General features: G+C 51.4%; 6 protein-coding genes, 2 long non-coding RNA genes, 1 other non-coding gene and 1 pseudogene across 29 annotated transcripts in view; 7 read left to right on the forward strand and 3 right to left on the reverse strand.

Annotated features, from left to right (window-relative positions):
- The first annotated feature begins 6683 nt into the window (after positions 1-6683).
- On the forward strand, positions 6684-34497 carry Gpc1 (glypican 1). The gene is made up of 9 exons (NM_030828.2): positions 6684-7068; positions 27785-27943; positions 29322-29713; positions 30363-30528; positions 31417-31547; positions 31672-31791; positions 31884-32017; positions 32210-32385; positions 32668-34497. The coding sequence occupies exons 1-9, from the start codon at positions 6903-6905 to the stop codon at positions 32898-32900; spliced, it is 1677 nt and encodes a 558-aa protein (NP_110455.2). The 5' UTR covers positions 6684-6902; the 3' UTR covers positions 32901-34497.
- On the forward strand, positions 24839-24927 carry Mir149 (microRNA 149). The gene has a single exon (NR_128668.1). It is a non-coding gene; the product is annotated as a microRNA 149 (primary transcript).
- On the reverse strand, positions 28300-29322 carry LOC134480611 (uncharacterized). Its single transcript, XR_010055063.1, has 2 exons — positions 28855-29322; positions 28300-28536 (listed from the first exon to the last, which is right to left on the reverse strand). It is a non-coding gene; the product is annotated as an uncharacterized LOC134480611 (long non-coding RNA).
- Ankmy1 (ankyrin repeat and MYND domain containing 1) lies at positions 32938-87069 on the reverse strand. Of its 14 annotated transcripts, XM_039084744.2 has the most exons (19): positions 86706-87069; positions 77248-77407; positions 73896-74082; positions 71874-72017; positions 64557-65029; positions 62386-62602; positions 61909-62067; positions 60638-61083; positions 59614-59785; positions 57684-57824; positions 56867-57004; positions 55613-55720; positions 54661-54792; positions 53403-53516; positions 52923-53088; positions 47457-47532; positions 46545-46705; positions 46067-46129; positions 45667-45870 (listed from the first exon to the last, which is right to left on the reverse strand). In XM_039084744.2, exons 1-18 carry the CDS (start codon positions 87067-87069, stop codon positions 46110-46112), a joined length of 3378 nt encoding a protein of 1125 aa, XP_038940672.1. In that variant the 3' UTR covers positions 45667-45870; positions 46067-46109. The 14 variants fall into 14 exon arrangements, 13 of the variants coding, with proteins under 13 accessions (XP_038940668.1, XP_038940667.1, XP_038940675.1 ...); XM_039084740.2 differs by lacking the exons at positions 45667-45870; positions 46067-46129 and adding an exon at positions 32938-35792 and having other exon boundaries at positions 47457-47529; XM_039084739.2 differs by lacking the exons at positions 45667-45870; positions 46067-46129 and adding an exon at positions 32938-35792.
- Positions 39629-44214, forward strand: LOC120094747 (uncharacterized). Of its 4 annotated transcripts, none has more exons than XR_005489333.2 (3): positions 39629-41282; positions 41477-41855; positions 42482-44214. It is a non-coding gene; the product is annotated as an uncharacterized LOC120094747 (long non-coding RNA). The 4 variants fall into 4 exon arrangements; XR_005489332.2 differs by having other exon boundaries at positions 41477-41812; XR_005489334.2 differs by having other exon boundaries at positions 41477-41760; positions 42495-44214.
- Positions 83288-84663, forward strand: Dusp28 (dual specificity phosphatase 28). Its single transcript, NM_001399375.1, has 2 exons — positions 83288-83695; positions 83846-84663. Exons 1-2 carry the CDS (start codon positions 83327-83329, stop codon positions 83966-83968), a joined length of 492 nt encoding a protein of 163 aa, NP_001386304.1. The 5' UTR covers positions 83288-83326; the 3' UTR covers positions 83969-84663.
- Rnpepl1 (arginyl aminopeptidase like 1) lies at positions 84092-96787 on the forward strand. 4 transcript variants are annotated; one of them, NM_001271177.1, is given in 11 exon segments: positions 87094-87606; positions 90860-91000; positions 91617-91768; positions 92155-92271; positions 92497-92732; positions 92934-93047; positions 93426-93538; positions 93812-93920; positions 94523-94753; positions 94833-94975; positions 95494-96787. In NM_001271177.1, coding segments are annotated over 11 exon segments (2175 nt in total). In that variant the 3' UTR covers positions 95800-96787.
- Positions 96788-106703: 9916 nt separating this feature from the next.
- On the forward strand, positions 106704-120949 carry Capn10 (calpain 10). 2 transcript variants are annotated; one of them, NM_031673.2, is given in 12 exon segments: positions 108952-109215; positions 112119-112250; positions 113427-113623; positions 114393-114610; positions 115494-115635; positions 116328-116494; positions 116719-116981; positions 117759-117961; positions 118104-118365; positions 119830-120029; positions 120216-120261; positions 120512-120949. In NM_031673.2, coding segments are annotated over 12 exon segments (2001 nt in total). In that variant the 5' UTR covers positions 108952-109074; the 3' UTR covers positions 120542-120949.
- A 2349-nt stretch (positions 120950-123298) lies between these two features.
- LOC120094865 (U6 spliceosomal RNA) lies at positions 123299-123386 on the reverse strand (annotated as a pseudogene).
- A 14232-nt stretch (positions 123387-137618) lies between these two features.
- Positions 137619-139193, forward strand: part of Gpr35 (G protein-coupled receptor 35) — a 20751-nt gene continuing 19176 nt past the window's right edge. The window contains exon 1 of the mRNA NM_001037359.2: positions 137619-137779. The gene's annotated coding sequence lies outside the window, so the exon portion shown is untranslated. The remainder of the gene's footprint in view (positions 137780-139193) is intronic.

Below are 139193 nucleotides of genomic sequence, written 5' to 3' on the forward strand. Positions count from 1 at the left end.
CTATCCAGGTCCTCTGCCTTAGTTCTTGCCCTCTGGAGACCACCTGGCAAAGGCATCCTTATAGAAGGGAATGCATAGGACATACAGGGTTACAGCTCACCCATGAAAGCTTACAGCATGCTCTCCAGACCCTTGCAGTGCTTCCCCTTGTAATAAGACTCTACCTTATGAGGCCCTTCTCTTCCTGCCTGAAGCCAGTACCTCCAGTGCGGACCTAGGTCCTGACCCAGTACAAGCCTGGATCCTCCACAGCCAAATGTGCAGATGCCTCTCCAGCCTGTGTGCTGCCAGAAGGGGTTACTGAGGCCACAGCCACCTCCCAGCAGGCCGGTGGCTCCTACCACCAGATGGAGGTGGATGGATGTCTACTCCTGCTCTCTGCCTTCCCATGGCTGGTGTATGAAGACACCCCAACTAGTCCATTTTTCTTGACCAGCTCAGCTGTGAGGTAACTCTCCGTCGGGGTAATCCTGGAAGCAACAGCCAGGAGTCCCATAACAGCCTCGCCAGGGACAGAAATGTCTAGAATAACCATGAAGAAAGCAGGGCCCTTCTTCTACACTGCTCGGAGTGGCTGTGCCTCTGCTGAGCTGCCCATGGCCTCTACTTTAGTGTTCTGGCCTTGAGTGAGATAGTGAGATTGTTATCTGTGGGTGTACACAAAGGTCAGATAATGATGTCGTCCAGGTAATAAGGGGTGTGTGTGTGTGTGTGTGTGTGTGTGTGTGTGTGTGTGGTGGGGAGGTTGTTCTAACTAAACTCCTGTCGGTGATGGCTTTACCCAGAGCAGGCTTGGAGTGCATGTGATGACCATGGGGACCTGCCAGATACCCTGACCCTGACCCACATGCACTGAAGCAATAGAGCTGGACTTCCTAGGCCACACTTTAAGCAATGGTGGACCCGAGGATGGTGGGTATTCTACACGTTAATGGGCTTCTACAGCAGATGGAAGTTCACTGTGGTGGGCGTGGGTGGTAGTGCCAGCCTTAGCCCATCAGACAGCATTCACCTCCACTGCTACTTACCAGGTATGTGCAATTGGCTGTGCCCACCTGGTGGTGGTGGTGGTGCATCCCTTTAATCCCAGAATGTGGGAGGAGGCAGATTCAGGCAGATCTCTGAGTTCTAGGCCAGCCTGGTCTACAGAGAGTTCCAGGACTATACGAAGAAGCCTCACCTCCAAAAACAAGAATGGGTTTACTCCCAGAACTGGCTGTTTGGGACACAGAATAAGCCCAGAGTCAGGTCATCTGAGGAGCCATGTCCATCACACAAGAATGATGAAGGCCTCCGTGCTCTCGGGGTTTCAGGAGCTCTAACTATGATGACAAAACCCCCGTTCCAAAGCTCTAATGCTCGAAGCACTGTGAAGCCTCAACTACCTCAGAGGAGAAGCTGGAATTTCAGGGGGGGGGCGGCAGGTAGAGCATCTGGCTCAGTAGAAATGCCCTTCTAGAGACACAGACGAGGCCCATGTGTCCACTGTCCCACACATTCAGGGATCAGACCTTTGATCTGCAGGCAGAGTCCCTGCACGCTTCTGATTGATGCTGGTTTTACAAAATGAACAATCAGGCTGCCTGGATGGCAGAAGAATGGACCAGAAGCTGGCAGCTGTCTAAGTAGGAGAGTTTCAGGGGAAACAGAGAAGCCACACACAGAAAGAAAAGCAGATGAGCCCAGGGGGACAGCCCAGCTACTGCCCAGGACCCTGAGATTCCTGGCACACTGCTTTCCCTGCACCTGTCAGTTATGTAGAAAGCTTTGTCCAAGCGCATCAGACCTGCCTGGGTATTCATGTCTAAGGTTCCTCTCTCCTCAGGGACCTGTCTCAGAGCTGGAGCAGCAAAGCAGGAAAACGGGTCCAGGGATACAAGGGCAGCTGGGCCCAGAAGTGAGTATATTGGGTCATCTCCTGCTGGGGCACTCAGACAGAGACAGAAGTGGGCTTCTGTAGGGGCATAGCGGCAGCCCATATGGGTGGCCCAACCTTGTCTGAGCAGGCCTTCCTTCAGCTGGCCTGGGTACGGAGACATGCCCAGACTTCCGGCTGATCAAAGGGACCTGGGCTTCAGCCGAGCAGAGCAGCTGCCAGAGTACTGCCTTGATGTGGAGTGCCCGCAGGCAGGGGTTTGGGGCAAGCAGGGGGTAAGTACAGGTAGGACCACCCTTGAGCAGAATGTGCTTGTACTCTCTCTGTCCTGCAGCCCATGCTTCCTCATGCACCCATGCGGACACCAGCAGTCCCCAAGTCCTGGAAGTGAGGGCAGCTCTGGAACTCAGGCTTGAGACTTAGAATCTCTGTACTAAAGGCCCTGACCTAGGACTAGGAGGGCTTTCTGGGAACTTATTTAAGTAAATGGGGAAATAGCACCCTACCTTCCAGAGCCCACCCAGGGGCAATCTCTAGGGCCTATCTTGGTCTGAGACCCCTTTGTAAAACCCTGGATATCATCCTGAACTAACACAGTAATGAGATGGAATTCCCCCCAAGACCTGGAGAGAAAAGACATAGAACGCTATATTGTTCTCAAGGCAGCAAAAGGTGGGAAGGACAGCTCTTCTGGTCCATTGCCCTGGCTCTGCAGGGCCACTCGGGGTCCTGCTTGCTTCTGGTGGAGATTCTGATGCCATTGGCTGAGACATCTCTAGAGAGGTGTCTGTCCTGATTGCCTATGCTGCCCCCACACTGCCAGCCACCCCTGGGGCCCACTTTTCTCTCACCAGCCTCCCTCTGGCATCTGCTTCTTTCCTCAAGGTACTGCCCAGGGCGGGCTCCCGACATCGATGTGGGCACCCTCGCCTTTCCATGTTTCCCAGGCACCATACCACCTCCTAAGAGGTCAAAGTGTGCACTTGTCTCCTGAGCCTAGTCCGTGCCGCTGGCCCCTGCTCTCACTATGTTGTACCTATAACAGATGGCAGTGACTTTGACTGTCGTCTCGCTGGTTGTTGCTTTTGGAGCCACTGAAGGATGATCACGAAGCCAGAGAGAACAAGAAACATGTTGGTTCCACCAGCTGGGGGAGGTAGTGTCAAATCACAGGAAAGGGGGGGAGGCCAGTGGGCCTGCTGGGAATCAACAGACCTCCAGCCTATCCCTATGTTCCTCTAAGTAGTCCAAGCTCAGTACCCTACCCTCCCCACCTCCCAGATCCCTTCAGGACTCTTATGGAAGCTGGGTGCTTGAGGACCCTCTCTCCTTAACTTCACACTCTGTGACTATAGAAAGGAGCTTTAACAGATTTGAAGGAATGCAGCTTCCCTTTTGGTTGGTTTTCTACTTATTTATTTCTGCTCTTTGTCTCATAAGCATACCACACTTTGGGCAGGCAAGAACCCCATGGTATCCCTATATACTCAGCATACAGTGGCCCCTGTACCCATCCTTCCAAAATCTCTCATTGTAAACCCATTTCCAACTGCTGCAGGAGGTAGCCCTAACCAGGTAAAACCCTGGGTTTGACATCCAATGCCCCAGAGATAGCTGTGTCAAGCTGTGCCACGGCTGAGCTGAGGGACAGCTAAGCTGTTGCTAGGTGGCCTCATATGTGACTATAACTCTGAAGCCAGGAACACAGAAGCAAGTAAGGCAAGGTCTGCCGGGAGCAGCTCTCTGTTATAGATACAAAGTGGTGCGAGCAGGGGCCAGAGGCACGGACTAGGCTCAGGAGACAAGTGCATACTTTGACCTCTTAGGAGGTGGTATGGTGCCTGGGAAACACGGGAAGGCGAGGGTGCCCACATCTCTGTCAGGAGCCCACCCTGGGCAGTACCTTGAGGAAAGAAGCAGATGCCAGAGGGAGGCTGGTGAGAGAAAAGTGGGCCCCATGGGCGGCTGGCAGTGTGGGGGCAGCATAGGCAATCGGGACAGACACCTCTCTAGAGATGTCTCAGCCACCAGCAATCTGGGATTCAAGACCTCTCTCTGCAACTGTTACTCTAAAATGTAACCAGTCTCCCTTCTTGGTAGGTTGTGTGGGGGTGGAAAGGAAGGAGGCTGCATGGGTGAGGACAGCTAAATAGAAGAGGCTCTGAGCCCCCAGGGTAGGAGCAGCATCTTCTCTCTGTTCCTCCCTAGATCTTGTCACCTTGACTGCAGCTGGACAGCTTCAGCAGAGTCCCCTCTGCCATGAGGTCCCCTCAGCTCCGGCTGCCTGGGCAATTATTTCCTGCTCAGTCTCTTGGCTCTTTATCACCAAGGTTCTTGCCTATCCAAAACTGAGAGGACTGACTGGTTGCCTATGCGCCCCCAACCCCAATGTCCCTTGGCTTAAATTCTGTCTTGGCTATGGGCTGAAATCCCACAAAGGATGAGGGGGGACCTCTGTGAACTCTAAAGACAACACCCAGCACAGTGGGGGACAGCTTGTCTCCTACTCATAATTTGGGTATATCCCAAATTATGGTATGCACTTCCTCCCTCCCCCGAGGAGATGTGGATATTACAGTGTGAGCCAGGCCCACTCATGCAGCTGGCGAGTAGTGGACACTCACTGTAGCCAAGGTTGAGGCAGGTGAGTAGCTAGGTAGACTCTCGGGCAGCTTTTCGCCACTTTTAGTAAAGTGTCCTGATCAGTAAAAGTGAGGAGAGAAACTTGGCCTTGGTGTGACAAACTCATCTAAGGGCTCTTTCCTGGGAGTACCAAGGCCACTTCCATCCCAGGTTCCCTACCCCGGAAGGGAGTGGAGGCTGCCGGGGACCTGCCAGCCCTTACATGCTGCCCTCAAGCTTCCTTAGTCAGCCCCTGAGCTGCTCACATATGTGGTCCCTCAAGATTATGGAAAATCCAGTGTGGAGAGGAGCACCCCTCTGGAGCACTGTCGTGGCTGCCAGTAGTGTGACCTATGGGAAAGTGCTATGCTGTTCTTTTGCAGGTAGACCAAAGGATTTTCCTAGAAAAGGGAGCTAACTTACACAGGATCATAGCAAAGACCGTATCTTAAAGACCTGCCATTTGGGGTCCACAAATGACTCAGACACTGAGTTTGCCCCAGGGAACTATCTAGGATGGTCAAGTCACAAAGAGACATGCAATGGTGGTGGTGATGGGTTCCAGAGGGGACTTTATTGAGCCTCAACCCAGGTTTAACACTTGAGTCAATTCCCAGGCCAACAAGGAGGCTACACCTAATCTCCAGACTTGTCGGGAGGCCAGAGTACACGGAGAGCCCATAAAACAAGTAGGAGCCCGGCCAGGTACACGTCCCCTATTGAAGGTGGCAGGGGCCCAAGCTGGGCCGGGAGTAGGCTTCTGCATGCAGTGCACAGGGGTCCATGAGTCAGGAGCAATGTTACAGTGCAGAAGTGTGAGGATATCTGCTGTTAGACTGGAGTTTCCAATGTTACTCTCAAGCAACAGCTGCATAGATCAATTGGATCACTTCCCTGGGAGTTAGAACAGGAAACCCATCCCTCTTTGGTGAACAGGCCAACCGTTTAGGAACCCCCGATGGGAGAGACAACCTGAGGCATGGATGGCTGGAGGTGCTGTCACAAACTGGTATGCCCTGACTCAGCGGAATCCAAGAGTCCTGCACTCTTTTATTACATAGGGATTATATTATGATTCTCAACCATAAAGCCAGAAACTTTTTGCTTTCTTCCCATTTCCAGATTAGGAATAGATTAGGCAAAGGGATGTCGAATTCAGTCTAACCTCAGCTATGAAGCAGGGACAGTGCTACTGGCCGCAGCCAAGCAAAAAACTCAAGACCCAGCACCATCATCAGCTCCCAGGTAGGATGCCAGGCACCTCCCTTCCTCCTACAAGCCATCCCTGCAGCTGCGTGACAGTTGGTGGTCTGCCACATCTGGCCTGGAGTTGAGCTGCCCAACATAACCCTTTTTGCCAGAGGTCACCTACCACGCTGTACCCAAGGCCACAGACCTGCCCCTGCCCCGTTGCTCGAGCACCTAATGAGTCACGGGGAGGGGACCCTAAGAGCAGCTGGCAATCTGCAACAACTGAAGTCATCTGAGCTGAGGAAGGCTAGTTTTTTGGCCAGTTTCCCGCATTCAGCCCTCTCACCCTTCTCCCAAACACGTCAGACGAGGACTGGAGCCGCGCAGGAGCGGCTAGAAAGGGCGTGGGGAGGTAGGAGCTGTTGTGGGGGGTGCAGGTGAGTAGGGAAGTGACCGGACCAGGACTGTGTGGTAGCAGCCCTAAGTGAGCAAGTCCGTAAGGTGAAGGATGGAAAGGAGCAAAGGGATGCCGAATTCGGCTGGGGGCGGGGAAGCTCCTGATTGGCCCGCGGAGGACGTGATGTCACGTCCGGCGAGGGAAGCCCTGCCTCAGCTGCCCCCCCCCGCCCTGCCCCCGCCCCCACAGGTGGTGCCGCCGCCCTGAGTGCTGGGCTGGGGGGGGGCGCCTTAGGGGACCCCTGACTCGGCCTTTGCACTCCTGGCTCCTCCCCTCCCGCTTCACCCAGGCGACGAAGCACATCGCACGAACTGGAAGAGCCTGCACGCCTCTCCATCCAGAGAGCGAAGGGGTGCCCGGTGCGCCCCGATCGTGCCCCGCCTCGCCCCGCCCCGCCCCGCCCCACCCGGGCGCTCCCCTCTTCCCGCCCGCGCTCCCCGCCCCTCCCTGCCCCTCTCCGCGGCCGCCGTGGGGCCGGGCGGGCGGCGGGGGAGGCGCCGAGCCGGGACTGCGCGTTCGCCCGCCGCGCTCTGGGCGGCCCGACTGAGTGGCCGGACCTCGCGCCTCGCGCCTCGCGCCCCGCGCTGCAGCCGCAGCCGGCTTTTGTTGTCTCCGCCTCCTCGGCTGCCGCCGCCTCTGGACCACGAGCGGCGCGCGCTGGGACCTTGGCTCTGCCCTTCGCGCAGACTGGGCTGAGCGGGCCGGCCGGGATCCAGGGAGGCGCGCACGGGCGGCCGGGGAGCCGCGGGCCCCGCCATGGAGCTCCGGGCCCGAGGCTGGTGGCTGCTGTGCGCGGCCGCCGCGCTAGTCGCCTGCGCCCGCGGGGACCCCGCCAGCAAGAGCCGGAGCTGCAGCGAAGTCCGCCAGATCTACGGGGCTAAGGGCTTTAGCCTGAGCGACGTGCCCCAGGCAGAGATCTCGGGTGAGTAAGGGTGCTGCGTCTGGGGACACCGGACACTAGCACTCAGGAGGTCTGCTCTGGGCCCCTACCCGCGCCGCAGCTAGCCCCCGGCGCCAGAACCGGCCGCCTAGACTTGGAGTGGCCTCCTGCTCCTCAACTGGTCTATACCCCACGGCCCTCGCCTCCGATCTCCGATCCGCTCTGTTGCTTCCCAGTTCCCAGTCACTACGCTCTAGAGTCCCTTCCCCATAACACTCTGCGCTCCCTTTGGATTAGGATTGGAACTGGGAGTCTTTGGTCCCTGGCTTGGCCCGCCGTGTCGGCGGGGCAACAACAATCCCAGGTCCGGGACAGCGTGCCTGCCGCCCTTGCGACGAAGCAAGCCCTAGCTCTGGGGCGGTCTGTTGGGACGCATATTCCGGTTGCAGTGGGCTAAGAACTTCTCTATGCGGACCTCTCCCACAGGCGTCAAGGTTTCTGCTTAGGAATTTACGCGGGTCCACAGCAGAAGCAGCAGAAGCGGGATTTATGGGGAGATTCTATACTTCAAGCCTGGGATCTAAGTAAATATGAGCCCGGTGTGCGCTTCAGGGGACCCCAGGGCTCGGGGGATTCCTGCCTAGGAACTTATGCCCGCCAGCGCCCCTATCCTAGCACACTCGTGGTCTGACCGGGCGCTCGGGGCTGCCTGGAGCTTCGAGCCCAGCTGCAGGTGGTCGGCGTCTTGGATCCCGCCCAGGGGCCTTGTCATCTCTTTGTAAGAAGAGCGGCCCTCCTGGCGGCGGCCTCGGCCCTGCAGCTGCTGAGAGCAGCCCTTCCCCTCCCTTCCCTTCCCGGCTGCCTCGGGAGCTCTGGGAACCGAATCTTTATGAGCTTGGAGCGCCTATGCAATGTCCTAAGGACCTCCCAAGCCCCAGGCTTTGCTCTTAAATGTGTGGGGAGCTTTCATGGATAAGTGCAACACCAGGGCCTTGGTGAACAGGGATTCCTGCTGTGGGTTTCTTCTGAAACTGAAGGGGCTCGCAGGCTAGAGGCAAAACTCAACTGGCGCCATAGACACCCTGAATGAGGAAAGTAAGAGGGATGGCCTGTGGCTGCAACTTGCTTGGAAATGGTAGTAGGTAGCCAGGTCTTGGAGCCCCCGTTCCGGGGAGAGACAGAATCCACAGACACCTTGCTTGGCCTGAGTCTCTTGAGTGTCTCCTTCTCAAATGCCCCCAGTACAGTCCTTTCTGTGCCTCTCTCTCCAGGCAGCCCTGCCATTGTCAAAGCCAGTTCCTGCAATTCTCTGGGCACTGGCCACCCGGTGCCTGGCAGAAGGCAGGTAGAGTTTGGTTGGTGCCCTGCTCACCTTATACCCACTTCCAAAAACACACATAAATAGGAACGTATACCCTGACGTCCTTGTATATCTCTTATCCCTGCCAGACTCCTGCTCCCCACATGTACCAGCCCGAGGCCTTCCAGCCTACATCTTCCCTTGGCGTGGCTATGCCTACCCATCTCAATGCTTTCTTGAGGACCTTCTCGAGTTTGTATCCACCCACAGCTACTGTGCCCGTGTGTAGGCAGGGACTGGCAAAGTAGGCAGTGACAAGGGCACCAAGAGGGCAAAATAAAGAAGCAGAAGTGTAGTCCTTCCAGAGAGCCTGGTTCTTATTGCCCTGTGGTTGGGGAATGTGGGGGATTAGGAACTCAAGACAAGCAAAATGCTTTGATGTCTGTGACGGCCTTGGATGCCCATCCAGCTGGGTTGTGTGGGCACCTTGCAGAATTACAGCAGTCATGCTGGTCGGGGCCCAATGTTTATTCAGGGACACCCTATTTATTGACATTCAAGGCTGGGTTCTAAGTTTTCCCATCATCCCTATTGGTGCACCTCAGAACTGACACACCACACTTTTCTGGAACCCCTTGGGCTGCACCTCATAGCCCTCAGAGTGGGAGAATACCTTCAAGTGCCAGAGAGTATTAGCATATGTGACTGAAAAACAGGGTGACCTCCTAGGCTAGCAGTGGCCCAAAGGGCAGCCAAGCTCAGGGTCCTGTCTGGTTCTGTGCCACCAAAACTGGACTCTAAGGACCAGGCGCCCTCTGGTGGCCCCTGATGGCACAGTCCTCCCTGGAGCTCTAACTCCTATGTGATCCCTTTGCTGTAGTCTCCTGTCCAGAGTTCCAAAGAGCTCCCACTTATAAGAAATACGGGAGTACCCCAGGAGATAGGTTTCTGCTGAGGTTCTACTGGAGTCACTGGGTGGTTGGGAGAGAGGAAGAGTGGCCCATGGGCACTGTGTCTTAGGGACCAGAAATAGCAGGAGACTGCCCTTTCATCAAACAGTACTGTATACGAGAGGCTGGCACCTCACTTAAGGCACCGCTTAGTTTTCCACATAGCCTTTCCAGGCAGCCATCCCATTCCATCAAGGAGAACTAGCCAAGGGAGGCAGCCACTACGGTGGTGTCCTCCTATACCAAGGCCCTGCCGGGAAGCAAGGTCTGGGTGAGGTTGCTAGGAGCCCACTGCTGAATCACAGCCATGGTCAAGCAAGTCTCTCTTGGCTGGCAGGATTGTTCTGGGTCACGAATGTTACTAAGTGTACCCCATACGGTTAGTTCTGTACCAGGCTGTTCATTCTCTTTGGGCTCCCGGGTCAGAGACTACCCCTCCCTGGTCTCTGTTGTCAACACAAAGCCTATCCAGGCCACCGACCCCAAGTAGGTTCTTGGTAAACAACTGCAGATGGACACATGCTTCTTGGCGGCTTACCACAGCATGGAGATAGAAGGTAGAGGCGGCCCTTAGCGGAGCACACACAGCCCTCCTTAAGGTCTCCGGCTTAGACAGAGTTGGGGCTGGGCATCAGAAGACCTTAGAACTGTCAAGCTTCTGTGTCCCAAAGTCACAGTGTTCCTGCCTGTCTGCCAGCGAGGGTGAGCACCTCACACCAAAACCCCACACCGACTATTCACTAAGCCCCCAACAGGACTCTAGTTCTCTATGTGAGCTCTGGCCTTCTGTACAGTAGTTTGGAATCTGAGGTCCTCGGGCCCCCAGGCCCTTCCCACCTCTTAGGAGTTCTACAAGGCCCCACAGAATCCATCCCTCACTTGAGGTCTGTGGCTCTCACAAGTCACTGCCACATTCACCACCCTGGACCGAGAGTCTCTGCATGCCCTGTCTGCCCTGTGTGGCTCAGCCCGAAGCCTGGGGTGGTCCTCGTGCTCTAGTGTGCTGCTCAGAGCTTGACTTTCATCATCTCCAGCACAGCGGTCGGGCTTCTGTGTGCCCAAGGGAGCCATGTTCCAGCACGGCCGTCTGCGTGATGCAATGGCCTGGGTCCTTGCTGTAGCACGGTGGCTCTCATGCTGGACAGGCCATCCTGCTTCTCCATGGAAACTTCCTCTCTCGGGCTCCAGAGGCTTTCTGCAGAGTCAGCACACACTGCACAGGTGATAGTGTCCGTCAGCCGAGTGTTCCTAATGCCCTGCGCTCCAAAGAGGCATTCTCACCACTCCCCCAAGAGTACTTCATGAGAGGGGCCATGTGAAGCAGTAGATGGGAGAGGACATCCAGGCCAGAGAGGCCGTGTACCTTTCTTAGGGCATTGTCTGGCTAATCCCAAAGCCTGGGCTGGCAGCTGTTCCTCAGAAGAGCCAGAGCAGACCTCCTTTTTGAGGCTCTGTGTTCTAGAAGTATCACATTCTCTCAGCTTGGAGACCTGAAGTGGGATTTTGCGGTGCAGGCCTTATGGGCCTCACAGATACTCTCTGTTCTCTGATTCTCTGCTTTTGACTCCTTCTCAGGGTCTAGAAATTCCTTTTAACTGGTGCTACACAGGCCAGAGTGACCCTTCCCCAGCTCGAGACAGGTAACAGGAGTGACCCAGAGTGTGCACAGAGTATCCTGACTGCCTCCTGTGGGCCAAGGGCAGAACCTCAGACTGTCAATAACTGGGAGAGGCAAACTGATCTTGATGGGGCCAAGTCCCAGAAGAACAGTGTAGATAGGCAGATGCCCTGAACACAGGCTAGCAAAAGAGTACAGTAGGGCGTCAATGATAGACCCTAGACTACCAGTACAAGCCTCTAGTGACAGGCCTGCCCTCTACCTACCCCCAAAGCACTGGCACTTTACTGACATCTATGCCAAGCAGCTGGGATGCACTTTAGACCAGGTAGGTTCAGTCAGGGCGAACACTTCATTTACACCATGGTTTTTGTATACAGCCGCTACCTGCAGAGTAAGAGGTGAGCAGGGAAAAGTGGATTCATTCTTAAACAAAGCTGTTCTCTTCAGGCTGGGCCGGGAGAGATTTCAGGGTCTTTCCTATGTCAGAACACAGGAACTCCCCACCCCCTTGATGTTAGACCCTCTGTCCAGCCCTGACCTATCCTGACTATGGGCACGGTCATGTGATGGATGCTGCCCACGTCCTTGAGTGGCTTCAAGCTGTTGCCTCCTACCTGGAAGCCAAGCACCTTGCTGATGCCCTGCTGGCAGCCTTTCTTGGTGGTGATTGAGAGCAGACCTGGGTAGGCACCCGCATTGCTGGGATTCTCCTGCATGTACTGAGGTCATGGTCCCCTGGGTTGATATGGTCCTCTCTCCTTTGGACTCAGCTCCACCCCCACCCCATGAAGAAGCCGTTGTTCTGGGTGAGAGCACAGGGCAACCAGGGGTGCCTATATGTCTTAGTTGTTGTCTGTCAGCAACCCGTGCCAGCGAAGCTCTCAAGTGTGAGCTCCTCTTCCTCAGCCTTATCTCCCACTGGCTTCTCATTGCCCTGACCTATAACTCCTCCCTCCTAAGTCAGTCCCTCCTGTGCTCACCCAGGGCCACCTCTGCCACCATTGTCCCCAACATTCCCTGACAGGCATTTACACTCCTGCTTTGACTCTCGCCTGAGCAGGTCTTGGGTCCATTCGTGTAGGGAACACTCCCAAGTTCTTCCTGTGCCAAGCAGGGGACCACTCCTGGAAATTGCCGGCATTTTCGTTTCCAGAGCCACAGTAGCAAAGCACAGCAAACAGAAAGACGCAGCTGCAGACCTTGCTTTATGGTTGGGGTACTGGGAGCCTGAGCCCAGGCACCAGGCAGGGGTTTCCCTTTCTGCAACAGTTCGAGAACATGAGCCCAGCCTTTCCCAGCATCTTGAGATCTACTGGTGTCCCTCGCTTATAAACCTACACTTTATCTTTGCCTATCTATCTCCAAACTCCTTATAAAAACACTAGTTGTCTTGGACTAGGGCCTGCTCTTAATGTTCTTAATAGTTACTGTCTGCAGAGACCTCACATCCAAATAAAATTATACTCGAGTTTGGGTGGAAAAGTCATACTGGCATGTACGGGTCTTGAGGATTCAATTTAGCAAGGGAAGAACCCATGATGCCTACATCTCATTCCCAGCGCTGGTTTGGCATTTTCTGTCTGGCTGCAGAAATCCTAGACTTTCTGTCTCATTCAGTCACGCCTCTCTCACCTGCTTCTTCTCCCAGTGGCCGACCCCTGCCTCCCCAAAAGACCTTCCTTCCACGTCAGGTGGGCAGGCCAGGGTTTTCTTGTTAATAGGCAGGTCTGGCATTGCCCCCTCAGTGACCGGAGCTGTAACCAGTGACTCATCTCTGTGGGATGTCACAGAAGTGGGATTGAAATCTGAAGACCCCTGGCTGGCAGTCAGTGGCACCAGTGTACCTCAGACAGACCGTCACCTGTGAATAGAAGAGTCAAGCCAGATGGGAGGCTCAGCCCTAGGACAGATTTTCAAGGAAAGCAGAGAGCAAGGGGCGGGGACAGACAGGGTTTGGTGGAAAGGCCCTAAGCATGCCAAACAGGCTGTCTCCCCCGGGGCAAGGGCCAGCCAAACAGGCCGCTGCTCACTTGTACAAAATGCTCCCTAGATTCGGAGGACTTGGCCAGGTGACAGGGCAGCCCCTGGGGGCTCCGTCAATCTCACTCCCTGGCCATCTGCCCAATCTACCCCCACCCTGGGAAGCCAGGGCCACGACAGGGAGGCAAACAGAGAGCAAGTCCTCTGTGGGCTGAACCTGGAGGCCTGTTGTGTCTCTGTGTGGGCACTATAGGTGGATGAGGCTAGCTCAGTCCGCCCCTGGCCAACGCAAGGGCCTGTGTGGAAGTGGCTCAGAAAGGAAGCCCTGTAAGATGCCTAGGAGATAAAGGCTCCAGAGGTGCTGGCAGACAGAGCACTGCTTCGCATGTGCATAGGAAACTGAGTCCCAGAGGTCAAGCCCGGGTGGAGCCTCGCTAGAGGTCTGCTACCCCAACTATTTCCTATTTATATTCTGAGTAAGTCAGTGTCCCCACCCAGAGTTAGCAAGTGCCTGTGTGGGGTCCCAGCAAGTGCTGGTGGGGCTAACCTGGGCACTCACACTGCCTTATTTAAACATAGGAGACCTTTAAGTAAGCCTGTCTCATAGGTGTCGAAATTGTGTCCAAGTTGTGAGGGTGAGACCGTAGTGCAGAGATCTAGTTCTCAAGCCACAGACCCCCTCAGGTGCAAGAAGGGACAGAGGAGTAAGGCGTCAGAAGCCAGCACTGGAAGGATTGGATTAGGAGAGCGTGTCCAAAAGGGTCATATGAGGACACATCATCTTGGCTAGCTGGTTAAGGGGACAGAGATATAAGCTCGGCCCATCCTCTGCTAGCCACACCCAGGTAGATCTCTTAAGTTCAGAGCTGGCCATTCATTGGTCACAGATGTCTGAACCAATCTGGCCAGGCTGGGCAGCCATTTTCCTTTCATCCCTGACTCGACATGATTAAGATTTGGCGAGAAATTGCATCAGGGCTTCCAGACCCTCCCAAACCCAGTAGTCTCCGTACTACAATGTCTTAAACCACTGGCCTCTAGTGAGGATGGTGTGTGTTTGAGTAGCAAAACTACCAGATGTAGAAAAGGAGGATGGATGCTTGTAAAGCCTTGAACAGGTGGCCCACTTCCCTATAAGCCATTTTGGCTTACTGGAGCCTCAGAAGTAATTATACCATCAGAAGTATTCCCAGCCATTAAATATAGCTGCTGAGCATGTCCCAGACTGTGATCTGTGGGTAGCCATCCTTCCTGTTGCGTCTGGGGGCTTCTTCATTGTCTGTGGCTCCCTGTGGTCCTCGGAATCCAATCCCAAGTTGAACTGTGGTGACGTCTGAGTGTGTCCTCAAGCATCATGGCCACAAGTGCCCACCAGAGGCTCTGGGGGCTACAGGGAATACATCCCACCCACCTGTGACCATCTGTCAGTCTCTGGAGAGAAAGCTGATGCCACCTGCTGCTGGGGTTGGCTCAGACGTTTACACATCTACAGTTGTCATGGAGCTTGGGACACACCGGACCACACGGTTGTCTAGAAGGACGGACGAGGCTCTTACTAATTCACTGTCATTCTTAGTAAGTTACCTAATTCACCATTTCTTGTAATTCACCATTTCTAACTTCTGCCCCTCCCACACTCTTGTTGTAACAGTACCCAGAAGACTCTGTACATTCTAACATCCCAGGACTCCCAGTTGGCACATCTTACCCAGCATGTGTTCATATAGGGCTCTGGGCTGGTGGCCATAGGCCAGATACCCTGGGCACCCCTCCATGAGTGGTGTGATACTTCTGTCCTGAATGCACCATGTGGACCTTTGGCAATGCACTGTTCCTAGCAATTAGTGGGTGCCGTGTTTAGCTTTCTTCCCTGGGAGTTCTTAGGATCTTCCACAAACACCAGTGGCACCGGGAGAAACGTAATGAGAGCTGCAGGCCCACCAAAGTCGGGCAGGGGGGGTGGGGGGCGCTGGGTAGGGAGAGGAAGTGGAATTGGATCCAGAAGGTTCACAAATAGGAGTTAAAGGGTAGTGCACACCAGCGGTCCTTACAGGAACACAAGTGGAACTCAGAGTTCAGGGATGTGGGTAAGTTGACTGACTCCCAGCCAGGCCGGGAACAATAGGACCTGGGACTTGCCCAGTGTAGAAACTACCAATATTTTTCATGTCCCTCTGCTTTTGTAGCAGATAGCTTGGAATGTGGCACCCTCACCATGAGTCTGAAACTCCAGTGAACAGTAAATCAGCTGCCTGGTCTTACAACATGGTCTGTCCATGGGGAAGGGCACATCACCGTGTTCTGTGATAGTCTGACTAGGTGCTCACTGAGTTTTGTGGGAAGTAGAGGCTAGCTCCTCAGGTCAAAGAGAAGGCCCAAGTGGCCTCTGTATCCCTCTCATTTCAAAACTAAACTCAGTCCTGAAGAATTGATATCCTCCACCAGATGGCACTGGGGCTCAGAATGTAGCCCAAGTCCAGCTGAGTGGCAAGCCTGGAAGAGCAGGGCGGGTCTGTGACTTAAGAGTCTGCCATGCTGAGGGCTAGGCTAAGAAATGAGTGTCATCACCAGTCTAAACAGTGATGATGTATGGCAGGTTCACTGGGCCCTCTAAAGCCTCCAGAGACGTTGCACAAGCACCTACTGTGTGCTGGGGCTGTTCTTGGTGCTGATACATAGCCACAGACAGAGTGCTCTCAGGCTGTGCAGCTGACCAGGTTCTCGAAGGCAGGCATGTGCCAGTTTCCCTCTGAGCATGGCCTTGCTTGACTCACGACCAAATGTTGCTCGGATCACATAAAACGACAGGGTTGTGGGGTTGCAGGGAGACCACTATGACGGCACAACAGATAAAAGTGCTGCACAAGTCTGAAATCCTGGGTGATTCCCCAGAACCCGGGGAAAAGTGGAAGGAGAGAACTGACTGCAGAGTTATCCTCAGACCACCACATGAGCACAGCACCCGCACGTGCATATTCTTGGATACACACACACACACACACACACACACACACACACACACACACAAAATAATAAGTACAGGGAGGGTTACAAGTGTGGCTCAGTGGTGGAGCTTTGGCTTAGCACACGCAAGGCCCTGGCACCATGAGGAAAAGAACAAGCTGAGAAATGTGGGCATTAGAACCACGCACCTGCTGAAGTAACCCGTAACCCTACCCTAGGCTGCACAGGACAAGTCCCAGACCACTGTCCTGCTGTGCAGTCCTGGATTTCTCTTGACAGATCATCACGGTGGCTGAAGAAGCTCTAGCCCACTTGTCCAGTCACAGTGTTATGGTCCCAGCCTTCTCTGTTTTTCATCCTGTGGGACTCTTGCCTTGGGCTGGGCCCTGAGAGCTTTTCATTGACCTCAGGAACCAACCTTTGTTTCCTCCAAAACTCACCAGGATTTATGGCCAAAGCCAAGAACACCAGAGTAGCAAAGAGAGAAGCAGAGAGGAGTCATGTAGAAGGAACTAGAAGCTAGGCAAGCAGGCCTTTAACAGCGTGTGAAGTGGGGATGGGGAATCATCCACTGTTACAATGTGGCTGAACCTCTTCATATAAGCCTGCTGCTAGTGATGAAACCCAGGAGGTAAAGCCAGAGAAGGGTCTAGTCACAGGGTTATGGGGTAAGAAGGATTGGTTATAAAACTACATTGTTGCTACTGCAAGAAACCTACAAAGCTATTGAAGAAAGTTATTTTGTAAATATATTTATAGTTCAAGGGTGGGGGTCCATCCAGATTGGGAAGATGCAGTGGGAGGAGTTTGAAGCAGCTGGTTACATTGTATCCACTGTCTAGAGCGAGTAAATGCTGGTGTTCAGCTTGCTTTCTCCTTGGTTTGTTTTCTTGCAGCACTGAGGATCTGTCTTAAGTGATTGCTGAGATTAAACACCATGAAGCAACTTGGGAAGGAGTTTGTTTGGGCTCACAACCCTCAGGTCACACTCTTGCAAAGAGAGGTCAGGACGGGGACTCGAACAGGGCAGGAACTTGGAGGCAGGAGCTGATGCAGAAGCCACGCAGGAGTGCTGCTTAAGGCTTGCTCCCCAAGGCTTTCTGATAGCCCACAATAGGCTAGACCCTCCTACATCAATCACTAATTTTAAAAATGCACTATAAGGCCTTGACTATAGGCCATTCTTATGGAGGCATTTTCTCATCTGAGATTCCCTTCTCCCCAAATGATTTATCTTGTATCAGGTTGGCCTAAGACTAGCCAGGACAGGATCAAACGCACAGCTTGTGTATGCTAGGCAAGTGTTCTACCACTGAACCACATCTCGTGCCCCCCCATCCTTTTTATTTAGTCTGAAACTGAACCCCAAGAGATACATGTCAGACAAGTCTTGCCACTTCAACCCAATCTAGAAACTTCCTCACAGATCTGCCCAGAAATCTATCTTCTAGATGGTTCTTAAACCCTGTCAAATTAATATATTAACCAGCACAGGGGCGATGGTTACACCAATGGCTGCAAATGTAGCCTCCAGAGCAGGGCAGGGCTGGAAGACAGCTCTGTGAATCCAGAGTTGGGTGCCTTAGCCTGTGTCTCCTCCCTGGAGTAGAGATCCCTGAGCTACCCTAGAAGACACAGTCCTTTCTGGGTGTCAGGATGAAGTCAAGTTGTATCAGGCCTTTAGTGCTTCTGTTTGGCAGAGTAGGCAGTCTGGGGTCAGTGTGGTAGCATTGGAGCCATGCAGAATAGTGACTGGAAGGTATGTGGTTGGGTGCTCTGGGCTGTTTGTGCTGTGTGCAGTGGCACAGTGGCTCTGGGCTCAGAAGGAATGTTGGGCTGGGCCACTAGCTAGCAGTGAACCTAGCTGGCACTGAGAAACATCCTCAGAATCCAAATCTGATCTGTGGGAGATAATTAATCCACCCAGTTCAAGAGCCAGCTCTGCCCTCAGTTGACTGCGTGACTGTGGACTGGCTGCCGTGCCTCTGTATGTGTTCTGTGCCCCTTCAGAGGAGCTCCTGGGGAACAGGGAAGCCCGTTCCTCCATGGTGCTGTTTTCTGCAGGCAAGCCATGAGTGACTGAACCTCAGTGAGAGAGAGAAGGCCAGCATCCAGGAAGGCTGAGGAGCTACAGGACAGGAGGACTCTAGCCAGTGTCCCACAGTACTCCTTCCTGAAGTCGTGTCAGCCACTCAGCAACTGCTCACTGGTCCTATCACGGAAAGCCAGGAATGGCAAGGAAGACAGTGTCCAAGAATCGATCACCAATAGAGACAGGGCTGTTTGGGTGGCAGGCTAGCACGCACTCACTCTTGGGGCTGCTGTTGAAAAGCCAGAGCTGACTTTTAGAAAGGAAGCCAAGGGGAGGTGAGGGATGGGAATACCACAGGTTCTCAGGAAAAGCAGGAGGGAACAGGAGAGTGTCACAGGAACAGTTTCTTGCCAGAACTGGGCAGGTAACACCTAAGCAGCGAGGCCTTCTCTGTACTGGATCCCATGCCTTGACACAGTTCTGATGCTCCCTTGGGGAAGCAAGGCTTCTTCCTTCAACTGTCTACCTCCAGGGATCCAAGATGCCCTGAGCCCTATGCATACAGAGCCGTGTCACCGGAGCCCTATGTCCCTCTGCCTGCCAGCAATCACTGGCAAAAGCCTGAGTCTGAGTGTAGACAAGGTGGGGCCAAGAAACCTCAGAAGAAAGCTGTGTGAGCATCCCTGAGAAGTGAACTGAGGAGGCAGAGTGGTTCCATGATGCCACCTGCTCCTAGAGTAGAGAGAGGGAGTGTGACCTTTCTGGGGTAGGGACTGAAAGTGACAATGACAGAACTCTGTTGGGTGGGAGCCCCAGGAGTGCTTGGTGGGGTTGGGAAGGGCCTTTCCGGGCTGGGTTGTGAGACTGTCACCAGTAACCGGATGGATGGCCTCCCAGTAGGGCCTTGCAGGCACTTGCCAGCAGCCTGAGGTCTCATTTTCAGAAAACTTGGCCAGGACCAGACAGGAACTTTGCTGACCAGTGCAGTGGCAACATCTGACTCCAACAAGGCCCATTGAGCCCTGGTTTTATGGATGAGGGTTCATCTGTGTCCCTAGGACTACTGCTGGGCTGCACGAGACTCCAGAGGTCTCACGCACCAGCCTGGCCTGGGCTAGGAGAAGGAGCTCAGCATTGGCCCAGGGTCTGATATGGGTGAGTCACGTCACTGCTGGGAACCTCAGTCATCCCCCCCTGAATTGTGTGCTTGTGGGTGGATGCCCATCGGTGACAGTGACTTCAGTTAGATCACATCCCAGGTCTTAATTAGGGTTTTTATCCCTTCAGAGAAACACCATGACCAAAAAGCAAGTTGGGGAAGAAAGGGTTTTTATCCTGCTTATACTTTTTCATCATCGAAAGAAGTCAGGACAGGAACTCAAATAGAACAGTACCCTGGAGGCAGGAGCTGATGCAGACACCATGGAGCGCTGCTTACCGGCTTGCTCCCTCATGGCTTGCTCCGCCTGCTTTTTTATAGAACCCAGGACCAGTAACCTAAGGGAGGCCCCATCCACATTGTGCCCTCCCCCATCGATCACTAGGTAAAATGCTTTACAGCTGGATCTTATGGAGTCATTCTCTCAGTTGAGGTTCCCTCCTCTCTGATGACTCCAGCTTGTGTCTGGTTGACACAAAACTAGCCAATACACCCCACAAAGAACTGCAAGACAGGACCATGAAAAGGCAGGCCACCCCAACTAGCAGGCAATGCCTGGCTTCTCAGTATGGTGTGTTGTCACCAACTGAAACTCTGTTTCCATTAAACACTAATCCCTGTTCTAGTTTTACTTTGTTGCTGTTGTAAAAATACTCTGACTAAAAGCAACTTAGGGGAGGATCAGGTTTGTTTGACTTATATCTCCAGGATACAGTCCATCCCTACAGGGAAATCAGAAACAGGAACTTGAGACATCTGGACACATCACACCCATAGTAAAGAGCAGAGAGAGACACCTATACTTTCGGCACACTGAGGCACCTAGACTGATGGCTTGTTTGCTGTCAACTAGCTTTATTCACTCTTCCACAGGTCAGGGTCAAGCCTAGGGGATGGTCCCACCTTCAGTGGACTGGATCCCACAGACATGCCCACAGGAGAACACACACACACACACACACACACACACACACACACACACACACACACACACCCTTCATTCCTCTCCTCAACTTCTGACATGCACAGTTTCTCTCTCTCCTGTGATTCTAACAATCCTAGGGACCTCAACTTGGCTTCTTTCATTGACCATGATAGCCATCTTACAGCATGTCAGAATTCCCCTTTTGAAACAGAACAATATATAGTTATAGTTTGTTTATTCATTCAAACATCTGCTTGTACCTTTTGGCTCTATTTCACACCCACACACACAAATGCATGTAAAAAAAATCAAATAATATAACTGGCATCTGAGTTCCCTGCTACCCTCCTCTAATTGTACTTGCAGGGCAGGGTGGGACCACAGCTAGAAGCCACATGCCTGCCCTTGCTGGGCAAACAGAGGTGCTGCCAGGACAGCCCAGCCTAGGGAAGCCATCCAGACTACTTGCTGCCTCTCAGCAGAGCATGTTGACTCCTGCTGTAGTCTTTGCCTTACACCCAGAAATTCCCCTGGGATGGGAATGTAGGGAGGCCAGCACTGCTCACATGGCCATTCCCAGCCAGTGACCTTGGACATGTCGATTTGACTGTCTGTATGCCACCAAGGTCAGTGATAGACAAACTATAGATAAAGTGATTCTAACCCTGAACCCTTGTTTATGGGACACTGACTATGTTGTGCTAGGAGTAAGAGCCCTGGTGGATGGGAACTCCTCTCCCAGGTTTCCCTTACACCACAAGTTCCTAGCCGATCTGCGTCTTAGACCTGCTTAAAGGAAGAAGATCTGAGTTGGTTAAAGCAGTGGCCTTGTTCCAGAAATGGCCACACTGGGCAAAGGTGTCCTGTTATATTCTATACCTATTTTAATGAGAGCTAGCATGGCTGGAGGGTAGAGCTGAAAGAAAGGAAGTGGAGCTTCCTGGGGAGGGGGAGATGAGCAAGCCTTGCAGGAGGTGGGGGATGCGCTCAGGACAGATGGTCAGGCAGCTGCCGACCTGTTGCTTTTGCCTTGGGCTCCATCTTGGCTGGATTATAGCATCTCTTTTACCACCTCTGCCAGTTTGGTGGAGGGCTGAGCCGCGCCTGCGCTGTGTCTCTTTAGTCCATGTAGACACATCCAAGGAAGAAGGACCAGTCTGTCATACAGGTCTTCTAGCTGCCCTGTAGCCCAGACAGGGCCCAGAAGTGGACTGAGGAGAGGGGGGCAGCTAGGTGAAAAGGCAGTGTAGAGCCCCAGGGCAGTTGGCACGAACCCTCCCTTTTACAGACATCCTGCCTGAATCACCACCCGGCCCCGAATGGGTGTGAACAAGAGAGCATGGTTGAAGTTCACTGAGTTGGTGACGTAACACCACTAGCTCTGAGGGGGCTCTGCCCTGCAGCCAATCCAGAAGGCTGTGGTCTTGGCAGACATAAACACAGGGTCCTCTTCATCTCTAACATGTGCCAAGAAGCCATGGACACTGGGGCAAGAGCTTCAGTCCCAGTGGGACCTTTTGCCACAATGAGGCACTTCCTACCTGGCATTCTCTGGTGAGGTGGCCTGAACAGGGAGTAGGCAGTTTAGAGGGCGTCCATTTGGGAGTCTTCTAGATCCAAAGCCCCTTGGTTGAAGCTACTTACCCAGCAGGTTCCTGTGTCCCCAGTGGTGTGACTGACTACTGAGAGGACCTATTCTTTTCAAGGATATTCATTTCCCAACTGGAACCAAAGGTTGGAAAGGAAATGGTTATCAACAGAGTAGGGGAGCAGCCCTTGTCCCAGGAGGGCCAGGAGCATCGATGGAGAACGCTAGGTTGGCTGGTATGGCTAAGAGAAGCTTATCAGGGAACTGAAGGCTGGGGCTTGTGGGGATGGGTCCTCAGGGCAGGGGATAATAGGAAGGACTGGGAGACTGCGGTGACCTCAGTGGATGTGGTGTTTTTTCCAGAGAGGGACCCCCCCTCAATACAGTTAGCGGTCTCTCTAGGCGAGAAGTCTGACCACCCATGGACCTCTCTAGCTAGCCCCAGTTCCTGATGAGTTCCTGCTGAGGCCAATGAGCCAGAGCTCCCACTGCACCCCACCCCCACCTCTGAGCTGGGGCTGGCACAAGAGGCAGAGGCCTGATCCACAAGTCCTTAGAATGCGGGTACAGCACTGCGGGCCCAAGGGGGAGTGGAGGGTCTGCAGCCGCCTACTGTTTCCAGGGAGATGGGGGCGGTGCTGACGCGCCAGTGAAGGCTGGGGGAGGAGGTGCGTCCCAGGGAGCTTCCTTCTGCTGAGTGCACCAGTGAGGCTGCTTGCTGCCACTGCCCTGCTGCCCTGGGCTGCGGAATCCACCACGCCGGCGCCCCCTAGCCTTTCCTGCTGAGTTCTGCTGCTCTGCATTTGCCTGGCCATTTCACCGGCACTGGAATCGCGCTTACTATCCGGAGTGCATCCACAGCTGGGGACACCACTGAAGCGGCCGTGGGGAAGGGGGTTCTAAGGCCAGGAAGGTGCCCGCTAAGCTGGTACCAGGCTAAGTCGTCGGCTAGGCGCCATCTCCATCACCATTCCTGTCTGCATCCCCACTCCTCCATGCTTTCACCTCTCATCTTCACCTCCATTCTCTCGCAGTCGTACCTCCACTACAACCTCCTATCTCCGTCTCATCCCCTTCCCATCAAGAGCTTGGTCAGCAGCCCTGAGGTCTCTCAGCTCCCACCTTCATCCCCATCTCCCTAAAGTTGTCTTGCACCGTCCTGCATACCCTTCCCTAACCCCATCCCTCCCTCTGCACCTCTACAGGCTGCCGCATCCCCCCTCCCGCAGTAAGTCCCCCTTCGTCTACTGAACCCATCCCCCCCTTCATCCCCGCCCCCGACGCCACAGCCTTAGCGCACGCTTTTCTCCCTCCTTTTCTGCCGCGCCCACTGCGGCAAGCCCCTTCCCCGCCAATCACGTCGCCCTCCCTCCATCTGCTTGCCGCAGCCCCCCTCCAAGTGCCCCCCTCTGCTTGCTTGCCGCAGCGCTCGGCACTCCGCACCAGCCGCGCCCACTGCACCAGCGCCCCCTCCTCATTGCGGCGCCAGAGCAGGCGCCTGCATCTGCAGCTCTGGCTTATCTTACCGGCTCCAGCTGCACAGAACCATCCCTGTTGCGGAGGAGGCAGAGGTGGGAGCTGCAGGTGTCGCCCAGGCTTTGTTCGCCCAGGGCCTGGCCTGATGCTGGAGAGGCAGCTGGCGGGAGCCCTTGCCTACCCGGAGATGACCCCTCCCACCGAATCCATAGAAGTGCCTGCAGCCGATGCCCCTCAGTTAGGGGTCCCCGTTCGTGATGGAGGTTCTTCTTGGTGATGTTGTCATTTGGGTAAAATGGAGGCAGGGGCTTGGGGATCATGAAGGCATCCAGGAGGGTGGAAAGTATTGGGAGTGAGGGGAGAGGATTGTGCCTGATGCTTTTCCAATTTCAGAGATGGAGGTGAAAAGTCCTCCTTCAGATGTGACCCTCCGGGGACTAGACAGGTTTGTTGGGGAACAGGAGAGAGCAGTAGTGAAAGCCCCCTGAAGCCTGGGCAGTGAGTAGGAGGCCCTCAGAAAGTTGGACCATTTGCTCCAGGCTGTCAAATGCTGGAGATCCTCTGCCTCGGGCTGGAAAACCCAGGAGCACAGAGGGCTGGTTTACTTCTCCTGCCCCATCAGTGAACAGAAAGATCTGTTCTAGGAGCCAGCAGCTGGGGAGGGGAGGGTATCCTGTGCCTCTCCCTTAACTGTGATACTGAGAGCTATCCTCTGTATGTTCCTACACTCCCCAAGCCGTTCTGGCTGGAGTGTTTTAGAGGCTGTGAGGGAAGCAGGCTTTCCATTCTGCACCCCACCCCACCCCCAATCCCACCCTACCCCACCCCCTGTGAGCACAGGAAGCTTCTGGAGGAATGGACTGGAGGGGGGTAGCATGACTCTGCGTGTGGTATCTTGAGAAGGGTGGAGGGTTTCACAGCATTGGGTCCCTGAGGTGTCAGGGGAGGTCAGACCAGAGATGTCTCTGGGTAGCATCAGGATGCTGAACTCTGCTAAAGCCCTGGGGTGACTGATGATGATGACCGAGAGGACGACTGGCTCTGTGAGGGAGGAACAGGAGCTGTAGCTGTCAGCAGGTGGCAGGAGGGTGTGACCCTGAAAGGTAGGAAGCCACAGGCTGCTGCTGTCTGCTCTGGAGAATAGTGGGAGTGGGAGGTGGGGGGTGCAGGCAACCAGATCTAGGAGGAGGTAAATGAACAGTTGCTGCCCATGGGTTTGCTGCAATGGGGTACCGTGCTGGGTGCTTCACAAGAAGCAGGGGCCTTGGAAATTGGGAGGCTTTGGGGTTGGGGGGACAAGGCTTAAAAAGGGGACTATGGTGGGGGAAACCTGCCCCACCATACAAACAAACCCTTTCCCAAATAAAACCTGAGAGCGCCAGGGGAGGGCAGCGCCCCAAAAACCAAGGAGAGAAAGATCTGGAAAAATAAAATCAACTCTGATAGAGATGGGCGGGGTCAGTGGGGAACAATACTGCCGCTCGGCTCCCACCCACCTCCAGGGCTGGAAGGGAGGAAGCTGCTGGTGGGCTCATCCCTCTAAGGTAGAAAATTACATTTCCCCAGGGATTGAACTGAGAGAAGGTTCCTGTGGTTGGGACGTACTCCAGTGCTTTCCTGGAAGTGTAGAGAGAGAGCTTTGCAGAGCCTGCCTTTGCTGTTCTGACATCGTCGTCGTCGAACACCTGCGGTTCCAGGCTCAGCTGGGCTGGGGCTCAGCAGGTTGCTAAGAAGCCTCCTATCTTTGACCCTCAATAAGCAGCTGTGCTCTGCATGGGCTTCTGGGCAGCCTGGCCCAGCCTGCCCGGGGCCCTCAGGCCGGTGCCCGGGCTCTGGCTCCGTGTCTTCACTCCCGTGTTTGTCCGAGGAGGGAGGGAGGGACGGGGGCGGTGCTGGGGCAACTGGAACAGCGCAGGTCGCCGGGCTGGCTGGGTGAGGTGGCCAGGCAGAGCCAGAGGGCTGCAGAGGAGGTCATTGGATGGGGCGTGTTCATAATAGCTGGCCAAGAGTCTCATGGGTCCCACTCATCCAGAAGCTGCCACGGAGTGGGGCAAGTTTCTGTTTCTGAGTGTGTGTTCTGATTTACCTTCTTCCTGTTTCAGCTTCGTTCGTTCTGGTGAGGGGTGGCAGCTGGGACCACCAACATGGAGAAGGATATCAGGAGAGCAGGAAGAGTGGGAGGGGCCGGCAAGGCTGTACCCACCTCTATCCTGCCAGCACTCTTGTTGTGCACCCTGGTCCACAACTTCTCCATCTAAAATCTTTGACCTGCACACATGCCTTTGCCCCGAGTGCCCCTGTCACAGCTGAGCCCAGGATGTCCCCATACTGATACCTGCAGCCTCCATCCCCAGAGCTTGTGCCCAGCTCACTGCTGGAGTCAAGCTTAGGTCCTCCTCTACAATGCCTCCCATGATTCTTCCTCGAACAGAAGTGACCCCTTAAATCCCACCACTCAAAGGGAGAGATATGGGCTGAATCACCTCAGCCTAGCAGGCCGTGGCCTGGAGCAGAACCGATGGAAAACCCCGCTGCACCTTGCTGGGCAGGAGGCTTGTTTGCTGATGGATAACCTTCTGCCCAGCCTCCCTACTCTAGAAGGAGTGGATGCACATCAGGAGGCGGGCCTTGGCTTGCAGCTCCCAGCTGCCTGGGCCCCATCCCAACCCTTTCTTGAGGTTGGGTGCTTGTTAACATATTGGTTCCCAGGACCTGCAGCCCCTGTGAAAGGCAGGTGCCCTGGAAAAGAGAGTGGTGAGAGCAGAGGGTACCAGGTGGGGAGAGCTGGGAGGGGACACTCGGCATGTGCCTCCCATCCCTGACTCCCTTTTCCCTTGACTCCTCCAAGCACCCTTGAATCAGAATATAATTCCTTCTGTTCTTCTACCAGCTGTCAGCCACTGCCCTGCTCTGTGGGCCTTTGGGGACCCTGAGACCAGGTGGGACTCAGCCTGTGAACCCCACAGGGTTCTGGGATGAAGCACAGCTCCCCTACCTCAATAATCTGGGACCTGGGAGAGCAGACCTGAAGGTTGTACTAGCTGGGGGGAGGGGTGGTCTCTAACACCTCCCCCAAGGTCCCCATCTTCAGGAGCCTTGGTATCTGGGGTTATATCTCCCATGTCAGGTCAGAGTCACAGAGACCACACAGTTGCACTCTGCATCATACACACACACACACACACGCACACACACACACACCATCCAGCACACATAACTGCTACAGCTCACTCAGTGCTAAAGACAAGGATGTGATCACGTGACAGGCTCTTAAGGGTGACTTCGACCTCAGAATCTTTCCTTAGTCAGGGATCTCCACTCCCAGCTGGCTTCAGGCGGGTGAGGATTCATAGAAACCCAGCCTAGGCCCCCTAACGCATAATGCTCTCATCTGAGGTTGCAGATTCCTGCCCCCACATACTTCTTGACATGCTGTCCACTCCCCTCTGGCTCAGAGTCCTCCACCCGATGGCAGCCTGCAATATCACATCCTCAAGTCCTTCGCCCCCCACCTTTCCCATCCCCTCCCACCTTTCTACCAACCCATCAACAAGGATGAGCCCTGGCACCCACTCTGGGCTCCAGAAACTGCATCTCCCAAGCTCCCCATAACATCATCAGCATTCCAGCATTAGAGGAAGCTTCCAGAATCCCCGCTGACCCCTCCCTCTTCCCAGACCTTCCACCTAAGACGGGTCCCCCACCTCTGCCTCTCTGTCTGATCCACCTCACTTCAGGCTGAGACACAGCAGTGCGACCCTGTGAGAAGGAGTGGAGCAGACTGGGGTCAGGGGCAAGCCAGTGAGTCTTGAATAACTCAGCCCCCAACTAGGACAAAAGCCAATCTCCAAGCCCCAGATTCCCTGTAAAAGGTGTCACTGTAGTCTTAGCAGAAGGTTTCTTCTCCCACTGAGGTTTTCTTCTGATACCGGTAGTTCTCCTGGAAATGAAGCTCCCTAGTGTGTGCTTAAGAGCTCCATGGTGGACACTCAGGCTGATTGTAGGCCTGAAGCGACCCTCTGTCTGCAAGTGGCAGTCTTGAATGGCACTGCTGCAGTGCCACCAAGGACTGACAAGTCATCTCACCAGCCCAGGATAGGTGGGGATAGGTAGGTGGAGTTTCAGCCAGAACACTATGGAACTGGGAATGTGTCCAGGTGGTGGGAGCCTTGGTCAGGATTGAGTGGCCTCTGTTTGGGACCCAGTGCCTGAACAGAGCAAGCTTTTCTTCACCCCAGAGTGGTACCCAGGCTCCTTGCAGAATGCTGCCGTGGGCACTGCAGAATGTTCCTGGGGTACTCTGCTCTGTTGTCAGCCGGGTGCCAAGCTAGGTGCCTCTGAGACTGGGCTGGGCCAAGATGCTGCTGGATTTCTCTTCCTCCTCTGGGCAGAGGCATCTGCCAGGCTTGAAAGCCTCTGCAGGATTCCAGTCTAAGTCGGGCAGCCTCTCCCTCTCTGTACGTCCGGGCTGGCTCTTGGGGAACCCTGCTATGACTCTCCTTGTATTCCTGAGATGCTGGGCTATGTCACACAGTACTCCTATTCTGAGACTCAGCCCTCTGATAACTCAGACACCTGTGCTACCCCATCTCTGAATCTCACCGGGGCCCTGGGAGGTCAGAGACACTGGAACCCAGCCTTGCCCTATAATGTCCCCATCTCTGCCTTCACAAGGGGCTCCTAACCTGAGCTGAGCCCTGTCTTGGACGGCACATCCTAGGCCACCTCACCCCTCCCTCACAACACCCTTTGCCATCCCACAGGAGAGCACCTGCGGATCTGCCCCCAGGGCTACACCTGCTGCACCAGTGAGATGGAGGAGAACCTGGCCAACCACAGCCGGATGGAGCTGGAGACCGCACTCCACGACAGCAGCCGTGCCCTGCAGGCTACGCTGGCCACCCAGCTGCATGGCATCGATGGTGAGTGGGGACTTGCAGGTGTGGGGCTAGGACTCAGAGGCTAGGATCTGGATGGTTAATGCTGGGCTTCAATAGAACAATGAGCCCAAGTAGTCAGGGCCCTCGAGAGAATGGGCCCGCCCCTCAGAGGGGAACAGCTGCTCTTAGAGTGCCTCTGTGCCCCACACAGAGTTCCCCTTAGGACCTAAAGAGGGCTGGCCTGCATCTTCTGGGGTCCCTGTGGTAGGCCCACTATCCCACCCTCTAGCCAGGAAGCTCAGACTGAAGGCTGAGAGTGCAGGGCCTGCCCTGAGGTGACTGCCTCTCCTCGGGCAGGGGCAGAAAGACTCGGCCGTGCTTCAATAGACCAGGTTAGCTACTTTTAGCATCATTTATTTATGAACCTCTCACGTGGCTTCACCGTGTATGGGCAGAGAGCGGCAGCTCAAAGGGTAATGGAATGTTTCACAGGGACTGTATGGGGCCCTGGGGTCCTAAGGGTCCCCTAGAAAGTCCCCTCCGTGAGCAGAGAGGTTTGCTGACTGCAGAAGAGGTACAGGACCCAGGCAAAGATGGGAGTCCCTTCAGCATGGGTGGAGCTGGGAAAATCCGAACTGCAAAGCAGAAGAGGGAAAACGTACAGCCCATCTAGCCACAGCTGGGCCACAGCGTCAGGGGTTTAGAAACCCCAGCCAACCAGAGAGCCCTGACCATTTGCAGACTCTGACACTTGTTGATAAGCCTTCCTTTGTTACTCTGCCTTGGGGGGGGGAAGGGGGGTTGGAGGGGTGGGTCTGAGCAGTCACAGACCTTGATCTCACTTCCAAAGGGGATGCCACAATCAGGGCTCCATCCCAGCAATGTGGAGTACAGTGACATTTCCCTGAACCTCAGAATTTGCTGTTGCTATATTCACACGTTTCCGCCCTCACCGAAAAGTATCCATCTGGGGTGCTGGTTTGCAGCCGGGCGGGTTTGCTGGAGAGCAGGAGGAGGAGGGCTGCTTGGGACTGAGAGCATTGGGGTGGAAGACAGACAGGGAAGTTGGCAGTTAGGCAAGGCTTACACTGGTTCCTCTCCCACCACCCCCCCACTACAGTCTCTCCCAGAATCATGAATCTCAGCATCTGCTGGTTCCTAAGGCCCAGCTCAGAAATGACCTCTGGAGCTAGAGGCTTAAGTCCACAGGGGCCTATGACCCTAGAGAGGACACTTCTGACTTCTGCACCACTGGTGAGGAGAGACAGGTCTCTAAGAGCCAGAGGAACCTTCTGCAATATGGCATCCAGCTTTTATGGACTGCCTGAGCAGGTTCTGAAAAGCAGGGGGTATTCTGTCAAGCCGAGTACATTGGCCGAGAAGCAGAGCCCCCTCAAGGGGTCATTGCCTCTCCTCACAGACCACTTCCAGCGCCTGCTGAATGACTCGGAGCGTACACTGCAGGATGCTTTTCCCGGGGCCTTTGGGGACCTGTACACGCAGAACACTCGGGCCTTCCGGGACCTGTATGCTGAGCTGCGTCTCTACTACCGAGGGGCCAACCTACACCTTGAGGAGACACTGGCCGAGTTCTGGGCACGGCTGCTGGAGCGTCTCTTCAAGCAGCTGCACCCCCAGCTGCTGCTGCCCGATGACTATCTGGACTGCCTGGGCAAGCAGGCAGAGGCACTGCGGCCGTTTGGGGATGCCCCTCGAGAACTGCGCCTGAGGGCCACCCGTGCTTTTGTGGCGGCACGATCCTTTGTGCAGGGCCTGGGTGTGGCCAGTGACGTAGTCCGAAAGGTGGCCCAGGTACAAAAACTGCCCGGGGCTCTGAGTAGACAGACCCCTGGGAGTCCCTCCCTCACGCTGTGCCCTGGGTGCTTGGTATCCCCCACGTTCAGCCTTGTTCTCTGAGCCTCCTGGCTCTAAGGCTCACAGATGCAGCCCATTATCAGTTGCTTGCAGTGGGTCCATTTAAGGCCTGTCCGTGTGCCGCCCAGTCCCTTGTCCTGCCCAGTCCCGTGTCCTTAGCCAAGTGTGGCTGTGGGCAGGATGGAGAGGGCCTTTGGTCTACTGCACTTAGGAAACAGGAAACAAGAAAATGATATGGTTGGCCCTCGAGCAAACCTCACAGGCAAGCATAGCATCTCACTGAATGGGACGGCAGGCACATGGCAGACCCACCTTGGGAAGGGTGTGGGGAGGGTGCCAGCTTTAAACTGCCCCCATCTCAAGCTAGGTGCAGTAAGTTGCCTCCCGACCCCTGGGCCTCTGCAGCAAAGCCTAGTGACAGAGGGACTGTGACACTGAAAGGTGTGCATGAGATGGGCTGGGCTAGGGAGAAGTCCCATGGCAGGTTAGAGCCTAGATGTTCCAGCTTGCATCCCTTCACATCAGGGCTCCCTCAGGGCTGGTTGGTGACCACAGGGGGCAGGCTCAGGCTGCCTTTGTTCTCCAGGTTCCTCTGGCCCCAGAATGTTCTCGGGCTGTCATGAAGTTGGTCTACTGTGCCCATTGCCGGGGAGTCCCTGGTGCCCGGCCCTGTCCCGACTATTGCCGAAATGTGCTCAAAGGCTGCCTTGCCAACCAGGCCGACCTGGATGCCGAGTGGAGGAACCTCCTGGGTGAGCCCCACCCCCAGGCTGTTTGGCCTGTCCTGTCCTCAGAGGTTCTGGGATGCAGTAGCCCCTGGTGTGGCCCAAATGAAGGCTTGAGGGCCTGATATGGATGGGGCTTTGGGGATCAAGGGACAGATTTTATTGTTCCAAGGCACCTGGTGGAATAGCTGTTTCAACATGCATATACACCAACATGTAGGTGATATGTAGCAAACACATACATGTATGTACCTAAACATATGGCATGTATGTAGGCTGCACACAGTGGGCCAGTCTATGGGGTGTGTTCAGAGTCTCCCTGCCTATCACAGATGGACTTACATGCACATGTACTGGCATGAGGTAAGTTGACACACACATATGCCAACACACATGAATCACTTTGTATATCTGTTGACATGGGGCAGGTTAGCATGCAGACGTGTCAGCACTGGTACACAGCTAGCAGGAGCTGGTACTTAGTATGCTGATCCTCCATCTGGCAGCTGTGTTGGCACTGTGAGCCAAGGTGTGCATGTTACTGCACCCGTGCAGTATAAAAGCACGCACATGCAGACGCATAGTTCATGTGTTCCAGGGTCTGGTGTGAGGCACATCTACATGCATACATATGTGGGCCCATGGTGGGCCAGCAGCTATTCATGCATGTTCAGCACCTGCATGAGCTAACATGGACATATGTGGACATGAACGAGACTAGATTGCCAGATGTCGTGTGTGTCCATGTGTGTCGTGGGTGTGGGTGTAATGTTCTGAGTTATGCATGAGTGCAAGCTGGTTCAGTCAGAATCTGAGCTCATGTGACCCTCTGCTGACCTGTACCTCTGGCTGTTGAGACTGTGTCATTAACGTGCACCCGTGATGTATGTACATACATGTTAATACCTCTGCCAGACTCCATGGTGCTCATCACTGACAAGTTCTGGGGCCCGTCGGGTGCGGAGAATGTCATTGGCAGTGTGCATATGTGGCTGGCGGAGGCCATCAACGCCCTCCAGGACAACAAGGACACACTCACAGCTAAGGTGTGTAAGAGCTGGGGGGAAGAGGGGGACCACTGTGAGCATTGAAGGGTCTGTCCCTGATATAGCCCTACCTGGGCCCGAGAAACCATACTGCCCCTCCAGACCCCCTTTGGTATCTCCCTAGGTCATCCAGGGCTGCGGAAACCCCAAGGTCAATCCCCATGGCTCTGGGCCTGAGGAGAAGCGTCGCCGTGGCAAACTGGCACTGCAGGAGAAGTCCTCCACAGGTACTCTGGAAAAGCTGGTAAGTCTGACGATCTCAGTGGCTACAGCATATCTACATGGGGGCAGCCTAGGTGGACTGTTTCCAGGCTTCTCACTGCTCTGCCATCACAGGTCTCTGAGGCCAAGGCCCAGCTCCGAGACATTCAGGACTACTGGATCAGCCTCCCAGGGACACTGTGTAGTGAGAAGATGGCCATGAGTCCTGCCAGCGATGACCGCTGCTGGAATGGGATTTCCAAGGGCCGGTAGGTACCCATCACTGGCCACATCCTCGTGAATGCCCAGAACATGGGGAACTGGCCTGGAGGCTCACACACATTCGCCAGCTCCCAGTAGTGAGCACATACCCCCTACCATGGAGCCTTTGGGGGTTACCAGTGTATTCACTGGCCCTCGGGGTGACAAAATGAACTGTGGCTCCGGCTACCCTGTTCCAGGTACCTACCTGAGGTGATGGGTGATGGGCTGGCCAACCAGATCAACAACCCTGAAGTGGAGGTGGACATCACCAAGCCGGATATGACCATCCGGCAGCAGATCATGCAGCTCAAGATCATGACCAACCGTTTACGTGGCGCCTACGGTGGCAATGATGTGGACTTCCAGGATGCCAGTGAGGCCCGCCAGGGTTAGGGTGGGGTTGGGGAGGGATCTGCCCTGCTCGGAAGTGGAAGGGTACAAGGCCCCTCCGGACTCCTCAGCCCTTTGCCCTCATGGATGCTGTAAGGGCACTGTGTCTTGTAGCACAGTCAAAGCCCAGCCAGGTTGTCCATGAGGATCGCATGAGGCACACCTAGGGGCCTTCATGGGGAACCAGGCCTGACTCCCGGTGTCACCCAGCACTCAGGTGCCCAGGTAGGAAGAGCCCGCTGTTGGAGCCTCCTGTCTTCCCCAGGTGATGACGGCAGTGGCTCCGGCAGCGGTGGCGGATGCCCAGATGACGCCTGTGGCCGGAGGGTCAGCAAGAAGAGCTCCAGCTCCCGGACCCCCTTGACCCATGCCCTCCCCGGCTTGTCAGAACAGGAGGGACAGAAGACCTCGGCCGCCACTCGCCCAGAGCCTCACTACTTCTTTCTGCTCTTCCTGTTCACCTTGGTCCTTGCTGCAGCCAGGCCCAGGTGGCGGTAACTGCCCCCTAGCCCAAAGGACTGTCTTGGCCAAAACATGCAACAGACCATATTTAATTCCCTTGGCCTTCGAGGCCCAGGGCAGGATAAGGAGACAGTAGCTCTGAGTGCTGGGGCAGGGTGCATGGGGTTCTGGCCTTCCTGGGTCTGGCCACGCCTGTCACCCTAGCTTTTAATTTTGTATCAGGTCAGCTGCGAGCCAGTGTCCCCAAAAGCCATGTATTTCAGGGACCTCAGGGGCACCTCTGGCTGCACACTCCTCCCCTACCCTCCTGCACCACCCCAGAAGCTCACGAGGCCAACCAGAAGGGCGGCTATTAGCTACAACCCATCGGAGACCTCAAGTGAGCCTGTGCCTTCCTCTCCTGCCTCTTCCCGCTGGGGACTCCCCACCAGACCCCATGGGCCACAGATGTCAGAAATTGAGGCCCATCCCGCAGCTCCCCAGGAAGCCTGCAAGGGATGCCAGTATGTCGCTGACCAGGCTCTGGCAGGGCCTTCAAGTTTATGCATGATACCTTCTCCTCAGAAGAAGCTCTGCAGCCAGGATCCCAACACACACCAGACCAGGACCCTGTGCCACTGTGGAGCTCAGTGAATCTGGTTCTCAAAGAAGACCCACTGTGGGGTTCCTCTAGTGTGACATAGGTGAGGTGGCAGCTGGCAAGGCCGCACTAGGCTGCCACACTGTTTGCCCCCTCAGATGGGCTCATAAAGACTGGCCTTGAGGGTCCACATGAAGAGCCTCACTTCAGGGGAATAGCCGGCCACGTCTAGCCCCTATCCCACTTAGAAAGGTCACCTGGCCACGGGGATGCTGGGTGGCTGGTGAAACTTAAGCTCAGGGTCAGTGGGACCTGGCACTGCAGGTCAAGAGGACGCCTGGGCCCCTTCCTGACCCAGGCAGCTCTGCAGGAGCTGGGGGAGCATTGACAGTCAAGGGCTTTTATAGACATGCACATTCAGACCCTCGGTGTCCTTGTCCACTGAGTGCTGCATCTCATCGCATCTCAATCTTCATTGACAGCACTGGAGAGGCTCGGGGCACCACTTGGAGCCTGGTATCCCGCAGCCTTGAGACCTGGGGGCACCTGGCTTACCAAGGTTGCCAAGGCTCCATCTTCCCTTCCAGGGCCTTGGGGATGCTAAGTTGCTGTATCCAGGAAGACAGTGGTCCTCACATGCAGAAGGCCTGGGAAAAGGCTGCTTGTCGCTTTTTTTTTTTCCTTTCTTTTTGTCACTGGGTTAGAGAGGCTCCCGCCAGCACAGCACCAAGGCCTGCCCAGTAGTCAGGTCTCCTGGTCCAGGATGGGTGTGCTCTGTAGTTGGTCTGTGGGTTTCTTAGGCCCATGCCCTGAGCACATTCACCCAGCCACATCCCTGCTAGTGACACTCAGGCAGGGGCACTGGGAGCCAGACCTGGGCTCTGGCATCAACGAGTGCCTAGGTGTCAGGACAGCGGCACCCATGCTGTACAGGGCAGCCAGGATAGTGGCCAAGCTACTGTGTCCTTTCTCCATGAGGCTCCCTGTCACTCGGTGCCAGTGGGTAATGTGTGTTCTTTGAGTCCTTATATGAATTAAAGGCTGGAGACCTACAGCGGACATGCGCTTGTGTAAACTGGTAAGACGGTGCGTGTACGTGTGAGCATGGCATGTACACGTCAGAGCACAGATTGGAGCTTGTTGAAAGGGGTTTGAAGATGGGTTTGCACCTGGAGCAAAGTCCCAGGGCTTCCGAGTGGTGGCAACCATTGAACATCTCCGAGTCCTGCCTGGGGAGATGTCTGTCTGTGCTAACTGAACATGCCAAAGTTCATGGGAGGAGGGGGCCAGGACACCAGAGCCAACCAGCCTTCCACCTCTCTAGCCCACCTCAATGTACATGTCATTGTCTTAGCCATAGAAAAGTTCTCATTCCTTCCAGGGTGCCTCAGAGGTACCCGAGGGAACCATGGAGGGAACAGGGATGTCCTGACACACCAGTCTGTCTCAAGCTATCCCCCATCTGCAGAAATGTTCTAAGCAACTTAAGATACTCAGGGCTAGTTTGCCCTCATCTCAAGGAGTATAGCGCCTGCCTCCATTGCTCGGAAGCTCACTCAGCCCAGACTCAAACCCCCTGCTCAGCCACATGGTATATCTGCTTTAACTGAGACTTGGGGCCTACACTGCTACCCAAATACATTTTGCAGTGTTGCCATTCAGTGGGGTCTATATAAGCACAAGGAACAGGACCCCACCCCATGTGCTACTGGGCCACAGCTCCCAGGAGGGAGGCTCCTGGGCCCAGGGTAGCAGCGGCATCCTCGCCTCTCTGCTTTCTTGTAAGTCCTGGGAATCCCTGGTGCCAGGTAGCCCAGATGTTTCCCTGGGAGAGGGAGGGGTATAGTCCTTTCTCCTTGATTGGCCAGGATAGATAGCCATGGAGTGAGGTAGAGGCTCGGTAGAGCTGCCCTGTAGGGAGAGGTCAGCATGGAGGTACTCACTGGTGACTGCAGGTGGAACGCCATGTCAGGCAGTCCAGCAGGATCTCGTTAGGGACACCTCCTTCTGTTCCGGGTCCCTTTTGAGCTGGACACTCTTGGACACCTGGTTATCCTGTTCCTTGTTCTTTTTGAGTTGGAGACTCTTGGACACCTGGTTCTTCTGCTCTGTGCTCTCTTTGAATTGGATACTCTTGGACGCCTGGTTATCCTGGTCCTCCTTTTTGAACTGGACACTCTTGGACTCCTGGTTATCCTTGTCCTCCTTTTCGAACTGGGCATTCTTGGATGCCTGGTTTTCCTGGTCCTCCTCCTTTCTGAGCTGGACAGTCTGGGATGCCTGGTTGATATGCCACAGGTTATTTTCACTCTTGGGCTCCTGGGACCTTTGGGCTAGGAGATCCTTCTCTGCCAAGAAAAGGAGAATACATAAGACAGGTGTCCAACATGGGAGTCAGCAGCCAGGTGCAGGACAGGACTAGCTCATAGGTTTCCACAGCCTTGCCCTTTGAGTGCCCAGCAAATGCCACATCAGCCCTTTTCTCCTAAGTCCTGCCACAGTGCTCCCCAAGAGGCTAGCTACGGAGGAGTCCCTTCTCAGTCATCACCAGCTCTCAAGCAAACTCAGGAAGGCACAGGCATCCGGAACAGCCTAGTGGTGGCAGCCAGTTCCCCTGCGAGCATCCCACACAGCTGCAGGCAATTTTGCAGACTAGTGTGGCGCTTTTAGCCCACACACATGCGCTCACTCAAAATCATCCACTCACATGCCTGTACATTTCAAGTCATCAAAGAAGGATGGTTAGAGAGCCATCGAGGTGACACTGGGTGGGTTGGTAGGGTACTAGGAATCCTAGCAGCAAAGCTGTAGAGCTTGCAAGATGCTTAACTAAGACACCATGGCTGCCTGGTGAGGAATGGGGGCCGTCATTGCCTAGCAGGCACTCTGCTAACATGAACCTCTTTCTGCACAAACATCAAAATGGGGGTTTGGGAATGTTTCACAGTCAAATGGCAGATTTCAGATGGACTAAACCCTGGTACGGGGGGGGGTCACTAATAGCCTACAGTAAACAGGCAGATTCGTGTGCCAGATGCAGACCTACCCCTGTGGTCTAGAACTAGAACTGGGGCCCCGAGTAACAGAACACCATGGAGAAACATGGTTCTGCGTCTCAGGAGAGACCAGGAAAGTTTAGGTTGCTTTTTTTTTTTTTTTTTTTTTTTGTTCTTTTTTTTCGGAGCTGGGGACCGAACCCAGGGCCCAGGGCCTTGCGCTTCCTAGGTAAGCGCTCTACCACTGAGCTAAATCCCCAGCCCCTATTTAGGTTGCTTTTGAGGACCACCCACAAAGATTCAGCGGCTGGTGACAGTATATAGTGGGCAAATGTAAAAGGCTTGGGTCACCCACAGAGAAGCAGGGAGAGCCCCTTGAGAAAGAGAAGTCAGAAGGCTCAGAGTTGTAAGTCACAGCATAGCAAAACATTTTGCCACCGGATCACAGCCGGCCCAAATGGTCTATAAGTGTTATCCTATAGAAATGGGGGCGGGGGGACTAGAAGCTATATGGTTATAACAACTGTCTGTGGATAACCAAAAACAAAGGATTAGACAGGCCCCAGAAGCAGAGAAAGCTTATTTAAAGGCACAGTAGCTGGTTAACTGGAGCTGTAAAGCTGAACCCATCCAAAGCAAGATGAACCTGAAGGTGAATGCCTGAAACATAGCCAGACTGAGTCAGAGATGAGGAGTTGTAAAAGCAATGGAAGATCTGTCACATGCAAGGAAGTGTGTGTGTGTGTGTGTGTGTGTGTGTGTGTGTGTGTGTGTGTGTGTGACAGACAGAAAGACAGAGACAGACGAGAGGGAAAGAGGGAGACCAGCAGACAGACAGACAGACAGACAGACAGACAGACAGACAGAGGGGGTAATCTTCAGCAGAAACCCAGGCCAGAAGGGAATGAGGTGATGAAACCAAAACTCCTAAAAAAAAAAAAAGAAGAAAGAAAGAAAGAAAGAAAATTTTCAAGCAGGAATGCTATTCTTAGAAAGGCTGCCATCTAGAAATAAATGCAAAATAAATTAATTCCCAGCCATGAGTTGGATGGCAAATCCCAGGTATCATGTCTGTACCAGCCTAACCAAGAATACCCATGAGAGCTCTTCATGCTGACTTGATACCAACTAGCAACGTGAGAGCATGAAACTGAGCCACTCTCCAGTGAAGGATGTGCACAATGCCAATGTCTGGCCTCGAGTGAAGGCAGGCAATGGTATCCCTTTTTAATGGAGCTTCAGTAGTTTGCTAGTGGATACTCTGGGGAATAACAGTGTAATTTTTGCAACTGAAAAATCATGAACAATTTAAAATAAAATGTAAGGCTTGGAGAACACTGCAGAATAGGGAGCAGAGAGATTTTAAGAGGCAGAGGACCTGGACATATGCTGTAAGTTAGTGCCTTCTAGATATACCTGGGAAGCTGCACCCATGAGATCTGAAAAATATAAATATGTCTGTGTGTGAAACAAAAGTAATTAGAGAAGAGGTCATAAAATTGAGAGGCGGTGGGTGGACATAAAAGGAGTTGGAAGACAGAGAGGGTAGGGTGGGAGTGTGGTAAATTCAGTACTCAAGTATGAACCACAAAATTATTACATAAAAATTTAAGCTCTGCTCAGCACTTAGGAGGCAAAGGAAGGAGGACCAGGAGTTCTGAAGCCAGCATAGAACACACAGCAGGGCCTGTGAGGTTGGGCCAGAAGGATTCAGCTCTACACTGTATGTGAACTTCATCTCAGCATTGTGTGATGGGTTAAACAGAACGGCACCTACGTTTGAATGCATAGTCCAAAGCTTGGGGAGCTGTTTGGGAAGGAATAGGAGGTCTGGCCTTGTTGGCAGAGATAGGTCACTGGTGGGCTTTAAGGTTTAGCTCTTTTCTCTGCCTCCTGTTACTGGATCCGATGTAAGCTCTTAGCTACTGCTCCACCACCATGCCTGCCTGCCTGCCTGCCTGCCTGCCTGCCTGCCCGCCCGCCTGCCCGCCTGCTGCCTGCCGCCCGCCCTCCCGCCTGCCTGCCCGCCCGCCTGCCCGCCTGCCCGCCTGCCCGCCCGCCCGCCTGCTGCCCGCCTGCCCGCCCGCCCGCCTGCCCGCCCGCCCGCCTGCCTGCCTGCCCGCCTGCTGCCTGCCTGCCTGCCCGCCCGCCCGCCTGCTGCCTGCCTGCCCGCCTGCTGCCTGCCTGCCTGCCCGCCGGCCCGCCTGCCTGCCTGCCTGCCTGCCCGCCCGCCCGCCTGCTGCCTGCCTGCCCGCCTGCTGCCTGCCTGCCTGCCGCCATGCTCCCTATCATGATAGTCATGGACTCATGCTCTGAATCTATGAGCCCCATAAATGCTTTCCCCTACAAGTTGCTTTGATTATGGGAAACAGGAGACAACACATGGACTGACGGAACGGGTTTTAAGATAGATCCCATGCAAACTAAAAGACAATGGCAGTGTCTCTATTGACCAAACAAATTTCCAGTCCAGACCGCAAGGTCACCATATGACCATAAAGGCGGCAAGTCAAACAGGACATAATAGCAGTTTTAAGTAAATGTGCACCTAACATTCATGCATGAAATATTAAAAACAGAAAGATGCTGGCAGGTCTGAGGGGAATGTAAGCAGTAACTTGAGCTTCCCAAATCCTGTGAGGCATGTGTAATCCAACAGAAGAACAGCAAGGAAAGAACAAGCTTGAAGAATACTGAAAACCAGGTGCACTAAGCAACACGCACGCAGAAAACCCCGCCCACAGCACAGCGTGTGTCTCGGGCATATGGACATCTCTGGGGCCGGGTGGTTGATTAAAACTTTATCAATATCGTTTCTAACCGTTTAATCTAAAGTATAAAACTAGATGTCAATAATATGAGGAACTCGCGAGATTCACAGGTATATGGAATGGGGAGGAAAAGTTATAAAGTGGGGAGAGGAAAGGAAGGGGAGAAAGGGGATGAGGGGGAGGGGCTAAGAACACAATTTCATCTGTGATAAAAATTAAAAGATTTTTTTTAAAGATTTATTTATTTATTATATATATAAGTACACTGTAGCTGTCTTCAGATACACCAGAAGAGGGCATCGGATCTCTTTACAGATGGTTGTGAGCCACCATGTGGTTGCTGGGAATTGAACTCATGACCTCTGAAAGAGCAGTCCGGTGCTCTTAACCGCTGAGCCATCTCTCCAGCCCAAAAATTAAAAGATTTAAAAACAAATATTGGGCTGGAGAGATGGCTCAGCGGTTAAGAGCACCCGATTGCTCTTCCAGAGGTCATGAGTTCAATTCCCAGCAACCATATGGTGGCTCACAACCATCTGTAAAGAGATCCGGTGCCCTCTTCTGGTGTGTCTGAAGACAGCTACCGTGTACTTACATGTAATAAATAAATAAATAAATCTTTAAAAAAAAAACAAATATAACCACAGTAAGTGAAAGACTGTAAATTCAAACACATTGACAAGTAAAAAGTCTTAAGAACTCCAGGCAGTGATGGCACACACATACACACACACCTTTAGTCTCAGTGCTTGGGGGACAGAGGCAGGTGGAGTTCTGTGAGTACAAGGCTAGCCTGGTCTACAGAGCGAATTCCAAGACAACCGGGGCTACAAAGAGAAACCGTCTCAGAAAAAAAAGAAAAGTCTAAGTAAATGGAAGAATATACCATGATCTGGATTGGGAAAATGGAATACTGCTAAAATGCTGACACTATCAAAATAATAAAGATTCAAGTAATCTCTGTCAAAATCCCTATAACATCTTTCATAGAGCAATCCTAAAATTCACGTGGGAGACCTTTGAAAGCCAAAGCAGTGTCTGAGAAAGACGACGGAGTACGGAGGCGCAGACTCTATTTGAGCCTGTTATAAAACTAGAGTAATCGAAACAGTGACAGTCCCGAGGTAAGGACAGGCATGGGACATGGCTAAGAATGCAGGAGAGCCCAGAAACAAACTCGATTGTAGACATGGAGCTAATCAACAAGGCCAGGAGAACACGGTGAGGAAACAATGCCCTCCATTAAGTGGTGTGGCCTACAGAGGTCTCTTGGCTTCACAGTCAGGGGAAGCCAGCATCTGAGAGAAACAGGAGGAACTTCATGGCTTTTCCAGGCCTCGAGGGAACAAACTAGGGGAAGTCACATCCCTGCCTCCAGCTAAACTGTCTGTAGCTTAGGCCCTGGCCACCTACTCCTCCCCCTCCAGAGAACACAGGAGTCCATAGGCTTCCACAGAGAACCCTGGTGGCCATGTTCTAGGCTTCCATCTCCACCACAACCCAAGTTCTCAGTTGCCATCCGAGACCCTCTCGGGTCCATCCACAGCTCCTTTGCCTCTACTCCCAAGCTCCGGATGGCCATCTGGTCTAGCTGCTGGCAGCAGCCCACTCTCCTAGAAGTCCCGGTGTGGAAGGGGTTAAGAAGATGTGCCCATCCTTGCTGTTCTTCTCCCAGACCTGCCCCCCTTGCTCTCCCTATTGACTTCCTAGTCTATGTGGAGCAGTAATCCCTCTGTGTCCATAGCCTGCCATGTCTTACCTCCCTCAGAGCCCATTGGACACAACTTGTCGCTATCCTGCTTGCCGGCCTAAGCTATCACATACATTTCATTCTTGGCTCTTCTCACAAGGAACCCTCTGTCTTCAGTTCCCCCAATGATCTGGAGTCTACATGTTCTTGGAAGGTGGCAAAACTAATCACTTGCCACACCTCACATCTCGACGTCCTGCCTCCTTGCTTCAGCCTTATTCCCTGTGGGGCTCCAAGGTCTCAGATGAAAGACAAGGCACTTCTTACTCAGAGAGGGCTAGAGCAGCCAAGTCTAGCTCAAAGGAGAACCCAAAATTCCAGGTGAGCTCTGAGAAGAGGGTTCTGGGGAGGACAGATACTGGGCCCCACAGATGTTGGCCTAAGAACCTACCTGGGAGAGGGGAAGTAGGTCTCCAGGGAAAAAGCTCCTCCCTTCTTCCAATCCCCTCAGTAGAATCTCTAGGTGCCTCAGCCTCATAAAGTAAGTGAGCCTCTGCCCCCTTTGTCTTCCTTAGCTCACCAGCTCAGCTGACCCCCGAGTGGTCCAGGAACAGGAGCACATGAGCTGAAGCAAAGCCACTGGTGCCTGATCACTCACTATGTCCTTTACACATTCAAGTTCCCCAGAAACCATCAGGACATCAGCTTGGGAGCAGCCTGAAGACAGACCTGTATGTCAGGCAGCACTGAAAAAGCTGAGATTTGGCTCTGCTCTGCTCATAGAGATCTTCACTGCTTTCCCTGACCTCATGATGCCTGGCAGAGGCACGTGCACTCTTAAAGCACTGGACCCTGAACTGTATCCTGAGCCTCTCCTGCTCCAGCTCAGTGGGAACCCTCAGGAAACGCAGGTCCATCCAGGCTAGTGCGACTACCCAAAGGCTGCTGGCCTAAGTGGGTTACCTTGGGGAAGGGCCAACCCTAGAGCATGAGAAGGAAATATACCTCCCAGCAGGGATGGAATTTAGATTCAAGGTGGAGGCCCAGCAGATGAGTAGCTTAGGGCATGGGGCAGCTAGAGACTACCAGAGTCAGAACAGAGAAGCTGTTGTGGTTTGAGGCAGCTCCTGACCCTGCTGTCCCACTCCTGCCTTGGGACAGCATGGAAGGTTCAGTCAGTGGCCTCAATGCTATGCAGGAGGCACATAAGATATAAAAGGTGCTGGGGGCAGGAGCCACGGGGTTTGGACTTGCCCCTAGAGAGGGCTGGGTTGACGTTTCAGTAGACAGCAGGTATCTAGTGGAGAAGACCCCTCCCTCCATCTGAGCATGTGCAAGCCTCTCCTACTTCTATATGTTCCTGAGTGACCCCGAAGCTCGGAAGGCCACCTGCCCCAGAATACCCACTATATCTACCGATTGCCCAATGGCACTGGAGCCAGCAGCCCTACTGTCGGGGAGGAGGGAGGAGGGAGGAGGCTCTGCTCTGAGCACCGGCTTTGGGTGTCACCTCCCTTCTCTGCAGTCAGGAGCAGCAGTGACATAGAAACACCTAATTTTTTTTTTCTCCTGTTCCTTAGCATGATAGTACAGGCCTCCACCTGCACCGGAGTATAAGCCAACCTGATCCCACTGGGAAACTTAACTGATCTGCAGGAGTTACCAAGGCCCCGAGAAGATGGAGGGGCTGCTCCTGGAAAGAGAAAATTCCCAGCCCCATCTCAGCCCTGGCATCTCCTCTCTTCTTCCCAGAGACAACTTTCTGAGCTATGGGGGATTTTCTCCACTATATGCCCCAAGACCACAAAGCCCCTCCTTGCTCTAAGAGCAACGACACCTATGTCTGTGGTGCCCCACCTCAGTTCTTTCTACCATCACACAGCAAACATAGCTGAGTGTGCTGGACCGTGAGTCCCCAAGATACAGGGACAGGCCATCCCATGACCCAGAGGGCTCACAGCACAGTTGATCCAGAAGAGACCATGCAACTCTGAGGCTGCAGCTACCAGGAAAAGCGCAGACAGGGACCCAGTGAAAGCCACTGGGGCCAGGGGACGTTACAGAAAGTCACAAGGGGCCAGGGTGTCCGGGTGGGGCTAAAAGCAGGATGTGCTGCAATTCCCAGCAAGGCAAGGAGACCACTAGACCTCAGAGCAATAAGGCCAGGAGGGGTTGACAAGGACTGGACAGAGAAGCCAGGTACAATCTTGCAGGATGGTGAAGAGGGGAGCGACGGGGCTCCTCTGAACTTTGCTTTTGAGGCAGAGATAAGCAGGACTTCCATGGTAAGATGGGGTATGGAGGCCAGAGTGGAGCCTTCTACCAATCTCTTGTGACAAGAGGAAGCACAGCCTCACATCAAGCCCGGAGGTCTCAGCACTCCCAGGCTTCCCACTGTCCCTCACTGAAACCAATCAACGGCAAAGTCCCTACAAGATCATTGAGTTTGATGACCAAACCTACACTCTATCTGAAAGGGTTTCAGGGAGAGAAGAGTTGGTCTGTCCATCAGACAGGGAAATGTGTCACAACCTGACAGGTTGGGGCCACAGAGCTTAGGAGTCCGCTGCAGCACACAGGGAGAGACATGAATACCGGCCTTCCACCTTGGGGAAGACCCAGGACCTTTCAGTTCTAGGCTGATGATGTAACCGTGGGTCCATCAAACAGTAACAAATATCTGTGGATATCTGTCACCCCTGTTTGCAGTCCCATCTGGAGACTGCTCCCTCAACCTGTTAGGGCAGACGCATCTGGCAGCATCATAGTGTGTTTGGTGTGGTACAGCTCGGACTGTAAGAAGCTACTTCACAGGTGAGACAGAAAAGGGAGTCACTGCCACAGAGGTCTCCACATCAGAGGGTGTGAGAAAGAAAGCGAAAGAATGTAAACACAGGAACCAACATGGACGGATGCCACACCACGTCACTTTGTGGCTCTCACTTCCGAGAGCACACTTCAGAACATGAGGAAGGCTTCCTGGAAACCAACGGGTAAAAATCCAAAGAGTATACATGTGTATGTGACCCTTCACAGACTGAAAGACAAAACGGCCTGAGTAACAGTGCTCTGGCCACCGCCCCCCCCCCAAGTGTAGTAACATTAGTCATACGCTGATTTCAAAAATGGTGGGACCACACACTAGAAAATAAGCTTTAGGTCACATTAAGGCCTGCCACACTGTCCGAGGCAGAAATCAGTGGAGAGGTGTATGTGCGCCTGTGTGCGAGGTTTCTCAGAGTGCTGTATGCATGTGTGATTAAAATCTAAATATAGCCCCCAAACTGTTCAGAATGAACATGGAGATGATTAACATGATTGTGACTATTGTCTCTTTTGAAAAACTGCTCAGTGGTTGAAATCACAGGCTGTTCATCTTGGGGACTCAGGTTCAATTCCCAGCAGCCATATAGCAGCTCACAACCGTCTGAAACTCCTGTTCCAGGAGACTAGGTGCCCTCTTCTGACCTCCATAGGCATCAGCCATGCATGTGGAATATGGGTATATAATATATATGTAAAACATTCATCTAAATATTTTAAAAATAGAGTGAAACACAGTAAGGTTTTCATTTGGAGGCCATGTTGTAGGACAGATACAAATATAAGGTGTCCATGGCCTTGTTTGGAGCAGGGGGTGCCCTCACTCTTTGGTATATGCATATATAAACCTCTGGCTAATTCCTGCCTGTCTGGAGAGGTGCGGTGTCCATTTGAAAGGACAGGCAGCATGACAATGGCCCTTCTGGTATCGGGGTAACACATTTGCATTCACCTGCTTTTGGGTTCTGTGTGGATGTGTGATAGATGGAATGGAAGTGTATGAGACGCCCCCAGCTGCTAACATGGGTAGCAGCACCCCAGCTCCTAAGCCCCCACTAGCACTGGCCCTCTAGAACAAGGAGCCGCGTACACGATCCACGGTGACAAGTGACCGGTGCTACGGGACAAAGCTCCAGTGACCGCCTGTCAGGAGCCCCTCTTGGAAAGCCACCTTTGGCTGAGTTCCACAAAGGGACAGCTTCTTCCCCTATCCACATACAAAAGCCTTGCTGCTTGCCACCTCTGTCAACCTCCACCTTGGTGAGAAAAGCAAAAGCTAGGCGGCAATATTGCTGTGCTGCTGCTGGGAGAGCAGCTGCACTGCCAAGGTCTCCCTGAGTCCCTGGAGGCTATATAGTCCCTCTCCCGACTTGTCCTCAGTCCTGCATCTATCCACCCCAGACACCCTTAGGCCTATCATCCTTCAGGCAAATGTCAGCTGCTGTGATCCTTACTACCTGCCTTCCCCTTCTCTCAAGGAGAAAGCTGGTTCTTGGGGACAGACTTGCCAGCCTTGGCCATACTACCTTGCTCCATCCCTGTCCCTTTATCCTCATCTGTTCCTGTGATCCCACCTCCACTGTGGCCCCAGAAGATGCCCAGCACATGGCAGACTCTCAGCTGATGTGCTGTAAGAGCACCCGGCCTCCCCCCCGACCCCCGCCATCCCCACCGAGTTAGAGTCCACGGGAGGAATCTTGACAGCAGAGAATGGATCTTCCCTTGGGGAATGCCTGCAACTGGGAAAGTCAGTGCCAGCATGAGCCAGGAGCCTGCCAGTGTCCTGCAGTCAGTTCTCAAACAGGGGCCCTTGGCCTGCCCATCTACCAGTCCTTCTACAGAGCACGGCACAGCCTAGGCCCTAGGAGACACCATCGATATGGGCTTGACTAGTGTGGGCAAGGATTCTGGGACTTGAGCCAGGTAATGGCAGAGCAGGGCATAGACTTGAGAACACACTGTAGGTCACTTTATTGCCAGGGTAGGAGGATGAGACTGCTGTGAAATGCAGCTGTCTTCCTGAAGACACGTCTTGCATCAGGCCACCACAGGCTGCAACCCTGGGCTGCTCTCCAGGCTCAGCACAAAGCATTGTTCCCTCACTAAGATTCTGCCACCCTCCAAGGTGAACCATCCAAGTGGGATACTGGGTAGATAAGAGAAGGCATGGGGAGGAGTATGGAGGCCCAACTGTTGGGCCTGAGCAAGAGACTCAAGACATGGATAAGCCTGGACCATCCCTAGGAGGTCAGGCCCAGGAGCAGTAACCACTGAGCCTCTAGACCAAAATACCACTCTCCCTGCCCCCGCCCCATGCTACAGGGAGTAAGGGGAGCCCCTACCTCACTTGGTTATGATCTGCAAGCAACCCTTCCTGTGCTTGTCTCAGTGTTTGCAAATGCTGCCTGCAGCAAGAGGAAGTGTCTACCATGGTCACCTTTCAAAGACAACTCCCCAGTCCCTTCCCAGAGCTGACTCACTCTCTCTCTCTCTCTCTCTCTCTCTCTCTCTCTCTCCCTCCCTCCCTCCCTCCCTCCTCTCTCTCTCTCTCTCTCTCTCTCTCTCTCTCTCTCTCTCTCTCACACAGACACACACACACACACACACACACACACACACACACACACCCATACAGTCCCGGCTGTAAGTTCTGGGAGAACATCATGAAGCTGAAGGGCTTGCAAGGGAGATGGTGATTCTCACCCTGCCCCGCTCCCCGGCATCCTTGTTCTGGGAGGCATCTAGGCTCCTCACCAGCCCATCCCAACATGGCACCCAACATGGCATCCAACAGGACACCCAACTTGGCACCCAACCTACTCATAGCCATGATGTCATTGCAGTCCTTTTTGTGGAACTCAATCCAGGCCTTGGTCTTGCAGTACTTGCTACAGGTCAGGATCCCATAGCAGCGGGGACAGGGTGAGAGGCGGACCCCGATGGAGCGACCACACTGGTAGCAAAACTTGTAAAAGGGAAGGCTGTAAACAGAATCCCAACGTCAGGTCTGTGTCCCCCTGAGCTCCTGAGACACTCACGCCCACTCGTGACTGCCAGGGCAGTCACCACATAGCAACAGAAAGCTTGCTATCTCCACCCAGGCGGGTCTGCCCATGGTTATTCTGAACGGTTAATGCACACTGAGCTTTTGAGCCCACCACAGGTTCCATAAAGGCTATTCAAGCAACAATCCAACATGGCATCTGGGGCAGCTTACAACCCCAAAGAAACGAGCTGTGAGTACCTCTGCGGAGATGGATCAGCTACCTGAACTCAGACCTCAGAGCTTGGGGTGACACTCAAAAGACCAACCTCCCCCATTTCCAGAGGAGATGCTCCCCACCATCACCCTCTCTCTCCCTGCCCTGTCCTTCCCAGAGGGCACGTGGGTGACTACAGAGACTCCCCTGCAAGAGGATGGCAGGGACTTCCTGGAAAACCAGTGGGTGAGGTAGGCTGTGCTCCGCCCCGGGAGGTGGCCACCCTCCTGACCATGTGGAGCTCAACTGTGTCCCACCCAGGTGACAGCCACATAACCCAGCTCAACTGAGTGTGTCCTGAGACTCCAACTGTGAGTCTCGTGCTGGTGGGAGCCTGCACCTGTGAGCTGAGATGCCTGGAGAGAGAGAGAGAGAGAGAGAGAGAGAGAGAGAGAGAGAGAGAGAGAGAGAGAGAGAGAGAGGGAGAAGGTGGCCCTGCAGGGGCAGTAGGGCCAGAGGCCACAGCACTCACGTCTGCTTCTCCATGGATGGGGATTTAGCGGGGCTGGAACTTCTCTTCTTCATCCTGTGGCAGGGAGCCAGCTCTGCTGCAGAGAGAGACGAAGAGGTGCATGGTCATCGGGGGAGTGTGGCAGGTCAGCCAGGGGCCAACCCATGGCCATCACGTTCCTGCACAGGCCCACCTGCTGCCCTGCGTCTCACCTTCACCACCCACTGCCATTCAGGATTCGCCTTGCCGTGCTGCTAGAGACTACCAGGTAGCCTCACCCAGCTCACGGCTTTTCTGAAGGGGTTGCCCTGATAGCCTCCTGCTTTTCTCTGAAGTCCCGCTTATGTTTCCTTGCCCTTCCTCAGAAGCCAGTTGCTTCTTGCTTAGGAACCAAAGTGTGCCTGGTCTACAGTGGTGGCTGACCTCATCAGCTTGGTGGGAATTCAACATCGCCTACAAGACAAACCTCTGAGCATGTCACTGAGGGCATTTCTAGACAGGCTTAAATGACATGGCTCCAGAAATGCGTGACACCGCTCCATGGGGTAGGGCCCCAGAGTAAATAAAGAGATAGGAGCTGAGCCCCAGGGTTCCTCTCTCTCTGCTCCTGGACTGAGGACATAAGGTGAAGGGCACCTCGTGCTCCTCCAGTCTCCATGACTTCCCCTTTTGAACTGTAAACCAAAATGACCATTCCCTTAAGTTTTCGTGTATTAGGTGTTTTGCCATTGTAACAAGAAAAGAAGCCAAGCCAGAAAACTGGTGTGGAGAGGGGAGGCTGTTGCTGTGGTAGATCTGGTCTTGTGGGCGAACTGGCGTGTGGGAGGGATGTTGAAGAGTCAGGAGCTGCAGGATGGTCAAGTCCTAGACCGCTGTAAAGAGAGCCCACTGGGCAACTCTGGTGGGAGCTTGGAAAACTAGAGTGAGGACCTAAAGAAACACGGACAGTGGGGGCTCCATTCAGGACGTTTCTGAGAGGATATAGACTCTTTGGGACTTGGACTAGAGCCCATTCGGGTTATGTTCTGGCAAAGAATCTGGCTTCGTTCCACCCATGTCTTCAGAAAGTGGGGCAGGCTGAATTCCAAACATAGCGACTTCTTTGGCAGAAGACTCAGGTGGTGGCGGGGTCTCTGCTCACTGTTGTTATGCAGAGCAGTGATGAAAGGGGGCAGAGAGCTTAGCGTGGAGAGCAGAGCTGGTACCAGAGAGACTAAGTGTGCTGCAGCAGACCTGGAGGGTGGGGGGCTATCCAAAGCTCCTAGGAGTTCATGTCATTCCAAAAAATCCATATGTGATTAGCTGTAGGATTTGACGTTTGTTTTGTTGACATCTGGTCTCGCTTTAGTCTGATCTTCTCTTGCTGTCTTAGTTACTTCTCTACTGCTGTGGTAAGGCACCGTAACCAAGGCAACTTATTGAACAATATTTTATCTGGGGCTCATGGTTTCAGAGAGTTAGAGTCCATGGCCATCATAGCAGAAAATATGGCATCAGGCAGACAGACATGGCTGGTGGAGCAGCAGCTGAGAGCTTATATCTTGAACCATGAGCCTGAGACACAGAGAGATAACTGGGAAGGGCGTGGACTTTTGAAAGCCTCAAAGCCTGCCCCAGTGCCACACTTCCTCTGACAAGGCCACACCCTCTAATCTTTCCCAAATGGTTTCATCAGCTGGGGACCAAGCATTCAAACACATGAGCCTATGGGGGCCATATCACTCAAAGCTCCATGCTGTCTTCTGTCTGCCCTTTTAGAATGGGAATGCTCTCCCTATCCATTATGAGATGAGAATGAGGCTCTTGGGACGAGTAGAATGCTATGATTTAAAAGCAATGTATGGACCAGTGAGACGGCTCATCAGGTAGAGCACTCTCCACCAAGCCTAACGACCTGAGCTCAGTCTCTGGTACCAACTTGGTAAAAGGAGAGAACAGACTCTCGGTTCTTGCAAATTGTCTTGACCCCCACATATGTGGCAAAGTTGACATTCACCCCCACACACACACACACAACTAAATTAAAAGTAATAAAAAGTAAAAGGGGTCAAGGTGACACATGATTGTCACAAGATTGACACAAGTAGACTCCTGATTGTTAATCTTGATTGGCAGGCAGCAGGATTTAGAATCGCCCAAGATTCTACGGTCAGAGAGTTTAGCAGACATCAGAAGACCAGTCCCCGCTTTGATATGGGTGGAGCCATCCCCTGGGCTGAGGTCCATGAATGAATAAAGAGGAGAAAGCAAGTTAGAATGCCAACAGTAATCTTGCTCTGCTTCCGGACTGCAGATGCGTTGTGACCACACTCTGGCCGCCATGCCTTCCCATCACAATGGACCATATTCCCTTTTTAAACTATGAATCAGATTAACCCCTTCCTCCCTTGAGTTGCTTTTGTCAGGCTTTTGGTCACAGCAATGAGGAGAGTAACTGGACTACTTTCCCTTGCTTCTAGTACTGTGCCCTTGAGAGGTGCAGCCTTAAGACTTCTACGGTCAGTCACCACAGTTGAGCAGGGCTCTTCCCTGACCACACTTGGCTGTTTAGTTCTCTGGATTGCTGATTGGTTTCCAACAGTGCACTGTCCTGGCAGGAGTTGCTAAAAGACTGACACCATAACCAGGTCAGGGATCGCCGCACAGATAGCGTGACGTCAGTGGCGCAGGTTCATGCTTTCCAGCCACTTCCCTGCTGCTCTCTAGCAGCTAGCCACAGTCCGTCAAGCTTGTCCCTCCAGCAGGGTCCCGCTGTCTTCACAACAGTCCTCAAACCTCCACTGGCTCAGATGACACCATCAGGCCACACTCACTTAGGAGTTCCATCCTTAGGAGAGACTTAGGGCTCTCTGCTACACTGGCTGTTCCTCCGAGCAGTTATGAGGTGTGGTCCAGTAGCTGGGAATAGAAACAATGGCACACTTCTCTACCTTAGGAACTGAGTACCCAGGGCAGAGTCAGAGGTCTTCTCGGCTTGCCTCCTGGCATGGAATCCTGCCCTACCAGCAGGTGGTCAGGGCCCTGGGATCCTTGTCCGCACTGAAACTGAGGCTGTACCTCTGTCCTGCAATGGAAGCTAATGCAACAGAAGAGTCTATCTGCCTGCCACAAGAAAATGCACTCAGCCTAGAGCTTAGACATTGAAGTGGACAGCTAGAGACAACGTGAGGATTGCAGTCCCCCATGCTCTCTGGAAAGAAGGCCTCTTGTTGGGGCTTTCTTGGCTGGCCCAGCCCGGAAGTGGATGTCCTGCCTTCCCGAGTCGGCAACAAGAGGAGAGGAGGCAAGCCTCAGTTTAACATTCAGTGCTACGGCCTGTTTGCATGGAGCTTAACAGAGTTTGTTAATTAGTCATTCCTTTACGCCTTGCTCAATCTTTGGATCACTTGCATAAACCTTAAATAGTGGGGTGGTGTTGCATTTTTGTTTTGTTTGGGGGAATTTTTGTTTTGTTTGATTGTTTGGGGTCAGCAGACAATACTAGGCAGGTGCTATAGCTCTGTTATTTTATGAGAGCTAAATCTATCATGTAAGAAGAGGATGAGGAGGAGTAGGAGGAGGAACTGTATCCTTGTAGCACAGTTGTCTTCCTTAGTTAGGAGTAATTTCTCCTTGGCTCAGAGGTCTGAAAGAGAGCACTGGCTTCTCTTCCAGAGTTCAGTTGCCAGTATCCACATGGCAGTTCTAGGCCCAAGGGAACCGCCACCCTCTTCTGGCCACTCTGAGCACCAGGTACATAAGTGGTGCACGTACAATGCGGGCAAGCAAAACAGTCATACACATCAAAAGCTTTAAAGAGAGTTTGTTAACAGAAGAGTCGTGTCTGATGAGAAGTCAAGTATCGGTACTCACTTGAGAGTACGAAGCCATTTATGTTCTGATTTTCTTCTGGCCTTTGGGTTTCTGACATTTCTTTATAAACTGTTATCCCTTTGAACTTAGATTTCCTGGGATTTACCCTCTAGACTGGATGATTAGCACTTTCAGTGCTGGCCTGGTTGCTCCACTTGTTTCAGAAGTGTGCCTGGACCTTAAGATTGCCTGTCAGAGTGAGTGAATCACTCTGCAGCTATTTGAGGGGAAAGTCCCCAAGGCCAGTGCTGAGGCTTGCTTTGAACTCAGGGCTCTCCTGTGCACTTATTTCTCCCTAGTTCTCTTGAGTAGGAAGCCATCCTATAGGTCAGCCCAAGGCACCAGTGGATGGGTACCCACGTGCATCTCACTGCCTGGCCTGGTCCATGTGCTATTGAAAATGACTCTGTTTCTTTGCTGAAGCATACGCTTTGCAGCACGGTGCCAAGGCTCTGGAAACAGAGTGAGGAAGGGCAAACCTCTCCAGGAGTGACATCCCCACTCCAGCTTCTCCTTGGTGATGGGAAGGAGAGTTTGTATGGCCAGGACTTCTCAGATGGGCCCCCCCCATAAGCTGCTGTGGGAATCAGGAGCCCAGCATTCTTAGTGGTATCCTACCCGAGGCATCACCTGCCTCCCACAGTGGGATCCAAACAGGCATAAAGGCATCACCTTCCAGTCACAGCAGCCAGAACTCAGCCTCCACACCAAATAAGACAGCTGCTCCTGTCAGAGTATGTTACTGTGTGTGGGCGGAGACAAAGGTACAGAGTAATCCATGGTTGTGCGTGTGTGCGTGTGTGTGTGTGTGTGTGTGTGTGCACCATGTAGGTTCTGGGCGTGAATGTGGAGTGCTAATATGCTTAAGGGTGGGAATGTGAGTAGAGTGTGGAGGAGGGTGCTAGCGTGTAATCCAGTGTGTGAGAATGAGCGTATAGACGGCTATGTGCAAGCATGGGCATGTAACCGGAAACTATATGTAGAGAACAGGGGTAGGTGGGTGTGAGTGCGGGTGTGGGGAGGATAGGTGTGTGTAGGGGGTCTGAGATATTGGGGTGTGAGTATGAAGTTGGGTAGACATGTGTGTATGCAGCAAAGCCAATGCGGTTACTGTGTTGCGGAAAGAGCGGATAGTGTGTAATTGTGGTTGGATTTGTGGCTGTGAGGAGGAGGTAGAGGTTGGTACATAGGGAAGGGACGGGTGTGGATAAGTGAACCCTACATGTTTTGGTGGTGGGTATTGGAGTGCATATGGGTATCATCTGGGGTATGTGGAAGTAGGATGCACGGTGCAGGCCACACCCCTGACACAGGATTCTCCCATATTGGCATTTCATATGGGTGGATGGGTGTGTGCTGGGCACAGTGTGAGCGGGGACATCTCTGGGCACAAGGATGTAATGCAGGTTGAAAACTGGGATGCCGTGAGAAAGGGGCGGGCAGGGGACATATGTGGGGACTTTTGTTGGTATAGGGAGGGTTGCAGTTTGGCGAGACTGAGAGAGTGAGACCATTGGAGCCATTGTCAGTCGGGGAGGATACGGTCAGATGTGGGTGAGCAGATGTAGGTCTGGCAAAATGAGGGCGCTGGGTAAGAACAGAGCTACGGGATGCACCCTGATGAGTCTCACCCACCTCTCTTGCTCAGGTACAGGGCCTTAACGTCCAGCCGGCTTTCCTTGTTGAGGACGGCAAGCCGCAGTTGCAAACCCAAGTATTCTAGCAGCCTTTTCCGGGCAATGAATATCTCTCGCTCTGCTGGCATCAGAGCATGAAAGGGACAGTGGGCGATCTTCCGGTCCTGTGACAGAGCACAGGGTCGCTATGAGGCCTTGGGGCTGTCATTCACCAGACAACCACAGGCAGTGGTCACTGAGGACTTCTGGCCAGCCCAGCCCATACTACAGAGCGACTGGGTAGGCAGGTAGCCTCTCGGTCCTCCAAAAGGTGACCATCTCCAAAGGATGCAGAAGGACACTTGCACACAGGTGCCCAAAGCACATGTTGGCCATCATGAGGTCTTCTGCCCTGGAAGACCAGGCTCAGCTGTGGGCTCCTAGTTTTGTCTAAGAGAAGCCAGGTCTCAAAGGGGTTCTGCTCAGAACAAAGTCATACCTGGTAGAACTTGAAGTAGCCATAATCAACTGCTGTGCCCACGGCTGTCCTTTCACCTTGCACAATTGTCACAGGTTTCAGGACATCCGCCCCGTAGCTAATGAGCCGGTCAATCTGAAGGATATACAATCTGTCAAGTACACAAGGCCACTGGAGGCTGATAGAAGCCATCGTCAGCACAGGGCTGTGCAGGGCAGCACACGATGTGACCACATCATGAGGTACATGGCTCCCAGTTCCTGTGGGCACACTTGACAGCTGAAAGGCAGCCAAAGGCCACTACCCAGCAGGAGAATACAGTTTCCCAGAAGGCGGCCATCCCCAATGTGTGTGGAAAAAGTCAGAGGCACATAGGGTAGACAGGCTTGGCCTCATCCTGAGATGCTACTCCCTGGAGAGCCCTCTCTGATTCCATTCGTGGCAGCATCAAAAATCCTGATGGCTAAGCCAGAGGGACACCCTCTTGCTCACTGAGGGATGAGTGGATAGACAGAGGGTGGCACACACAGTAGAGTGTCAGTCAACCTTCGAAAGCCATAGCCAGCTCACCCAGCTGAGCGGCGCCTTCTGCCAGTGCTCCAGGTGGTACAACTGCTCCTGTGTAACCTCCTGGAACCCTCGCAGAGCCACTGTGTAACCTGTACATTTAACTGTGCGAGGTGCAGCCTGGGGGTTGTCAGAGTTCACAGCGAGGACTAGAGTCCAGTAAAAGGGACCCTGACAGCTGTCGTTGACTACCAAGAAAGATCAGAAGGGGGTGATGAGTAGAGGCTTGTGGAACAGATGTGGCTTTTGCTCGATAAATTCCATCTGGGTGCGGTGGTGGGCAGCTGTAATCCAGCAGTTAGGAGGCCGAGGCAAAAGATTATAAGTTTGAAGCTGGGCAGGGCTACAGAATAAGACCATGTCTCGCTGGGAAAAACAAACGACCCTAAATGAATGCAAGCAGGCCTTGTGGTAAGGTTACAAATGTACTGTCTGCTTTCTTGGCATAGTTCGCTAACAGGGGTCATGAACCCTGGGTTTCAGGAAACCTGCAAGGCACACGCAGAGCCTCTAGGTCCAGACACTGTCAATACCTTGACACTATCTCATTTCCCAAGTGTTTTGGGGGTAAGGGGTTGTGCTTTATGTTGTGTCCTTTCAGCAACTTTGTCACAACATGAACTTAGGACGGCCCAGCCTACCCCACCCTGAAGCCAGCAGGCACTCTCCACCCACTACCTCTCCCCCAGCATCCTCCCATGCCTCCCCTCACCAGGGCGATCTTATTGTCGGTGCTCCTCTGTTGCTCGTAGAACAGGTCACACACAACACACAGGGCAGTGCCCAAGCCTTTGGTCAGAGGCAAGTTGGGGTCAGCTCCCTGGGCTAGGAGCTCCTTCACAACCTGGGCAACGCAGACAAACTCCTCAGCGGCCATGATCCTGGGTACTATCTGCAGCTCCCACCCACGAGGGACGTGATGGGTAGGAAGGATATGGATGAGCTCCTTAGGGAGAAGTTGCCGTTCTACCCAGGGCCTGGGTCTGACACTATTTTGGTGCACATAGCAATGTACCCGCTCTGCTGGGTACTGCTCCTACCTCACTTTATAGCCTGGGAAAGAGTGCAGCTCTGGGCCCCATACTCACCCCGGGCCTGGAGTCCACCTGTGTGCCCCCTTTGGCCGCTCCTCCCCAACTCTCCTTTTTCTTAACAACATTCATCAGTATATAAAACCGTGCTGCCTGCTGCCGTAGGGCCTGACTCCCCCAGCTACAGTGTATGGGGGTGGGGAGATGCTCAAATCAGAGAAGATTCAAAACCTGCTGCTCACAGTGGCGCCTGCCTTCCCACAGAAGGTGCTCAGTACACACACGTTAAATGAAAGGAAGGATGGGTGAGAGGCTGGAATGGGTAGGCCACTGGTAGTCTGGATGGATGTGCACGTGGGCCGGTGAGAGAGAGAGGGCTGGGTAGCTCTCTAGCTAGATTGACAGGTAGGTGGCCGGATGGGTTAGTGAGTGGGAGATTGGATAGATGAACCAGTGGGTGGAGAAATGACACAGCAAACCCAGTGGTGGATTAGAGGAAGGGGATCAGAGGTGGCAGAAATAGCACAGTTGCCTGGTGCCCGTGTATGCAGGAGCTGTGGGTATAGGGGCCTGAGGCAGGACTTGGGTGTTCAGGTGCAGAAAAGTCAGATTCATGGGTGCACATGGGCTCACCAGGTCATTCCCACTGGCAATGGACAGGGAGAGTGGGGAGTGGCCACTCCACAGCGTGTTTGGATTCGCTCTATGGGACAGAAGGAGCCGCACGATATCCCTGGCACACTGCAGGAAGAAGGCAGAAGTACATGAAGTCAGAGGCGCCACCCCGGTCTCCCATACGTGCTGCCAATAACTGTCAGCACCTTTAAAGCCAACACTCAACTGCCTGATCCTTCCACCAGCACCACCTAAGCAAAAACTCCAAACAGGGGCATGAGGCGGGGAGACAGAAGAGCTTCCGTCAGATTCCAAACATTCATTTCCAGGAAGGGAACAGGAAAGGTGCTGTGTGTGCTTTCAAAGGACGGAGGACAGTGACATTAACATGACCACACAGAAGGCCCTGACCTTTGACAGGGATGATGAAGGGAAGTTCCTTCAGCCGAGATTACTTGTGAGCCTCTCTCCCTGGCCCTGCTGGTGGCCAGTGGTCTCTCTATTCCCACTGCCGCCAGGACTCCTCTCCAGCTGCCCTGCACGCTCTGTTGACACTGAACCCTGGGGACATGGCAAACCCTAAGAGCTGGGACCAATCTCCTTCCCTAGCTCCTTCCCCTGCAGCCTTAGCAACCAGGCTGATGAGATGCCAGAAATCCATGGAGGAGTTCTTAGAAATTATGGAGGAAGAGCCCTGGATCCCAAGCATGTCAGACCCAAGCCCAAAAAAAAAAAAAAAAAAAAAAAAAAAAAAAAAAAAAAAAGATTTCACGTGGTTCCTGGGCCAAACAAGATGTGGGTCCATGCTTGGCTGGAGAGCGTGTCAGTGCGGGAGTGCTCATGGGCCCTTTTCATAGTTTCCATTCACGATCCTACAGAGCTCAACCCCACTTGGAAAGCCCACCACAGCCGTTTCAGAAACACTGGCCCAGATGTGGCAGCCAGGACTCCCACCTTGAGAAGCCAATGTGACAAGGAAGGGCCACTCACACCAGAGCTGCCATCTCCTGCTATCCCAGAGACATCCTGGTGCCTGATGCAGCACCCAAGCATACACATACCAACACCCATGCGTGTAGACACATGGATGCATGCATGAACTTACAGGTGAAGAGTATAGACACACACATCACATTTGAACACGGCTCTTGCCTGGCCTATGGTCCCTCCCTTGTGCAGCAACCCTCAGGCTCAGGACTCAACCCCTCCCTTCCTCCCCACCATCACACTGTGACACCAGCTGACCCAGGTCAGGGCCCAGTGGCTGCTCACCTTCTTGTTGTCTTCTCTTTCACAGGCCACGTGCAGAGCTGTGCGTCCGCCCTCCTCCGGGATGCGTGTGTACGGGGAGTAGTAGCTCTTGGGCGGGCCTGGCTCATTGTTGAGCTTCAGGCTTGAGGGCAGATCACCCTGTGGTAAACACAAGGCTTGAGGCAAGTCCTACGTGTCCCTCTCCCCAGAGTGCCTACTTGCAGACTATAGAGTGGAGTGTCTTCCCACAACCCTCCACACACAGGCCTCCAAATTCTCCTAGTCATCGAGAATCCCATAGCACTCGAAATGTCAACCAGACTCACAGCGAAGTACTACCAAGCCTGTTTTGTTGTGGTGGCAGTAGTGTTTGGGGTTGGTGTTGGTGTTGTTGTTGTTGTTGTTGTTGTTGTTGTTGCTGTGTGGTACTGAAGAATGAAACCCAGGGCTTCCTGCATACTAGGAAACTGCTCTACCACTTGGCCTATATCCCCAGCCCCTCCCACCTTTGGAGCCGTGTCCTCTCTATGGAACGTACTGTGTAGACCATGCTAGAACTCACAAAGATCTACCCACCTCTGCCTCGTGAGTATTAGAAATTAAAGGCTGGCTACATCCATGCCTGGCTACATCCCCAGCCCTTAATCAATTGTTTTTGCCTGTGTGTCAGCCCTACTTCCTCCCATGGCCGCAGTTGGGTGCCGATCTGCCTGGCCTGCCCACCACAGGAGGGGCCGTGGCCATGAGCACAGTGATCAGAGCAAACACATAAGTTGCTTTTTATCACCCCACGCCCCCTTGTCAGTAGGCACAGCTACAGGCCCAGGCAGAGCCACACCTTGCCACCTTTGTATGGGTAGTCTTGGTCCGCCGCCTTGGCATCCACGTTAGTGACTGCATGGAGCAGCAGTTCAGTGATCTTCACGCCCTCCTCCCCAGGGAGTGAAGCTGCGATGTGGAGTGGGGTCAGGGACTGCAGCTGCGGAGGAAGCATGGTAAGGGTGACACCCAGTCTGCAGCCCTGGCAGGTGACATCAGGTTAGGGTTAATGTCAGGGTCTTTTCTGCCTGAGCCGATGACAGGATACATACATTATCGCAACAATCCGAGGTAACCTGCAACACCATCTCCTTCACTACAGCCTCGTGGGTGCAGGACAAGAAGGCCCAGGAAGGCACGGACAATGAATGGACTGAATGCTCTCAATGTGCCCTGTGGAAGCCATAGGTGTCTGGGGCCACGGCTGTGAATGCTTGACTCAAACCCAGTTGATTTTAGGCCATCTGACATACACTATCTTCTAAGAGTAGCCCCTTCCTGTCCCTGCCAGGCCCTGGCTCAGATAACCACCTAACAGCCACGTAGCTCCTGTCCAGTCTTCTGATTCTTCCCACAGCGTCCCTCTCCCCACTATCTGAGGACGGTCCTTGATGGACTGTCTCTGAGCTCTAGCAGCTCATGGTCACGGGGAACCCTGCTCTCAGAGGGAATATCAGCAGCCGAGAGAAGCCAGCCAGAGCAGTCGGGCTATGGCTAGGGACATATGCCCCACTTGTCCCCAGCCCAGATCAGTATGACCTACTCAGGTAGGAAAGTGGAGGAAAGCAGCTGGAGACCCCCACCCCCACCCCCGTGAAGGCAGGGTATGGTCAGCCTGGAAAACAGAAAGAGCCCGCTGTAAAAGGATGTGTTGCACAGGGGAATATCCCAACACTGGAACCTGGCAGAGTAGCATTAGCTCTACATAGCACGCAGCCTGGGGCAAACTCCTGCCGCCGTGGCACCCGAGATCAGAACCACAGAGTTCAGACAAAGGGACAAAGTGCAGCTGATTGCACTGAGCCGTGGTGAGGTGATATTCTTTACCCTGTCTCATGGGGCAGCCCAGCAGGGGATGCTGAGGTCAGATGTGCAGGAAGCCTAGCCTCACTTTGACCTTCTCCCTAGGGCACAAAGGCCCCAGTGACTTCCAGGGACATCGGGAATTGAGTGTGGTTTCTGTGCCTGAGGAAGCTGTGGCATGGGGATGAGCAAGGCTTAGAAAAACTAAGCCCTGAATCCCAGGAAGTCCAAGAACCTCTGCAGCAGCTCTGAGTTTCTGTCCTCCACACCATTCCAGCACCACACATGGGTTTATGTATCGAGGGCGATGTGCTTGTCAAACATGTTCCCCAAGAGGTGAGCCTAACTTTCAAATGGGAAGTAACTGGTGCCTGAGAGGGCAGAACCGACCACTGGCTTCCATATTGGGCAACAACAGTGAAAGACAGAAGGGACACAGACCTTAGTCAAAAGGAGATATAGAAACAGACAGGAGGTCAGGAAACCCAGGTTTGGTTATTGCTGGCTAGATTTGCTGGGCTAAAGGGATTCAAACACAGTTTGCTTCGGTTCTTCCTGTCTCTCCATAAAGCTGATGATGCTGTGAAAGAGGGTGGTGGGTCTGGTCTTTGCTTCCTCTCATAATCCTCTGTCCTACACTTACTTCAGACTCATGGAAGTGCATTAGGAAATTAGACACGTCGTGGTGCACTGTAAGAAATAGCGCCCCTACAGAACCGTATCTACTGATGCCATGGAGCCTCAGTGGTAGGCCACCTCCCTCCTGTGGTGTTGCCAACACCTCACACACCAGGTGTTTACAGGAGGGTGAAGCAGTTCTACTGCCAGCTCTGGAGAGCTATGGGCTTCTGTGAAGAGGGAGTTGGGAGTCCGTGTGTGTCCCACAACCATCTTGCTGCTGACGAGATGTGGCCACTGACACCTACCTGTGGAGGATACTGGATATCTGTCTGGGCCCCATTCATCAGTAGCAGCCTCACCCCTTCCACATCCCCAGCCTTCACTGCAAGAAACAGAGCCTGCATGGGCACTTGGCATAGGTTAGGATCAGCACCTCTACGTAGCAGCAACATAATGGTCATCCAACGGTTTCTGCGTCTGTAGGGGCCAGAAGGGCAGGGTCACAGAATAGAGGGACTGGATTATCTACACAGGGGATGAGGGGTACTGACAACACTGTACCCCAGCACCTGGTCTTTCTTGAAAATACTGTGAGGGGCATGTTCCTCACCCGGGAGGCTCAGAAGCATAGCTGTGTGGGCCACCCAGCCGACCTCAGCTGTGATTCTGCAGGACTTCAGTCAAGAATGGGTTACCTGACCTCAGTGACATTCCTCCTGAGATGAGCACTAGCGCCCCTCCAGGATGGGTGCCAAACAATGAGGTGGATACAGGTAGACATACACCACACAATGACCATGGGTTGAGAATGCAGCCCCATCAGACAGTGCCCCTGCAAGGATGCTGTCTTAGGGTTTCTTTTAGTGTGGCAAAACACTATGACAAAAAGTAACTTGAGGAAGAAAGGGTTTACTTTATCTTATCCTTCCAGGTTCATCATGGAGGGCAGGAACCTGGAGACAGGAGCTGATGCAGAGGCCATGGAGGGTGCTGCTCACTGACTCTCTCCCCTTGGCTTGTTCAGCCTGCTTTCTTATGCAACCCAGGACTGCCAGCCCAGGGGTGACACCGCCCTTAGTGATCTGGGCCCCTTCATATTGACCATCACACCCCAGACTTGCCCTCAGCCCAATCTTTGGGGGGGCATTTTCTCAGTTGAGGTCTCTTCCTCCCAAAAGACACTAGCTTGTGTCAGGTTGACGTAAGATCAGCTGTCACAGATTCCAGAACACTGCTCCCAGTGGCGTCGCAGGGCTGTGAACTACCCACTGGGCATGATGCATCCTGGAGGCATTCCTCCACCCCTACCACAGAATAACAGCGACTTACTCGGCCATGGTCTGGGCCAATTTCCTCACAGTCCCTTTGTATGGGAAGCAGGAGTGCTGCACCAACGAACTGTAGGCCTGGGCACTCTTCTCCAGGATATCCCTGGAGACATTGATAGAGTAGTTTCGCAGGCATATGGTGGACTCGAAGTTCGTGTCGGCACTGTACAAGGTGCTAGCGTCCACATTTTCTGCTACGTCCTCCGTCTCTTTCTCCACTTCAGTGCTGACAGTCTTCACTGGGGAGACATCTCGCTTTTGAAGCACGTTGTTGGACTCCGGGGGCGGCATGGAGGCGAGGGATTCCTCTGGGCTGCTTGAGGGGAGCAGAGACGTCTTTAATTCCTCTCCACCCAAGATGTGCGCACCCACATCATATGATGAGTCTGTGTTTGGATCCGCAAACAAGAATGAAATTTTGGGGGTGACCAAGGGTTTAGGAGATTCCTATGGCAAAGCATCAAAAAGGGCTCATTAGAAGAAGGAACTGGAGTTCTTCTCTCCTTTGCAGCCCCAGGAAGAACCTGAATGGTAGTGTGGGGCTTCCTCATGGTCTACACACCCTTGCAGGGGCAGGGACAACTCTGAAGTCACTGCCCCATACCCGAAGTAAACTGCCACTTCTCAGGGCTCACAATGCCTCCTGAGCCTACAGAATATGCTCGATCTAGAACAGGGCATTGCTATAGAAGGAGTTGCTGCTGGTGAGGTGACCCACTCTTGTCCTTTCGTGCACACAGGGCAGGGCCTGTGTTGCGCGCTTCGTGCTAAAGAAAACTACATCATTAAAATTAGTTTCACCGCTTTCTCTTTTTAATATGACTACTGAAAAATTCTAATTATATACGCGTGGCTTGTGTCGACACTTAAGTCATATTTCTGTCCAGTGGTGCTGGTTCCCTTGTCCTCTGTCCTCAGGTCCCTTGACTCTCAAAGAGAAGTCCCTGGCCTGATGACCTCCATGTTGCTAGGAGACTATGTGCATCCTCTGCTCCTACCAGCCTGTTAGAGTGGGGAAGCATGTCTCAGACCCCAGGCTGCTGTGCACCTGGCTCATAAGGGACACACACTCTTTGGTCCCCGTGGCATGGCTCAGGATGCCTCTGGTCTCTCTCCTGACCCCCTTCCCCACTAGCCTTAATCTTCCGTTCCCCACGTTCGGCCCTGGTTCACACATCAGGGAGTGGGTGGTGGCCGTTTAGGTAGAAAGACAGTAGGATGTGGCAGATGCTGCTGCTCCTGCTGCTGCTTCGGTGGTCAGTGGGGTCTGACCTGAAGCAGGGTCCTCTCAGCAATGTTGGGATGGAAGGATTTGCTGGGGTAATACTGGAGGAAGCACATGCTCAGGGGTGTGATGCCCTCATCCGAGCGCTTGTTCACGTCAGCTCCGTAATCCAGGAGAAGGTTCACAATGTTGATATGAGAATGTATCTGGAGAGTGGCAATGACAGACTTGTGAATACAGGGTCTGGCCCTCAGCAGACAGAGGAGGGCTGCCTGCCACCCATGCTGCCCCACCTACTCGAGGCTGCAATGTAGTGGGATACATGCAATACTCATGCTTGGCCTTGGTAAAGGGTATGTGATAGAGAAATGAGTGGATCACCCCCCAGTCTGCCTCCATTTGGCTTTGAACATTGCAAATGGGTAAGTGGGGATTTGCTTGACAGCTCCTGGTGGACACTTCCTGTTAGAGTGGGCCACACAAGGCAGCCCACAGGCCAGTGTTCCTATACAAAAAGGACTTACAGCTGCAGCAGCAAGCACAGTGTAACCCTTAGAGTCAGCCACGTCAGCACAGGCAAGGTTGTCCCTCAAGATTCCAAAAATCCAGTTATAGTCCCCTTCCTCAGCCTTCATGATCATCTTCTTGGAAATCTGCTCCTTGGGGCCACTAGGCCCAAACTTGCTGCGGTTTCCCTCCAGGATGGCAGCTATGTTCCAATTGGCATGAGCATCCTTGTTCCTGGCAATACAACAGGCTCATTGGTATCAGACTAGGATCTGGATAGCCCAATACCTTCCATGAGAAAGAGCCCAAGAGGGGCTACCTCTGTCTACCCCTCATTCTTCTGACCCCTCAGAATTTCCCTTCCAGCCTTGGGCTCTCTATTCTCTACCACTTCATTATCACCTGAGCCCTGACGGCTGCACTGCCAGTCAGTTACAATCAGGATGGACTACCCAGTGAGGGAGACACTTTATCTAGAGATAAAGTGTTCAGGCTAAGTTCTATGCAGCAAGAACTACAACTAAACCTTATACATGTCTGACTCCTCTGGCTCACTCCAGGTTTGCCGGGAAATCTGCTCTCAACAGCGGGACCCTGGGTAAGCAGAAAGCTGGTGTACACATGGCCCCACTGCTCAGAACCAAGCACACACATCCCACCTTTTACTCATTTGCTTTCTGTTGGAGTAGAGAATAGCATGTCTCCTAGTCCATGACACAAGTGAAGCATCCTGTGTGCCCAGAATGCCTTTCATAATCATGAACTCATGGGTAAATTCAGTCAATAGTTGTCAATGGTTATGAGCATAGCTGACAGCTGCCCAATGGATGGATGGCATAGGTGGATAGGTGGGTGGGTGGGTGAATGGAGTAAGTATATATGAGTGGGGGTTGGATGGACACACGCATGGGTGAATACATGGATGCATGGGTGAGTTCATGGATGCATGGGGAAATGCATGGATGCATGGAAGAATGAATGCATGGATGCATGGGGAAATGCATGGATGCATGGGGAAATGCATGGATGGAATGGACTGGAAGACAGGTACAGCAGCATAGATGAAGAGGGTAAGAGGTTACATAGAGTGAATAGATAGATGGGTAGATGGGTGGGTAGATGTAAGGGTTGTTGTACTGGTGAAAGGATGGATAAATCAGTGGATGAATGATGGATGGACAGACAGACAGATGAATGGATGGATGGATGATGGATGAGTGGGTGTATGAATGAGTTGATTGATGGGTCAAAGAAGTAGGTGTATAGGTGGATGGATGGACGGACGGACGGACGGACGGATGGACGGATGGATGGATGGATGAGTGAATGGATAAATCAATTGATTGTTAGGTCAATGAAGCAGGTGTATAGGCAGATGGATGGATGGATGGATGGATGGATGGATGGATGGATGGATGGATGGATGAGTAGATAAATGGAAAAGTCATTTGTGCCCATCAAATTAATTCTAAAATGCCCACCGGCATCTGAGGACCATGTTTAAGGTTGTAAGAAGAGTAGAAAGTTCTCAAGTATTTTAGTTTTTAAGGTTAACGGTTTTCCCCAGGTGGTGCTAACTTTCCCAGCACACTCTACATACACCAGAGTATGGAGGGCATCTTCAGAGACAGCAGAGAGTGCAGGTTTTCATGGCTTTCCTTGATTGGTTTGCAGGCCTCGTTCCTTCCCTGCATTCCACCCTTGGCTCTATGTCAGACCCTTCATTACCACATGTTGAAATTCTGCCACGTGAGTGTCACGGGACTTGACTCACAGAACCTTTACTAGCAGACAGAAACCTTGCCTTAAAGCACACACACTCTGGCCTACTAAATAGGGAAGGTACACAGGTCCAAAAGTCAAGGTCTAACCTCAGCTATCTGCTCAGGAGTTTATCCTAAGGCACATCTCCTGCAGCGGTCTGCTCTAGTTCTGAGACACAAACGCCTCACATCTCTGCCTGCCTCCCTACCCTCAGGGCACCTTGTCTGGTCTCACAGCTCGGTAAGGGTTAGTAACTCAACCCTTGTTTGAGTTACTAAAACAAATGCCGTGTGTTCATGTTCACCCAACAAGCACTGCTGAAAGGTGCTCAGGCCCTTAGCAGTGACCCCTGCAATGGAGAACATCAGAACCCTTCCCAAAGGGGGGGTCCTTTATTCAGTGAGCGGACAAAAATGAAGATCACCTGAACTTGTAAGTTTGCTTCTGGATTTTGACCAACAGTGGAGTCTCATTTGTTATAAGCCAGGGTTCTTCATCCTCAATGAATGGAGGGATCTCGTTCATGAAGATCTGGTTGTCCAGCTCTTTGCGCAGGGCGTTGGTCATGGGCAGGTGACTGTTGTTGGTTGAATAGACGTGTATCTCCGGAGGCAGCTTCAAGTCATCATTCAGGAGATACTGCTTATAGTCATAGTAGAAAGGGTCCTGCTCCTCAGAAAGACTCACCTCCACCTTCTCCTCATCTGAAAGACTGATTCTCTTTCTCGTGTTGGTGAGGAAGGCCGAGAATTCTGGGTAGTTTATCAAAGAGAAGCTGCTGGGAACCCTTGTGCACAGCTTGAGGAGGTACTCACGGAACCAGATTCCAACATCCTGACTACCGTCAGGATAGGTCTCGATGCCGGGCCCAAACCTTTGGTCCTCTTTATATAATCCCTACAAGGGAAGCCCACGGGGTCAGGAGAGAAACTCAACCGAGCTTCCTACTAAGTGACAGTTACCAAAAACTAGAAGAAGAAACATACTAAGAGATGTACTCATTCAACACACACACACACACGCATATACGCATGCATGTACACATGCTCACGTGTGTGAACACGGAGGTGTGAGGTATGCTAGGCACTCAAACGGAGCAAGATTATCTTGCTCAGACAGAATGTAGACGCCTGGAGAAGGTGCAGTGACAAGTTGGAAGACAAAGGGCTGGGTTAGGAGCAGCCTCTCTTGGGTGAGGACATGACCAAGGGCTGCCAGTTGAAGCTGTGATGGAAACATGCTGCTACGTTCCTTTCCTGGAGACCTCTGCAACCCTGGAGTTAACCGCTAGACAGACAGTTTTTCCTACACACATCTGTACTTACAAGGACGGTTTACAAGGACGGGGAAGCTGCTGCCTGTTTTGCTGCACTTGGTGAGCATTTGAAGGCTTTTTATTGTTGGATTTCAGATAGTGTCCTTCAGAAAAGCTTACTAGGAACCCGCAGCGCCCCATCTGTCACTCTGATTCACTCTAGCCCTACAGGGGACTTTGCTCCTTGTGACCTTAACCCCCTCTCAGACTATGTCGTTCTCCCTTTTCTGGACTGCTTTTTCCATGACTTAGAGATGAGCATGCGCGTGGGTGCATGCATGGAAAGGAATCTCCCACTGGGGATGTGCCTCAGCCTTCCCTCTCCCACTCCATTTGCTGAGGGAGACATTGCTTCAAAGAAGGGCCTCCAATGTGCTCCTCCATCACCGAAAGCAGCAAACTCCCTCTATTCTATCTGACTGACAGGTTGTGCTCCCTGTTTTGCTCTCAGAGAGATGAACCCAGCCCCATGGGTATGAGCCAAGAGGGGGAAAAGTAGAAGGGGGAAAAGCAGAGTGGAGAAGAGAAGAGCAGAAAGAGGAAGAGAGGTCCTGCCCTTTGCTTTCTATGGTCTCCCAAGGGACAGTTCGATTTCTAGGCCTTTCCAAATGCTTCCATCAGCGCCTGCCTTGGGTACGCGAAGAAGGATCTCAGACAAGAAAACAGTGAGCTATGATCTGGTGGGTCAGAGAAAACTGGCCTCCCACAAAGAATGCCTCTTCTAAACTGGCATCAAAAGATGGCTGGAGGTCACTGGGTAGATAAAGGAGACAGGTCAGCCAAAGCCAAAGCCAACTGTACGAGCGATGGTGCCTGCCCCCATCCGACACAGAGCAATCTCATCTCAGTATCCTGGTGGGATTGTGAAGGGATGCCTACAGCCTGGCAGAGTGGATAGTGAGAAAGGGGAGGGCAGGGTCTGGGATGGCTTCACTCTGCCACAGTGGAGCTGCAAGGGGTGGCAGATACTTTTCCAGAAGACTCTGTGAGGGGCTAAGGCAGTGCAGTGGGAGGATCGTAAAGAGAAGTAAGAGACAGAGTGGGACAACGTCAGGCCTCAGATGGTCTGCAGGCCTGATGGGCCCTGCAAGGAGGCAGCACCTCGTCTGGAAAGCTCAAGAGGTACTTAGGTAGGAAGCTGTGTGCACGAATGGGCCAGGAAGAGACACTGGAAAGCCAAGGAAGGCAAGGGTTAAAAGATAAGAGACACTCCAGGAGGAACAAAAGCTGTCCTCTGTGTGTGTGTATGTGTGTGTGTGTGTGTGTGTGTGTATGTGTGTGTGTGTATGCGTGTGTGTGTATATGTGTGTATGTGTGTATGTGTTTGTGTGTGTATGCATGTTATGTGTGTGTGCGTGTGTGTATGCGTGTGTGTGTACGTGTGTGTTGTGTGTGTATGCGTGTGTGTGTATGTGTGTATGTGTATGTGTATGTGTGTGTATGTGTATGTGTGTGTATGTGTGTGTATGTGTGTGTATGTGTGTATGTGTGTGTATGTGTGTGTATGTGTGTGTATGTGTGTGTATGTGTGTATGCGTGTGTGTGTGCATGTGTGTATGTGTGTGTATGTGTGTGTATGTGTGTGTGTGTGCGCGTGTGTGTGTGTGTGTGTGTGTGTGTGTGTGTGTGTGTTCTCACTCGAGACTCAGCAGCTCTACTGGTAGAAAACAACTCAAGAAGACAATCCAAGGGCCATTGAAGTCACAAGTTGTCGCCTCACAACAAAACAGGCTTGAATTCCCAGCTACTCCAGGGCTGAAGCAATGGGGGGCTACACAGTCAAGGTGAAGCTTTATTGCAGAGTGATTTCAAGGTCAGCCGGGGTGAGTCAGTAAGACCCTCTCTCAAACTATCAAGCTAAAAAGAGGACTGTGGATGTAGCTCAGAGACACAGCTCTTGCCTAGTACACACAAGGCCTAGGCTCAATCTTAATTGCATTAAATTTATTCTTCGGAGGACACAGTTGAGGATAGGAAGGACACCGCAGGGCTGACAGCTGTTTTTTCAAATCATATCCCTGATAAACAGTCATAGGACAGAGTTAGCATAAAGAGCTCTTTCACCATAGTAACATAAACACTAAACACATAAGCAGACAATTCACCCCAAAAGATATACAGACAAGAATGAGAGAGAATCAACATCTCCTGCCACCAAGGTGCTCCAAGCCCACATCACAAGGAGATGCCACAATGTGCCCACAAGAATACTAATGTCGAAAAGTCCAACTGTCATATGCCAAGGAGAATCTGTTGTCACAGCAGAATCCCTTTATTGGTAGTTCAAATGCCATGGCCACTTTGCAAAGCAGTTTGGAGGGGTCTTATGAAACTGATGCATACTTACCATTGTAGCTCATTGCACACCTACCATTGTAGCTCATTACATACTTACCACTTTCACTTATTGCACACTGACCATTGTAGCTCATTGCACACTTACCACTGCCCCTCATTGCACACTTACCACTGTCCCTCATTGCACACTTACCATTGTCACTCATTGCACCCTTACCACTTTCACTCATTGCACATTTACCATTGCCCCTCATTACACACTTACCATTGTAGCTCATTGCACACTTACCACTCTCACTCATTGCACACTTACCACTGTCCCTCATTGCACACTTATCACTGCCCCTCATTGCACACTTACCATTGTAGCTCATTGCACACTTACCACTCTCACTCATTGCACACTTACCACTGTCCCTCATTGCACATTTACCACTGTCCCTCATTGCACACTTACCACTGTCAGTCATTGCACATTTCTATTGTAACTAGCACCCTCACTCTTAGGTATCTGAAAGGATAAACACACACGTGTGCCTGCATGAAGACTGAGAGGCAACCGTTCTTGGTGGTTCACCTTAATCAAAAATTCCAAAGATCTCAAAAGAATATCTATTGGTGAATTAAAAACAAACAAAAACACAGCAGCAAAACCATGTGATATCCACACAGTGAAACACTTCTCTATAATAAAACCAAGTGGCTCACAGAAACACATGAGTCTCAAAAGAACCGAGTTGGCAGGTAATATGACATACAACATACAGCATGACTCCACTTAGAAGAATGTAAAGACTGATGTAAAAAAAAAGCATGCATCTCCTGATATCCTGTCCAAAAGTATGGGAATATGTGCCTTCAATAATTATAAAGATAACACATAATTCAAAATAGGAAAATGGAGTTGAAATAGTCTAAACTCAGCCTTGTGTTTTTCAAACCGTGACCTTATCATGCATTTTAATGTTGTGCATGTCCTAAAGGATAAAGAGTGTAGCACTTTTAAAATAATAGTCAGAGTGAGATGATTTTTTTTCAATATTCTGCCAATCCAAATGGAGGTCAGAAGAGAGAAAGGGGAATGTTGGACAGTGGGATCAGCATAGAACACACAAGGCAACAGCCTTCATCCCAAATGTGTGTCTACTGACACCATCGTACCTCGTCAAAAGCAGAGGAGAAACCATGAGCTAAACAGACGATCTTAAATTTTCTAGTAGCACACTAAAACAAGTAAAAAATTGGACAAAATTTTAATTTTTTTAAGACAGGGTCTCATATATCTCAGGCTAGAGTTGAAATAAATGGCCAGGAAAGAACTTAAACCAGTGGTCCTCCTGAGGGCACTTTTGTAGAATGCAGGTATGCACTGCCACATTGGTTTATCTATGCTGGTGACCATACTCGGAGTGCTGTGGGCGCTCCGAAAGCATTCTACCACACAGGCTACATCTCCCGTCCCAAGGTGGAATTCATTTTACTATAGTATTTGTATTTACTTCAGTCTTTTCAAAATATCGCTTTTAAATATACCTAATGGTCAAAGCTCTTCAGATATTTTGCTTTTTGTTTTTGTCTTAATAAATCTTTGTGATCTGATCTGTGGGAGCTGAGGGTGTAGCTCAGGGGAGCATAATCCTAGCATGTGTATGGATGGCCCTGGGCTCTACCCCGGCACTGCCAAATTATTTAAAATTATGGTGACAGACACAGCGCAATGAAAATAATATCCCCAAATTTATATAACTTTACTAACATTAAAATTAGACTTTGGGTCATGAAACAGTGAAGAGGGTTTTTGTTTATTTTTTTTTCTTTTTCATTTGTTTTTGAGACTGAGTCTCTCTCTCTACAGCACTGGCTATCCTAGAGCTTACAATATAGACCAGGCTAGCTCTCAACTCATAGAGATCCACCTGCCTCTGCCTCCCAAGGGCTGGCACTAAATCTGACCCGAAGGGATCATTTTTTAAAAGTCTACAACAGTTTATTATAATAAAGGGGCATAAAACAAATACAGGGACATACAATAAACCTAAAATGCTACCTATAAAAGAAATAACACAGTCTCAAAGTAATCAAGCTGAGCATAGAAACCGTAAGGCCTAACTTTACACTTCTTCAATGGTGCTGAGACACTCTAACTCACCGTGCTCAGTCACCGGCAGAGCCAACAGATGAAAGGATAATACACAAACAACAAAAACTTTACATTCGACCTAAAATCATATAAACAGCGGAAGTGCGTGAGTTGGGAAACCCTGTGGTCAGCGACTGCTGAGATGCATTTAAAAGTTGGCCTTGGCCCTCTGCACATGTTACAGTTGCATAGCTTGGTCTTCTTGTGGGACTCCTAACAGTGGGATCAGGGCCTGTCTCATTCTTTTGCCTGCTTTAGGGACCCTTTCCTCCTGGGTCACCTCATAGAGCCTCAATGTGAGGGGAGATGCCTAGTCTTACTGAAGCTTGATGCGCAATGGTTAACTGACATCCGTGGGAGGCCTGCCTTTTTCTGAAGAGAAATGGAGGAGGAGTTAATGGGCGGAGGCAGAGAGGAGGTGGGGAGAGAGGGGGGAGGGGGAACTGATTCTGCAGGGCTTCTGGGTGAAAAGAAAGGAAGAAAGAAAAGAGAGGAAAGGGGAGAGAAGGAGAGAAGGAGATAGGGAGAGACAGAGAGACAGAGAGACAGAGAGAGACAGAGACACAGAAACACAGAGACAGAGACAGAGAATGTATTTATTTTTTAAAAAAAAGTTTAGCCTTGTATGGATGAGAGGTTCAGCAGGTAAAGACTTGCTATGCAAACCTAGTGGCCAGAGGTCCGTTCTCTGAGCCAGTGTAAATGTGGTAACTCAGGAAGGTGTTCTCTGACCTCCACACGAACAAACAGGTTTAAAAAACAGAGCAGGAACACTACAAAGTCAGCCATGCTGGGTAGGCACAGAGATAAAGGCCTATAAGCCCAGCTATTTGGGAAGCTGGGCAGGAAGATTGCAAAGTTGAGACCTGCGTGGGTTACCCAGTGAGTTCAAGGCCAATCTGTGCAGTTTGATCAGATGGGTAAAAGGGGGCTGAGAGTGTAACAAGGATCACAAGGATGTAGACTGCTGTCCTGCATCCATTGGTCAGGACAAAACATCATAGTTGGAAGCATTCAGACACACGGCCCTCAGACTATACATACAAGTTTTCCCTGGCAAACAAAACCATGCATTTACTGTTTACATGCACACACCAAAACCAACCAAATGTGTGTACACAGCAGCTTTATTCACAATTGCCCCAAACAAGAAACAGCCTAAAGGTCTTTCAGTTAAGCTGTGGTGATTCCATACCACAGAGGCTTCAGTAACCAAAGAAACAACAGGAGCACTGGGCCATGACGTTGGACCTGCCCTTCAGGCCAAGAGGAAGACACAGAATGGCTCTGCAGGGCTCTACCTTGTGGCCCTCTTTGGCAAAGGCCCAATTACAGGCAGCCTGTTCGCCTTGGCTAACTGGAGGAGACACTTACTACAAAGGCATGAGGCATGGATGTGGGGAAGGGATGGATATTCAGTACCCAGAGGACACAAACCTACACTTGCTGAAACTTTCAGAACTTTCTAATGATAGAGTGGGTATGATTGTAAATTATATCTAATAAATCAAGGGGTAGACGGGCATGTGTATTTTTTCCCTCAGGGTGGGGGTGGGGGCAAATTTTAAATAATATGCATGTCATATATTAAAAATAAATATTCATGGCACTTTTATTCCAAAAGATAGATAACTTGGTAACATCCCTCTGGGAGGAGATAGATGCATTCTTATTTTTTTTTATTTAGATCCTTATTATTGGTAGTATTATAGTCTAAAATGAGAAAGCTACTTCTGTGCTAATTTTCCGGAGCCTAAATATCTTTTTCTCTAGTGTCCTAGATAATAGCTCCACTCCTCACCTAAACACACAAAGGCCCCTCTGACATAAACACACAGTGGAACTACCCCTCCCATGAGCACACAGGACTCACTCCTCACCTGTGCTCACACAGCAGCCCCTCTCCTCACATAAACACACTGTAACCCTGCCCTTCACGTGAACACACGGGCGGTCCCACCTATCACGTGATCACAGGGTCTCCTCACCTGGAACAACTTTGCTTTCGTGTACATGGTGCCGTACCCTTCTCGTTGGCTGAGATAAAACGTGCCTGTGAAGCTGGAGCCATCCGGCCATGAGTAGGTACCCATGCCATGGTAATGGTCCCGGTAAAACTGCCCACGGTAGATCTATGGAGAGGAGAGGTCCGTGAGCCTCCCGTCTAGGAGAAGCCATTTACCTTTGGAACCCTGACCCCTGCAGGTAACTGCTAAGCCAGGCTACAACACCTGATTAAATGAGGACCCAGGGCTCTGATAGGCCTCTCAGGAGCCCAGAAATAAGATTTTAGTCCAGGTAGCCAATGTGATAACTGACATTGGTCACTCAGAATACCCAGAGAGGACTCCAGGCAGCCAGCCTAGGAGTTCCCCTTCCCTACCCTCTGCTGTGGTTCAGACTAGCTTGGGAGGTTCGGAACTGCGTGGGTTCAGCACCCACCCTAGGGCTTGGTGGAACCCTCCCCTCTTAGGAGTCCCGACACCATCCTAATGAGTTCTCCATCAGGTAACAGAGGCCAGGCTGGCTGGAGGATGCTTGCTGATAGGGGACCCAGAGCCTGGCTGAGAATAATGTAGGGTTGACTTATGACTCCTCAGCCCTGGGTCCATGGTGAGCCTCTGTGCCCTTGTCCTGCCTGAGCCCTTCAGGTTAGTATGTCAGGTGGGTATATCAAAGGGCATAGGAAAGAGAGGAAAGGTGTCACCAATGCCCCAGCTCTGTGCTTGACATGTATGCTGTTAGGTGCCATCTCCCTCCTCAGAAGATGCTGGGCCAGGAGCTCTCAGCTATGAAGTTCAGAGAAGAACCTGAGAAGCCGGATGAAGACTTGAGACAAACACTCTAGCATCACCATTATCACAGAGCCCCAAACTGGCTCCTGACATCCGTGTGTCCCAAGACTGCTGGGGGCTCTGCCCACAGCTACTCCCATTCAGGGTCTTAGAGGACTGGTGCCCTTCCTCCTATCCTGACATCTCAGTTCTCCTCAGACCCCATCTGTGGTGATTTGAATAGGTTTGGCTCCCATAGATTCATCTGTTTGAGTGCTTGGTCATAGGGAGTGGCACTATTAGGAGGCGTGGCCTTGTTGGAGGAAGTTTGTTACTGTGTAGGCAGGCTTTGAGGTCCCCTATGCTCAAGATACACCCAGTGTGACAGTCTCCTTCTGGCTGCCTTCAGATCAAGTATATTGTCAAGCTGCCTTCTAGTGATTTATATGCACAGATTAGTGCTGCCCTCAGCCTTGACTAGAGAAGCTTCTTTTTCTGCAGTGGGCAGCAGTCAGCGCAGAGTGTCAAAGCACTGAGAATAAGGGATTGATAAGTACTCAGCCCTAGGTGGGAGGCCTGAATCTACCTCCCACTCCCAAGACTCGGAGAACATTGTACAAGTGGGAGAGAGGATGGGGAGGACATATGTAAAATATTGGTTTCAGGGCATGCCACGGCTGCTGTGCTCCGAACTCATAATGTCTGTGGCTACCTGCACAAGACCTGCCTCAGATTCCAGTGCCCCAGTCCTAGATGAGGAGCTACTTATTGGCAGATAATGGCTGTGGGGATGAGAAAGTCAATTCTTGTCTGGGTTGTGGCCGCTGGCAGGTTGCCCTCTGCTCCAGTGGGGAGTCCCATAGCCACGTAAATGTGAGGAACACTAACTGGACACAGTGAGCAACTTAAGAAAAGAGAGGGGACGTTACAATGGGAAGGGGACAAGTTGGATGGGTTGAAGAGAGCGGAGAGTGGGTAAAAATGATGAAGACAAACTGTATACAGGTATGAAATTGTCAAAGAATAAATAAGAATATTTTAAATAATAAAACATTCACCTAGAATTAAAAAAAAAACTATCTTCTTCAGTCATAGCTTCCCAGACCCCACACCACAATGTGGAAATGTGCAGAGAACTCTGGAGTTCTGTAGAAAGCCTTAGTCCTATCATGTGGGTCACTTACAAGGTCCACTGCACCTGCTCTCAGGAGAGAGAACTCTGCTGAAGCTACCTACCTCGCCTGTGGGCCAAGAGAACTCGCCGTGTCCAAGCTTCATGTTGAGTCCGAACTCCCCTTTGTAAACACAGCCATCCTGCCATTCCTGAACCCCTTGGACGAGATGCATGTAGGTCCCCTTCAGCTCCTCCTCTCCTGTGGTGCCTTCAGACTCTTCATCCTCTCTGAGATCCCCTGGATGGTCCCTAGAAAGACAGAAGGCTCGAGGAGGAGCAATACAGAGCACTGGAAGAGTCCCTCTACTCAGAGCACTGCCCTCCATCCCACACCCCTCTCCAGTTAGCCCCAAGGCTCCAGATTTCCTCAAAGGGAAACTGAGGCATACAGGATGTGATAATTGCACAGGAAATGAAGTCTGAAGGAGGGGCACAAACTGACAAGAGTAAGGACAGGTGAGCCCCTCTAGCTATTTCCAGACAGATGTCCCACAGAACAGTTCTCCCTTCTGAGCTGGCAGGACGAGCCCCAGGCTGGGCAAGAAACAGACCCTTGAACACACAGGTAGGTCCAGGAAAGGTCTGAGGACACCTGGAGGGGTAGTAAAGTGATAGGCAGAGGGACAGATGCAGAATACGTATACGACAGTAGGGAACAGTGTACCCAAGGCAGGTTTGCATCACCCTGGACCTTGTGTTGATCTCGGCCTAAACCCACTCCCCTCTCAGCCTCCTCTCAGCTCTCGGGATGCTATGTGCTGATGCCTCTGTTCTGGGGACTCATCCCAATGTCTGGCTGGTGGCTAGGCTGGCAGCACACAACACGGATGGGATCTCTCAGACCCCGTGATGATTGCTAACCTTGGTTGTCAACTTAACTATAACTGGATCAACTAAAACCCAGGCAGTTGGGCACACCTGTGAAAGATTTTCTGGATTGGACCATCTGAGGAGAGAAGATTCTTGATAAATCGGGGCCATACCATCAGGTTGCACCGTCTGGTTATCCATGTTAAAGGACATGGGAGGAGGAAGCTTTTGCTTTTGCCTGCTTGCCCTCACTCTTGCGGGCAAGTTCATCTATCCTGCTGCCGAGGCGTTTCTTCACTTCTTTGGTATTACAATGAAGACTAAAGATACACAGAGGAAACATCCACCTGTGGTCTGAGCGACTACCAGATTCTTGACCTTTCTTTCAGGAGATGGCAAATGTTGGATTACTCAGACCATAGCCTGTAGGCCACTTCAATACATCATATATATCATATGTGTGTGTATATATGTATGCATATTTATGTATGTATAATATAAATATATATTATATATGTGCTAAATATTATACATGACAGAATATGACATATATACGCTGTCAATTCTGTTCTGTTAAAGAAGCCTGACAAGCAAACCCCGGACCCAGTACACTAGCAAGCTCTTGAGAGCCTGTGAAGGGCCATTGAACCTAAGCTCAGCATCCACCCAATAAAGAAAGACTCCCATTGGGAGAAGACGAACTATTTGGTGTATTGTATTACTTCTCTATCATTATACAGAAAGAAGCCAGGAAGGACAGACGCTCAAACTCTCATGATAAGGCAGAAGGCACTGTTGTAGGCTGTCATAAATTCTTTACTTTTCCCCTGTCCCACAGGTCTTCCTGTGGCACCAGCCTGCCTCGGGCTTAATGTGTAGCCTATGATGATCTTGCACTTCAATCCTCCTGCCTCCACCTCCGAGGTGTGGGACTGCAGCCACTCACTGCCATGACAGGTTTGTGCAGATCTGGAGGGGTTGAACCCAGGACTTTGTGCATGCTAGACAACCTTAGAACTGAGCCACGTGCCCAGCCCTGAGTTGGGATCCTAAGTTGGAATCATTAAGGATGACCAGTAGCTCAGAAATGTCCTTCCTATGGGTAAGTGATCCAAATAAGTTAGGCTTGGGGCCAATATGACTATTTTCATAGGAAGGACACCTTCTTTGGGGGCATAAGGGCACACAAATGGGAGATAAAATACACAAGCCAGAGAGAGGTCTCTGAAAGGACATCAGTCTGAGGCCCTTTGCTCTTGGGCTTCTGCCTCCGGTGCTGTGTGAGGGTGGAGACTATATTGTACCATCTAACCTTGGCACTTTTTAAAACAGAGATATTAACAAAGTGAGACGACCTGGCCTGAAGTTCCTCCTTTCCAACATGGCACAAGGACCACTTGGATAATTTTTGGAAAAGGCTATCAATAAGAGGAAAGGAAGGGAATGTTTTTCCTGAAAAAAAAATAATTGTGATGTCAATCAAGAAAATTAGACCATAACTGAGAGAGTTATTAAGGCCAGTGAAGAGGCATCAGAGATGGGCGGCCAGCTCAGAAGAGGCCCAGTCACCTAGCTCCGCCATTTCCAATTGCTCAACCTAACTGGGCTCCTGGCTCCCTTCATGATTTAGTTTCCTCGTCTGTGAGATAGACACTGTGTAGTCTGCTGGGCAGCTACTGCAAACTACCTGGTTCTATGGACTGGAAGCTTCAGGCCCAGGGATCAGTGTATTTGAGCTCATGAAGTCTTACGTCCTAGAACCTTGTAGACGTGCGCTCCGGTTGGTCGGCAGAGAAAAGATAGAGAGGCAAAAAACAAGTCAGAGCTCCAGTCTGGCCCCTCATGTTACAAGAACTCTAGTGCTATCATGAGGCTCCACCCTCATGACCTCGTCTGAATTTAACAGCCTTCCCAAGTCTAGTCTCCAGGCACCATCGAATTGGGATTAAAGCGTCAACATGAGTTTTGAGGTGCAGAAGCATTCGACCCCAGCCCATTGCAGGGGCAAGTATGGTGAGTGCCGTGCAGGTGGGGGGAGGGGGGCATTATAGCAAGGCTCTGCTGAGGTTCCTGGCCCAAGCAGCCCCTACAATTGACAACAGAGTAGCGAAGTAGGGAAGGGCTGCCAACTGGATGGAATGGACTCATTCCTTCAGCGGCCTGGAAGTGGATTCTGTTGACAATCCTAAGATCCAGAATGAGATACCAGCTATCGCTCCTGCATCATTTTTTCCCTTGGATCGGTATAATATTGAGAGTTTTCTCTCTCCAGGGACTAGGCTAGGGAGGGTAAAAGAACCTTTAGCAACTTAGTAGTTGTAGTAGTAGTAGCTACAGCAGCAGTAGCAGTAAAAAATAGTATTGCAGGCAAAGGTCTCACTAGATGCCCTAGATGCCTGGATTGCCCGGTGTAGGCCAGGCTGGTCTTAAACAGATTGAGATCTGCCTCTGTCTTCCCAATGCCATGATTAAAGTAGGGTGCCACCACACCAGGCTCCCTTTTTAGGGAATTTTTAAGGACTGCCCAATATTAAATTCCAGCTGATGCTTGACCGACCCCATGGTGCTAGTTACACCTCTCTGCCCTCCAGGGCCCCCCTGCACCTTCTGGAGAAGAAGGTGTAGCTCTTCGAGGAATGCTGGCTCTCAGTGTCAGGAGACCGACCACTTTGCCCCTCCAGACCTCTGGAGCTGAAAGTTTTCGAGCCTTGGGAGTCCAGGGTAACAATGGAACGAACCTCTTCCATCTCTCTCCTCTTCAAACCTAGAAACAAATCTTTGATCACAACTCGCCCTCAGGACCGTGGACAGTGGCAGCTGGAGGAACTGCCCGCAGCCCTATCCACTAAGCCCTATCCTCTTAGGAGTCTTCTAGTAGACCCCTCTAGCTCCTGAGGGATCATGGCCTTCAGGGGTGGGAGTGGGGACAGGGTTCCCTAGTGTTCCCAAGAGCGGTCGCCACTGTAAGGGCCGTCAAGACCATGTGTGATCTAACCTTGCCCACTGACCTCAGCAGACAGACACTTCGGTCTAAACCACACCAAGCATCTCAGAGCAGTGAAGCGTCTCAGAGTAACCAGGTAGACTCAGCACAAAAGTGCGTCACGTTGCCATGGAGACGTCCCTCCCAGCCACAGCCAATCCCGAGCTAAGTTGTGCTGACTCCTCCCCCACTCAGACCGGCTGGGCAAACCTCGCTAATTGGCCAATTCTCGAAAGCGTTGTGATTGCTACCGGCCTATTTCAAACACCACCAATCCCTGAGCTGAGAAAGCAGGCTCTGCCATTGCTAATGCCTTCTGTGCGTGCTGGGTCCGCGTGTAAGACGCTCTGTGAATTAGCCTCTGAGCCAGAAGCTACCAGCACTCACAAAGAAAACGCTGGGCGGAAAACACTGGGGCCAAGGCTTCCTTAAGGCCTTCTGAGTGCTAAGTCCAGCTTTATGCAGTGGGTGGAGCCTGGTCCTGGCAGAAGGGAGAAAACTCAGGGAGAGGGGCTTCCAGGACAGGATGCACAGGAGTACATGTCCAGAGGCACAGTGAATGGCTGGATACCAGTGTGGTGAGGTCCCATGGACCTTGAGAGGAGAGGCAGATATGAGGCTGGGCCGAAAGACATGATGTGCCAAAATTATATTTCTTTTCACATATGCCCACATGGATACTTAGCATACAAAGATCAAGAAGCTATATTTCCAGTTTGTCATACACGTTCCCCAGGCATAGTGAGGACTCATCCCAGCACTTAGGAAGCTGAGGCAGGAGAATCACTGCAAGTTAGAGGTCAGCCTGGACCAGAATAAGACCTTACATCATCCCAAAATATGCAAAAGGAATGTTTTCATAGTATGCTAACATTCGTTTTAAAAAAAAAAAAAAACCCTAGTAACACTAGCTTTTTAAAATTTTGGCGAATTGGTAAACTTGGCAGATTCCAGGGGTTGATGATTGGAAGCGGATCTCAGGCCAATTTGCTTTCAGCAAACTGGCGGCTTTGGTTGCCAAACTGGGTGTCTGCAAACATGAAGGTTCCTACTGAGCCGCCGCTGTCGCTTTTGCTGTCGCTGTAGAATTCAGTGATTCACTGGCTGGGAATGAGGCTTTTCTACTAAAACTGCTGAAGACCGAAACGTTGACAAAGAAGACGACTTGAACTCTCCACTTAGACCCAGGTTTGACACTTGGAAGCGATGGTGAGAAAAGTGGGATTCCCAAAGGACTCTGTCTCGATTGCCTAGAAGGCGACTTTAGGCTCTCACAAAAACTGGAAGACAGACAGTGCAGGGTACCACTGATGATGTGTACCCATCAATTGGTCCAAGCCCAAAACTGTTGTCAGAGAAAAGCACATAAATATATGTGACATGTGCTGAGTGAAAAATTCTATTGTTTGAGGGGCGTGTGTGTGTGTGTGTGTGTGTGTGTGTGTTCACTCCTGTTTTGGCCCTTTGCCTTTAAATAACTTAAGACTGACTAGATCAGGTGTGAAAATGTCTGTACATAGGGAGCCATAGAAGGATGAGGTAAAGGCAGGCTTTCTGATCTACCCTGGCATTTCTGAGTCAACCGATCTTCAGCAGGCCTGAGGAATGGCGTCTGTGGGCCGTTCCCATATGCTGCTGCTACAGGAATGTGGTCCATACTCAGGACTATTGAGTATGAGGGACAGTAGGGGCCTCATGATCCAGGCTGAAGGTCGAACAGCAGGGCTGTTCTACATAGAACTATGCTGTCCCATGTGTTCTCTCAGGGGCTTAAACTTTTAGCTTTCAACCCACCATAAGACTGTTTAAGACAGCAACACATTATCCCAAGACCTCTTTTATATTGTGGCAAAACCAGCTCAGAAGCGGTCCATAAAGAATTTACCCACTACATGCATACACCCAATAATTGGCTTATTCTGTTCTTTTCGCTATTTGTATTGAAAACTAAGTATGTGGGTCATGACCTGTCGAACTGGTTTGTCAACTCACACTAATGGTCAATCAGCACAACTGGCCAGAGTCAGGACTCCTCTCCAGAAAACCCCAGCTTCAGAAAGTATATTCCAGCTACCCTGGGGATAACCCAGAGGTACACAGACTTGGTAACCGACGCATGAGTTCGGTAGAGTTGAGCATGAAATATGAGATCAGAAACTTTGGAACAACACCCACCTTCAGTACCCTCTAGGGAAGCACATGGAGAAATCTCAGAATAGGATTCCAAGTCTGCTTTGATTCAGTGGTCCCAAACTCTACCGACTGCTTCTCCCAGTCCCCTGCCTTTACCCAAAGTCCCCTGCTGGCCACTAGATAGGACAGAAAAGACTTTCACACCCCTCCTCATTCCCATTAGCCCAATCCCATTCCTGAGGCCCTCTGTGATGGTTTGAATAAGAATGCCTTGCACAGACTCATGTTTGAATGATTGATGGGTAGTTGACGAAACTATCTGAAAAGGATGAGGTGTGATCCGGTTGGGAAAGTATGTCACTGGGGGTGGGACTTGTGGTCTCTAAAGCACCCACATTCCCAGTTAGCTTCCATGCTTGCTCGATCCCCTGCTCCCCCCAACCCCCCGCACCTGTGGTTGTTTTATTACTGTCTCTGAGCCATACCTGCATGCTTGTTCTATGCTCTCCTCCATGATGGTCATGGATCCTTTTACCGTCTATAACCCTGAGCCCCAAATTAAGTGCTTCATTTTATAAGTTGCCTTAGTCATGATATCTTAGCACAGCAACAGAAAGGTAACCTAGACAGCATCACAGAGTGAGCCTTCCCTGACATATGGGAACATCCAGAGCTGGGGATAGAGGAATCTACACCTGAGTGGGTGGCTCCTATAAACTAAGGGAATATCATCAGTAGAAAAATATCATACCCAGCTAAAGATTCCACAACACTGACTAGACAATCAGAATACCCAGACCACAGAGAGCTGGAGCGTTACAGGTCCAGAGTTAAATGTGGGCTCTCATTCGCGCCCCCTAATGGCCATGCATTGCCCACATCTGCTTCCGGCAAAACCCAGCATTCCTCTGGAACTTGTGAGGCTGGTTCCCCTCTACCAAAGGAGCCATTTCCTTAAGGCTGTCTGAAGGGACAAATGGCTATCCATGGTTCCTATTAGCACACCAAAGCACATGCTGGCCTCCAGGCTCCCTCGGTATCTCAAGTATTGTTACACATTTCAGAGTCCATGCTTGGTGTGTTTTATAACAAAGAAAGAACCAGGGTATGTTTGATAGAGACAAGGTATGGTGAGGTGGAAGGGGGTGCCTCTGCGGGCCATGCTGAGGCATCCCTTTCTCCTGAGGCACCAGCCACACAGTGGGTATAGCATAGAATAGTTTATTCAGGGCATGAGGAGGGGAGTTGAGGGAGTAGAGACAAAGGCAGAGGTGGGGAGAGGGGAGTGGGGAGAAAGGGGCAGAGAGGGAAGAGAGGAGAGGGCAAACAATCCCTTTAACACTGAGTCAGGCATACTTGGCTGTTGCCAGGTAACTGTGGGGCAGAGCCTAGAAGGAACGCTGGCTTTTCTCACCTGTCCCTTTCCCCAAACTTCCCCAGCTCATAGGCATCCTCCCGCTTTCCCATTGTCCTTATAACCCTGATGTTTCAGCTATGCTCCGTCTTTTGGCCCCTCTTTCTCAGTCCTCTTTTCTCTTTCTCTCTTGTTCTTCTCTCCTCCCAAGGCCTAGTCTAGTCTACTGGCCATGTTCAGTCTCCTCCCTCTTCCTCCCTCCCCACCCTCTGTGTGTGTGGGGGGCGGTGCACGCTCTGGACTCTTCCAGATGCCTCTGGCTAGACTCTCCCCCATTTCTACAATAAAAACCTTCTGCTGGGCACATCTTTAATCCCAGCACTAGGGAGGCAGAGGCAGGAAGGTCTCTGAGTTTGAGGCCAGCTTGGTCTGCAGAGTTCCAGGACAGCCAGGGCTACACAGAGAAACCCTGTCTGGAAAATACAAAATAAATAAAAAATAAAAACCTTCTGTTTAACCATACCTTGTAGCAACCATGTCCTCAATATATACACTAAAATGTGTGACTATTAGGTAAAACTGTTTGGACTGTACTGACAGACTACTAGCTCCCTCCAACCCAAAGGCTAAGAAACGTCACCAGAGAATATCTGATACCTATGCCAAATTTCCCCATTCTGCCGTAACCCACTCACCTGATGTTTCCACTGATGTATTTGAAAAATGCCTTAATTTTGTTCTGTGGCCACAAATGCTGCTGAAACTTTCTACACTGGAACAAGCAGTCTGGGACAACCTGAAGCCACACTGCCAGCCAGAGCCATTTATACTTGTTTTTAAAACACTTTATTTATTCTCTCTGGCAATTTATACCTTCTTAGACAACAGTTCTTTTTTTTATATTTATTTTATGTATATGCGTACACCGTCTCTGTCTTCAGGTAAACCAGAAGACAGCATCGGATCCTATTACAGATGGTTGTGAACCATCATATGGTTGCTGGGAATTGAACTCAGGACCTCTGGAAGAGCAGTCAGTGCTCTTAACGGCTGAGCCATCCCCCCAGCCCAGGTCATTCATACTTAACTCATTCCCTTGAGATTGGAACTGTTTACTGACCACATATTGCTTTCCTGTCCCAGTCAAGTCATGTCAGTTCTTCCTTAGGGACTCAAAAGGGTAAGATAGCTGCTGCTAAGGCCTCCTCCACCTGGAGTGGCAGCCAGGCTCACCTGGGTGCTTAACACAAGAGGAGGACCAGGCTACAGGCTACAGTCAAGACCTAGTAGTAGGAAAACAGAGTATTTTTTTTTTCTTTTTGGCAAGATTTTTGCGGATAGGGATGTAAGGCGTAATTGAAACTGACTTCTGGTTGCAAATTGTAACCATGAAAGTGAAACCAAAAGTCGTCACTATTATAACAATATTGAAACTGAAATTAACTAAGTATCTAGGGCTGTGAGATAGTGGTACTTCACGAAAACTAGCCTCTAAAATTCTGGACATTCGGAAAAAATGACTCTCATAGACACTAACTACTTCTATTTCTTAATTTTAAGATTACTTCTGTGAGCGCTTGTGATTATGAAAGGGCACACATGCGCAAGCACGCAAGCGCGCGCACGCACACACACCGGGCAAGTCAGAGGACAACTTGCAAAAGTCCGTTCTCTCCTTCCACTGTGTGGGTTCCAGGAATAGATAGAACTCGGGGTTGTCAAGCTTAGCAACTGTGGGTGCCTTCACCCACGGAGCCATCTCCACAGCCTCACTTTCCTTAGGGAAGTCACAATACTGACCCAAACAACTAACGGTTAAGTTTTTAAAAAGGTCTATGAAGACACAAATTCAGTGGTAGTTTTATTGTATATGAACCATGTTTTACAAAGAAAAACTTGAGGGCGCCAAGGAGCAATTTGCTAGAAAGTATTTAACGAAAGGGAATAAAGCTGCAACTGACCAGTGGCCTGCTGTCCTGGGCAGAAGGCCCACACTAAAGAAGTTAATCATCCGTCTAGACCAATGCGGATGACAGGGCCTCCCTGTTTTGCACCCAAATCGCCAGCTGCTGTCCCCACCCACTGCCAACAGCCAATCCCGAGCCGAGGACAGGAAAGGCTCCGCCCAACGAACTGGTGAGGTCGCCTCCTAGTGGCCAGAGAAAGGACCTCGCAGCTCGTGGCCCCTAGATGACCCTAGGGTCGCAGGGGTCATGGGCACCTCGGAGGCCGCACAGCCGCCGTTTGCGCGCGTCGCCCCGGCGCTCTTCATCGGGAATGCGCGAGCCGCGGGTGCGACGGAGCTGTTGGTGCGCGCGGGCATCACTCTGTGCGTCAACGTCTCCCGCCAGCAGCCCGGGCCGCGCGCACCCGGAGTGGCCGAGCTGCGCGTACCCGTGTTCGACGACCCAGCTGAGGACTTGCTGACACACCTGGAGCCCACTTGTGCCGCCATGGAAGCCGCGGTGCGCGACGGCGGCTCCTGCCTCGTGTACTGCAAGAACGGCCGCAGTCGCTCAGCCGCCGTTTGCACCGCCTACCTAATGCGGCACCGCGGCCACAGCCTAGATTGCGCCTTTCAGGTGCGAGCTTCCAGGGGCGGGTCTTCCGGGGCGGGTTCCACAGAGAAGGAGTGGTTTTTCCGGGACGGGCTCCACCCTTCACACTCGGGGCGGAGCCTCTACACCCTCCGCTGTCGGTCAGGTCTCTCACCGGAGCTCTCTTGATTACAGATGGTGAAGAGCGCCCGCCCGGTAGCCGAGCCCAATTTGGGTTTCTGGGCTCAACTGCAGAAGTATGAACAGACCCTTCAGGCCCAAGCCATCCTGCCCCAGGAACCCACTGATCCGGAGTAAGCCGCACCATTCAGCTGCTGGGTGACCAAGTGTCTAGACTTTTTCCTTTTTCCACTAGGCAGCTGGCCTCGGGTGTTGCCCCATCTTGACGGTAGTACAGGAGTGTCCACTGAATAAGCGGAACTTTGTTTATTCGTCAGGTTTTGGTCAAATCCAAACCAGCAAGCACGTTTTAGGTAGAGAAATTGCGTGTAGAGTCTGGGAAGCCTACAGACAGTTGATAGGGAGCGACAAACCAGGGTCCTAGCTGCCTGCTCCAAGGGAGTGCCTGGGTTAGTAGGCAGAACCTCTCTGCCTCCTGAATTCTTTCTGATCCCTTAGACCTGAACAGAAAGTCTCCCAGCAGGTCATGGGCCCACCATCTTTGGCTTACAGCTGCTATGCTGTGGAAGGGAGGCGGTGCGGACGGCGGCTGAGCGACTGCGACCTAGCATTGCCAAGCTTCCATTATGCCCTATGCACCATCCTCCCCAACTGGCAGGCAAGCCCATCAGTTGCCACCTTGTGCTAATTGCTCTTGTAGTTCACACAGCCTGGTTTAGTCATCTGTTTCCATAAGAGCCCTGCAAGTGCAGTCAGGATTTAAAGAAGTAGTGGGTGAAGAGCAGAGAACAACCTGGGCTACGTGTGTAAATTACAGATGTGTGTCCACCGGTCAATCGGTGAATAAATAAAGTGAATAATCCCCCCCCCCAGTTGCTATTTATGGTTTCCCTGTTCATGGTCTCTGGAGCCTGAGTGGTTTGTCTTCATCAGCTTCTTCTTGCAGGTCATAGTCTGTCACCACCCAACACAATAGCCCCTGTTTGCCTCCCACCTTGTAGGGAGCACCAGCCCACAGGTGTGAATGGCTGGCGCTATCCATTTCAGGACTGCTGCACAAGCTGATCTGACCACTGAGCTTCCTCCCCCATGTCTCTTATGCTTATCCCTTAAAGGAACCATTGCCACTGTCCCCATTCAGCCACTGAAGCTGCAGTAGCTTGCGGAGACCAGGGCTCTATGCCCAGGTTTTCCCCCCGGATTGTGTAGCTCATCCCTGCTACCTTCCAAGAGGCCACTGCTCTTCCATCAAGGTAGGGCATACCTCCTAACCTGCCCTACTAGAGTCAAGTCACTTAGAGGTGACGAAGGTACAGGGACATAAGGCCCAGGTTGAAAGTTATCTGTGGAGTGTATCTGGAAGTTTTTATTTCCACCCGCCCAGTTCTTGGAGCTATTCAACTGTAGCTTTAGCCAGACCCAGCTCTCTAAACCTCTGCCTCAGGGATTACAAGGGCCCCTCTCCAAACACTTCTTAGGGTAGGGGATTGGTGGGCAGGGTTGGAGTGGGGAGTGTGCCTTGGGTGTAACACTGACTGTAACCACAAGGGGGCTCTCCTGATAGCTTATCAGTGTTAGAAGGACAGGTTCTTGGACTGGGCACCATGATGATGAAGGCATTTGAGGACTTGGAGTTGGCAGTCTACTGACTCCACAGTGCAAAATGTCCCCTCGGTCTTCAAAAAGCCAAGCTGGTTCCTTATATATAAATACGGGGTAGCAGCACACCCAGCACACCGGTAGAAGTGGAATATCTGGATTAAGGCTGCCCTATATCACAACTTCTGTTTGCAGAGGAAAGTATCACCAAGACAGAAATGATAACACCCGCAACTTCTGCAGGTACAATTTGACACTGGGCTGAGGGTACCCCACAATCTACATCATTCGGACAAAAGGGACCCAAGCCTACAGGGCAGTCCAATTGAGTTGAGAATAGCTTAGTACATAGTATGGTGGACAGGCCTCTGGACACCTGACAGTAGCAATCACCTTAACTCTGTGGTCTCTTCACACTTTTTAACCCGGCTGGCTGCACACACTCCATATACAGCCAAGCATGACTGGGAACTGTTGATCCTTTCGTCTCCACCCCCCAAGTGCCAGTCTTCCTCCCTCTAATCCTTGCCTCTGAATGATGGTGTGAGCCTTGGAGTTCCTGCAGGGTCTGAAATGAGGGCTCCAGGAGTGATTCCATGTACTGCCAGCTAAGGGGACGCATAGAGACTTGAGGGATCACTGCTAAAGGAAGCCATGCTTCGGTGTTCAAGCCGCACCTGCAGCCTGCTCTCCTCTTAGCTGTGCCTCTCACCTGTGGAAGAAGGGCTGGACCACTTGCCTTATATTTGGGGAGACTGAATCCAGACAGCACTCCTCAGAAATGACACTACAGCCACACTATCAGAGCAGGAGACAGAGTGTCTCTCTCCTGAATATTCATTCCCCCAGCCTTAAAAGTTCCTCTCTCTCAGAATCTGTTTCTGCCTCCCAACGATAGATAACAGGACACCTCTGTCCACACCTTGTGTTGGTCCTGGTATTGGACACCTCAACTTTTGAATAGTCTTGTTGCGCTAGTCTAAAATGTCCCTGCAGCCCTGAAGCCCTTGCATTGGCGCCTAAGACAGAACTGCGTTCATCAGTGTTATCTTCACTCCACACACACCTCGACAACAACCAAAAGCCGATCCTAAAACTTGGCCAGTGTAACTGACAAGCTTCTTTTTATGCCTAACTTCTATCTAAATGGCCACACCTGTACGGACTATATACTTGACAGGGGTGCATTTTCCCCAAGTTACTTTGCACCCCATGGCTACTGCCCAGGCTAACTGGAGGACTCAAGGGGGAATCGCGTCAGGAAAACCACAAGAATCGTTCCCGGAGTCTGAGGACGGACTGGAAGAGGTGTCACCTGCGTCCCTGGGAAAGCGACGGTCCCGCCTCCAAGACAATCCCGCAAGTCCTAGCTGCCAGCGCGCAGCCTGAAGACGCACAGCCTTCCAGGGCGTCCTGCCTCGCGTTCTGCTCCGCCGATCTCGCCGTCTCGGTGCACAGGCCCGGGGCCGTACACAGCGCCCCCGGTGGCTGCCGAGCCCAGCCTGAGCGGGGCGGCGCACCGCGCGGGGACGGGCCGGGCGGCTCCCGGCGCGACTTCCTGTTGTGCCCGCGCCCCGCCGCCACCGCCGCCGCCACCACCACCGCCACCGCCACCACCACCGCCACCGCCTCCCGAGCCCCTCGCCCACTGTCCGCGGCCTGCAGCGGCCGCCGCCCATGGATTTCACCTAGCGTCGGTGGTCATGGCGGCGCAGTGCTGCTGCCGCAAGGCGCCCGGCGCCGAAGCCGCGCCCGCCCGCCCGCCGCCGGAGCCGCCGCCCGCCCTGGACGTGGCCTCGGCCTCCAGCGCGCAGCTCTTCCGCCTCCGCCACCTGCAGCTGGGCCTGGAGCTACGGCCCGAGGCGCGTGAGCTGGCCGGCTGCCTGGTGCTGGAACTGTGCGCGCTGCGGCCCGCGCCCCGCGCGCTCGTGCTCGACGCGCACCCGGCCTTGCGCCTACACTCGGTTTCGTTCCGCCGCGCCTCCGCCACCTCCGAGTCGCCCTGCACCTTCGCCTTCCCTGCCCCGGGGTCAGGGCCCCCGCTGCCCGCTTTCGCCGATGCGCCTGGAGCGGAGTCTGCCGGCTGCCCGCTGGCCTTCAGGCTGGACCCGTTCACCGACTATGGCTCCTCTCTGACCATCACACTGCCTCCCGAGGTGCAGGCGCACCAGCCCTTCCAGGTCATCCTACGCTACACCTCGACCGACGCCCCCGCCGTGAGTCACGCCCGGGTGGGCATCAGGATTGTGGGTGGTCAGCAGGGCTCTGAAGGCACCCCTCGATTCACTGCTGGGTCACTTCACTGCTGCACCCTGCTCCTGGGACACCTGCAGAGAGCGAGGGGCAGCCTGGCCCACGAGTCCGCCCGCGGTAATTCCCAGATGTTGCCTACAAGTTCTTGGGACCTTTGAGTAGAGCCCCAGGTCCAGGTCCGGTGGACAGTAGAGAAACACAGTGTGTTTCTCAGGGGGAAGGTGGAAAACGATGACTTCCCGTCTTGTACCCGTGTCTGGGTACAAGAGCAGCTTCTGGTGGGGCTCTCCTAAGCCAGCTGTAAGAGTCCAGCATTGAGAGGTGTTCTGAGAGTGCCTGATACAGAAGGGCCACTCTGTGACCTGGACTTTAAGAGGGCTTGAGGACACCCAGGTCTGTTCTCTGGAGGTGGAATGAGGGACAGTGGGTGACAGACAAGGCCTTGTAAACGGTGAGGCGTGGCTTTGGGCTCCCTGTGCTGTACTGTGACATGCTGGGACAGGTGTGCTCTACTTCGCAATTCTGCACTGGGCACCCACCATCCCACAGGCCCTCATGGAAAAGCAGAGAATGTCGAGCTAGTGCTGGGGCAGCAGTCAGTGGGTTTGCAGAATGGAGCAGGACCTTTGACTCCTGAAGCATGGTTCCTCCCCCAGCTCCCCAGGTAGTAGAGAGTGCTCATGTGACATCTACCATGGATACACAGGCAGCAGCTCTGCAGGGTCCTTGGAAGGTCCACCTGCCCCCTCTTGGGGAGCCCAAAGGAACAGGCCAGGAGCCACCGAGGAACAAGTTGACATCTGGGCAGAAAAAGGCCAGATGGGATTCACATCTGTGGGCTTCCTGTACTCTTCTCATGAGTCTGGATTGGGGCTGGCCACCTCGTCCCAGAGTCCCTCCTGCCCTGTGCCTGCAACCAACCAGTCAACAGGGTTCAGCCCTCTGCTCCTGTGCAAGTGTCGGGCCTCTGCAGATGTTAGGCCTGCTTCTTAGCATGCTGGGTGAAAACTGACAAGTGAGCCACTTCCTGGCTGCCACTTGTGGATGTGCGCTGTATGTGTTTGCTCTGCCATTAAGAGCGAGGGGTGGAAATGGAGACCTCATTGCTGCAATAAATAGACGAGGCCAGGGGACAAGGGCGCCCTGATGTATGGGGGCTGTGGTTGTTCCAGACAGGGAAAGCTGCGGGGTCCTCACAGTCTGGGTGGCTCCAAAGTAACTCATGGAAGCAGATTGGCCTCTAACCTCAGGTGCCTACTGTTGTTACGCATGAGCATTGAGGAGCTCAGAGCGTGCATCCCCATCTGCCCTGTGCCTAGTGAGGATGCAGCGGGAGCCATTATGTTTTCCCAGAAGGCCCTGACAGTGGCTCCAACTCTAGGGGCAGCAGTTTGGAGGTATTGCAGATCCTAGGGCTCCTCTGAACCCCAGGCCTTCATTCCCACCCCAGCAAGAACAGTTTTTTCTTGCCCCACAGGATCTAAAGTTGGCTCACCCATTCTTTACCCACCATCCAGGGGCAGGGCAGGTGACTCCCACCTCTAAGGTAGTATCATTAGTGTCTGGAAAGGCACCTTGCCCACCGGAGCCAAGGCATGGTGGTGGAGGTATAGGGCAAAATGTAGGCAGAGCCTAAGGCTTCAGAGGGGGAGGAGATGGAAGCACTGAAGTGTAGCTGGTTTAAGGAAGAGACTGAGGGGCGTTTGAGAGCCTGTGCTCCCAGAGTGGACCAAGAATCCACCAGCCACAGGATCTACTGCAGGAACACTCCTCCTCCATTCAGGTCTCTTGGTCCCAGACCTCTGGAGGCTGCACTTAAGCAGCTCCCAGCAAAAACAGAAAGACACAGCTGCAGGGTTGCTGGGGGAGCAGACAGTGCTAGGAAGAGGTCCAGGAACCAGGTCTGCATGGCAAGCACCCCACTCAGGTCTGTGACCTGTTGACAGGCAGCTTCCTGGAAGTGGAGTCTATGGGGAAGGTATCAGTTTCTGGATCTGTTGGGGTGAGAATCTCCCCCCAGATCTGGGGTCTGTGAAGTAGGCATACCCCCAGGTCTGTGAGGCAAGGCATTACTCCCCTAGTCTTGACTCTTCGGGAAATGCACAGCTAGGGTCTATGTGCAGACAGCTTCCCAGATCCTGGGTTCTGTGGTATAGTCCTCCCCACCCCCACCCCAGGTCTGGGGGTGTGTAAGGACAGGAATTCCCACACAGCTCTGGGGTCTGAAAGCAGCCATCTTGTCTGGGTCTGGGATAAATAGCGCACACACACACACACACACACACACGGTCTGGGGTCTGTAGGGCAGGCAGGGTCTGTGAAGCAGGCAACCCCACCACATACTACCTCCCTTCATCTGGGGTCTGGAGGTCTCAGCGTGGGCTCGGTCCCCCGTGATGACAGTCAGTCTTGACTGCACTTCTATTCAGAGAAGTGTTTGGGGTGTTTCCTATCTATGGCCCCTACGGGCCCTTGATAACCAAAGTGAAAAAGTCACTTTGTTTCAACAGTCCTGTGATCCTAGTAGAGGGCAGTGTGTGGGCAGACATTGCCTTGTGGCTGGAGTTTCTCTGTGGGGGCAGGACCTGACCTGGTCATCTGAAGAGTCTGAATGTCTCAACAGTCATGGCTGGGAAAAAGGTTGTCTAGGCCAGCGACCTTGGCCCTGAGAGGAGGGGGGGGGTGAGAAATTACTGGAAATGGCTCTTTGCTGCAGCCCCTCCCTCTAGGAACTGGCCTCAGAGGCCCTCCCCTTGACACTCCTGTCATATCAGAGCATAGTTAGTCTGCGTTCTAGCCCCACAGATGGACCAGCACCAGGGCTGACTCCCTCTACACCAATGAAAGGAAGCTCTGGTTTCCCATGATTCCCTGTATTCACACTCAGCTGTTAAGTTTCCCTTTGGAAGTTCAGCCAATGCCATGGTGGGCATTTTCCGTCTTTTCCCAGGCAGGCAGCGGGTGGGAGATATCATAGCTGGGTCAGCTCCAGACATGTGACCTCCTGTCTGGAACAAGGCTGGCGTCTGGCACACACCCAAACTGGATTCGGCAGTTGCTGCCAGGGAAGGGGAGTGAGTGTCCCAGGTGGGTAGGTGACGGCTGCAGGAGCAGATGTGGGCCTGTAACAAAACGACAAGGGACTTTTCCCCAGGCTCTATACCTCGAGCCCTGGAGTAGGTGACAGTGTCTGCCTGTGTTTCACCTCACCTACAGATCTGGTGGCTGGACCCAGAGCTGACCTACGGCAACGCCAAACCTTTCGTCTTCACCCAGGGCCACTCTGTGTGCAACCGCTCCTTCTTCCCATGCTTCGACACGCCGGCAGTCAAGTGCACCTACTCAGCTGTCGTCAAGGTCAGGACCTCGGTTGGGGTTGTTTCTGCCTTCCCTAGGCATTGTCCGAGACCGGACCTTACAGCAGGCCTGCAGATGGGCTCTGGCTACCCACTTCTGTACTCTTCCTGCTTGCCTACACTGGGATCCCAGCTGCGTAGTGGGACAGTCACACAGAGAAGTCAAAGGCAGGCCTTATGGAGGCCAGGCGAAGGGCCCAGGTACAGCACAGATGAAGACATGGTGCCTGACCATTGGTTTCCAAGACCTCTAGGCCTTCAGGATTCAGGGGAGAGTCCTGAGTTATAGCCAAAGCATGGCAGCCTCCAACTGGAGCAGATTTAGGGTTCTAGTGTGCGGTCCTCTCTCAAGGAGACATGGTTCCTTGACACAACCTCTGAGACTACCTGATAAGAATCTGAGGGCTTCCTCATTGATATGAAGTTCCCTGATCTGAGTTGTGATGGTCACACCTGAGGGGGAAGGGGGAGGGTCCCTAATGGGACCATAAGGTCCCCTGTCACAGACAAGGGGTCCTCTGACCTGAGTTGTGGCGTCCCCTACTAAAAGTGTGGTTCCCTTTCCTGGGAGGTGGTTTGTATGATGGAGTGCCAATCCTCAGCCTAGCCCATTGCAGGCCCCGTCAGGGGTACAGGTGCTGATGAGTGCCACTCAGAGCGCGTACGTGGAAGAGGAAGGCCTCTACCACTTCCACATGGAGCACCCAGTACCCGCCTACCTCGTAGCCCTTGTGGCCGGAGACCTCAAGCCAGCAGACATTGGGCCCAGGTAAGGCCCCTCTGCACCCTGCTACACTGTTCTGGGCACCTGGGCCTCGGGAAGAGCTCAGAAGGCTGCAGCCTATGCACACATCTACCGCGTGCCTCTTCACCCACCGTCTTCAGACATAAAACTAACTGACCCATCCAGTGCCCTGCCTAGCGGTTGGTCAGAGCTCCCGGGGCTGCCACACAACCAGCTGTACCCTCCCATCTCTACCAGTTCCTTCATTTCACTGACAAAAGGATCAGAATTCACCTCGGGTTCCTTAAGCAGTTCCCCTACTTGTTGAGGGAAGGACCATATCCAGGAGCAGACAAGGCAATGGGGGATCCAGTAGGGGAAGTGAACTCCGGGCTTTTCGGCCTCAGTCCTCCTTCTCTGCCTTGTGATAGGAGCCGTGTGTGGGCTGAGCCATGCCTCCTACCCACAGCCACCAGCAAGTTATCAGGTGCTGTGGAACAGTGGCTGAGTGCAGCAGAGCGATTATACGGGCCATACATGTGGGGCAGGTATGTCCGTCCACTCCTTTTCCTGGCTGGCTATGCTCTTTCCCCCAGAGAAAGACATAGGGCTAGACCGGGAACTCCTTGTCTGAGTTCTCTGTCCTCTCTGTCTCCTGGAGAGGAAGGGATACTGCCGGGCTGGGCTGCCATCCCAGGTGAAGCATACATTTGTGGGTGTGGTGAGTCCTGGTCAGAGCCCCTCCATTCTTCACTCTGCACCTATGGGCACAGATATGACATCGTGTTCCTGCCGCCCTCCTTCCCCATCGTGGCCATGGAGAACCCCTGCCTCACCTTCATCATCTCCTCCATCCTTGAGAGCGATGAGTTCCTGGTGATTGACGTCATCCACGAGGTAGCCCACAGCTGGTTTGGCAATGCTGTCACCAACGCCACTTGGGAGGAGATGTGGCTGAGTGAGGGCCTGGCCACCTATGCACAGCGCCGCATCACCACGGAGACCTACGGTATTGTCTGGGGCAGCTATGGCAGGGGTAGGGGCCTCAGGCCCTCTTAGGCACCAGTTGCAAACGGGCACAGCGCCCTGCCTAGCCTCCAGCTTGACAGCATCTAGTCGTCTCTGGGGTTGGGAGGTGGGTAGAGAGTGGCAACCCTGATATAGGGCCTCCAGCCTCCCTGACCTCCACCCTTACTCTGACTCCACTCAGGGGCTGCCTTCACCTGCCTAGAGACAGCCTTCCGCTTGGATGCCCTGCATAGGCAGATGCGGCTTCTTGGGGAAGATAGCCCGGTTAGCAAGTTGCAGGTCAAGCTAGAACCAGGTACTCTCTGCTCCAGGCTCACTCTGGGAACCCGTGCATGGCATCCCCAGGCCCTCCTTTACCTGCTGTTCACTTGCCTTGCTGGGGCTTCTCTGCCTCACCGTGCCTGAACTCCTTCCAAGGCCACCCTGGGTATCCATAGCCCCCAGGGAAAACCTCTTGGATGCCTCCACCTACCACAGTCCCACAGGGTCTGGGAACTGGTTTCCATGGAGCAGAGCAAACTCCATCTGTGTACCCAAGATGTGGATACTCATGTGAAGGACTGCGGCCCTCCTTCTTGCCCGATCCTCAGTACTAGACTACTGCCCCCAGCCCAGCCCCACCGTGCAGGACACGAGTGTCAGGTAGCATCCCAGACAAGGCGTTTCTCTGCAGGAGTGAATCCCAGTCACCTGATGAACCTGTTCACCTATGAGAAGGGCTACTGTTTCGTCTACTACCTGTCCCAGCTCTGTGGAGATCCCCAGCGCTTTGACGACTTTCTCAGAGTAAGTACATAGGCCCTACCACCTCCTGTCCAAAACTTCTTCCAGCTGGCAGAGTTGTCCTTCTCTGAGGATAAGGGGACCAGGGGATCAGACTGGGACATGGCCTGCTGAGGTACTGTCCCCTCCTTCTCCTACCCTTTCAGCAGGGCCTGTGGGTCACGTGGACTGTGATGCACATCTTTAGAAGATGTCCCAGTGTGTCGACTCTGCCCTGCCAGAGCTAAACATCCCCAGCCTTCCATACCTGCTAAGGCCATGTCCCTCATCTCACAGGCCTATGTGGAGAAATACAAATTCACCAGTGTGGTGGCCCAGGACCTGCTGGACTCCTTCTTGAGCTTCTTCCCTGAACTGAAGGAGCAGAGCGTGGACTGCCGGGCAGGTAAGGCTGCCTACTCTGCTGCAGGCCCAAAGGCCAGAAACTGAATGGCAGCAGTGGCTGGAGGGAAGCCCATCGACCACTGCTGCACTGTGCGGGGTCTAGGTCAGGATGCTGCATGGTAGGGATCTCCTGAGGATCTGAGGCCTGGAGACTGAAGGAAGCACTGGAGGAGCTAGTCATGGGAAAATACTGTGCTAGAGGGTTTCAGAGTCTAGGAATGGTGTCCCTACGTTTCAGAAGCTATGTAAGTGCTCTGTGGGGTTGATAGGGGTCCTCAGAGCCTGCGTATTCAGCAGAGCAGTACAGTGCAGTGCCTTCTCCACCCCAGTGCTATATATAGGACAGGCATGTAGCAGGTGAAGGTTCCTTGGTCGCCAACCCAAGCTTTCTGGCCTCCCTGTGTCCTTCATAGGAGCCCTTTCCAGTGGCTCCAAGGGGAAGGCACAAACTTCTAGGAAAATGCTCATTGTCTTTGGTGACCCTGGGTCCTAGAAGAGACCCCCTGCTCAGGGATACCCTTCGGGCTTGGGGTCTCCCTGGCAGGCTGCTCTGGTGGTCCCTCCCCAGCCTAGGCAGGGACCCCAGGCCTGGTCTCCCTGCAGGGCTGGAGTTCGAACGCTGGCTCAATGCCACAGGCCCACCGCTGGCTGAGCCAGACCTGTCTCAGGGGTCCAGCCTAACCCGGCCTGTGGAAGCCCTTTTCCAGCTGTGGACCGCAGAGCCCCTGGAGCAGGCAGCAGCTTCAGCCAGTGCCATTGACATCTCCAAGTGGAGGACCTTCCAGACAGCACTCTTCCTGGACCGGCTGCTTGATGGATCCCCGTTGCCCCAGGGTAGGTCCCACAGTCAACAGGGTAACCTGGGAAAGGGGTGTGGATTCAGCGCAGCCCTAACCCGCCCACCTCCCCACAGAGGTGGTGATGAGTCTATCCAAATGCTACTCATCCCTGCTGGACTCCATGAACACTGAGATCCGCATCCGCTGGCTGCAGATTGTCGTCCGCAATGACTACTATCCTGATCTTCACAGGGTCCGCCGCTTTCTGGAGAACCAGGTGCGACTCCATGCCCCGGCATGACTAGGGGTGGGACAGCCTCTCCTCACCCATCAGGCTCTTCACTCAGGCAAGCCAGGCATGTTCTGGAGAGGAGAATAGAAACCATCAGGTCCAAAGTGAGAATAGAGGGGCCTCAGTACAGGAGAGGCAGGAGAAAAATGCAAGACTGGCTCAGAGGGTGGCCCGAACTCCACCTTAGAGGGGAGAGTTGGGTACCAGAGTCCAGAGATCTCCACTGGCTTCAGCCTTGATCTAGCTGGGCTGTAGGTCCACCTTCCAGGTCTGGGTAAAGGGCCATTCAGGCTTCTCAGGCAGAGGCTAATCTCCACTCCTCGCCCAGTCTTATAGCTCAAACTCCGAGACAGCCCAGAGGGAGAGGCGAGGGGTGAGACTGATGAGGGCACTGTAGCTCGGGAGTCCAGCCTGAAGCCATCCTGAGCTTCTGGGGCACATCTGGATCTGGGTGGTGGAGGGTGCACAGGGAGCCAGCTAGCGTGACCAGGTGCCTTCCACAGATGTCGCGCATGTACACCATCCCATTGTACGAGGATCTCTGCACTGGCGCCCTCAAGTCCTTCGCACTAGAGGTCTTCTACCAGACACAGGGCCGGCTGCATCCCAACTTGCGCAGAACCATCCAGCAGATCCTATCCCAGGGGCTAGGCCCCAGTGCCGAGCCCAGTGCAGAGCCCAGTGCGGAGCCCAGCGCAGAACTGGGCGGTGCTGAGGCAGACACGAACCCAGACTCGCCAGCCCTGCTGCTCGGGGACGAGGCCCCCAGCAGCACCATCTCTCTCAGGGACGTCAATGTGTCTGCCTAACCTTGATGGTGACTGACCCTCGACCTCCCAGACACCACGATTGTGCCTTTAGTGGTCCGGGCCGCCTTGACTGCGCCTTGGCTCTGGCCACGAGCTCTGCCCGGGACCATAAACCCCTCCCATTGGCTCCAGGCCTGGGGTATGGGGGAAAAGGATCTTGTGTCCATCGATGCCCGTGGACCAGGGCTCTCCTTGTCCCTGCTCTCTTGCACTGCAGGCCCCAGGGATGGCCTATGCGCACTATGCCTCCTGTTTCAACACTGACAGCCATGCCTCACCCTGGAAGCCAGCATCTGCTGACACTGCCCTGGGGACAGTGACCCCAGCAGTCCCACAGCAACAACCACAATGTGCCTTACATGTGCCAGAGACCCAGGATGCACGGTCCTAGAAATGTGCTTTCCTGCAGAGCCCTAGGTCTGGTCCCCAGGCTGGAAAGTCTTGCTTGAGGGCCAGAAGACAGAGGGGCAAGGACACAGGTATTCTGTCAGTGTGGGGGTAGGAGACAGAAGGAGAGGCTAGACTTCTCAAACAGGCCTCTGTCTCTGCACTAGGAGTCCAGGCCCCAGAGGTACAGGGAGGGATGGCCTGGCCTTGTGGCTACTGGGGTACCCTTGGTGCTCTCTGTGCCTGCCTGCTGGGAGAGATACCAGACTGTGAGCTTCAGCCTGGGACCACTGCAACAGGAACCATGGTGACTGTCCCATTAAATCTCCACTCTGCAGATCTGAGCTCCCTTCCTGTTTGTCACTACCCTGTCTTTTGCACCTACTCAGGTACCAGGGGTAGGGCTGGAAGAAATGAGACCCGGTCACCGGTCACCGAATTATGGTCATAGCCTGACCCAATCACCTCAATAGAGGTGAGAACCTGACCCTGAAGGCTCAGGCGGGGATGGAGGTTTAGGGGGAAGAAAAGGCAGCACCTTGTTGTTCTCAGCTCCTCAGTTAGACCTGCAGGACCCTAAAAGGAATGTTTGTTACCCTCATCTGGACTTTCATCTCTGTGACCCCAACCACACCTCTGCCTTTATCACTGGGGCGCTCAGGCCTCCAACTGTAGAGTTCAATAGAGGTACGATTCCAGGGACCCGCAGGAATGCTGGGACTGGACTCTGGCAAGCTGTGAGGTCAGTCAGATGTCTCAGCTAACAAAAGGGAAGCTCCACGTGACCAGTGGAGCCACTCCTTGTGGTTGCTCAAAGACAAGCTGGTGACAGAGCCACCATTGGGACCATTTGGTACTCTGCGTCCTCCAACTTTAGCAGTGTACTGTGGCATGCCTTTTGTCACAAGCCACTGCCAGACTCAGTCACCGTCAACTTCACACATGGTTATAGGAAATGTTAAGATAAGTAACTTGAAGCCTCCCACCCACTATCCAGTCACTAAATGTCCCATTCGCCTTTCTCCTCAGGAATCTCCCCTCAGCACAGACAGTCAAGTCCTCTAATCGTACACCCCAAATGAGTCCAGGACTCAGGGTCACCTCTCCTTTGACAGTGTACGTGCATAGTACCCACCACGGCACTGCCTGAGGTTCTAGACTACTCAAACCATCCCTGGAAACCAGCACTGGTCAGAGAGGATAACTGCAGAGACACCTGCAGAAGAGAAAGGTTACTATTCTTCATTGTAACAGTATCTGATGGAAACAAAGAATAATTTGTTGTTTTAGGCCCTGGTGGCAGGAAAGGCTCCCTCAATGGCAGCAGGGGCTTGCTGAGATCTTTCAGTACAAGACAGCAGAGAGCAGTTCAGAACTAAAGGCAAATATAACTGGAAGCCCAGCCCCCAGGGACTTATTTTTACCAGCCAGGTCCTAACTCCTTAAGGCTTCATAGCCTTCAAAATAGCACTATAAACTTGACGGCCAAGTGTTCCACATCTGAGCCTGCACTGGGAGCGAGAGGTATTTTCAGACTTAAAATATAGCGGGCAGCTGGAGGATGCATGCCAAGAATCCTGTGTATTCCATTCAGCCTTGCTCTCTTTGGCCGAAGGGCCACAACCCAGAGAGCCCACACTTGAAGACAGCTACACAGCCCTCTTCAACAGCACAATCTCTCTCAACCGTTCCAGCTTTCAAGTCTGCCGTCGCCAGCTCGTTCTTTGACAATACAAGTTGACACCTTTGTGATCTCCCAGAGTATTGATTCTGGATGCTCCAGCTGTACCCACAGTGTCCTCCAACCACTACTTAGATCTGCATAAAATCAGAAATGACTCCCTAAATTACCACCTAGGTTTAGGCCATGGTGGCAGGGAAGGATGCTGTAGGTTGAGTGCCTGCCTAGAATGCCATCCTTGACGTCAGCAGGCTATGGCTCTGCATGCCATTGGCGGCACAGAGGAGCACACTTTCAGCCATGCCCTTGCGTTCCTGATCTCCACCTGTGCCCTTTCTCCGGCTGGCAAAGCTGGACTGCCTTAGAGTTGCTTCCCTGTAACAAACATCTTGCTAGGGCAGCCTGTAGCAGTCAGTACAACCAGTGTTTCCAGCACTATGCCTACCCTACCCTTCCAAACACTGCCTGCCTGTGAGTCGTCACCAGTGAGCCTCAGTGGGTGCTTTGTTCTCACATCCCATGGCAAACCAACATTTCAAACCCCAACATTTGCTTCTACCCACAACGTACCCCAGTCAATACCACACCTGCCCAGTGTCCTGTTGGGCAGCACCCCTTCTCCTGGAGGACTTTTGCATAGAGGCTAATATACACCTCAGCCACAACGATCAGACCCACAAAGGGATGGTGGGGGTTTGTTTCCTCCCCTTCCCCCTTCTCAGGGCTACCCAGGAATCTGTACCAATGGAGGGGAGTTTAAGTGTTTCCAGGCAGTGCACCAGGGATTAAAAGACATGGAGAGGGTCTTGCCTATAGTGCGAACTCTTGAGGGTCATGTCCCATTTCTGCTCCCACAGACCACTCTAACCTGTGCATAGGAGTATTTAGCAGATGGTATGAGTTAGTCAGAGGAGCTGAGGTTGAAAGGTTAGGGGATATCTGCATTTCAAGAAAGTCGGGATGAATCAGGCAGGTAGGAGCATGGTATCTATGAAGTGTGAGTAAAGGTCAAAAAAAAAAAAAGTAAAATGGACAGGGGACCTGGAGAGATGGCTTAGTGGTTAAATGCACTGGCTGCTCTTCCTGAGGACCCTGATTCTATTCCCATGTCACCATAGCTACTCGTACCTGACTGTAACTGCAGTCCCAGGAGATCTGATACCTTCTCCGGACCTCTGTGGGTACCAGGCACGTGGGGTGCACAGATGTTTATGCAGACCAAACACTCACACATAAACTGATTTTTTAAACATTTTTAGAGGCCAAGCTCCTGATGGAAGAGACTGGAATCTGCAGAAACCTGAACCCCCTGAAGGCAGGGGGTCTGCATGTAGTCCCTGCGTTACCGAGAGCCTTTACCTGGATCCTTGGGGCCCAGCTAATGTTTTCTGGGACCCTTTCTAGAGGCTGTGTTTCGTGTAGCCTGGAGTGGCCATTAGCTCTCTGCTCCACTCGGGAAGTGTTCTGTAGGACTTCCGGCATAAAGACAAGGCACAACTGAGATCACCCCTGGTTAATGCCAACAACACAAGGGACAACATGAAACAATCCAAGCCTGCACTCAAAACACGGCTGGGGACCACGGGCAGAGAGCATCAGAGCAGACAGCTCAGACATAAACAGGACAGGGTATAAATGCACAATAGGAACAAGCCCGATGAAACAGCAGTAACGGCAGTAGCGTAGATGCCAGAGACTTTTAATTAATGCTTCATAAACAGCACACCAGGATTCGTGATAGCGTTTTCATACTCTATATACTGCACTCACATATTACCTTCTCAAGCCCCCTTCTCCACGAATTTCCTCCCATTCCCTCCATTTTTCGCTCTCTTCTCCCCTTCCTTCTTTAGTCTGCGTATTAGAAAACAGTTTTTTTTTTTTTTTTGGTCTGAGTCTAGCTTCTTTTTATTCTGTGTATATGAGTGTTTGTCTACATGTATGCAGGTCCTCTGTAAGAGAGGCCAGTCTTCTTAACCACTGAGCCATCCCTCCAGCAAACCCCCCCCCCAAAAACATTTCTGTTAACATGATAATCCCTAATTCTATCAAATTCCCTGCCAACGACATGGTTTCATAGCTCTCTGTGACTAATACTCCATTATAATTATTTACCATGTTTCCTTTATCCAGTTTATCTATTGATGGGTATCTAAGCTAATACCATATCCTGGTTGTAGTGAACAGTATGATAATAAAGATACGCAGGTATCTCTGTTGTAGACTGACTTAGAGTCATTCCAGTACAAACCCAGGAGTGGTTTAGCTCGATCATCTGGTAGCTGTATTTTTAATTTTTTTTAAAAATAACTTCCACATTGCTTTCCATGGCAGCTGCACTAGTCCATATCATGCTAGCAATTTTTTTGTTTTGTTGATTATATTAGCTATTCCCCATGACAGAAGCTCAATGTAGAATGTTGTTTCTTGGATTGATTTAAACGGCTACATGTGTCAATGTAGTTTTTTTTTTTTTATCTGAATGCCCCTGATGACTAGGGATGTTCAGGGTTTCTTTGTGTATTTATTGGTCATTTGTGAGTTTTATTACATGTATGTATTTGTTGTGTGTGTGTATGAATGTGTGTCATTGGTGTGCGCATGTCAGAGAATAATTTGTGGGAGTAGGTTCTCTCCTACTATATGGGTTCCATGGATCAAACTCAGGCCTTCAGACTTGATGGGGACCATCTTTACCTGCCAAGCTACCTCATCTGCCCCTGTATCTATTCTGTTGAGAACTTTCTATTGAGTTCACTTGCTTATTTAGTAATTTAGGTGATTTGGGTGAGGTTCAGTGTATCTATTTTTTGAGCTTTGTCTTAAGATTCCATTGCTGTGAAGAGACATCATGACCGAGGCAACTCTTATAAAGGACAACATTTAACTGGGTCTGGTTCACAGTTTTAGAGGTTCAATCCATTATTATCATGGCAGCCTCTAGGCAGACTTAGTGCTGGAGAAGAAACAGAGAGTTCTACACCTTGATCTGAAGGCAGCTAGGATGAGACTATCTTCTGCAGGAAGCCAGGAGGAGGCTCTCTTCTACACTGGGCAGAGCTTGAGCATAGGAGCCTCAAAGCCCCACCCCCACAGTGACACACGTCCTCCAACAAGGCCACACCCACCTCAACAAGGCCACACCTCCTAATAGTGCCACTCCCTGGGCCAAGCATATTCAAATCACCAGAGGCTTCTTTATAGATGCTACAGATAATATCCTGTCGATGTACAGTTGGCAAAGACCTTTTTCCATTCTAGGCTATCTCTTCGCGTTGTTTTCTTTGATATACAGAAGCTTTTTAATTTTGTTCAAGTCAATCTCTCATTCCTGTTGTTGCTTTATAGGTCATTGGTGTATTTTTCAGAAAATTTTTGTCTGTGCGTATATCTTGAAGCATTTTTCTCTAGCAGTATAAAAGTCCCAAGTCTTATAGCAAAGTCTTCGATCCATTTTGGTTTTCATAGAAGGTAAGAGAGCCATCTAATTTTATTCTCTTAGACGTGGATGTCCTCTTCCTAGCACCATTTGATGAAAGGCTGTCTTTTCCAGCACGTTTTTGAGCACCTTTGTCAAAAGCTGGTGTCTTGGCAGGCCAGATGACTCAGCATTAAAAAGTGCTTGCTATGCAAACCAGGAGTCCTAGGTTCGATCAATTCTCAAAAGTCCTCTACAGGTAAAGGGAAAGGACAAACTTCACAAAGTTATCTGTCTTAGTTAGGGTTTTACTGCTGTGAACAGACACCATGACCAAAGCAACTCTTATAAGGACAACATTTAATTGGAGTGGGCCTACAGGTTCAGTCCATTATCATCAAAATAGGAGCATGGCAGCATCCAGGCAGGCATGGTACAGGAGGAGCTGAGGGTTCTACATCTTTATCTGAAGGCTGCTAGCAGAATACTGGCTTTCAGGCAGCTATGATAAGGGTCTTAAAGCTCACGCCCACAATGTCATACCTACTCCAACAAGGCCACACCTACTCCAAAAGGGCCACACCTTCTAATAGTAACACTCCCTGGGCCACGTATATACAAACCATCACATTATCTTCTGATCTTCATACATGTAGATCATGGCAAGCATGTGTGCGCACACTCAGCAGGTGGGGGACTGTTGTGTTTTTAATCAGATGGCTGAACAGGTTTATTTCTAGGTCCTCTGTTCTATTCTACTGGTCTCTGAGTCTGCTTGTGCCACTACCATGCTGGCTTCTCTACTATGGCTGTGTAGTATGTAAATTTAAAATCAGCGAAGCCAATCGTTTTGCTGTTTCTTCTCAGGAAGTTTTATATCATATGAATTTTGGGATATATTTTCTATTTTGTGAAGAATGCCCTTGGATTTGATAGGAATCCCATTAAATCTGTCATCCATTTTGGTAATAGGGCCATATTAAAATTTTTAAGCTGAAATGTTGTCAGAATGCTCACAGTGAAGAGAATCATGCATTCCTTGTTGGCTTTTGCTTCAGTTCCTATTTCCAGGTTTCTGCCCTGTCCTTGAGTTCCTGCCCTGTATTCCCTCAGTAATACACAGTGTACTGGTTGGTTTTGGTCAAATTTGATACAGACTTAGACATATCTGGGAGAAAGGAATGTTAATTAAGAAAGATCCCTCCACAGGACAGGCCTGAAGGCAAGTATGTGGGGTATTGTCTGGATTAAAGATTGGTGTGGGAGGGTCCAGTGCCACCCCTGGCTAGGTGGTCCTAGGCAGTAGAAGAAGACAGGCTGAGTAAAACCATAAGCAGTACTCCTCCACGGATTCTGCTTTAGTTCCTGTCTCTAGGTTCCTGTCTTGAGTTCCTGCCCTGACTTCCTTCAGTGATAGACTATGAGTGCAGGTGTAAGCAAAACAAATCCTCTCCTCGCCAATTTCCTTATGGTCCTGGTGTTTTGTCACAGCAATAGAAGCCATAAAGGCAGTTACCTGGAATTATAAGATTAAATAAAACCTTTCTTCCTCAAGTTGCTTTTGTTTTATGACAGCAATAGAAACCCTAAGACAGAAATTGGTACCAGAAATGGGGTGCCGTTATGACAGGTCTTTGTGTTTTTGGAATAGGCTGGAAGATGATGCTAACAGCGGTGCAGGTGACAGGGCCTGGCTTATGACATTTCAGAGGGAAGTAAAAGCTCTACCAGGGAAGTCTAAGTGATATTTTGAATTGAAAGTGTGTGCTTCTGGTCAGCTTGTGCTAAAGAATTGGCTGCGGTTAATAAAAAGCACAGGATGACTAAAATGAAACCTTTCCCTTTCTGGGACAGAGCTTGGAAATTAGTGGTGATTGAGAAGAGACCAGGGTCATTAAGGTGAAATTGTGTGGGAGTATTTCCTCAGAGTTATTGCACAGAAGCCACGCCCCAAGAGGAGGCCAAGGCTGCATCTCCTGATGGTAGCCGAACTTGGTAGTGTGTGAGAGTCACCCAGGTAGTCGGTTTTGAAGGCATGAAGGAGTCATGGAGAGCAGTTGAGGCTTGGCATTGTGTGGCAGGGTAAGAATCACAGAAGAGAGCTCAGGAGAGGCTATTGTTGAGGGTGCAGCCCAATTACAGGGGAGACCCTAGCATATGGAAGGTACCAGAACCATGGGATGATCGCGAGGGACAGCAGCAACTCAGAGTGGAGCTGACTTGAGTCTATGAGACATGTTTCGTGTGTTATGGACAGCAGAGCTAGTGAGATGGCTCTTTAGATCCTCAAGTTCCTTAGCCCAGAAGATTGTCTCAGAATCTGACACTTAGCTTTGCACTGTTGGACATTGGTTTTGCTATGACTTGGTACTGTGCCCTGGTTCTTCCCTCTGGGAGCAAAAAAAAAAAAAAGTTCTTATTTTTGTTGTTTTATGGTAGCCCACAGTTGTGAGACCTTGGGTATTTTAGAGAAATTTTGAAATTTTAGAAAGACTTTTGACTCTTTTAAGGAGACATTGGACTTTTAAGTGATGGAAAGACACCAGGCCTCAGCAGATGGCCCATGTGGGTTTCTGGGGTGGTTCCTGTTCACATACCTAAAGTGCCTTGCATTTCAGATCTGCACACGGAACTCTGTATGTGCCTAGCCCAGGTTCACATCAGGATGCTTGTACCCTGTTCTGTCTCACGAGCTTCCTACACTCACGTTTTGGTGTGTTTGTCTCCCAATCCTGCAGGACCTGCAAGATTCTGTCTCTCTTGACACCCAACCACTAGCACTTGCTGGCCTAAACGTGCTATGTGTGGGCCATTCTGGAATGTGTGGTCCTCTTTCTTCCTCCCCAGTGCTGGAGTTACAGGCATGCTGCACTGCACCCAGCTACAACTTTGCCCTTCAGCGTGCTCTTTGTAGGAACCCAAGCCTCTTCTCCACTGAAGTCTCAGACACTGAGAAGGACTTGTCTCTGACCCCCAATGCCAAGTGTGATATATGTTTTTAGCTGACAAGAGTGCTGCCTCCGTTCACTCACTCCTAGAGTCGTGATTCTTACTACCCCCTAAATGAAACGACATTGTGACAACAGACGGTGACATCCGAGGTGGGTCACAAAACATGGTGGCATTCACATCTGCCTTCTCTTGAAGTTTCCTCTGGCAAAAACCTGCCCTCATAATCAGCTTGTGCAAAGATGAATTATGGTGGCCACACAGTGAGGAAGTCGGGCGTCACTTGAATTTGGAGTGCATGCCCTAGCCCCAGGCAAGCCTGCAGATGTGTTCAGCCCTAGTCTCACATTTTGACCTTATGTTGAGAGACCTGAAATCAGAACCGTGAATGGCTTGCTCCCTGTCCCCAACTAGAGGAAACTCTGGGACGGTGTTGGCTGTTGCGTTGTAGGCGGTAAAAGCAGAGTCCCTGCTCATCTTCCCACAAAGATCCCACAGTTTTCAACAGAACAACTCCATTTAGAGTGAACACATCCCCAATGGATAACAGATGGTGATTTTGCCCGACCAGCTAGATCACTTAGCAGTATTATGTCTGCACCAAGTTCTCAGTACCTTGGTCTTTGTCTGCTGGCATGGCACCATGTGATTACAAGCGAACTTCAGCAGTTGGAAGCACTCCAGCTGCACATGTTGGCACTTGGAGGCTTGGATAGGGGTACCCGCCTTTGTATTTTCTGCACATCACACCAGGAAGATCTTGGCCAACTCCAGGCTGCCCCGTGTGTGTATGCCCTGGTGCTTTTTCATCTATGACTTCATTTTAGTCACGTTTGAGGATTGAGAGATGTGATACAAAGCAGATGACTGGCCCTGGGCTCTGTGGGTGGGCAGTGAGGTGAAGTTGTTAGGAAATAGGTTGAGGAGCATTGACCCTTGTTGGAGACCTAGTCTCTCACTGGGATCTGAGGCTTGTTGAATTAGATTAGGCTGAATTAACATCAAGCATAGAGGTCCCAACCATGGCCCTCCAGCACAGAGATTGTAAGAGCATTGTGGTAGTTTGAATAAAGATGGCCCCCATAGGCCCACAGGGAGTGGCACTATTAGGCCTTGTTGGAGTAAGTGTGGCCTTATTAGAGGAAGTATGTAACTAGGGGTGAGCTTTGAGATTTCAGATGCTCGAACTAGGCCCAGTGCCTCATTCTCTTCATGCTGCCTGTGGATCCAGATGTAGAATCCCCAGGTACCTCTCCAGTAGCTTGTCTGTCTACATGCCACTGTGCTTCCCGCCATGATGATAATGGATTAAACCTCTGAACTGTCAGCCAGCCCCAAATGAATGTTTTTCCTTTCTAAGAGCTGTGGTCATAGTGTCTCTTCCCAGCAGTGGAAACCCTAACTAAGGCAAGCGTGTTATCATGTTCGGGGTTGTGTGCGCGCTAGGCACTTTAACCACTGGCCCAGCTATTGTCCCACTATCTAGATCTGGAGCACACCCTGCTTTCAGAACTTATGACCTCAGAGCTAGGAAGAGGGGTCAGAATTCCTAGATGACTTTAGCAAAAAACAAAGAACTGAAACCAGTGTTATTATGAGAGTATAGAAGCTGGAAAGTGTGTCCCCAGCAAACATGTTAGTCTACCGAAGACTACAGTACTCATCGTCTTCTCTGGCTGCTGTTGCCGGTCACTGAGGGCACGTCAGGTCTCTCCTCTCCAAGGCTGAGCTTGCCTCTTACTCTCTACCACTACCTTCGACCTAACCTGGTAACCTGAAGGCTGACCCTACTTTCATCTCTGCATCTCCATGAGAATGTGTAACCGTCAGAGAAATGCTTAGCTGTGACCACTCAACAGTGGACATATAGGGCTTCAGAACAGGATCGCCGGAGGTAGTCAGGGGACATTCCCTTGAAAAAACTAGAGCAGGCAGAAAGAATGGTTTAGAAAGCAGCAAGGAGGGCTCATGTTTCAAAGGGCTCCAAGACATCCATAGGTGTGCAAAAGGCTTTGATTCTGTCTTCCCACTGGAGGTTGGAGTGATGGTGGACATCAGTGTGGTAAAGGATTCTCACATGATGCTGTGATGTGAGCTGGAGCATGGGTTCCTTGCATGAAGAACCTCTGACTGTTAAGTTTTCGTTGTTATTTTGAGACAGGTTCTTGCTTTGTATCCCAGGCTGGCCTCATAATCCTCTGGACTCTTGTCTGAGTGTTGGGATTAGAGGTGTTCCCCCACAGCCAGTTTGGGCTCAGACTTTAAAGTGCCCAGCCAGCTTCACACTTCTTTTCATCTGTCCACCTAGACTACTACTAGTTCTTCTACCTTAGGATCTAAGCCCAGGGGTGGAGATGGGCCGGGAGGGAAAAGAAAGCCCTTTCCAAATCAGCTTCAGGAACAAGCCTACGGTCTTAGTCAAGGTTTTTATTTCTCAAAACATCATGACCAAGAAACAAGTTAGGGAGGAATGGATTTATTCAGCTTACACTTCCACATTGCTGTTCAACACCAAAGGAAGTCAGGACTGGAACTCACACAGGGTAGGAACCTGGAGGCAGGAGCTGATGCAGAATCCATGGAAGGGTGTTGCTCACTAAATTGCTTCTCCTGGCTTCCTTGGTTTGCTTTCTTATAGAACCCAGGACCACCAGCCCAGGGATGGCACCATCCACAATGGGCTGGGCTCTCCTCCCTTGATCACTAATTGAGAAAATGCCTTACAGCTGGGTCTCGTGGAAGCATTTCCTCAAGGGAGGCTCCTTTTTCTGTGGTTGATTCCAGCTTGTGTCAAGTTGACACACACAACTAGCCAGCACAGGCACATACGGGGAAGAAAACAGGTCATAGGGCTCTAGAATGAGGGTTAAAACAGGTCAATTGATAAGTTGCCCTGACACCATCTCTGACTAAAGTACAACCATCCTGCGGGTCTAGGCTACTGTCTTATCAGCATCAGCTGCCTTCCTGTCTATACTGGCTAGTTTTATGTCAACTTGACACAGGTAGCGAGTTATCAGAGAGGACGGGGCCTCAGAAGAGAAAATGCCTCCATAAGATCCAGCTGCAGGGCATTTTCTTAAGCCGGAGGGCCAGCCCATCGTAAGTGGTGCCATCTCTGCTCTGGCAGTTCTAAGAAAGCAGGCTGAGCAAGCCATGGAAGGGAAGTCAGGAAACAGCACCCCTCCATATGGAATGTGAGCAAAACAAGCCATTTTTTCCCCCAAGTTGCTTCGGTCTTGTTTCATCACAACAACAGTAACACTGAGACACTTTTCCTCCCAGATTCTGGAGGTAAGGCTCTGCCTGTGGCCCAGCCCTGAATGTGGCCTTAGGGAGCTGTTCTCCTGAGCTAACCACTCCTATGAGACTTCTGGGGGTGAACCAGTGGTGCGTAACTCTTGAAGGATGATTTGTCACAATTATTCAAGACTTCCTGGAAAACCGAGCCCAGTCCCCTAATGATTAGGTTCAACTCTAGGGCAGCTTAATATTGACCTGAGTCAATATTAAGTACAAAATGAAAAAGCATTCCAAAGAAATGTTGGGTTCTGTGGCTACTCTTCTTTTATAACCTCAGTAAGGGGATGCCTTGCACCTCAAATCATGGCGCTGAGACTTGGTGGAGCCAAGTAGCTGCCCCTAAGTACTGCCACAGCGGTAATTGTTGCTAGTGCAGGAGCAACTGTCTAAGTTCTGAAGCAGCAGGTTATGGGTAAAAGCTTGACCTGATTGTTCCTCTTTCCGCAATGGGTACTTGACCTACTTAACTGCACAAACCGAATTTCCTTTGACTACCTTTTATCCAAGACTGAGAAAAAGTGGGCCAGAGGCGGCAAAAATCAGAGCAGCCCTAACAGGCGGCAAACAGCAGTCTATACAAGGTCTGAAGCCTCTTCATCTCCCTTCTTGTCCCTGTATGAAACCTCTAGGTTGGAACAGGAACAGAGAACAGCCCCTGGCTGGTTTGCATCCTTCCTGGGAACTGGAAGAGCAGGTTCCAGAAGGAGAGTGCTATCACTGTCCTCCTGGCAGTGAATAATCGTGGAGCCACAAGTCCAGGTGGTCACCATTCAGTTAACAGAACCATAGCCTGGCCATTTAGGGGTTCAAAGAATGCTACAGCCGCATTCCGTGGCCATGTAAGAATTCACAGCGTCTAATTGTTTTGAGACGAGTGCCCGAACCCGGCAAGTTACAACCCCAATGACACCTCTGCCTCCCCAGGACAATACACCCGCCACCACGACGGAGGGGTAACAACAGGATTTGCTGAGCCACTTCCTCACTGGTTCTTTCAGAAGACAGGGAGGAACCACCGGTGTGCCAAGTTCCTGCCTCACACCGGAAGGAGCGAAGCATGCTGGGAAGTAGACAACGCCTGTGATCAGCGATATGTGCTGGAAATGGTGCTGCACGCTGGGATAGCACTGGCAAAGCGACCTAAACCAAAGTGACTTTTCAGTTTCCTGTGGTCCCTTAGACTCCGAGTTCAAGTGGCTACAGCCTCGTTGTCCGGGAATTGAAGCAAACTGATATCAGACTAGCGCCGCCTGGTTAGAAACAAGGAGACCACGCCCTCTCGCGAGAGCGGACCCGAGTCCTGCACGACCCGAAGCTGGAGCGCGTGCGTGGTTAGGCTCTGTCACATGACGCAAGCGCGGTTCCTGATTGGCTCCAGCCCGGTTACCTAGACAACGGAGCTCGAGGCGCTAGACAGCTCTGCACCAGTAGGTCTCGCGGTTAGCTAAGCAGCCCAGGTTTGCAGCGAAGGCAGCGCACTCGCTTCCGGGCGGCGACCGAGTCCAGGGGCCGCAGATGGGAGCCCAGGGCGCCGAAGATGCGGGCGGTCCGGGCCGAGACGCGGGCGCGGGAGCTCTTCCGGGACGCCGCATTCCCCGCCTCGGACTCCTCGCTCTTTTACAACTTGTCCACGCCTCTGGCCCAGTTTCGGGAGGACATCACTTGGAGACGGCCCCAGGTGCAGCGGGGTCCCTAGCCTGGGCGGGTATCGTGGATGCATTTCTCACGGAGGTGGACTCCGTGGTTAGCAGGACCTCTTCTTCAAGCCCATTCAGAAATGGTGATAGCCAACCCTGAGAATTCAAATGAGGTCGTTATCCCTGATTCAGGAGGACAGAAGCAATCTGTCTTTTAGATGTTGCCTTGGGGTTTCTACTAAATTATACTACTAACCAAAGTCAGGTAGTAGGGAGTTGTTTTGATATGAAGAAGGGGTTAGAGGCAGTATTTCCAGCCTCTATCCCACCACCTAAGTTTAGTCGGGTGTAATTCAATGTACTACGACAAATCTTTCTTAGCTATGCACTTTGCTTACATTCTTTCTAGTATCCTTTGGGGTATGAACACCAAAAGGTAGCACAGAACACAGGAACATTGTGCTTAACGATTGGGAAAAATCTAAGCGGCTGCTTTTCGGGTTTCCCTTAGATGGCACAGGCAGTTGGAACTATGTATTGTTAAATAGATAGGAAAGTTTCTAGTCACCAACCAGTAGTTTTGGGGTCGACTGGTCCATTTATTGCAGATGTATTCAGTTGCACAATTGTAGTTTCAGGTACAAATCTATTGACCCAGAGAAGCTCAGGGTGGGAGCTGAATAAGCTGGCACAACCCCTGACCATTATAACAAGCACAGCTCCCACGTTCTTGCTTCTATCCAGCCATCAGCCTTGGTCATTTGCAGCATACATGTGGATATTCGCCTCTCAGCAAGTTTTGGACTTGGTGCAGCTCAAATGGATGGATGTTCAGGCCTAGTGCTTTTGCTAGTGTTTTAGAAGTAGCTTATCAGCTGAAAGACTACCCAGGGAACAGCCTGTCCCACTTGCATATAGCGCTAACAGTGACAACTGGCCGGATTCCAGCCCTTGTGCAGCAGCTTGGCACAACGGCCTTGATAGGCATCCTGGCTTTCTTGAGCAACACTGAGAGGCAAGGGAGAGAAAGAACCCTGTGGGCTATGCCCTTGGGGTTTAGGTTTTGATTTTACTTTAAAAGGGGGTGTGTGTGTCAAAGGATGTACCTAGCCCCACAGTGACTTGATGTACAGGGTCAGGGTGGGGGGAGTGGAGGGGATAGGAGGGCATAGCACCCAGAGGGAGGCTTCTCTGAAGAGAAATGTTGAATAGGGGGAGGACTTTTGTGAGCAGGTACTGGGAGGAGAGGAAGGATTGATAATAGGTTATAAAGTGAATAAATAAAATTTAATAAATGAATTTCATGTGGTGGCTTACAGCCATTTGTATGTCCAGTCTGAGGGAATCCAGTGCAATCTTCTGGGCTCTGAAGGCACTACATGCACATGGACACACGGACAGATTCAAGCAAAACCCTCACACATAACATACAAATGGGTAAATATGTTATAGGCATCAAGAGAGACCTGTGGAGGGTTTTCAATTAAGGAGTGAGTTTGTTGGAACTGTTCTTTGGTGACTAGGACACAGAATAGTTATTATCATCTTGTTCTTTTCAACACTTTTATATTGTAGCCATGTGAGTGTATCTATATGTAATTGTAGCAACAGTTGTAAACAAGACAGAAGAGCAGTGGGAGGGAAATGATGGACAGGGCAAGAGTAGGGGCTGCACTTTCAGTAGTCCTTGAAGTCAGGATTGACATGCAGATGGGCTTTGCGGTAGACAGCTTTGGGAGTGATTTCTTGAGTTATTGAAATGGCCCTGAGCAGCAGGTAAGTTATTTACTAACAAGCTTAATGACCAAAGTGTGGTCTCTGGGACCCACATGATGGGAAGAGAAAACCCATTCCAGTAAGTTGGCCACTGGCCTCCATGTTCACACTGTGTCACAGACAAGCACACATGATTTACGTATAGATGAAAAGAGAAAGAAAGAAAGACTCTTGCTCCCTGGCCAGAGTGATAGATGGGTGGTGGTTTTCCTCCCTTGTCCGAGTGGAGTTGTTGGGTAAATGGGTCAGAAGCTCAGGAAGAGTATGACAGCTGGGAGAGGCCGTAACAGTCCAGCTTGGTAGAGCCACCCAGGACCTGAGTGGAAGGGGCAGAGGAGGGTCTCAAGACTTAGCCTTAAAACCTACTGTAGAAAGAGCACCCTAATGGGCAGTCAGCAGCAGGCGAGATGCAGCAGGCTGTGACGTCACGTACCAAAGGCGCATGTGGCATAATGGAGCTGGAGGGGGTCCCCATGCCCTTGAGGGAAGTTACTGAAGGACAGACAAGACATGCCTGTTGTATCTGACATCACGCAGGTGAAACTGAGGCAGTGTGGGAGATGATTGACTTGCCGAGAGTGAAGGGAGGGGCAGCAAGATTGGTAATTTCTCTGAGAAGCTGTCACTGAAGGGAGCCTAGGAAGGGAATACTGTCCTGTTAGATGTTAAAGATAGGAGAACTCCTTCCCCCATGGTCCGCCTCTGGAATGGGATGCCTAAACAGGTAGAAAGGAGAGGTAGCAGAAGGTGGGTAGGCGGCCAATGGCTTTTATGAAGCAAAGGACAGGTTTGGTAGCTGAGGTGTGCAGGCAGGGGGAATGAGAAGAGAGACAAGGCAGGAGGTATGTGGGACACTGAACCTAGTAGACACACAGTAGACTTTCTGCAATACAAAGGACCCGCCTGATATTTGTCACCACACATTTATAGAGTAGAGCTGATATCTAAACGTATTTAAAAGGGCCATCCATAATTGAGATCTTGGTGTGGGAGAAGTGTAGCAAAGGAAAAGCTGAAGGATAGGGTGACAGAGAAGTAACTTCTCCTTCCATCTGGGGCTGGAAGCTCAGATGATGAGAAAACACTCGCAGAGCCTGTCCTGGGTTCCTGTGTGCTACGTGAAGAGTAGCTGTAGGCGTGAGCTAACTCTAGGTGGCTTTGATTTCAGGACATTTGTGCCACACCTCAACTGTTTCCAGATAACCCATGGGAAGGACAGGTGAAGCAAGGGCTGCTGGGGGATTGCTGGTTCCTGTGTGCCTGTGCCGCCCTTCAGAAGAGTCGACACCTCCTGGACCAGGTACAGGCCACCTCAGGCTTCTTCCCACTCAGTTCCTTCTATGTGTACAGCACAGGAAGTTCTTCCAAACACAGGGCCTGCCGCAGCACATCTGATTCTGTGCAGCATGGGTGGAAAAGACAGTGACCCAAGTGTGTCCTGTCCACCAGACCAGAGCCACCCACACATTTGGGACACAAAATCAGGCCAAGCTAGCAGGTAGAACAGGGTCAGCAGAGGCAGCTGGTGTCTCTGGTTTGGAATTTGGTTTCTTTTTTTCTTTTTTTTTTTTCTTTCTATTTTTATTTTTTTCAAACATAGGTTTTAAATACCCACAGAAAAAGGTCATTGCAACTGTCTTCTGAGATGCAGTGCTACATGTTTTAGGTTGTCTCATTGCTCAGTTAAGGCGACAGTGCTGAGGGGTAACCCAGTCGTGACTCTTGTGTCCTGAGCCCTGGGCTGAGCTTGTCACTGTTGTTACCTCCCTGTACATACAGCCTTGTTGGCATCTGACTTTTCTGTAAAGGAAGGCACTGACACCATCGTCATCATGTTTCCTGTGTGTCTGGGTGGTAGAGCTAGCCCCCACCGAGTCTCCCTCATGAGTGTAGCCAGCCAGTTTGGGGCACTTGGCTATAGAAGCAGGAAGAGATGTTAGGCCTGTAGGTTATGGAAGCTGAGTGTAGCCGTGGTTCATGCCTTTGGTGGATCTCTGAATTCAAGGCCACCCTGGTCTACAGAGTGAGTTCCAGGGCAGCCAGGGCTACACTGAGAAACCCTGTCTTCAAACACAAAACCACCACTACCCCACCCCACCCCACCCCAAAAAATCGGGTTACTCCTGTCTGCCAAAGCTTTGGATTCAGGTCAAATGCTTATTTGGGGCAGTGAAATGTTGGCTATAAGCTTTAGGACATGAGGTATTTATATGAAAGTCTGGATTTTGTGTCTAGTTTGTGTTTGGTGTGATAGGGACATAATATATATGACATCCAACAGAGCCGAACCCTTTGCTCTCAGCAGGTGCTCATAGGGCTTCTGTCAAGGCTGTATGGCAAGGACACTGAGCAGCACAGGTGATGGTGGCTCTCGGGTGGCCCCTCAAGTGTCTGCAATGGAGGCTACACCGCAGGAATGCTGGGGAGCACACTGATGGTGACCCCATGCTGTCTGTCTGTCTTCTCCTTGTGTTAGGTCTTCCCTCCAGGACAGCCAGGCTGGTCTGACCAGGAATACCAAGGCTTCTTCACCTGTCGGATTTGGCAGTTTGGACACTGGGAGGAAGTGACCATAGATGACCGTCTGCCTTGTCTTGCCGGGAGACTCTGCTTTTCTCGATGCCAGAGAGAGGATGTGTTCTGGCTTCCCTTACTGGAAAAGGCCTACGCTAAGTATGTGTGATACAAAGGTGACGGGGTCAGCCAGGCTTCAGCACCAAGTTGTCTCCAGAGGCCCAGCTCATCTGCCCTGGGCTACAGAGTCCTATGCATTCCTCAGGGTCTGGCAGCCAGTCCTGTGGGTCCTGACATAGACGCTCTGTGTTTAGGACTACGATTTGCCCTCCCTGCCCACTCTTTCCCTTCCATATTTCCCAGCACTCCACAGAAAGGTCCCCTCATTCCTCAGTCCCAGTGCAAAGATGCCCCCGTGTATGTTTCCAGACATTCAGCTCAAGTAGTTTGTTGTCCAGTTGCAGGGGAGCGAGGAGCTTGGTGTGGAATAGCACTTAATTATTACAGCCCTGCACTCCCTTCTGCATGGGGTTACATCCATCTTGCTGAAGGAGGCTGGCAGCTTGTTGGGCAGGTGTCTGAGCAGAGGGACTCAGAAGGCTAGCAGAATGTCATACTTGGGACCATGGGGTTTGAGCTTGGGGTGGAGCTTCTCTGCCTCTGCCCCTTTGGCCCTTTGTCCTGCCCTTTGCTGCCCACACTAGAGGAAGGCTGGGTCTGAACCTGGGCAGAAAGCAACAGGAATATAGCAGATGTTGGTGTTTATAGGTGGATGAGGGTGTGATGCAAAGCAGAGAGGCAATCCTGGTGCCATGAAAGGGTGGGGTGGATACTTTGGGGGGCGGCGGGGTTGATCAGTTGTGGGAATAGGAGAGCCAAGAAGCTCCCAGTGGCAAGGTCACACTTCCTGTGTTTATTGGTTTCCCAGGGTTCATGGATCCTATGAGCACCTGTGGGCAGGGCAGGTGGCAGATGCCCTGGTGGATCTCACTGGCAGCCTGGCAGAGAGGTGGAGCCTGAAGGACATAAGGAAAGCCAGCGGCCAGCAGGACAGACCCAGTGGTGGAGAGCACAGAGCCTGTCAGCAGCTACTCCGTCTCAAGGACCAGTGTCTGCTCAGCTGCTCTGTGCTGAGCCCGAGAGCAGGTGCAGCTCATGGCCATAGTGCCCTCCTGTTAGCCCTCCTCCAGGGAGAGGTTAGCCTCCTTCTCCTGGACTAGTCCTTTCATGTAGGGCAAGGCAGGACCTGCTTTGTGTTCCCTGCTGCTCACAGGCAGCTTAGAAGCAGTAGCAAGAACAGCATCTAAGCTGACCACACCATCATCCCTGCCCCAGTTGCTCACCAAGCAAAGGCCAAAGCCATTTTTTATCTTACTGACATATTAAGGTTCATGAGGTAAAGTTTGTATATAAAATAAAGAAGAAAAAAAAGCTCACCTAAATAGAACTACTGTAAACCACTTAGAACTTTTTAGTGTACTTTTTGTTGTATACCACTTTTACATAAATTGGAATCTCTCCCCCCATTGCTGGACCTGCTGTGGTTTTTCTTTATCATCCAATAATGTTAGATAGTTTAGTTCAGATCTTTTTTCTTCTTCTTTTTTTTTTTTGTTTTTTGTTTTTTGTTTTTTTGGTTTTTTTTTTTGTTGTTTTTTTTTTTTTTTGTTTTTTTGTTGAGTTTCAGACTTGCTTAGAATTTAGGTAGTCAAGTGTTGGCCAGGTAGGTTGGTCTCAAGTCCTCAGTATGACAGTACTGGTTTCGTGTTTGAGAGCTGGCCCTGTACTGACACCCATGGTGAGAACTGAGGCCTAGAAGAAGGAATAACTGTGGGCATCATCGGTCCCTGCTGGCAGGGAGCCAGGGCCCAGCTTTCAGCCCTCATGGCCTGTGTTTAAAAACAGAGCTCCTTAGTGCTATGGAGACCTAGGGCATCTTCCATGGGCAGGAAAGCAGGAATCTGTGTGTCCTGTCCATTTTGGGGTCATAATGATGCTGGTCTTGCACATGACTGGGCTGTTCTCACAGGTGCTAGGGAGCTCGGGGAGTTCCATGCCTTCATCATCTCAGATCTGCAGGAGCTCAGGAGTCAGACTGGTCAGGGTATCCTCCTGCTGAGGATTCACAACCCTTGGGGCCGGCGTTGTTGGCAGGGCCTCTGGAGAGAAGGGTAAGTACTGGGAGCAGGCTCATGTGGGAAGAGGGGTCGTACCCTTTGGGCATCCGTGCCCATTGCTAGGCTCACCCTTTGTGTCATGTCCACTTGCCAGGAGGGTGCTTGCCTTCCTGTAGCAAAGCTCACTCTCTCCCATTTGTGTACTGAAGTGCTTGCTTTTTCTAGGTCTTGGAAGAACTAGGATCATGTAATATTTTACGGGGTTTTACCTTGGGTACCTATAGGATAGTGAATACCTCGCCAGGGTTTTGGTTGAGTAGGCGTTTGAGGGTGACTTACAGCTAAAGTCCTCAGTTCACTTTTAAGACCCAACTAAGCCAGGATCCCCTTGAGGCCTGAGAGCTCTGTGGCTCTTGGACCCCAACCACCCTCTGAGCCCAGGCTGGGTCTGGAGCCACTAAACTGAACAGCACTACTCAACATGACTGCTCCCCCAGACACTGAAGGCCGCCTCGGCTCGAATGGCCTTAAGAAGGCAGCTTCTTTCAGTGTGTGGTCCTTCTGGGAAGGAAAGGTTCTGAGGAACAGCCAGCACATAGAAGACACCTTCTATAGGACACTTAGCAAAGGAATTTACTCTGCAGTGTATGGCAAAATTTTGGGGCTCTCTGCCCAGCCAGGGTTCCATTGCCTTATTTACCAGTTGATAATCCCTTGAGCTTGCACTGAAATGAGATTTCCTGCAGCGGTGAAGGGTGGAACCAGGTAGAGCCAGCTAAGGAGTCTGAGCTGCTGGCACAACTCCAGGAAGGAGAGTTCTGGATAGAGGAAGAGGAGTTCCTCAGGGAGTTTGATGAGGTCACCATCGGCTACCCAGTCACAGAGGCCGGCCACCTGCAAAGTCTCTACACAGGTAGGACCGCCAGCAGGAGTGGACCCTCCTTTGTGAAGCAAGGAGCCTGCATAGGCTGGCACAGCAGGGACTGAGTACAGTCATTTCTGTCTGATTGGGGATTTGGAGAAGGGAGCCAGTGTGATTCTCAGAGGGTGAGCTGACTGCCACTGGGGTGTTTACCTTGGCCTGTGGAGCTAGCAAGATCCTCTCAGAGCTGACACGTATGCTCTCCCACTCACTAGAGAAGGTGCTGTGCCATACGCGGGCACTGCCTGGTGCCTGGGTGACAGGGCAATCAGCTGGAGGCTGCCGGAACAACAGTTGCTTTCCCTGCAACCCCAAGTTCTGGTTACGGCTCTTGGAACCCAGTGAGGTGTGTGTGGCTGTCCTTCAGAGACCCCGGAGGCGCTTAGTGGGCCAGACCCGGGCACTGGCGGGTGCCAGCCCTGCACCAGTGAACCTCCCAGGCAAAGACTACCAGGCTGTGGGCCTGCACATCTGGAAGGTGAGTCCATCTGCTGGTCCCATGGTGGAAAGATATGCAGACATATTGGAGGCTGGGGACCCAGGAGCTCCCATCCTTGGCCTTTGATTCCTCTGTCCATGTTCTCTGTCATCAGACACCTCTGATACAGCAAGAAGCAGCTGATTGAAGGCTACCCACCCCATCCAGAGGTGGAGGCTAGCTCGCTCTCTGCAGCCCCATCTTCCTCAAGGGAAGAGTTTCCCATCACACTAGGACTGCTGCTTGCCTTGTGTACTCCACCTAGCTGCCATCCTCTGATTCCTCCGTTACAGCCTAACGTGTCTAGGGTACTTTTAGTGTGAGGCATTTGGTCAATTTTACCAACTGGTATCTATTTCCTAGAACAGGTAGGTCAGGACTGGCTCTTTGCTTATTACTCAGTGGCCGTATTTTAATCTTGTACACCTTGATACCATGTGACAACTCACACCACTGTTCATTATCCCTCTGTGAGTGTGGCCTGTGTCATGGGCCTTTCCTCTTGCGAAGAAGTTCCTGGAAAGCACCTTCTGCAGCATTCCCCAGGCTGCACTGGGCCTCATTGAATATAGCTCTGCATATGCCTGTCTGCCCCTTTGACAGAAGCCCTGGGTCTTTGGCATCTTCCCCTGACTCTAGCAGAGAATGCTGTGGGCTGCCTATAGACTTGGACTTTTCAAGTCTCCAGGGAGCTTTGCCTGAGCAGTGAGGAGCAGGGAGGCAGAGGCCCAGACCACAGGTGTAACTCTCCTTAGCCGCCTGCCTCCACTCATGCAGGTAGAGAAACGGAAGATCAGCCTGCCCAGAGTCCTGTCTGCACCCCCGGTGGCTGGCACTGCATGCCATGCGTATGATCGTGAGATCCACTTGCGTTGTGAGCTCTCACCAGGCTACTACCTGGCTGTCCCTAGCACCTTTTTGAAGGATGTGCCAGGGCAGTTCCTGCTCCGAGTCTTCTCCACCGGGAAAATCTCCCTCAGGTGAGGAGCCAGTGCTAGCTGGGTCTCCTCCAGCTATGCTGAGGTCTGGGGAGGAGCAAGGGTGCGCTCAGTGTGAAGGTAGGACTTGGCAGGGTCCTTTGGACCAGGCTGCCAGTGCCTTCTGTGTTTGTCCTCTTGACAGTGCCGTCAGGCTGGCCACCAAGGGTGCATCACCTGGAGCAGCCCTGCCTGCAGGCGAGTGGGAGACTGTGCAGTTGCAGGGCAGCTGGAGAGCTGGCCAGACAGCCGGGGGCAGTAGAAACTTTGCCTCTTACCCCTGCAATCCCTGCCTCCCCTTCTCTGTTCCTGAGGGTGCTGGTCCCCGCTACATCCGTCTCACCCTGCAGCAACACTGCCGGCTCAGTGACAGCCAGCTCCACCCCATTGGTTTCCATGTCTTTCAGGTGAGTTAGGTTTGAGGAGAGGCCCACAACTGTGACAGAGGCTGGCTTCTGTCATTTCGGTCTAGTGGTCCAGCTGGCTGGCCTCATGAAAGACTCAGAAAGAAAGACTATTCACTGGGGTCATTTGGGATAGTTCACCTCACTCCAAATACCCTGTCTGAGGTCATTCCATCCACTGTGTGCCTCCTACCTCTGACCCTGGACTCTGGACTTCTCTAGGGCTTCTAAGGCAGAAGCCCAGCCTTGAGGTGTATGTGGCCCCAGGCAGTTACTGTAGAGAGGCCTTGCTCACCTATGCCACATGCAGTAGTCACACACCCATGGGCAGTCTCACAGCCCATGCTTTCCTGTGTCACTCTGTTCCAGGTGGGACTGGCAAGAGCTCTTCTATGATGGAATCAGGTAGAGCAGGACAGAAGTCTGGGCTTCTGTTGGAAAGGGCCATAGACTCCAGAAGGACAAGTAACAGCAGAGAGACCTGTACTTGGCCACTGCCAGTCGCAGGACAGCTTGGTGGTCAGGCGCTACAGCCACAGTCAACAAGCCAAGAAGATTCTAGATAGATATTTGCACGGTTGAGGCAAAGTTCTTCTGGGAACTGTACTTTGAGGCTGTCAGCCCAGGGCAGCCATAGGTAATGGAGGAGAGGCCACACCAGAGGGCCTCAGCATGGAGGTTCTGTGATGGCCCAAGGGCTCTGCTTACCTCAGGTTGTCTGCCAGGCTGCTCTGGATGGAGAAGTCAGTGAGTCTCAGATCTCCCCAGGGTGCTTCTTTATCATTTCTGCCTCTCTGCTAGCAGGCAGGGAACACACTGACTGAGCAAAGTGTTAGTTGGTGAAATGGGAGAGGGGAGAGAAGTGCTGTGCTAGAGGTCAAGGGTCATGGGCTACAGATTCCATGGTGACAATATCGAGGCTTCCCATCCCATAAGGCTGTGTCCATTTGGGCTCTCACTTCACAGTGAGCATTGGCAGAGGGTGTATTGGCCTACAACGGGATTCACTCTTCTGGCTGGAGGCATCTATACCTGGAATGCAGGTGGCATGGCAGGGAGAGAACAGGATTTTTTCATTAAGAAAGTTCTGTTGAGGCGTGTCCGTATATCCCAGAAAGCTGGACTCCCGGAATCTTGAGTCAGACCACCTGGATTACAAACTAGAGTGCCCTGCCCAGGGCCATCCAGTACTCCTGAGTGCTTTTGTGTCAGGGCCTGGTTAGCGTGTGAAACTGACTACTGAAGATCTGGTGTCCTTCAGGGTAGGTGCCCTTGGCAGGGCCTCTGACAAGAGTGTCCTGTCTCCATGGCTCTGCTCCTCAGCACAGTGGTTCCATAGGTCAAGGATTGAGACACTCAGGTGCACCAGCTGAGCCAGGGCAGTGTTCCCTCAGCTGGTGCTGTGCAAAGTGAGAGCAAACCATGCCACCCTGAGTAGGGCTCTATGCCGATTCCACTGTTGCCCAGGTTCCAGCAGACGGTGAAAAACAGGATGCGTGTTCCCTGCTGCTCCAGGAGCCACTGCTAAGCTGTGTACCACATTGCTATGCCCAGGAAGTAAGCCGCCTCTGCCTCCTTTCTGCGGGGAACTACAGGATTGTGCCCTCCACCTACCTGCCAGATACAGAGGGTACCTTCACAGTGACCATAGCAACCAGAATAGACAGGTAGGTCTTCCATATGAGCCTTGTGCATGGCCTGCATGTCCAGGCTCCTGCCTTCCGAGCAGAGCCAAGAGGTGGGCCTGTAGGCTGAGACCCCCTGCCTGCTGGTCTAAGCCTGGGAGTAGGGCCTGGGTCTGGTGGGAGGAATGTAAGGCAGTTTTGGAAGATGACTAGATGTTCTTTCCACAGACAGTCCATTCACAGCCAGGAGATGCTGGGCCAGCTACTCCAGGAGGTTTGTATGTAGTACACTTGCCTTGCTTGACTCTCCTGCCCACATCTGCTTGGTGGTCTGGGTCTTAATTCCCTTACCCTCCTCCCTTGCCTTGCTGCAAGTGACCTCTGAGATAAACGGTGCTGTGACACCGTCATAAAGAGCCACAGAATAGAACCCTGGGAGCTGGACTGAGTGTCATTCTCAGGTGGTGTTTGGAAGGACAGTGGGGAACAGGGGCTGGGCCCAACCTTCCCCTCTCCCCGTGCAGGTCTCCTTCATGGCAGTGATGAAAGCCTGACACAAGAACCTGTGTGCTGGCTGTGGCCAGAGTGGCTGTTTCTCCTGCACCCAGCATCCAGGCACATCTCCAACCAGTCATGAGCCAAGCTTCTCCTCAGCCCTGAGGCCTAGTGTGGATCTTAGGGCTAAAATAGGGTGCTTTGTCCTGGATTGAAGACATCTTGGGGTCCAGTGGGTACTGCAGGGCGGGGCTAGGACTCCCAAGTGGTATCTTCATTCCTCAGTGAAGGCCAGGAGGGTCCCTGGGGCCCAGGTTTGCTGTGGAAGGCTTTGCAGAATCCACATTCCCTTCTTGATTTTGGAAGCCTTATTACACCAGGCAGGCAGATTGTGACAAATGCTAAAAACTATTTATTACTTGAAATATTTTTGGAATGTGACTTTATAAATAAACATGAATAATTTATGAATTGCTCTTGTTCTAAAAAGCCCAAGGCCCAATTAGCATTCTAGTAGCCAGCCACACAACTGGAAGTGCGCCAAGACAGGTGAGGGCAGCTAGGGCTCTGGAAGAGGCAAGGGATGGGAAACAAAAGATTTTGGCCATTTTGGCATCCTACTTTGGCCTTCCTGAACTGCAGTCCCACCTGGACTGTGACATTCAATCCCAGCAATGTGCTGACGGTATCAATCGTTTCTATAAGTCAGTCCCAGTTAGGTGGTTGGAGTCAGGAGTGGCTACAGTGAGTAGGCCTCCTCCACTTGCACAAGCTGGCCTTACTGAACTGTTACTGCCACTCTTGTGTCCTACTGTGACGACAGGCTTGTCAGCATTGGCTGGACCCACAGACTTGTTAGATGTCTGAATGCCCCCCGCCCAGTACACAACCATGGAGGAGAAGTCCACAGTTTCTGGGGGGACTTCTGGTCATATTGATGTGGACAGCAAGTATGTCCTTTGTAGGCAGGACCAGCCATCCATGATTGGCTTGGTCACATGTCTGGCTGATGGCCCTCTACATCACCGGAGTTGTTAAACTATACCATCTTAGGGCAGCTATTTTCGGTGCCACTATTATTGACAAGGGCTGTCTTGTCTTTGGAATTGGATCCTACAACCCTTGGTATTCACCAAGCCTATAGTGGCAGTTTCCACCTGTCTTGCAGAGATAGCTTAACTGGGGTTAGAGCAGGCCTGGGGGCTTGACAGAATATGTCTTTCCTTTGAAAATAACCATTGAGGGCTTCAATCAGGCTGGCATCAGCCACCTACTGGTCTGTAGCTGCTCCCGAGGCATCCATCCATCCATCCCTCCATCCCTGTCACCTCAGACCTCTTGAGTCTGCAGCTACAGTGCTGAGTCCACCATCATATCCCCTTCCCATGCACACAGCTCTTCAACAGCATTGACAGGACATTCACTCTGATCAAGGCCTGCTGTCTCCCCATCACCTGTGACAAACTGTTCTTCCTGAGTAGTTAGTAATCCAGTCTCACAGCCTAAATTGTGGTTTTTCAGACTGAACCCCATTTTCTGGAAGTACACTGCAGAGCAGGACTGGGGGCAGCTTATTTGGGTAGAAACAGTTCTCTCCCTAGAGACACTTGGGCAGCCCCAACCTTGCATCCAGGGTCTTTAGAAAGATAGAAGCCAAAACCCCTGGCCTTTGGATTCTTCCCCACTCTGTGGCCTGTGCAAGGTCGCCTCCCAGCTAAGGTAGACCCCAAGGACCTGTTGAACTACCACAGCAGCCCTTCCCAGGGTCCACTGAGCTAACATGTTATTTGCTGTCCCTTCCCCCCAACAGGGGAAGTAGCTAGCTCCAGTAACAGGAAGACTGAGGAAGGATACTGTACCTACCTTACAGCGCCTTAAAATGCCTGTCCCCTCAGACTCCCCCAGGAACAGATCTAAGCCTCTGCTAAGTGGCCTTTTCACAGCTGATAGAGGTGTTAGATCTGATGAGGGGTTGGAGGCTTCTGCACCCCCACAACCTTGCCCAGGATTCCACAGCACTGTGCACCTTCACAAGTGTCACCACCTGCCAGTTTGCCATGGCTCCTGAAGGCCGCCTTTTGAGAACAGCCGAAGTACTAGGTTACTGCTCTTCAATGTGTATCACCCCAGTGACCTCCAGGAGGTGCCATTAAGCTGTGGATCACTTTAGGATAATAGGGCCATTTCAGCTAGGCCCTGCCTTCCATGGTCTGAGGCAGGGAGGATGGGGAATGGGTGCCAGGCTGTCGCTTCTCAGGACAGCCCTGGTTTTGAAGACTGAGCAGAGATGACTGTGGACACCGAGGAATGTTAAAAGGCTGCCAAGGGGAAGCTGCTCCAAAGCTCTGAGGCACCACCAGGAAGTCCGCCCTCCCCTGGTTGGCACCCTGGGAAGGTAGGTGTTGAGGACACAGGTGGAGACTGTTCGAGAGGTTTTAGTGTTTGTGGTGTTAGGATCAAGAGCTCACCACCCTTGGTATGCCAAGCCCTGTAGTGGCATTTCCCACTGTTCCCTGGCCTTCGGGACTAGCTTAACTTGGGTGGGAGCAGGCATGGGGGCTTGGCAGGATCTTGGTTGTCAACCTGACAGGAATTTGAGCCACCCAGGAACACCAATAGTGGGTCTGTTTTCAGAAGGTAACCGAAGTAAGCAGAACCATGCTGAATGTGGGGAGCAGCATCTGGTCTGGGGTACCAGATGAAGAAAAAGACACCAAGCAGAATATCAGAATTTGTCTATGCTTCCCGACTGGATGCCATGTAACCAGCTGCCTCGTGTTCACGGTGTCCTACTGTCTTAGTCAGGGTTTCTTTAGGTTTCAATGGGATGCTTCACAAGTTTTCACGTCATCCTTGCTCAGGGACCATGCTAATCTTCTCTGTATCGGTCCAGGTTTTGTTTTTTTTTTTTTTTTTTTTGGTTTTTGTTTGTTTTTTAGTACATGTGCTGCCGAAGCAAGCACTTAGTCAGGGTTTCTATTCCTGCACAACATCAGGACCAAGAAGCAAGTTGGGGAGGAAAGGGTTTATTCAGCTTACACTTCCACATTGCTGTTCATCACCAAGGGAGGTCAGGACTGGAACTCAAGCAGGTCAGGAAGCAGGAGCTGATGCAGAGGCCATGGAGGGATGTTACTTACTGGCTTGCTTCCCCTGCCTTGCTCAACCTGCTTTGTTATGGAACCCAGGACCACCAGCCCAGCAATGGCACCACCCACAAGGGGCTGGGCCCTCCCCACTTGATCACTAATTGAGAAAATGCCTTACAACTGGAAATCATGGAAGCATTTCTACAACTGGGGCTCCTTTCTCTGTGATTCCAGCTTGTGTCAAGTTGACACACAAAACCAGCCAGTGCAATTGACCCCTTGTCAACTTGATACACAAGCACATCACTATTAAACCTCAACCCTTACTTTCTTATTCATCCCCAAGATCTAAATAACTTTAAAAGTCACAGTCTTTACAAATTCTTACATATTAAAATTTCAATCCCTTTAAAATATCCAGTCTTTTTTAAAATTCAAAGTCTTTTTTCAATTCAAAGTCTCTTAACTATGGGCTCCACTAAAATACTTTCTTCCTTCAAGAGGTTAAAATATCAGGGCAAACTCACAATCAAAAGCAAAATCAAACTCTTAACTGTCTGATGTCTGGGATCCACACATGATCTTCTGGGCTCATCCAAGGCTTGGGTCACTTCTCCAGCTCTGCCCTTTTTAGCACACACCCTGTCTTCTAGGCTCCAGCTGCCTGTTCTCCACTGCCGCTGCTGTTCTTGGTGATCATCTCATAGTACTGGCATCTCCAAAACACTGCTGTCTTCTGCTGCAACTAGGCTTCACCAATAGCCTCTCACAGGCTCTCTTCATGGTGCCAAGCCTCAGCTCCTTTTCATGGCCCTTTCAGTCTTGGCCCATCAATTGCAACTGAGGCTGCACCTTTACCAATGGCCTTCCATGGCCTCTCACAGTACCGAGCCTCAGCTGCCCTTCATGACCCCTTCATGCCTTCAAAGAGTACCACCTGGGCGACTAGACACATTATCAAGTCTAGCCACAGCACGAGGTATAGCCTTGGCTATCTCTGGAACACAGCCTCTTCGGGCTCTCAGGAAACACTTCCCAGAAGATTTCACATCAATGATGCTGGTCTCTTAATCACCACTAATTTCTTTTTTTTTTTAAGATTTATTCATTTTATTATATGTAAGTACACTGTAGCTATCTTCAGACACACCAGAAGAGGGCATCGGATCTCTTTACAGATGGTTGTGAGCCACCATGTGGTTGCTGGGAATTGAACTCAGGACCTCTGGAAGAGTAGTCGGGTGCTCTTAACCGCTGAGCCATCTCTCCAGCCCCACCACTAATTTCTTAGCTCCAGTTGACCAGCATCAACAGTCCTGGTAATGCAAAGGTTTCGCTTTAGAAGTTCTGGTATCTCATTCATCACAGCTGATTCTTCAGTGCCAGCTAAGCAAAACCACAGAATCTTCACGATCAAAAGAGCAACGGCCCTGATAAGAGTCTTTAATTTTTCTGCTCTGAAATGTCACAAGCCAGGTCTTCATTGTTCCACTGTTCTCAACATCATCTTCCAAGCTCCTACAGAACATCCCACAGAGCTCATAACATCCCAATGACTCTTCTAGCCCAAAATTCCAAAGTCCTTCTACAGTCCTCCCCAAAACACAGGTTGTCACAGGGATATCCCACTATGCTGATACCAATTTGTCTTAGTCAGGGTTCCTATCCCTGCACAAACATCGTGACCAAAAAGCAAGGTGGGGAGGAAAGGTTTTATCCAGCTTACACTCCCACATTGCTATTCATCACCTAAAGAAGTCAGGGCTGGAACTCAAACAAGCAGGTCAGGAAGCAGGAGCTGATGCAGAGGCAATGGAGGGATGTTACTTACTGTCTTGCTTCCCCTGGCTTGCTCAGCCCTCTCTCTTATAGAACCCAGGACCACCAGCCCAGTGATGGCACCACCCACAATGGGCTGGGCTCTCCCCACTTGATCACTAGTTGAGAAAATGCCTTACAGCTGGTTCTCATGAAGGCATTTCCTCAACTGACGCTCCTTTCTCTGTGATGATTCCAGCTTATGTCAAGTTGACACACAGAACCAGCCAGTACACCTACCTTCCCGCTGTGATGGACTATATCACTGCTCATGAACCAAAATAAACCCACCCTTCCATTAGTTGTTTTACATCTGGCATTTTGTCATAGCAATGAGAAAAGTAACTAATACAGTGTCCTTATAGAAGGGACCTTAGAGTCTCCTTACCTCTCCCACCATATGAGGCTGCTGCAAGATGAAGAGGCATGAACCAGCCACTGGGTCTCCAAGACCTTGCTTTTGGGCTTGAAGCCTCCAGAAGTGTCAGGTGAGTCTCTGTTGTTCATAAGCCATTTAATATAGAGAGCAACCCTGATGGGAACTACAGGTTTCTGGGAAGAGCTGAGGCTTCTCAACAGGACTTGTCTTCCATGGTGTCCAGAGCCACAAGGTGCCTCCTGCTGAGCAGACTATCTTTGGTGACAGGGAGGAGATGAAGGTGCACCTGGCCGATCCAGAAGGGCAGGTTGGGTGTGTTTGTATGAGAATGCCTCCTTCCTAGGAGACTTTGGCCCCTTTACTAGCCCAGCCCCTTCCCAGCACTGCTTCCTGCTCCAGGGCAGTGGGGAAAGGCTTCCTGAGGCTGTGTGTTGCCCCATCATGGCTGCCCTTCTCTGACCTTTCTCACCCCTCCGTCCTCCTGAGCGCAGTCAACCTCCAGGGTCCAGAGCCTCTAGGGTGAGTATGGAGTCCTGACCCTGAACATGTGGTCATGGAAGGGCAGCATGGGATAGGAGGCTAAACAGGGTAGGCTGGGCTGGTCGAGCCTTGGAGAGGATCTCATAGCTCAGCCAGTGGACCCCATGCCCTGCCATTGCACTCTTGTGATCCCCTCTCCCCTCCCTCCCTTTCTCTATCTGCCCCCCCATAAGCGTGCCTTACTAACCTACAGAGCTTCCTAGGCACGCCTCCCTCTTCTGTCCTCTGATACTCACACGTTTAAAGCAGCTCGACCTCCATCTGAAACTAATGAAGAATCACCGTATCCTCGGAGACACACTGCAGCCTCTGGGCCCACCCCAAAGTCCTGGGTGGAGCCGCTCTCAGGGTTTTTCTGCTTTGGTAGGGTAGACTGGCTGGCCTTGCTGGCTGGGAGCATTTTCTGCATGTCGCCCTGAAAAGGAGCTCAAACTTACCCCTTTTCAGCATCACATCCTCCCAGCCTTGCGTTCTCTGGCTGGGACCCCCAGTGCCATCTTGATAGTTGTAGCAAGAGCCACAATGTTCCTGAGTACAGAGGAAAAATTTTAGCCTCTCCCTGCCTCGTGTGAAGTTTCCTGTCAGTTCTGTGTGGGTGTCCTTTATCGTGTGTGGGGAGTATTCTTCCAGTCCTAGATCACTAAGAGTTCTGTCTGTCAGAAACGGGGTATTTTGTCAAATATATTTTCTGTACTTACTAAGGGGATTACATAAATCATATGAATTTCATTTTTTCCTATTACGTGATGAATTCTCTGGCAGATAATGTTAAAACTAACTAGCCTTCCACTCCTGGAGTACTGGTTGGTGGTGTGCCCCAGTTTACATATTGTTTGGTTTAATTGCTGGGTTTTGGGGATGATTTTCACGGCTGTGTTCATGTGTGACACTGGTCGTAACACCTGTGTGCAGTTCCAGTGAGAGGTCAGGGTCTGCCTTAGAGGATGATGCCCTGTGGTCTGTTTCTCTGTGGCATTCTGACAGGAGTTTCAGTTCACCTTTATCCTTAAATGCAGGTGGACCTCACCAGGAACATTACCAAGGTAGAGCGTTTCCTTTACAGAAATATTTTAAATTACGAACTCAAGAACTTTAATGGATGTAAGCTATTCTACTTTGTATTTTTGATACTAACTTTGGCAAGGGGTGACTTAATAAACTCATCTATTTTTGTCAAAATAGTCAAATATATTTGATTAAAGCTATCAATACCTGTTTTGATCCTGACGTTGGAAGTCTCTCAAAGCTTTTCTTTCAGTTCTCATATTAGTGATTTGTTCCTGTTTTGCTTTGAGCAATCTAGCCAGAAGACTGCCAGTTTTGTTTACCTTTATGAATAACAGCAGCCCCCTCCCCCAGTGTCTCTCTAACTTGTCTAGGTTACCACTGAAATTGCCACAGGCCAGGCCAGAGCAGCCTTGAACTCACGACTTTCCTCCTTAAGGCCCCAGCAAGCTGAAGTCACAGGCCTTCACTGCTAGGCCCAGGTTAAAACCCACTTCCTTCTGCTGAAGAAGTGGCTCAGTGGTGAAAAACACTGACTCTTCATTCTCAGGACTCAGGTTCAATTCCTAGTATTCACACAGCAGCTCAGGAGTATCTGCGGCTCCAGCTTAGAAACAAAACTAATGTCTTTGTTCTAAAACATTGAATTATCATTTTTCCTTCATGTTTCCTTTCTTCTGTTTGTTTGGGTTAGTTTATTGTTTTTCCAGCCTCCTAAAGTGGAATCTCAGCTCCTGAAATAAACCACAAATTGCCCTGAAAGCACAGCTCTGACATCTCCCTAAGTACTGAGATCCGCTCTCATTGACATTCGGTTCCAAATGCTTTCTATGGTTCTTCCAATCAACACTGATCGTTGGATTGTTTCTAAAGGTGGTGTTTTGGGAGCATTTCAAGTTAAAATTGTAAAAATACCTGTTTTGGGTTTTTTGAGACAGAGTTTGAGACTGAGATAGCAAACGTGCATGCACCTGCACCCATGCATGTGCATGTGAATGCTCCAGCACCCATGCATGTGCATGTGAATGCATGGGTTTGGGTCCCCATGGAGGCCAGAATATCAGATCCCACTGGAACAGGAGGTAATGGTGGTTATGAACCACACAACATAGGAACTGAACTCAGGTCCTCTGAATGAACAGTGTGTGCTCCTAACCTCTGAACCACCTCACCAGTCCCTTGTCAATGTTTTTGCTTGAGTTTTTTGAGACAAGCTCTTGTATGTTGCCCAGGTTGGCCATGAACTAGCACTCTTTTTGCCTCAACTTCCTGAGTATGAGGGATTAGAGTCATATGCCACAGTACCAGACTTAAAGCCTTTTAATTTTATAAAGACTTCCCTTACAGCCTGACATGTTGCCTGCTTTTGAGAATGTTCTATACGTATTTGAAGATAGTCCTTGTCACTCTGTTGCTAGGTGTGGTGTCCTATAAATTCCGTTCAGGACGGGTGGACTGGTGCTCCAGTGTAACATGTTCTGACTAACTTTGGTTACGTGTTCTGAGTTCCCATGAAAGACTTTAACTTAGCGCCAGTCTATTTGACATAATACACCCAAGCAAGCTTTTTTTTTTTTTACAATTCAAGCTCTAATCTTACAACTTCTTTGCTGTTTTATATTGTTTTTTTTTTTACTCTTAACTTTTTTTTTTTTTCCGGAGCTGGGGACCGAACCCAGGGCCTTGCGCTTCCTAGGCAAGGGCTCTACCACTGAGCTAAATCCCCAACCCCTACTCTTAACTTTTCTTTATATTTAAAGTGAGTCTCACACAGCCAGCATATTATTACTTCCTGGTTTTAAAATTCACTTTAATAATCTTTGCTTTTACTTTATTTTTTCTTTTTTCTCCTTTTAAAGAGTTATTTATTTTTATTTATATGAGCACACTGCATCTGTCTTCAGACACACACCAGAAGAGAATACATCGGATCCCATTACAAATGGTTGTGAGCCACCATGTGGTTGCTGGGAATTGAACTCAGGACCTCTGGAAGAGCAGTCAGTGCTCTTAACCACTGAGCCATCTCTCCAGCCCTTTACTTTATTTCTAAGGGGGGTGTGTGTGCATGCGGGTGAGCATGTCGCACACACATGTTAGAGGACAACCATCAGGAGTCAGTGCTCTCTTTCACCCTTTTCGAGGCAGATCCCTCTTGTTCCTTCATCGTGTGCTCCAGGCTTGCTGGCCTTTGGTAAGCTTCTGGGTATTCTTGTCTCCGTCTTCTGTCTCCCACTGAAATGCTAGGACTACTGCTGTGTGCCGGTGCGTCCCACTTTTTCCATGAGCTCCTGGACAAAGCCCAGATGACCCAGCTGTCACGGCAAGTGTTCTCACCTGTGTGCCATCTCCTCCACTTATCTTTGCCTTTTAATTGGAGTGTTTGTTCGAGGCTACGTTTATGTTTGAAAGTGACCATCTTTGTTTTTTGTTTATCTCATCTACCTCCTGACCCCCCATTTTGGTTAGGGGTTCCCTTGTTTTCTATTCCATTTACCTCCTATATCAGCTTAACTTAGATTTTTGTTTTATTTTCAGTGATTATTGTAGAATTTATCACATGCGTAGTTAATTTATTGATGATTATTTAGAAGTAGGAGAGAGGTAAGGAAAGAGGATGGAAGAATCAAACTCAGGTATCCGGTGGAAGCAGTTGCAAGATCACCTTGAGTTACCAAATTTTAGGGGAAATTAGCATTTGGAGTGTTGAGAGGGATAGATGAGGAGGTCGTCTGGACACAAACTGATTGTCACATATGTGGAGGCATCGGACAGAGAACACCTGTTAGGCAGACCCCTGTGTGGCCCAGCTCAAGCCAGCATCCAGGCTGGTGGCAGTTTGGGGTCAGAAGCAAGGGTAATGGTGGGATCAACAGGAGTGAAAGAATCTGCTATGACCAGGAAAGGGCCCGGGACCAAGAGGAGCTTCACAAGGAGTGTGAGAGGAAAAGTCAGAGCAGTTCGAGAAGACAGGTGACATGTGGGTCATGGCTGCCACAGAGGAAGTGGCTTTGTAGTGGTATGGACATCAGAGGGTTTCAGGGAAATGTTCAAGAGAACCTCCAAGATCGTTTTAAGTTCTGGCCCTAGATTCTCTGGTGGGTAAATAGGTTCATTTGTATTATCCAGAATGTCACTAAAATAGTTATCAAAAAAGTCCTCAAAGTGAGGCCATATTAACTTTGCTGGAGGCCACTGCAGGAGAAGCAAGGTAGTTTCTGCCAGGCGTGCACTGAGGACCAGTGACCTGGGAGCCTTGAGGACTAATGCTTCAGTGGGCACGTGCTGCAATCAGTCCAGTGCTGAGGGAGTTGAGGAAAGAGACCTGAGAGGGAAGATGAGCTTTTGTCTGCTTTTTGTACAACCAGCCCAGCCTCCTCTACCATAAGTAGGCAAGAGGCCATTTGGGAAAACCTTTATTGTGGCTTCATATTGTAACACCAAGGGTTGGCAAATGGAAGAGAAGTCTCCAGGACTGACCCCAGAAAGCAGAAACAGTGCTGTATATTCTAGCCAGAAAGGAGGTGTGTTCTGTTTATCTTACAGCCTGCACGTCCACCATCACCACCCTACATACATACCAGTCATAAGCCTTGAATGTGTGCCAGTCAGGAGCAAACAAGGAAGGAAGTTCTCCTGAATTCCTCTAGGGGAAAGATGTGCAGTCACCGGGACACCAACCAAGGTCTTTATGGCTAAAGTATAGTCACCTAGAGTAATTACAGGCTGCTGAAGTGGTTGGGATTGGAGCAAGTCCCCCAGAGCAGAAGCCATGGTTACAGTGGTGTTTCCTCAGAGCAACCATGAAGGGCTCAAAGCAGCTGTGCTGGCCTAATGGCAGCCCAGCCTGTCCTCAGAGAAGTGGTTCTGTGGTTAACTCTAGGCAGGTGGGGATTGTTTGGTTGGTTTGCTGTGTTGGAAGTTGAACCTAGAGCTTCTCACATACTAAGGAAGGACTCTTTCTCCGCACTATCTCCCCGTGCTATCTCCATAGACACCTCCATGTCTTTACAATATAGATCTGCCATGGAATTAACATTCTTTTTTTTTTAAGATTTATTTATTTATTCTATATAAGTACACTGTAGCTGCCTTCAGACACACCAGAAGAGGGCATCAGATCTCATTACAGATGGTTGTGAGCCACCATGTGGTTGCTGGGATTTGAACTCAGGATCTCTGGAGGGGCAGTCAGTGCTCTTAACCGATGAGCCATTCTTAACAGAGCCTGGCATGGTGAATTACACGCCTGTAGTTCTAGGACCTGGAAGGCTAAGGTAGGAGGGTTGTCATGAGTTCAAGGCAGTCCTGGGCTATCTTGTGAGTTCCAGGTCACCTGGGCTAGGGAGTGGAGCCGTCAGAAGCAGCTGGGATGGAGACAGAGAGGTCTGTCTGTCACCTGCAGCAGCCTAAGGAGTTCAAGGAGTAAACTCAGAGAAAAGCAAACTCATGGTGCACAAAAGAACTTTAGGCCAAGCCAGTATCTAGTAGTGGAGCTTCCTAAAAATAGATGGACTACGGGAGAGAAGACGCCAGAGAGCATGAGTGTGGACAGTTTTAGCATGGTGAAGAGGACAAGAGATTCAGAAAGGATAGAGCACACTCAAGAGAAAGCCATAACTGTAAATGTCCTAGCCTTAGCCAGACATACTGTTCTGGTGGTTGCTGAGTGGCTCCTTGTCTTCTTTCCTAGTTTTCAATAAATGAGATAATATAGTTGATCAAAAGGCGCCTTGCATGGATTACAAGATGGTGAAATATAAGCTGGAGCCACTAGAGTTGCACAAGGGCATCAGGACATGTCCTTTCACTGGAAAGAGGACTTCTGGTGGCATTCCTAGGAAGTCCTAGGTGTTGGGGGTTTGGGGGAGGGGAGGAATGCTCTGAAGATAACTCACTATGTTAGAATTTTTTTTTCTTTTTTCTTTTTTTCAGAGCTGGGGACCGAACCCAGGGCCTTGCGCTTGCTAGGCAAGCGTATGTTAGAATTCTTGATTTCAGCTGATGAGAAGCCTCAACCAGACTCCGGGCTGAGGGGCTCCTTTTCACGTCTGTACTTTCCCCTGTCTTTCTATTTTACTTCAAGATCTTGTTTCCAAAAACCCAAAGCAAAACAAAACCCATTTTCAATAGCTCTTTGCAGTGTCTGCCCATGATGGTTTGTATATGCTCAGCCCAGGGAGTGGCACTATTAGTAGGTGTGGCCCTGTTGGAGTAGGTGTGTCACTGTGGGTGTGGGCTTTAAGACCCTCATCCTAGCTGCCTGGAAGTCAGTATGCTGCTAGCAGCCTTCAGATGAAGATGTAGAACCCTCAGCTCCTCCTGCACCATGCCTGCCTGGATGCTGCCATGTTCCCACCTTGATGATGATGGACTGAACCTCTGAACCTGTAAGCCAGCCCTGATTAAATGTTGTCCTTATAAAAGTTGCATTGGTCATGGTGTCTGTTCACAGCAGTAAAACCCTAACTGAGACACTGCCCCTTAGCTAAACACCTTTAGGATAAGTTTTGTTCTGATGACTTGTCTCTGGACACTAGAGACTTGTTTTCCTCCTCTACTTCCCATCAGCCCCCAGCTACCTGGACTTCTCCGTGGCTTGCATAACCTTGTATGCACCACTGTCTGTGTCATTCCTTGCTCTGTCAGGAAGCCTGGGCTGGCTGTGTATTTCTGCCCCATCTCACTCCCTTTAGGACTCAGGCTAATGTCTGGCTTTTCTAGGCCATGATTCTTCCCCACTGTGCAGATGCATTCGGGGCTATCAGTACAAAAGCAGGCACCCAAAAGAGCCACCCAGCCAGAGTCCTGAGGAGGCTTCTGCTCCCTGGGAGTTCTAGGTCATGTCAAATTGATAGACAATGTTTGGGAGAGTTTTATTTGTTTTTGCTTTTTGACACAGGGTTTCTGTGGGTAGCTCAGGCTGTCCCGTAACTCACTCTGTTTACCAGGCTGGCCTCGAACTTAGAAATCCATCTGTCTCTGCCCACCAAGTGCTGACTGACCAGCATAGACAACATTAACTGTTTTATATGGGGAACCCACAACGTCCCCCATACCCATGCCTGTGATGACCAATATCACTGCTGTGTCTTCCACCTACCAGCTCACATTATTTTAATCACTTCACCAACACAAAGCCCAGAATGAGAAATGAAAGGGTCTTTTAAAAATATGGGAGCCTCATCACTACTGCTGCCCCTGGCTGGGTTGTAGCAGAGAAGAAAGAACCAATGGGCAGGGATCGATTCCCATCTTAAATTTAAAAGGGCAGTTTCCATAATTGAGCCAGGACCAGAGGTGTTGGCTGCAGGTCAGAGTCCTCTGTGTGATCTTTCAAGGTTGACCCATAACGACCGTGAGGCTAGGGCAGCAGGTCCTCCGAGGAAAGACACCTCCATGCATGTACCCCAGAAGGGGCTGCAGCAGTGAACTGCTGTCTCTACCAGGCAGGCTGTGCACACTTGGAATCAGCCCTCTCCCAGCTCACTCCTCGTAGTGGCCTCTTCCCCTCCTTTGCTGTAATACTCAGTCTTTCTCTTCCTCTCCCAGGTCAGTCCAAAGGCAAGGGCCTCCTGTCAGGTCCCTTAGCAGGGAGACTAGCAACATCCTTATATACCTGGTACTTGCTTTGTGTCATCAGGACCAATGGCAATGAGGAAGTGGCAGTTTCTTCCTTCTTCTCTGACTCTGCCTGACCCTTGTGACATGTGACACAGGCTTAGTTATGATTGGCATCCTGGCCACCCATCTTGATGCAGCAACTCAGTGGAGACCAGAGAGTCCACACAGGTTACACTACTGATGGGTCTCCTAAGTCTCTTCATCGAGGATATCTTCCTTGCCCCACTATCTGCCACTTAGCTTGTAACTATTTCTTTTGTTTGTCTCTTGCCCTGAACTTCCCCTGACGGCTGATCCTGCCTACTTGCATGCCTTAGTGTCACTGCTTCTTGCCCACCAGTCTCCCAACAACTTTCAGGCAGGTCTAAATGCCCAAGCAGACGCTGGTGTTACTTGATTCCTGGCAACACCATGTTGTAGGAAGAGTGGCCCGCTCTTTCTGTGATGCAACTACCGGTGAGCATCATGTGGCCAGCAGTCCCCCTGCCTCCCGACACCCCTGCTGTTAATGGTGGACAGGACTTACACTCTCACAGCAGATCATACAACACACTGCCATTTCTGGATTTAGGTGAAGACCCCCGTCTCTGTCAAGGATACCTCCTCCTCTTCTGGCTCTGAGGAAACCCAACGGCCATGTTGTATAGCTGTCCCACAGTGTGCAGCGGCCGTGAGAGACTAGATGTTCAGACGCTGAGGAGGTCTTTGTATACAGTTGAGGGTAGCCTGAAGCTTCATTCTACACCCGTAAGCCTGTGTGTTGTCTGAACTAAGAACTATCTTGATTGTGTGTAAGACAGGAGAAGTATAAACAGGCACTCTCCATTCACACTCAGATCTATACAATGTCTACCTCACCTCATCTACTCAGCAGATACTCAGCCGCTCAATTCTCTCCTTCTCAGACACAGAGTGCTCAGTGACAGGGCCACGCACTGAAACTAGTGCAGATTCGGGTGATGTTTTACAGATTGAGGAATATATTGATATATACACAAAACATTATTTTAAAATATTTGGAAATGATTATTAAAAGCAACGGTTTTGGGGGTCATTCTTTTTGCAAGCAGGCTGAACTGACCGGGCTTCATAATCACTTGGAAGAGCGGAAGGGTTATTCTGTCTATTCCTATTACAAGTCAACGAGCCTTATTTTACTCTCACTGTTAAGGATATTTTAAAGTTCCTTTTTTTTTTTTCCTGTAAGGCCAAGTGTGGTAATACACACCTTTAATCCTAGCAGTCCTGAAGATGTGAGTGGATCTATGGGTTCCAGGTTCACATAGAGAATTCCAGGGCAGCCAGAGCTACCTAGTCAGACCCAGTCTCAAAAAGAAATAAAGCCAAGCAAGCAAACAAACAAACTTCAAAAGCTACTGGCTCCATACAAACAGATATAAAGTATCTGGGCGTGGTGTCTTACACCTGTAATTTCATCACACTGAGGCAAAGGATCCTGAGTTTAGGCTAGCTGTCAGGATGTGTGTGAGTACACTGTCGCTGTCTTCAGACACACCAGAAGAGGGCATCAGACCCCATTACAGATGCTTGTGAACCACCGTGTGGTTGCTGGGAATTGAACTCAGGACCTCTGGAAAAGCAGTCAGAGCTCTTACCGCTGAGCCACCTCTCCAGCCCACTGTCAGGGTTTCTATTGCTGTGACAAAATAATCATGGCCAAAGAGCAAGTTGGGGAGGAAAGGCTCTGCTCTGCCTCAAAGTCGCTATTCATCATCAAACAGCAAACAGGGCAGGAAGCAGGAGGCAGGGGTGGAGGCCGACGCCACAGAGGGCGCTGCTCACTGGCTGGCTTCCCCTAACTAGCTCAGCCTGCTTTCCTATAGAACCCAGGACCCAGGAATGGCACCACCCACAATTGACTGTGGTCTTCCCCCATCAACTACTAATTTAAAAAATGCCTTACAGCCAGATCTGATGGAGCGTTTTCTCAATTGAGGTTCACTCCTTTCTGATAAGTGTAGTTTGTGTCAGGCTGACATAAGACTAGCCAGCACACTGGCCTCGGTTTTACGGTGACATTGTGTCCTTTAAAAATTAAGAAGAAAAAGAATAAAAATTAAAAGATTATAAACTATCCGGGTCTGGTAGCAAAGACATGTTTTCCCAGATTCAACCTAGAGGCTGATACCAGATCACAAGTTCAAGGTCTGAGTGGGATACAAAGTGAGTTCAGAACCAGCCTGGGAAAGTTAGTAAGATCCTGTATAAAAATAAAAGGCAAAAAGAGGGCCATAATGTTCTAGTATACTCCCTCAACCCCACCATCTCACACACACACACACACACACACACACACACACATGCACGCACACGCACACACTTAGAAAGACTTGGTTGTTGTTGTTGTTTTGTTTCGTTTTGTTTTTCAAGACAGGGTTTCTCTGCGTAGCCCTGGCTGTCCTGGAACTGTGTTGACCAGGTTGGTTTTGAACTCAGAGATCCTCCTGCCTCTGGCTCCTAAGTGCTGAAATTAAAGGTGTGTGTGCACCACCACCGCCCAACTTAAAAATAGATTTTAGACACAGAATACCCTCTTGCCTCTTACAGCTCTGCAGTGCTCCATGCTGCCAGCCTTGCAGACTCAAGTGTGAGGCTATGACCACTCTGTAGGTCTGCACTGCATTGCTGACCCTGAAGCATTCGCTCATCATTTTCTCACTGTCTGGGGTAGATTCCTAGATATGAGGTTATCGGGTCAGATAATTATCACAGTTCTCGTTTTGCCTGACATCTAACATCTTAGGGATCAATGAGTCATGCCAGAGGAAGTCACTCAGATCAACACGACTTTTGGACATGTACCCGTTTGATGGAGAGGGGTCACAGTGCTGTAGAGAGCTGCATTTGTGCCTGTCTTCCCTTGATCAGGCTGGATAACTTTTTCATATCTCTAACAGTTCACGCACATGTGTGTCTATCATCAGCCACATCTTGCTCAACCTTGGAGGAAGTGGCTCAGAGGGCTGGTGGCCCTGGAGTAGCTGTGAGAACCCTCAGTCCCGTGTTTCTCAAGAAGGCTGCCTTCGTGTGTCTAAGGCACCAATTAAGCCAACTCCCGGCCCTCCCAAGACATGCTACCTTATGCAAGCAGAAGGCTGGTGTCTGAGGGGAGAGATAGAGTAAGATATTCACTTCACACAACTCTCGTGAGCTGGCTTTTTTTTTTTTTTTTGAGAAAGTGTTTCTCTGTATAGTCCTGGTTGTCCTAGAACTAGCTCTGTAGATCAGGCTGGCCTCGATCTCACAGAGATCCTGCCTCTGTCTCCCAAGTGCTGGGATTAAAGGCATGTTCCACTACTGGCTGGCATGAGCTGACATTTTTGTCCCAGAAGATTTCTTTAGTCTGAGGTCTCTGGCATAGGTCAGGACCTGTGAGCTTTTTTTTTTTTTTTTTTCAAGAAGCCTGTCAAGGCTCCGTATTAGGAGGGTGGGTAGCTAGAGGGGCCCTCAGATTAGAGGTGGATTGTGTGGAGAAGACTCTGCTAGAAAGGTATAGCGTTCTTGAAATCATCTTGAGGCTGGGAAAGACAGTTGGTGACTAGAGGGCTATGAAGGGAGACAGCATCTTCCAGTAGTGGGCCTGGCATGAGGCCAGAAGCCAGCCTTCTAGTCAAGAAAGGGGAAGGAGGGCCAAGAGTGAGGGAGGCAATTTGAGGGCAATAAAGGGCAAAGAGGCTCTAATGAGGCAGAAACTGTCATGTGGGCAGCAACCACGGTCCCATTCCACTGCGTCAGAGGGGGTTCCACAGAGGTGTCTGGCAGCACTAAAACTGAGCAGCACTTGGGGAAGGCCAGCCTGGAGTAGAAGAGCATTGCCTGAGGTGAGTGAACCACCAGGGTGTGAGACTGGATGTCAGTGAGCTTCCCCCTTCCCTCAGTCTGCAGGATCCTCCTGCTGTGATCTCTGGGCAAGGCAGATTCTCTCAGAGGATAATGATTCTTCTGTAGTCTTTGGGGTGTCTGTTGACCTAAACCATCTGTGGACACAAGTTTCCTAGAAGGAAGGATTATACCCGTATGTCTCTCAGGACACATTGGCTGCTGGAGGTGGGTGCTGGCCTCCTACAGAAGAGGGATGAGTGGGGCAGGAAGGACAGTGGCCGTTACTGCCACCACTCAGCACCACCTCGCAATACAGAGCTCTTTAGGACTTAGAACTCTGACAGCTCTTCTCTGGGCCCTCTCAGGAAGTCCATAGACCCCTCTTAGAACTGCTTCAGGATCCCTCAGACCTTATCGGTGTCCCCTCAAGGTCTCCTCAGGCTCCCCTAGAACCCTCAGGATTACTTCAGGCTCTCCTCAGATTCCCTCAGAATCTCTTCAGGACTCTTTCAGATGTCCCCAGAAGTCTTTCATGTCATTCCCCTCAAAGCTCTTGTAAATCTCCCTCAATAACTCCTTTAGTTTTCCTTCAGGGCTCTCTCAGGGTCCTATTCAATATTTGAGGATTCTTTGGGTTTTCACCAAGTCTCTTGAGCATCCTATTGTAGCTTCTTCCCATCAGAGCTCTCAACTATGACCTATGGAAATTTCACCGGCAGAGGACCATAGAGCTAGCATAGGCAGAGGCCAGAGTTGCCCACTGAAGGAATGAACCTGGGCATCAGATCTCTGTGCTGTCTGAGACAGAAGAGAGGCCGGGAAGACGAGAGATGATGAGGGCAAGGTCATTCGCACCAAACAGGGCTGCAGTAATTATGCCGGGAATACGCTTAACTAGTTACAGGTGGACAGAGAGGTTCAGCTTCTGGGAACAGAGCCCGGAAGGAGCTTTTAGCAGCTCCTAGCACAGGCAGCCAAGAAGCAGCAAAGTTGGAGCTGTCCAAGGGAGAGTGAGTACCTCTGAGTGGAAGGATAAGCCTTCATTTCCAGGAAGCCTGGGCATAGTCAGAGAGTCAGTGACTTCACCAGAGGCCGTAGGCTTCCCGGATCTCAGATATGACCAACTACAAAGAGCTTAACCTCAGTGCTTTTCCTGAAACTAAGTTGACTTCTTCTTTTTGCCTTTGCCACATTTTTGTTGAAATGATCATTTTAAATCAGTCTGAGTAGAAAATACAAGCTGGTTTGTGGGGGCATGACAGGCACCTGAGTGGGGAGCGAATCTAGGCCTAGCCAGGCCTGCTCTCTTAGTTCCACGCTCACACCTTTGTCTTCAGACTACCGGCTCTGTCGTAGCCCTGCGTGATTGCATAGATAAATCTCAGAGGCCGTAGGACAATTTTTTGTTTAAGA

The sequence above is a fragment of the Rattus norvegicus genome, chromosome 9 (genome assembly GCF_036323735.1).
Source record: "Rattus norvegicus strain BN/NHsdMcwi chromosome 9, GRCr8, whole genome shotgun sequence".
NCBI classification, from domain to species: Eukaryota; Metazoa; Chordata; class Mammalia; order Rodentia; family Muridae; genus Rattus; species Rattus norvegicus.

What these genes read in the sequence shown, in the direction of transcription:
- Gpc1 (NM_030828.2), top strand. Translation starts at nt 6,903, where the DNA reads ATGGAGCTCCGGGCCCGAGGCTGGTGGCTGCTGTGCGCGGCCGCCGCG. An exon ending in GCCCCAGGCAGAGATCTCGG is followed by an intron (nt 7,069 to 27,784) that starts GTGAGTAAGGGT and finishes GCCATCCCACAG; the next exon opens with GAGAGCACCTGCGGATCTGC. An exon ending in CGAGTGGAGGAACCTCCTGG is followed by an intron (nt 30,529 to 31,416) that starts GTGAGCCCCACC and finishes TACCTCTGCCAG; the next exon opens with ACTCCATGGTGCTCATCACT.
- Ankmy1 (XM_039084739.2), bottom strand. Translation starts at nt 87,069, where the DNA reads ATGGGCGGCGGCCGCTGCAGGCCGCGGACAGTGGGCGAGGGGCTCGGG. An exon ending in TACACCTTCTTCTCCAGAAG is followed by an intron (nt 74,083 to 77,247) that starts GTGCAGGGGGGC and finishes CTGTCTTTCTAG; the next exon opens with GGACCATCCAGGGGATCTCA. An exon ending in TTGCCAGTGGGAATGACCTG is followed by an intron (nt 54,793 to 55,612) that starts GTGAGCCCATGT and finishes TGCGTTGCCCAG; the next exon opens with GTTGTGAAGGAGCTCCTAGC.
- Capn10 (XM_039084156.2), top strand. Translation starts at nt 109,075, where the DNA reads ATGCGGGCGGTCCGGGCCGAGACGCGGGCGCGGGAGCTCTTCCGGGAC. An exon ending in TCACTTGGAGACGGCCCCAG is followed by an intron (nt 109,216 to 112,118) that starts GTGCAGCGGGGT and finishes CTTTGATTTCAG; the next exon opens with GACATTTGTGCCACACCTCA. An exon ending in CAGGGCCTCTGGAGAGAAGG is followed by an intron (nt 115,636 to 116,327) that starts GTAAGTACTGGG and finishes GATTTCCTGCAG; the next exon opens with CGGTGAAGGGTGGAACCAGG.
- Rnpepl1 (XM_039084212.2), top strand. Translation starts at nt 87,094, where the DNA reads ATGGCGGCGCAGTGCTGCTGCCGCAAGGCGCCCGGCGCCGAAGCCGCG. An exon ending in CCAGCAGACATTGGGCCCAG is followed by an intron (nt 91,769 to 92,154) that starts GTAAGGCCCCTC and finishes GCCTTGTGATAG; the next exon opens with GAGCCGTGTGTGGGCTGAGC. An exon ending in GGGCCATACATGTGGGGCAG is followed by an intron (nt 92,272 to 92,496) that starts GTATGTCCGTCC and finishes CTATGGGCACAG; the next exon opens with ATATGACATCGTGTTCCTGC.
- Dusp28 (NM_001399375.1), top strand. Translation starts at nt 83,327, where the DNA reads ATGGGCACCTCGGAGGCCGCACAGCCGCCGTTTGCGCGCGTCGCCCCG. An exon ending in GCCTAGATTGCGCCTTTCAG is followed by an intron (nt 83,696 to 83,845) that starts GTGCGAGCTTCC and finishes TCTTGATTACAG; the next exon opens with ATGGTGAAGAGCGCCCGCCC.